Raw genomic sequence first — 116,168 nt, 5'->3', positions numbered from 1 at the left:
TAATTTTTTTTTACTGATTCTAACTGAATTAATATCTTGAACTCAGCAGCATATGAATAAATTAATTTAACTTTTTACCATCACATATTTAATTTTGTTGTGTAATGTGTTAGATTTGTTTACGGCAATAATTTGCACATTTTTTATTTCATTTTTTTTCTGCTTTGATTTATAATTCTGTTATTTAGAAGGAAATAAGTTATTTTGAAAATGAACTTAATAAATCTGTTTTTGTACTTATCCGTAGTGAAGTGCTTTAGCAGCGTTAAAAGTATTTTATTTCATACATAAAGGGTCCAACATTTGAGCTGTATTATATATATTATGGTATTTCATCTCATTATTGGGTTTGTATTATTTCACATTTCTATTTAAAACTTAGTCAAATTTATTATACGATTTTTAGTATTAGAATAAAGCTTCGTAGATTATTCTATTTTTTAAAAAAAATCGATTTAATTTTGTTATTTTTATTTAACACAGTTGTCTTGCCACGCTCTCGCACATGCACGTCAAGCCGTAGAAAATCACGTGACCTCTTATTAAAGAAGAGGACGTTGACGTGGCTAAAAGCAGTCCCGCCCCTTACCGTGAAAATCACTTTGTAATTGGGTAAAATATGTTCTCTGCCTCTTTAGCTCCTCCCCTGTTCATCGGCGAAGACTAAACGTCACAAAGTGACGTCATGACGCAGTGGACGGAAGCGGCTCCGCTCTGAAGTTTAAGAAAAACCTCGGTCTCTGTTTTTGGTGGTTTCGTTTTTTGATCCTTGTTTGCGGTTCGGAACCCGGGTGCAGACCAAGCAGGAGTTCGAGGATCAGTTCCAGGTGAGTTCGCCATTGGTTCTGGTTCGGTTCGTGTGCCAGTGACCTCTGCTGCTTCATGCTGATCTGACCCGAGGCAGTCGAGCCAGACTCCGCAGATAAAACTCTAACTTTCTCACAGTTCTGGTTCCGGTACCGATTGTGGATAAGACAGATGGGAAGCTTTTACATAATCAGAACCGGACAGATCCAAAGGTCGGTTCGGCTGCATAAAATCCACCTGCTACCTCTTTAATTAGTTTCCAGCTCGGGCCTTGAGAGGACCCGACTGACCCGCATCAGTCTCTCGCGGTTCTGTCCAATTTACTCTGTGATGGACTTCAAACCCCGACCAGAAACAGAGCATACTGGTTATTATCCAGAACCTCTGCAGGAGAACCAGAACCAGAGTCTGGATGTGAACTCAGAGAGGAGGAGGAGGATGATGATGATGATGGGTCAGTTATCAGGAGGATGAAGAACAAACAGTGACCCAGTTTCACTGGTAGAACCCTAGTTATAGTCTGTACTATAGTACAGTACAATCCTAGTACTGTAGTACTATATGGTACAGTACTATACTTACTGTAGTATAGTAGTATATACTTATTGTGCTGTACTACAGTAGTATACTATGACTTTGCAATATTACAGTAGATCTGTGGAGCATTATAGGAATAGTGTTACAGTATTAGTACTACAGTACTGTAGTACTCTGGTACTTTGCTGTATTTCTCTTCAGCTGTTTCCAGGAATCCAGAACTTTGATTCCTGGAAACAAAGTTCTGGACCCTGTGACGGGTCAGAACCTCCTGGTTCTGCTGCGGTACATCTGAACCGGCCCAAGCTGCTCTGATGTTGGAACGGGCCTCTGGCTATTTGTTGTTCTGGGCCATCGGCGTCGGAACGCAGGAAGTCCAGACTCCACCTGGTTCCTCTGAAACAATGGGAGGTTCTGGAGCCCTGCTGGTTCTGATCTGACTGCTGGAAACCGGGTCTGATGATCAAAGCACACTCTGTTGATCTGATCTGCAGCAGCAGTTTACTGGTTCTGGTTCCAGGAGACCTGAGAGACCAGCAGGTTGATCCAGCAGCAGATCTTTGATCCGTTCAGTGATTTATAAACTAACAGCAGTTTGAACTGGGTGGCGTAGAACCGGGTGGCGTAGAACCGGGTGGCGTAGAACCGGGTGGCGTAGAACCGGGTGGCGTAGAACCGGGTGGTGTAGAACCAGGTGGTGTAGAACTAGGTGGTGTAGAACTAGGTGGTGTAGAACCGGGTGGCGTAGAACCGGGTGGCGTAGAACCGGGTGGCGTAGAACCGGGTGGCGTAGAACTAGGTGGCGTAGAACTAGGTGGTGTAGAATTTGGTGGTGTAGAACTAGGTGGTGTAGAACTAGGTGGTGTAGAACCGGGTGGCGTAGAACCGGGTGGCGTAGAACTAGGTGGCGTAGAACCGGGTGGCGTAGAACCAGGTGGTGTAGAACTAGGTGGTGTAGAATTAGGTGGCGTAGACCTGGGTGGTGTAGAACCGGGTGGTTTAGAACTGGGTGGCGTAGAACTAGGTGGTGTAGAATTAGGTGGCGTAGAATTAGGTGGCGTAGACCTGGGTGGTGTAGAACCGGGTGGTTTAGAACCGGGTGGCGTAGAACTAGGTGGTGTAGAATTAGGTGGCGTAGAATTAGGTGGCGTAGAACCGGGTGGTGTAGAACCAGGTGGCGTAGAACCTGGTGGCGTAGAACTAGGTGGCGTAGAACTAGGTGGTGTAGAACTGGGTGGTGTAGAACCAGGTGGCGTAGAACTAGGTGGCGTAGAACTAGGTGGTGTAGAACCAGGTGGTGTAGAACTAGGTGGTGTAGAATTAGGTGGCATAGACCTGGGTGGTGTAGAACCGGGTGGTTTAGAACTGGGTGGCGTAGAACTAGGTGGTGTAGAATTAGGTGGTGTAGAATTAGGTGGTGTAGAATTAGGTGGTGTAGAATTAGGTGGCGTAGACCTGGGTGGTGTAGAACCGGGTGGTTTAGAACCGGGTGGCGTAGAACTAGGTGGTGTAGAATTAGGTGGCGTAGAATTAGGTGGCGTAGAACCGGGTGGTGTAGAACCAGGTGGCGTAGAACCAGGTGGCATAGAACTAGGTGGCGTAGAACTAGGTGGTGTAGAACTGGGTGGTGTAGAACCAGGTGGCGTAGAACTAGGTGGCGTAGAACTAGGTGGTGTAGAACTAGGTGGTGTAGAATTAGGTGGTGTAGAATTAGGTGGCGTAGACCTGGGTGGTGTAGAACCGGGTGGTTTAGAACCGGGTGGCGTAGAACTAGGTGGTGTAGAACTAGGTGGTGTAGAATTAGGTGGCGTAGAATTAGGTGGCGTAGAACTGGGTGGTGTAGAACCAGGTGGCGTAGAACCAGGTGGCGTAGAACTAGGTGGCGTAGAACTAGGTGATGTAGAACCAGGTGGCGTAGAACTAGGTGGTGTAGAACTAGGTGGTGTAGAACTGGGTGGTGTAGAATTAGGTGGCGTAGAATTAGGTGGCGTAGACCTGGGTGGTGTAGAACTAGATGGTGTAGAATTAGGTGGTGTAGAATTAGGTGGCGTAGAACCGGGTGGTGTAGAACTAGGTGGTGTAGAATTAGGTGGTGTAGAATTAGGTGGCGTAGACCTGGGTGGTGTAGAACCGGGTGGTTTAGAACCGGGTGGCGTAGAACTAGGTGGTGTAGAACTAGGTGGTGTAGAATTAGGTGGTGTAGAATTAGGTGGCGTAGAACCGGGTGGTGTAGAACCGGGTGGTGTAGAACCAGGTGGCGTAGAACTAGGTGGCGTAGAACTAGGTGATGTAGAACTGGGTGGTGTAGAACCGGGTGGTGTAGAACCGTGTGTCATAGAACTGGGTGGTGTCTCTACCCTCCTGGTTCTAGTCAGGTCTCCAGCTGCAGCTTCTGGTCGTCAGTCTGACCTGTGAAGACGCTGCTGCTGCCTGGATGAGTTTCTCTGGTCGGAGACTTTAGTTCTCTGGGCCTGAAATGTTCTGCAGCTGCTAGAAGGACCACTGAGGAACCGGCTTTATGTGACTCTGGAGGGTCAGGTCAGAGGTCAGCCTGATCTCTAGCTTACAGCTGGAAGAACTGAAGCTGACTCTAGATCTATAACTCTAGATGTTCCTCTTTAGTAACTTCAGTTTCTGTTCAGAAAGTTTTGTCACATCCACTCATTTATGTGTGCTCAGCATCTGTTAAGTGATTGGATGGGGTCAAAGGTCATCTGGTGGCATTGTAATGTAGAGCTGTGTATCATCTGTGTCGTCATGGTAACTGATCACTGTGATAACCTGAGTCCAAGAACTGAACCTTGGGCCTAGCAACAACTCTGTCTTGTTGCCTAGCAACAAGCTTTTTCTCCACTCTTACATATTTATGAATATGAAACAACATGAGGGTGAAACGTGATGGCCAGCCTGTCGGCCATGTTGGAAGCAGACAGAGGTTATTGATATGAAGTTTCTGGTTTATTATTAGACGTTTATGGCTGCAGATAGCGCTGCTATAAGGAAGTTCAACACAGTTCAGCACATGAACTTTGACCCCAGAGCAGTGATGATGTGACAGTTCTGATGGGCCCACCAGAACCAGCATCTGATGGTTGTCATGGTAATAGGCCGTGCTGGACGATAAATCGTCCCTGAAGTTATCGTGATAATATTGTTGTTTAGGAAACATTTTGAACTGATACAATACTAGTGTCGTACAGATCAATAAACTTTAAATTGTAGCTAACATTTAACTCTGGGACTGGAAGACATTTTAAATGTCCAAAATTAATAAACAAAGCAACAAAAAAATGAATTATGAAACAAAACGATCCTTCAGGTTAAGAGCTAGTTGAGACCAAAACAGCAGACTGAAGACGTTTTAATTTGTCATGTGATTAATTGGTTTATTGATTATTGTGCCCATCCACAGGATCACTGTGACCCGGTCCGACCCGGTTTGACCCCTAACTGTAATTCTTCACTCTGTTCATGTTTATGAACCAAATCTGAAATGTTTTTCTGGCTGCAGCTGTCACGCTGCTCTGCTCAATACTGGGTCAGAGTGGAGCGTCACACAAACACAGGATCTTTGTTTTTATTCAAAAACTGGTTGTGGTTCTGGTTCTGGTTCTGCTGTGTTCATTAATGATTGATGGTGATCCACTGTGGCCTGTAGAACCTGTAGAACCATAAACAGGTCCAGGTTCCGCCCACTGAAGCTGATTGGCTGCCAAAGGATCATGATGGCCTCTGATTGGCTGTAGCTGTTTGTATGTGCTGACTTAAAGCTCGCCCCTCTCTCTCCCCTCCAGTGTCTTCAGTGCCTCGGTCGCCCGGCTCTCTCTGCTCCAGGTAAGGCTCAGCAGGAACTTCATCACCCATAATGCTTTGTGGTTCTGCTGGATTGGATTCTGACTAAAACTGGGTCAGTTCTGGTTCTGGTCCTGTCCCAGGAAGCTCGGTTCTGTGATTCATTTGGGCTCCAGTTCTCCAGCGGTCATTCTGGAAATTAGCTTGTATTTTCAAGTTCTAGTTGATTCTGGATGGTTCTGGATGGTTCTGGTTTTTTCCCCACATTCCTGCCTGGAATGTCGTTAGTTTTCCGGGTCAACCTTCAGGTCCAGTTTGACCGTTGGTTTGTCAAATGAACCAACAGAACCAGACTTTTTCCTGGGTTCTGGTCCGTTTCTCTGTTCTTGCTGGTTCTGTTCAGAATCTCACTGGTTCTGACCCGTTTGGTCAGCTGGTTGTTGTCAAACCCAGAAGGATTCTCCAGAACCGGGCTCAGACCGTTGGGCTTTTTCTGCTAAAGGCCAAGAGGTCTGTCTGTAGAGAAGATCTTTGAAGCAAATTGGGAATAAAGCAGACCTGGTTCTGGTTCTGGTTCTGGCCCAGGCAGCAGAACCTGCGGCTCTGTGGAGGTAAAACTCAGACAGGAAGCAGGCAGTGAGCGTTGCCACCGGCAACCACTGACCTTCCTGCTAGCGCTAACATCGTTAGCACTAATCGATGAGCTCTGATTGGTTGGTTCTGTCTGCTGTGGCCTCGGGGCCCGACAACCAATCAGATTACAGAAGGACGTCTGGCCCTGACATCATGCCGTTTCCATGGTTATGCCTGCGGGCTGTGATGTCATCAGGGGTCGGTGTGAGCTGGTCTGGACGAGCGAGCGTCTGTGCAGCAGGAGAGAGAGAGCTGCTCAGGTGAGTTCACCTCCAGTCAGGTGCTACTGGACATGTCGCCATGACGACCAGCCGCCGCAACAAACCGGTCCGGTCTGGTCCGTGATAGGGGTGTAGCGATACAATAATCTCACGATACGATATACGATATTCTGATCACGATACGATATGTATCAATATTTGGCAAACAATATAATTCGATATGATTTGATGCATTTTTATGATTTTCTGAAAGATTTTAGAAGGACAGAGTGATTTTAGTGACATTTTGTGTTCCATAGACTTTAATTTAATTAACTGAAAACTGATTAAAAGCACCAACTACACAATACCTGCCTCTGATTGGACAGAGTCCAACAGCTGGACAAAATGAATCAAAGACGCAATGAGAAAATTAGTTTCTGTCATTTACTTCATCTGACATAAAACTCAAAAGTTTAAACTGTAATCCAGGAGCAGAGTGGGAGATCATCAGCCTCTGTAGACTCAATATGCAAATGATTGCACTTATGTTTTTTCTTTTGGACACTGTGGCCACAAATGCAGTCTTTTGGACTATGGGGAAAAAGGCTTTTCTACCGTGGCTCCCGGAGTTAGCCGTGGCTGTAAGCGGTTTACTACTAACTGCTGGGGTAGTGGCTCCGCCTCACCCCGTGGTGATCGACTCCCTGCAGCTGCGCAGCGCCGCCGTTCCCCTGCTTGGCTCTCTGAGTATCTGCCTCCCAGGATCTCATCGTTCTCTCAGTCTCTGATACTCTTCGTGTTCCAGCTCCAAACAGAGCCGCTGCCGCTGCTGCGTGTTCATCCTTCAGGTAATCCTTTATAAGCTAAAAGCTAATTACGAAGTGAATGCTACCAGTCGAACTTTGCATTAATTCCGCGATCTCACTGGTTTTGGCGCTGCTCCGTTCCGCTTCTCCTTCACGGTTACTTGCGCAACTTTACTTCGTTCCTCAGCAACAAAATCCATCCCATTGTTATTTATTGAAGATTTTACATTTCCAAAAACACAGGAATCTAATGTTTCGTTTCGTTTTGTACGTTTGGAAGCTCATTCCCTCTCACATAACCGGAAAAGTCAGAAAAATATGGTTTACTAATTTTATCATAACTCTGGTTTTATTTGGCTCATTAACACAATTTAAAAACTGGTGTGTAGTTTATAATGTGCACTTTAAGCTCGAGTTGGAAGTGAGACTGAGGGAGGCGGAGTCTGGCTGCTACATACCAGACATGTTAAAAAGATGCTATACAGCTACGGACCACTATGGTCTAACATATCGATACTCGCGGATGAAAAATCGATACATTCCGAGGGTGGAAAATATCGATAGGTATCGTAGAATCGATATAAATATACATCCCTACTCCGTGAGAACCGGCCACAGTACCGCACTCTGGCTGTGGAGGGCGCTGCAGTGAACTGATGATGTCTGTTTCCTAGCAACCATGGATCACATGGCTCACAAGGATCACATGAACCACAGTGCCATGGCAACACAGCACGTCCATCCCAGCATCAGCACCACCACCGTGCACGACCACGGCGGGGGCGACGGCGGCCACGCCGGCCACAGCATGGTGAGTCAGGTCACCGCCGGGTTCGTGCTGGGGTCACCGCATAGGTCACATATATTCTTCTGGTTGCCTAGGCGATGACCTTCTACTTCGGCTACCAGAACGTGGAGCTGCTGTTCTCCCAGCTGGTCATCAACTCACCTGGAGGCAGGTATCCTTTCCACTCACCACCACTCCCTGTCTGTCCCGCCACTAACCCCGCCCCCTCCTGTCGTCCAATCAGAGATGTTCGGGGCCTGTGTCGGAGTGTTCCTATTGGCCGTTCTCTACGAGGGCCTGAAGATCGGCAGGGAGATCCTGCTGCGCCGCAGCCAGGTGAACGTTCGCTACAACTCCATGCCTCTACCTGGAGCTGACGGCACCATGCTGATGGAGACGCACAAGACGGTGGGGTGAGAGAGACACACAGAGAGAGAGAGAGAGAGAGAGAGACAAAGAGGTTTTGAGGTTTAAAATTGCCTTTATTTCACACTCCTTATGTCAGACAACAAAAAACAAACATAAACACAAACTCAAAAAAAAGGAAAAACTAAAGATGCCTCATCCAATGTACATAAAACATCCTTAATATCCCACTTGCATACAAAACCATCAATGTTCTTTGTCACCTTAAAAAACTCAAACTCCACACGAATCCGAGCGATTATCAGCCTCTTAAATAAAACACCAGCATCATCTGTTTGATGACCGTTCTTTTTGTTTCTCCTCGACAACCATATTGCCAGTTTTGCAGTCCCAGAAATAAAATTCAAAAGAATGTAAATAGATTTCTTTCTCGCACAATACCTTGGGCCATAAATAAAAACACAGTTAGAAAACTGTTCACCAAAACCACCAAACAAACGACCCAAAAGAACAAAAAGAGGCTTCAGTCTTAAACATTCAACAAATAAATGAGATAAAGTTTCATCTTGAGCACAACAACAGGAAACGCTAACGCCAGGATGAAGGTGTGCCAGATACCTGTTTGTAGCTATGGCCCCATGCACAATCCTCCACTGGAGGTCACCCACCCGCTTCTCAACGGGGGGTTTGTACAGGGACCGCCAACAGCCTCTTGGGGTAGAGCTGGAGTCAAAAAACTCAAGCCACTTCGACACCCTCACTTCTGCCAGAGAGCGTAGATTCAGCACCTTCACACAGACATGGTACAAAGCTTTCCTCCCCAGGCCTTCAAAATAACCCAAAGGTGTCGCTTGGAGAGACAACAACTTCTCTGGCTCATCCTGCCACTGATCCACTGCAGGAGAGACGATCAGGGAAGGAAACACGTACTCGTCATCCCATTGGTCAGACAGAGTACTGTTAACAGCAAACGCTCTGATGGAAACTGGCAGAGAGGCACACGTTTCTTCTTTCAGCCTTAATGCGAGTCTGCTGGACCGTATGTGTAGACTCTCCATCAGACTGACCACAGACAGCTTCATCAGGTGACCCAGCTTCACACAGCCTGCTTCCCTCATCCTAGACCTTAGCGTACCAGATGAGAGGAGCTGTGACGAGAGGAAACTGTTCTCAAACAGAGGCTCTTCAAAAACCCACATCCCAGGTGTTGCCTCAGTCTCTCTCTCAAAGGTGAGAATCTTCCAAGCGTTTATCACAGACTGGTAAAACGGGGTGAGACCAGTCAGATCCAGAGATCCTTGTCTCAGCAGAAAGAGATGTTTATCATATCCCATACGTCCTGCTGTCCTTAGCAGAAGACGCGCCGTGTCCAGCCATGGCAGTCCAACCCCATATAACAGCTTCTGCAGAGTTTGAAGCCTGAACGCCGCGATCCGCGACATGATGTCAATAAGTCCTTGTCCTCCCTCCTCCACAGGTAGATACAACGCAGCAGCTCTCACCCAATGGCATCCAGACCAGAAAAAATCCACTAGAGTCCTTTGGAGACGTTGTATAAGAGAGGATGGCGGCGTCAACACAGTCAGTTTATGCCAGAGGGCTGAAGCAACCAAGTTATTAACTACCAAGACTCTAAGATAGCTGAGGTAGCAACCATTTCCATCTAGATAATCTGGCACACACTCTCTCCATGACACCCTCCCAATTTCTTTCCAAAACAGCCTCTGTTCCCAAAAAAACACCCAAAAATGTAAAACCCTGATCGACCCAGTGAATATTTCCTGGCAATACGGGGAGATTATTATTTTTCCATGGGCCAACTTTCAAAGCAGAACTTTTCTCCCAGTTTAGCTGAAGAAGCTTTTTCATAAAGCTCTAAACAATGCTGAAGACCCATAACGTCATTCTGGTTCTTAATAAAAATGTTAATGTCGTCAGCATAAGCAGAGACTTTAAAATTATGAGGCAAACCTGGAAGAACAAGGCCAGTGAGGGAGGAGCGAAGTTTATGTAAAAAAGGCTCAACTACAATAGAGTCCAACTGTCCAGATATGGGACAGCCTGGTCTAACACCTCTCTGAACTTTGACAGGACGACTTAATCCTCCAACTTTAACAACACAAAACAACTCATTATATAATAAACCCAATAAAGAAATAAAGGTAACACTTTATTTGAAGGGGGTGAATAAAACTGACATGACACTTTCATAAACATGACATAACACCTGACATGAACATCAATAAGTCTTCATGAATATTTATGACTGTTGTCATAAAGTGTCATTCGGTAAATTATGACACTTTTAATACAAAGTTGACATTATTCAAAATGTCTTTGTTATGACAACTTGACATTAACCAGGAAATCATTACTGATATAATGATATAAAAGTTTTACTGATTGCACTTTAAAAATTAGGTAACTTTATGTTATTAAAGGTAAAATTTAAACAGTAAGGCCAGTAGGGGGCGCCCTGCTCTGAATGGACAGCTGCTCCCTGACCAGCCATGGTGGCCATTAGCCCCTCCCCCTTCACATGGCTGAGATCAGTGATCACCATGGCAACGCCCGCTGTTACAGCCAGGATGACGCGTGGCCGTGTGACCACTGGAGGGCAGCACTAAGACGGTTTAGATTAGCGGTTCTCAACGTGGGCGGTACCGCCCCCCAGGGGGCGTTCAGAGGGCGGCAGGGGGCGCTGGGATGCCTTTGGGGGGCGTTTGGTCGAAGGTAAACTTTACACCTTAAATGCACAACAATACCAGTTTAGACTTTGAGCAACTTGGTAAAACTGTGTTGTGTAACATTAAGTCATGCTTGGCTGCAACTGTATCGATGGCAGCTCTTCTTCTATTCAGTGTTTGTTAGCTTCTGTTAGCTTCTGTTAGCTTCTTGGCGCAGCTCCGTTCTCCTGCTACTGGTAGCTAAAATCACCTCACTGTGTGTCCCTCTGAAAAATGAACCCATTTAAATAAAGAAATCCCTCCATGGTGACACCACGATAGAGAGCCTTCATTTTATAGCGTTAACACCGGAGCTGTAAGGTCTGGTATGAAACGGGGTGATGGAACAACACAGCACTTTTAAATTTCAATAATAAAAATACCGCAATTGTTTCCGTTGTTTTAAAAGGTTTATGTCAGTCTGCCTTTTCCCCATCGACACGTTTCCCAGCCGCCCTGGACTTTAGAGGGTTAAAAATAAATAAATAAATAAACTGAAACAGGAGAAGCGGGACATAAAACGGAGCGATTAACTAGATGTGAATTATGGCATAAAAACAGAGAATCCGACACTGAACAGTGAAAAATCAACACATGATGTGAAACATGACGATTAGGCGGCGCAGCAGGTGAAGAGTGAAGATTAATGATGGTCAATAAACGATAAAATAAATCTAACAACAGGAAATAAACTAAAGTGGACATAGCAATAAACCAAGAGAGGATAATATTAATCAGATGAAAATGGAAATGAATGAAGAACAAAATGCAAGAATAAACTAAGAAACTAAAGTAAATACAGAGGAATAAACTGGTATGGCAAGACCTTTAGAGCAATAATTAATACAGAGACTGTATGGCAAGAATAAACAGACACTATTTCCAGATAAAAGGTAAAATAATATTGATGAAGTGCCATGGGTTTGTTGAGACCACATCTAGTACTGAGAATAAATATATCTTACAGATCATAACAGTAAATAACTGATCACTTATTCATGTTTTTAATTAGATTTCATATATTTATTTCTTCAATATTATTTTCATGTCAGTGTTAATGTCATGGTGGTGTTCAGTGACTCCATGACACTTTCAGTTTGACTCATTAGGATTTAAGAACCAGATTTGTTCTTTGTAATTTCTGTCCAGTAAAACTATTAATCTATAATCAATAGACAGATCTATATAAAGATATAATCCATGTTTCTGTCTCATATTTCTATGGCATTAAAAGGAACTTTAGTTTTTCCACTGAAAGCTCTGGTTTGCTCACTAAATGCCATGTGGGTGAAGTTTTATGGATGATGCTCTGATGTCTCATTCTCCTGAAGGCAGCACAGAGCTGCAGCACCAGAAACACTGAAGAGAAGAAGAGCTGTGATTAATGTAGTTCCAGTTCTATCCATGTTTTAATGCTGCAGAGCTCAGTGGTTTGCAAATAGATCAAAGTTTAAACTGGCATGTTGTTCATCTTTTATCTGGTCATTTTGTGGAACATTTATCTAGAAAATGGCACAAAATAAGAATATTTTCTCCACTCTGATTGGCTGCTGTTGGCCTACAGATTTTAACCTGAATGTTCATTACATTTTTCATAGACGCCTGTGAAAATAATTTCTATTCTCATGAGTTTTTTGTTCTCTGGGAAATTATTTTTGATGATAAATACAGAAACAAGCATAAAAATCAAAACATCTGCAATAGTGATAATAATATTAATGATAAAATAATAGTCAGAGCAAAGTAGCCTGCAGATTCTTTGGTGGGGGGGGTGAGGGACCTGGATAGGGGCAGGGGGGGCGCTGGCCCAAAAAAGGTAGAGAAACACTGGTTTAGATGAAGTAACGCAGAAATAAAATGTACAGGATAATGTCACACAGATACAGCTTTAAAGAGCCCACAGAAGTTGGTTAGGGGGCGGGGCTTAGTCCCCAAAAATGCGTTAGGAGGCGGAGCTACATCCAGAGTAATGACGTCAGCATGAAGCTCCGCCCTCTGCTGTACCAGCTTCCTGTTCTGTCCTGCTCCTAGCTAACCGCTCTCCCCCCCCCCCCAGGCAGCGGATGCTAAGCCCCGCCCACTTCCTGCAGACTGTGCTGCACATCATCCAGGTGGTGGTGAGCTACGTCCTGATGCTCGTCTTCATGACCTACAATGCCTACCTGTGCATCGCCGTGGCGGCCGGCGCCGGCATGGGCTACTTCCTGTTCAGCTGGCAGAAGGCAGTGGTGGTGGACATCACGGAGCACTGCCACTAGCTAGCTTCACCTGGTGACGTCGCCATGGTGACGTCCCATCATACTGTAGGTTAGCGATTAAATCTTCTTAGCCAATCAGAGCACAGATTACCTGAGGATCACCTGATGTTTTTTGTTTGTTTTAGTGCCATGGCAACCGTAGCTAGCAGGTGGTTAGCAGAGCCACCAACCAATCACCAGACAGGATAGATTAGCTCCACCCAGTCACATTTATTCTCCTTTTACTTCCTGTTTACATTTTTCAGATAAAAATCAAGTAAATTTTTACAGTGAATCTTATTTTAAAGATAATCTTCTGATGATTTTTCTGGCGACGCCATCGGCCTTAAAGCCGCCGCCCACTGCCTTACCTGACGGGCTCCATGATGCCTGTCGCCATGGAGACGGACAGGCCTCAGTGTTGTAGTTTTAGCCAAGTAAGGATCAATTATTGAGCTGCTGTTTTTATTACTGAGGTGGGCGGAGCTAAATGTGGACCAATGAGATTGCAGGAATGTTAGTGAGGCCTCAGTCCTGCTCAGGGAGCCTCTGATTGGCTACTTTACCTGAAGGAGGGGGCTGGGGGGGGCAAAGATGGAGGGAAAGCACATTAAAACACTAAATGTCAAAGGTCATGTTCACCTCTGTGTTTGATGTTATTGATTAGTTTTCATCGATCAAAGTTTACTGATCAGAAGTTGACCTGTTTGGCCTCAACAGCGCCCCCTACGCCAGCTGATGAAGGTCGTCTGTGTGATGTTCAATATTGTGAAGGAAACTTTTACTGTTTGAATTTAAACATCTGCGAAGCTGGAAAAAATAAACTCAATAAAGAAGCAAAGTCCCAGAGTCCGTCTGTTCAGAACTGCACCGGGTCGGAACCGGCAGAACGGGTCAGAACTTTTGGAGAGTCGGGTTTCTACCAGAGTTGCCTTCTTGTTTTCCAGCTTCTTTAAGGCTCAACAGCCTGATAAGGAAGGGTGAGGTTCTGTTCTGGTTCTGACTGTGTAACCTCTGGAGATGATAATGGAAAGAGGGATTCTTCATAGAATCAAGAAAATTATGGCCGACCTCCTCTTCATCAGAGTGTCTTCAGTCAGAGGCTTGTGCAGGGTCGCTGCAGCACAGGCAGCTACAGGAGATCCTTCCTGCCAACAGCAATAACTCTGAAGAGTCTAGATTAAAGAGTTACAACATTTAATTTCCCTTTGGGATTAATAAAGTATTTTTATTTATTTAAACTTAAATTCAGGACGACTCCCAGGAGACATGACTGGAAGAAGATCAAGTTCTGGAAAATATTGACTTTAAAATTAATTTTAATGAGAAAAAGTGAGAAAAAAAAGATGATCAGAAAACAAGTTTTTGTAAGTCGCATTTCACGCAAACAGATTTTGGTTCAAACCGGAAGTCCTCAGCAAGACCCGACCTGTTCACCGGAGGAGATCCAGAACTGGTTGAACGGTTTGAACGGTTCTGAATCGGTATCGGCTCTGAGGGAAATGATCCGGGTCAGCAGGAGGTTGGAGTGGTTCCTCTGAACTGTTCTCTTTTCTGTTGCTTAAAAACGAGGTTGGGTTTAAAAGAGAACATTCAGACAGAACCAACAGAACCACAACAATCTGGTCCAACATTCAGTCTGTTGGGTTTCATGTCGGCTAACTGAGGTTCTGGTTCTGACTCAGATGGGATGAATATTAATGCTAAAAGCCAAGAAGCATTTTCCTTCCAGTTCTGCTCTGCTGTGTTCTGGTCCTTCATAGAAGGTCCAATTAACCAGAATGGAGGTTCTGGCTGGACCGTCGGAACCAGCTGTGGACCTTCCTGTCAGCCTGAGGAGAATCTGGCAATGAACAACATAAATATCAGAAATTAATTATAAGCATCCAGATCTACTGAAGGCAGCATGTGATGCAGCATCGATGTGAGCATGCGCATTACCACAAGGTAGGACGGGTAGTCAGAACCATAGACATAATATAAGAGTAGACCCCTGATTGGCCGCTCCGGCGCAGGAAATACGGCGGCCATCTTGGAGCGGTATACCCTCCTACTTTGCTCAATCCAAACAGCAGAAGATGCCTCAGCACTGAGGGATATTGTTGTTCTGGTCGATGGATTATTGATGTGAGGGCTCCACAGACAACATTTCACAAGTAAGATGGACATATTATTGTGTATATATTGTGATTAGAATATTACTTTACTGTATTTATGTCCACCGGCGAGATACCAGCTAATATTAGCTACAGTGCTTGGTGTAATACGGGTTCAGCCCCGCTATGAAGGCTAACTGAGATTCTGTTAATATAAAGAAATTAATTATTCTCTAACATTGACTTAGATTATCTGACACAAGAGCCTATATTAGAAATGAAACAATATAACACATATTATAAAACTTATATTATGTGTTATAACATTCACCGGCAAAGTTTACACAGGTGGTAAAGACTATTATTTATATTCTTTCACTCTGTCAAAAGTAAGATACATCCTAAATCTTCTGCTTTTGTTTTGAAGGTTTCCTAAAGACACGATGTGAGGAAGAAGAGGGAGAAATCTATAAAGAGAGACGGATTCACTGCAGGATGGATGAATCTCATCGGATTTGGACTCAATCTCTGGTGCTGAATCTGAGATTGCTGAAAAAGAAAAGAAAAAAATATATATACATATAAACATGTATCCAATATATATTATTCAGTATTAATCATTTATTTGTGTTTGTATAGTTATATAAATATGTATTGATATTACTAAATAATTTATTAAATAAACTATGAACGGCTGTGTGCTTTGTAATATGCTCTTCATACATCGATATCAGAATATTCCATTCCTATTCTATTGTTATAGCCACTAAGCATATTTAAATATGATGAACTATGTATTAAAAACATACTTAAAAAATACAATTGTTTATAAATGTTGCTTTGATAGATGTTTGAATATGGTTTACAGTAACAAAAAAGTGTGTTATGATCGATTAAATGCGCTGATACGTCATTGTGCTGCTAAACACATAACGCTGAGTGGAGTGGTGGACCGCTCCAAGATGGCCGCCCTAAATCTCGTCAGCGACAATAGGCGAGAGCGGTCCATGAGGGTCTATCCTTATATTATGTCTATGACAGAAACCATAAACATTAATACATAGACGCCTCATGGAGCGGGTCGACCTGTTGCAGCGATACGTAATCGCGTCCGCCATATTGAATGTGGCATCTCTGCCATTAAGCTAATACAAATGAATGTGGAATGGCATTTTCTGAAGTTCGGTCCAAAGTATTTTTAGCTAATGTTCGTCATCGACCCACTCACATATAAACGTGAATATATTTGAAAATTAAACAATCACCAAAGACAACATTTATGACTTTTTATTATATTTTAATTGTAATTTCTGAAGACAGAAAATAAATGTGAACCTATAATACAATTGATTTTGATAAATCGTTTTTATATATACAGTTATCAACATTTATGAACATATGTACACACACAGACGTCAATATATTAAATAATAAAATATATATATAATTTTTTAGTTAAATAAAAAATATTTTATTCAAATAACAAATATATGAATAATATATAAGAAATGTATTATATATATATATATATATATATATATATATATATATATATATATATATATATATATATATATATATATATATATATATATGTGTGTGTGTGTGTGTGTGTGTGCATCTTTACTGAATATGGAATATGTGCCAGTAAGGTAATACAAGTGAATGGGCTGAACTTGATAAAGTTCTACAAAGTATTTTAAGTTAATACCTGCCATTGACACATTTTCTCACACACATTAATATATTTGGCAATCAAAGAAATTACTAAAGAGAGTTTCTAACTTTAAAGAGCACAATGTTTTTATTTGATAGAAACGATTCTGAAAATTTTTATAATGACATTGATGAACAGACACTTTTACAGTGTTTTATTGAAGAATATATTTACATAATTCCATAGTTTAATGTACTTTTAACATTTCAGGACAAGAAACAAATAATTTTCCTGTATTTATTTTTTATACATTATTGAGAAATGACTTTTGATTTATAAATCAGTGATTGTCAAACAATAAACTACACATTTTTATTATTTTTTTCCAGAGAAAAATATTTATTATTTTTCTCTGGAAAATAATAAATATTATTTATTATATAATAATAATAACATTATTATTATATAATAGCAGAGTTGACACTCTTTGCTGTCAACTCTGCTATTGACAGCAAAGAGTGAAAATAATTCTAACAGAGTAAATTATTCTTATTTCATTACATCAGCTGTATTAATACACTAATACTTCAGACTGAGATATATTAAAATACACAAAAAGTGAAAGAATAAAACATTTATTTATTATACTGGGAACACTGGTCACAGGCTTCAGTCTGCTGGTCTCACTGGGAGAACTCAATGACTTCTGAGACGTCCAGGTTCACAGGCTGTAGCCAAGGATAAAAGAGAAATTATCCAAAATAGAAACTACATATATGTTTCATTGACATTCATAACAAGCCATTTTCAGCATGTTGGGCTCTGACTCGTAGCATCTTTATAGCTAAATACCGACATGGAGAAGCTGAGCTGGAAACAGACTGAAGAGCAGCAGCTCCAGCTCTGATCCTGACTGATCTTTCCTCACTAAATCCTCTGGTTTCTAATGAACTTCTCCTCTAACAGCGGTTTCTCATCAGCTCTCATTAGAAAACAGTGTGAAAACGTTAGCTGCTATGCTAACAATCAGCGGCTACTTTGGGCCAATTTAGCTACATAGGAAATATTTCTCGGTTGTTTAGAAGCGAATTTCTGGCTGCAAAGTAATTCTGATCTTTCATCCTTACCTGGGGAAGGTGATGGCAGTGAATCCAGTTTGTTTCGTAAAACGGTTTAAACACACAGAACAGGACTGAAGGAGCTCCGATCCTCTGCTGCCACATACAAGATGGCGGACGCAGTTAGTACGGCTCAGCGCTCCATGAGGGGTCTACGTATTGATGTCTATGGTCAGAACACCTCGCTCGGTTCCTCGGGTTAAATCCCTCTGCCGGACAGCAGGGGGCAGCACCCATCCCTCGGTCCTCCAGCTGCCGGAAGTGCAACGGTAACGAGTGTTTCCGGTGATAGGAGTGTGTTTTGCAGCGGGTCGGCTCGGTTCGGTCCATCAGGTCGTTCAGGTTCTCCTTCGGTTCGAGTCCAGCCTCCCCTCCGGCCCTCGGTCCCGGTCCACGCCCGCCTCTGCGCTCTGATCCGCGGTTCTCTCTCGGTCCTTGTTCCTCATGGCCTCCAGAAGGCCGGACAGTTTCGACGGGTACGGGTTCCGGAGCGACCAGTACGGAGCCGGATACCCGCCCCGGAGCTCCGGGCCCGCCAGCGGGATCTCCGGGGAGCTGCAGCAGCACCAGTGGGTCACCAGCCCGCCGGACATCCCGGGCAGCCGGAACCTCCATCCCGGGGAGCGGACGCCGCTGTACGAGGAGGCCGAGCCGGGGTCCCGCTGGGAGGCTCCGCATGCCGCGGGCGTTCCTCCAGGTAGGTCGGTGTTCTGGCTGGAGGGTCCGTGAAGGCATCATCGCATGAACGTAGTGAGGAGCTACGGTAAATCAGAGGTCAGGTTGCCATGGTAACCGAGCTTCAGGTGGACTGAAGGTTCCGATAGGTTCTGCTTATAAACGGTGTGAGCTGTGATGTCATCGCGATGACGTCATGTCGGGTCTCCTCTGTGTTTCAGAGCAGCTGAACCGGTTCGCTGGGTTCGGGATCGGATTGGTCAGGTCAGACTTCATCTGCTTCCATTGGTCGCTGTTTTTAGTCCAGAGTGAGAGTCCTGTCCATAGACCAGCTGCGGTGGCCCACAGGTTCTGGTTCTGATGGTTCTGTAGGTCCATCAGAACATTCAGTCTTTGTTTAACTGGACCCCTCAGATCTGGTTCTGGTTCTGGACCAGAACCAGATCTGAGGAGCCGACAGCTGGACCCCCTGACCCGGTGTGTCTGTGTGTCTGTGAGCAGTCTGTTCACGGAGAACGTCTTGGCCCATCCCTGCATCGTGTTTCGGCGCCAGTGCCAGGTACGACCAGCTGGTCAGCAGCACCTCAGGTCACATGGTGTCTGTGCTTAGCTCTGATTGGCTGTCTGTCTCAGGTCAACTACCACGGCCGCTGCTACCACCTGACCCCGTTCAGCGCCGTCAGCGTCATGTACGCCATCACCAAGGCCCAGGTGAGCTGATCTGCGTCCTGATTGGTGGCCGAGGGATCATGTGACCAATCAGAGGCCTGCTCTGTCTGCAGGGGCTGAAGGCTCTGTGGAAGGGCATGGGCAGCACCTTCATCGTCCACGGCATCGCTCTGGGCGCGGAGGGCGTCATCAGCGAGTTCACGCCGTTACCACGGTAACCACCCAGCCGCCAAGCACTGCTGAGGTTCTGCTGAGGTTCTGGTTCTGATTCTGCTGCTCTGTTCCTGCAGGGAGCTTCCTCACAGCTGGAGCTGGAAGCAGCTGGCCGGACACCTGCTGCTCAAAGGGTCGGTACTGCCGGGCCGGGTCGGGTCGGGAGATTCTGCTGGGCCAGACTGGAGGGCCACAGTGGTTCCAGTCATTAACTCCGAATGCTGAGCTCCAGCAGCCAATGAAATCGCTCGCAGCACCTGATTGGTCGTCTTGGTCAGAGGGAAACTGATCGCCGCTGAAACTCGAGACGGAGTCCTGTAGCAGTCTGTGTTACTGCCAATTAGACTGAGCCTCTGACTGAAGGCACAGAAGCTCGTCTTTCACTGTAAGACGAATTGGTCAGCATTCGGTTTAGATCTGATCCCGGTTCTGACCCGGCCCGTTTCCCGGGTCCAGCCTGCTTCAGAGCTCTTTGGTAGAGAAAGTTTTCACCAGTTTCACTGAGCTAGCCTGTCTGTGTCCTGCAGGCTAACCGCTGTGGTGGCGCTACCGTTCTACTGCGCTAGCCTCATCGAGACCGTCCAGGTGAGTGCTTACCTGACCCCAACCGTCACCCAGGAGACCAACGCTTCACTTCCTGTAGCAGCGGGTGACTAAGATGTAACGGGTTGTTCAGGTCCCGTCCTGACCTCTGACCCCATCCTGACCTCTGTCCCCAGAGTGAAATCGTCCGGGACGAGTCGTCGTCCGGTCTGCTGGACTGCGTCCGTGAGGGTCTGACGCGGCTGCTGGGCGTCGGCGCCCCTCACAGCCGCCGCCTGCTTCCTCTCAGCTACCTGCTGCTTCCTGTGGCCGCCCACGCCATCCTGCGCTACGCGGTGGCGGCCTCCGTCCAGCGGGCGGTGCTGTGGCTGCACCAGCGCGGCGGGAAGCGGCGCCCGGTCCCGTCCGACCCGCTGGACGCCTACTTCCCGGAGCTGGCAGCGGCGTGGGCGGGGTCTCTGGCGGCGGACGTGCTGCTGTTCCCCCTGGAGACGGCGCTGCACCGCCTTAGCCTGCAGGGGACGCGCACCATCATTGACGCCACGGACGGGGCGGAGGTGGCCGGGAGCGGCGGCAGCCCGCTGGTGCTGCCGGTCAACACGCAGTACGACGGCCTGGCGGACTGCCTGCACGCCATCCGGAAGAAGGAAGGCGCCGCCGGCTTCTACCGTGGCTTCGGCGCGCTGCTGGCGCAGTACTCGCTGCACGGCGCGCTGCTGGCCGCCGCCAGGACGCTGCTCAGAGTCGTGCTGCTGGACGCCAAGGCCTGCTGAGGCGTCGCCATGGAGACGCCATGACTGCAGGACTTTGGCTGGCTGGTAATTGGCTGATAATCTGCACACTGGAGGTTGATCGTGTGCCTGATTACATCATTTCCGCATCCTCTCCTCTATCACCATGGAAACCATTTGTTGACTTAGATTCTGTCTTCCTATTGGCTGCTGGAAAACGAACCTGATGTAAACAAGCGATCCGCCCAGCAGATTCTGTGTATAAAAGTGTAAAAAATGAGATGTTGTCTGTGAAAATGTAGATTCAGATTAAATTATTTGTGATTCGTTGACAAAAACAGAATTTTCCTCCTGAAGAATTTAAAATAAATCTTGTCAGGTGTTAACCTGCGAAACAAACTCTTCTTCTTCCACACACTTACAGTGAAGCATTCAACTGAACCTTTTCCAACAATAAACAAACAGAACCGGGACGAACCGAGAGTGGAGCTTTTCCACCAAGCTCAGCATTTGGTGGAAATAAACCCGATAAATGCAGAGAAAGATTCAGTTGATAAAAATTGAAAGAGAATTGAGAGATAAAATAGATATGAAGAATAAATAACTACAGTACACAGAGGATGAACATTGTCAAGTTTTTCTTCCTAGGAATGTTCTGTTGAATATGTAGACATATTCAAGATGTTCAAGTAGTTTAATAACTCCTAAATGTATTTTATTTGTTTTACATTGATTACAGTAAATCGTTCTGCAGACAGACCAAAAAGGAAGCAGCGGTGCACTGATTGCAGTTTTCTGGCCAATCACTGATCTTTAAAAGACCTGCTGATTTGCTTTGTTTGTGCAAAATATAGTGGAAAAAGTCACCAAGTTGGTGTGACTGTTGTAAACTGTGCAAATAGAGAGTTGACCTGGTCTGTCTTGGCAGAGCAACAGGAGACGGTGGCTGGTCACTGCAGAGGCCCCACAGTGGCTCAGGCTCAGGGGGCCACTTTTAATTTTATTTTGGTAGTTTTACCAACATATGTTTTACTTTTACTTGAGTAATATTACTCTGAAATACGGCTGCTTTAAAAAAAATTAAAGCTCAAAATAAAACTGTAGAAATGAAACCTGTGGAGCATAAAAGTATCGCTGCTCTTACTGGAGGAAAACTGGATCAAAGAAAACGTTTTCAATGGGTCCCAATCAGAGAGTGAGACCTCCTGTCTCTACACCAGCTTTGAGGCTAACAGCTGTTTAGCTAGTTATTTATTCATAGCAGTACCGCCTCTCATTGTTTATAGTCATGTAATTAACTGATTTTATTTATCACTGTGACAGACGCCATTTTTATCATCAAAGGGACGGAAACGTGTCTCACCAAAATGTTTTCCCCTCGGGGCGGAACCAATGTTCTGTCCTGCTCTGTTTCCAGTCGGACAGTGTTTCTCGGCGCTCCTCCATGTGTGAGCTGGGCTCGCGCTCCGCTCTCGGTTCTTCCCGGTTCTGTTTGTTTGTTTATTGTTTATTAACGGGACTGTGAACATGCCGCGCACCGGAAGCGCCCTGTTCACCGGGTTCCGGGTTCTGGGTCTCTACTCCAACCACGTGCCGCACGCGCTCCGGTACCACCAGAAGCACCGGGAATTCTACGTGGTGACGTCAGTGGGAAAAAGCTTCCACACGTTTAACGTAAGATAAAAGTGATCGATGCTGATTATTGGAGTTTAATCTGACGGTGATCCGTAACTATTAGCAACCAACCAGAGGAGAGGGTTGACGTCACAGTGGGAGGATGGATGGGGGTTGAATGGTTGGATGATGGCTGGATGGATGAATAGCTGGTTGGATGTTTGTCAGATGGCTAGCGATGATGTCACAGCCCACCTATCTACCTGATTGGTTGAGTTATGGTGGGATGCTGGTTGGATGTTGGTGGTTGGTTGTATGCTGGTCAGATGGCTAGAGATGATGTCACAGCTCACCTGTCCTGGTTTCCTGCAGGTGAGCCGCCTGGGGATCGTTTGTGTCAGTGAGTATTGGAACTTTACGCTGATGATGCGACAGATCGATTCCCTCTGATTGGCTGTGGTGTAACACTGTGGTCGCGTAGGTAACAGCCTGCCCGATGACATCACGTGTCTGGCGGCGGACCGGATGCTGGTGTTCGCCGCCAGCGGAACGACTGTCTGTGCCTTCGCCAGGAATAAAGAGGCAGGAGAACTTCCTGTTCGCCGCCAGCTGCTGGTTCGCTTTCTGGCTCTCCATAAAGTTCTTTTTGAATCTCCACCCAGGTGGTGATGCGTTACCATGGACACAAACAGGAAGTGCGGCTGCTGCTGCCGCTGGGCGACCATCTAGTCTCCGCCGACAGCGGTGGTGATGTCATCGTGTGGGACGTACAGGGAGGAGGTGAGCAGAGGGGGCGGGGCTTCAGTCCTCACCTGAGCTAGTTTCCATCATGGTTTGCTTTGTGGCCCGCAGACATCTACCTGCAGCTGAACTTTGACCCAGGGACCTTTGACGTGTCGGCCATGATGCACCCGAGCACGTACCTGAACAAGGTGCTGCTGGGCAGCCGCCAGGGGGCGCTGCAGCTGTGGAACATCAGGACCAGGTGGGGGCGCCGCCGCCACTACTCTGCTGCCACATACTGTGTTGTCATGGCGATGCTCACCGGCCTCCTTTTCCTCCTCAGTAAGCTGCTGTTCACGTTTCCCGGCTGGTCGGCGGCAGTCACCGTCCTGCAGCAGGTCAGAGGTTGGCTGCTTGATCCTGATTGGTCGGTGGTCTGTGGGGGTGGGGCTTGGTTTTGGTTCTACTGAATGTAATCTGTTACTGCTTCACAATGGCTAACATGAAGCCCAGCGCTGTTCGCGTTTCTAATGTTGAGTGGTGACTAATGAAGTTTTCTAGAGAGGTAACGCTTGCAGCCGTTGTCGTGTCCATCTGCTTCCTCCCCAGAGTCCAGCAGTGGACGTGGTGGGCGTCGGCACGGCAACCGGACGCATCATCATCCACAACATCCGCCTGGATGAGACGCTGATGAGCTTCACGCAGGACTGGGGACCAATCAGCACGCTGGCTTTCAGGACAGGTAGGCTCACCTGAGCGGGTCCAGTAGCTGGTCCGTTAGCATCCGTTAGCGGGTCTGTTAGCTAACAGACACGGAACAGCTAACGCTAGCATCCGTTAGCTGGCCGGTTAACAAGTCCGTTAGGTGGTCTGTTAGCCTCCAATTTAGCGTCTGTTAGCATCCATTAGCGGGTCTTTTAGCATTAGTGGATCTGTTAGCACTAAAGATGTGCTGATCAGGTTTTTTCCTGCCGATTCCGATTCCGATCACATAATTATTCTTTTTTTAATCATAGCCACTACCGGTTACATTATGTGGAAAAAGGAACCATGAATTCACCTTCATTTAGACAAAAACTGGGTTTTAATAACTTTTTCCAAGAACAAAACAAAACGGGCATTGTGAAAATTGTACTGCTATAGTAATACCATCTTTAACAGACTGAAAACACATGGAGGCTCTGAAGAGGCTAAATAATAATAAGAGTTTAAATAAAACCTCTCAACATTACCAACAAATTCAAGTATAAAACTTAACATTCAAAGGCAAAAACAGGTTCCATTACAATAAACAATCCAGAGTTACTGAATGAAAACTTCCTGTTAGCATGGCGGCTAGCTGGTTACTGCTAGCTCTGATTGACTGTTTCTGACTAAGGGAGTAATTATGCAGAACAGGGAGGAGATCGATTATTTTTTTTAGAGATTATCTGTCTCATGTTAGGACAGCAAAGTCAGGTTAAGATGCTGCAGCTTTAAACAGGTTCGGTGTGAGAGTCACTACCAGGTGGAGCAGAAGCGAAGCTCCGTCTGTCAGATATTACTACCTGTAGCGTAGCAGCGGTTCAACAGGAGAGCAGAACCAGCGTCTGACATCTTAAATAACTTTGCGGGTTATTTGTTTAGCTTTCTGCTAATAATCCGGGTGTGTTTGTGTCGGTTTGTGTGATCGGCGATCACCGATCATACACTTTTTCATGGAAATCGGCCGATTATGATCGGTGGCCGACTGATCGGCACACCTCTAGTTAGCACGTCCATTAGCACCTGCTGGCAGATCTGTTAGCATTATCGGGTCCAAGCATTCCAGGTGTTCTGCTCTCCCCCAGACGGGCCTCCCATCATGGCGTCTGGCAGTCCGCAGGGACACATTGCATTGTGGGACTTGGAGCGTCAGCAGCTGGTCGCCCAGCAGAGACACGCCCACCGAACTGCTGTTGCCGCGGCGACGTTCCTTCATGGAGAGCCGCTGCTGGTAACCAACGGAGCTGACAACGCTATCAAGGTAAGCGACCTGAAGTGGCCAGTTGCTCAGTTTTGCATACTGTGACCTTTAACCTTTGTCTTCATCAGGTCTGGATATTTGACCAGGAGGGCAGCGGGGCCAGACTGCTCAGGTGCCGGCAGGGTCACAGCGCTCCGCCCACCACCATCCATCACCATGGCAACGATGGGAAGAACATCCTGAGCGCAGGTAAGAGAACCAGCTGGTTCCCAGTCAGGTTCCCAGTCTCACCAGAGCCTCTGCTGCCCCCCGCAGGTCAGGACGGCTCCCTGCAGTCCTTCTCCACCGTCCATGAGCGTTTCAACAAGAACATGGGTCACGGTCAGTCCAACACCATGAGCCTCTCCTGGGTCTCCTGGTTGCCATGGTTATAGTTCGCTGGTTCTACAGCAAATGCTTTTCTGTTTCAGGATCCATCAGCAAGAAGAAAGAGAAGAAGAAGAAAAAAGGGTTGGCCTACGAAGAGCTGCGACTTCCTGCTGTCACAGCACTGGCCTCAGGTGGGTTTTACCTGGGAGCTAATGGGGGCTAATAACGGCTAATGGTGGCTAATGACGGCCAATGGTGGCTAATGACGGCCAATGGTGGCTAATGACGGCCAATGGTGGCTAATGACGGCCAATGGTGGCTAATGACGGCCAGTGGTGGCTAATGACGGCCAATGGTGGCTAATGACGGCCAATGGTGGCTAATGACGGCCAGTGGTGGCTAATGAAGGCCAATGGTGGCTAATGACGGCCAGTGGTGGCTAATGACGGCCAGTGGTGGCTAATGACGGCCAGTGGTGGCTAATGACGGCCAGTGGTGGCTAATGACGGCCAATGGTGGCTAATGACGGCCAGTGGTGGCTAATGAAGGCTAATGGTGGCTAATGACGGCCAGTGGTGGCTAATGAAGGCTAATGGTGGCTAATGATAGTTTCCCAATTTTTCACTAGTTTCGATCTCTGAAAAAAAAATGTCGACGATGTGGATGAATTGAAACATGGCTTCTTTCCTCCTGATAACCCCGCCCCCTGTCCCATCATCAACTCGGCCGTGACTCTTGGCTCCGCCCTGTTTTTTTCTAAATATTAGAAGGGGGTTAGTTACAATAATTACATTTATCCTCCCTCTCTCTCGCTCGCCCCCCCTCTCCAGCCGTCACTCGCCAGTCGGACTGGGACGGCGTCGTGGCGCTCCACCACGGCCGCCTCGCCGCCTCCACCTGGAACTACCACAGGTGCACCATGGGAGCTCACCACCTGAAGCCTCCTGCTGTCAGGAAGAATGCTGTTGCCACGGTAACGGCGTGACATCAATACCTGCCACTGTGTGTTTAAGCTCCACCCCTGTTGGTTTACCCAATGACTTCCTGTCTTTCCAGGCTGTTGACATCACTTCCTGTGGGAACTTCGCTGTGATTGGCTCGTCCTGTGGACGTGTGGACGTCTACAACCTGCAGTCTGGTCTGCACCGTGGTTGCTATGGTGACGAGGAGAAAGGTGAGCCTGGTCAGTCTGATTGGTCGGCCAAATGCCTGTCCCTTTAACCCCGCCCCCTGTCCTGCAGCGCACAGCGGCGTGGTGCGAGGCCTCGCCACGGATACACTGAACCAGCTGACTGTCAGCTGCGGCTCTGATTGGCTGCTGAAGTTCTGGCGCTTTAAGACGAGAAAACAGGAAGTGGTTCTGAAGCTGAGCGCCGCGCCGGCGATCCTGAGGCTTCACAGAGACAGGTTAGACAGGAACTGAGCATGCTCAGTGCGCCCCTCTGCTCCCGCTCACTGACCCGTCCCCCTTACCCCAGTGGGATGGTCGCCATGGCGATGGACGACTTCACTCTGGTGGTGGTGGACATGGAAACCAAACGGATCGTCAGGAAGTTCGCAGGTCACCATGGCAACATCACTGACATGGTGGGTAGCTGCTGATAACTGATTGGTTCTGGTTGGTTCTGGTTGGTTCTGACTCGCTGTCTTCTTTTGTCCTCCATCTTGGCTTCCTCCTAAGACCTTCAGCCCAGATGGCCGCTGGCTAGTTACCACGGCGATGGACTGCACCATCAGGACCTGGGACCTCCCCTCTGGCAGGTGAGCTGTGACATCATCGACTAGAAGCAGGAAGCCCCGCCCTCTCGTTAATTGATGGTGTTCCTCTCTCCTCAGTCTGGTAGACTGCTTCCTGGTTGCCATGGCGCCGGTTGGCGTTTCCATGTCGCCGACTGGAGACTTCCTGGCGACAGCACATGTGGACAGTCTGGGCGTTTACCTCTGGTGTGGACCAATCACAGAGCAGCGTCTGGTTGGGTCTGGTTTCAGCCAATCACAGTCCAGCTCTTCTTCTCCAGGACCAATAGGAGCCTGTGTGGGCCGGTGGGGCTCCGCCCCCTCCCAGCTGACTACCAACCAGAGGAGGAGACGCTGCCCAGCGCCGCCGCCGCCCTGACTGAACAGGAAGTGACCTCAGAGGAGCCTGATGATGCGTTCCAGTCAGCTGAGCAACTGGGGGCGGCGCTTGTGACGCTGTCGCTGATGCCCGAGTCTCGGTGGAAAAGTCTGCTGCACCTGGACGCCATCAAGGTGAGCTGGGTGGTGACGGCTGCAGGTGAGATCAGCTCACCCCTCCCTCACCTGTCGTTGCTGCTTACAGAGGAGGAACAGACCGCTTGCGCCCCCTGCTGCTCCGCCCTCCACCCCCTTCTTCCTGCCAACACGTCCTGGTCTGACGCCTCAGTTCGCGTTGCCCTCGACAACCAAGGAGGACTCACAGGTAAGCCAATCAGAGGCCAGCCCCTCCCCAGCCTGTTTCTGTTACGTGAGCCAGGGTGTCTAAATGTGCTTCCTGTCAGTCTAAGGTGCTGCCATGGGGTTCGCTGACGCAGAGGTCAGAGTTCGCAGTGGCTCTTGAGTTGGCTCTGGACGCCGGATCATGTGAGTCTATCTTTACCCTTCAAATTAAAAGCATCATTCTAACTAACTTCAATTTGAGGGTTATTTGAATTAAATTTGAGATTTTAGTAACTAAAACAAAAAAAATTTTTTTTTTCAGTTAGACTCAGTGCTTTTATTTTGATAATCTGTGGTGAACTTCCTGTATCCATGCTCCTAGTCGATGGGCCGCTGAGGCTCCTGAAGGATTGTGGGCCGGCGGGCGTTTCCGTGGAGCTCACCTGTCTGACGTCAGAAGGGGGCGGAGCCAACAGCCTCCTGCTTGCCTTCCTCCAGATGGTGGACAGCATGCTGGCCAGTGGGCGGGACTTCGACCTGGCTCACGCTTACCTGGCTCTGTTCTTGAAGGTGAGCCAGTTGGAGCACAGCTTCGGACTTTTATTGTGAAGGAGCCCCAGCTTCCTGTTTACCGGCAGCTTTGTTTTTGTTTTCAGCTCCATCTGCGCACGTTGTCACAGGACGCTGTTGCTATGGAGACGTTGCTCCGCCTTTCCTCCAGACTGGAGTCTGGGTGGGCGGAGCTTCAAGCATCGTTCAACCAATCACTGTGTCTGCTGTCGTACACAAAGAGCGCACTGCTGTGACACACACACACACACACACAGTTTGTCCCTGAATAAAGTGTTTCCTGTTTCTGCTGTGGCTGGTCGTTGCTCTGTGATCGATTGATCTGGGCTGATGAAACTCATCTGCAGAGGTCAGAGCGCCGCGCTGATATAAATGATATCATGAAACAAAGACCATCATCATCATCATCGGCAGGGGTGGCCAAGTCCAGTCCTCGAGAGCCACCATCCTGCAACTTTCAGATGCATCCCTGCTTCAACACACCGGAATCAAATGAATGGCTCGTTATCAGGCCTTTGTAGAGCTGATCCCGGTCTGTTGGAGTAAGGATACTTCTAAAACTTGCAGGATGGTGGCTCTCGAGGACTGGACTTGGCCACCCCTGATCATCGGTTTCATCTATTGATCTTCTGTAATCAGCAGCTTCCTGCCTGGTGGGAAGTGAAACAGAAACTGATTCCATTTTTGTCTGGTTTATGGTTTAGGGTTAAATTTTATGATCAGTTTATTGTTCATTTCTTCTGGGTCAATGCACATGGCCTCATAGTGATCAGAGCTGGTTTCCATCTGGGGGAAGCCTCAGTATGAATACATTACAGTTAACAGGACTCCTGTTTCTATCTAGAAAAACATCTGGTTTCAAATTTAAAATAATAAAAGTGGTACAGCTCAAGACGTTCAGCTTCCATGAGCAGCAGGAGTTTGTTCATGTTTATTGGCTCCTGGTATTTAGTTTATCGATGGAGTTTTATCAGACCAGATAGAAATAAGTTAATCAGAGCCGTAAATATCTGAAAATATGTAAATGTTTCTAGAGTCTCCTGGACTGACGACAGGAAACTGATCATAAAGGCAATAATTAATTGTTCTGATTAAAATCTAACAGAATTATGCCAGCAGCTGGATTTCTAACATTTCTATCTGCTCTGAAAAGGTGTGACCTTTGACCTATGACCACCTGTCTCAGATCAAGTCAGACGCCACCCGCCGGTTGCCCCTGGTAACAGGAAGTCCTGAGGTTATTGATCATCTGTTGGTAATTGATAGAAAAGTGAACACAGTTTTCTGTAATCAGAATCAAATAACCGCCACGGATCTGAATATAAATATAATATTTTATCCATTTACTTTTTATTCGCCTCGTTGTTGAGTTTTCAGTTTTAATATCGTGATTCTGCTGCTTTTTTTTTACCTCTAAAACATGCTGGATTATTACGGTGGCCGACAGGTGCAAACGCGCAGCAACAGAGAAAGATGCAAAAAAAGAGACAAATTTACGGAGGCCTCCAGGGGACATGGGGATTTTTTTTATTTTGCGTTCCCTCGCAATAATCTACTGATCAGTTCATGCGGCCTAATTGATACTGTAAGCCTTTCTTACGGTGGCCGCCGTACTTTCTGCTTTAATACAAGCTTATAAGGTTTTTTCTGGACTATTTCTGAGTTATTATCGCGGGGTAATAAGTCATCTGACAGCTCTGATTGTGCCTCTGCTGTGTTCGTCTGAATGGTTTAAAGGGCTGCTTTAAACCATTCATGATCAGTCCATGCGACAATTATGTCGCACGAACTTAAAAGAAGATCCCCATGTCCCTGGATGGCTCCATAAAATGCAGCAAACAAAATAAAATTTGCAAATAAAAAAGTGCTGCAAACGGAAGTGCTCCAGACCAGCAGAGGGAGTCGAACAAAAAACAGCTGTGTCCAAATTTAGGGTCTGCATCCTTTAAAACGGGTGTTCAGAAAAGCAGCAACGGCTGTGGGCTCTTGTTAGAAAATAACTGAAACTTTTTAAGATAATCTCGGTTAGCTTTCAGAGCGGGAGCTGAAAACCAAGGACTATAGCGCGATACCAGTTAGCATTAGCTGGTATCTCACCGCTGGACATAAATACAGTAAAGTAATATTCTAATCACAAAATATACACAATAATATGTCCATCTTACTTGCGAAATGTCTGTGGAGCCCTCACGTCAATAGTCCGTCAATCCAATCAACAATATCCCTCAGTGCTGAGGCATCTTCTGCTGCTTTGGTTGAGCAAAGCAGGAGGATCGTCCCTTTTTTTGTTTGCTGCATTTTATTTGCTTTTTGTTTGCATCTTTTCTCTGTTGCTGCGCGTTTGCACCTGTCGGCCACCGTAGATTATATCATTTATCGACACAAAGAAAAAGTTTCTGCCCAGGTAGTGACGTCAGCGCTGTGCTGAGTCAGCGCAGTCAAACCGGAAACAAAACAAAGCGCAGGGCGCAGCCGCAATAGCAGGCTGGACTCGTGACGTCCGGTGGGTAAAACGTTTGTTTAAATGTGGAAAAACTTTAATTTCCCCGTTTCCTGTCTTCATGATCAGCTAACGCTATCCTGACGTCATCACACAGGTGAAGGAGCGCGAGGGCTGCTGCCGACTGGATCAAACCGGAAGTGAGGAAGAGGAGTTTGGAGCTGCAGGTAAAGTTTTTGCCAAAGTTTGTAAACCAAATTCCATCCCATAATTAAGGAGGAACTGGCGGGTTGAATGCGCGGCAGCTTTATTACTAATTTTATTATGAGCGGAAACACCTGGTACCTACGGTACCACACCTTAGACCCAGAACCGGCTTTCAGCTCCAGAAATCCTGATGTTTACAGCCGCAGTCCAGATCCGTCAGAGCAGAAGCTGCAGATCTAGAAAACTAGAAGCAGAGCTGCTCACGACCCATTGAGCCGCGTGGTGACGTCACAACCGGGTGTGACGTCATAGCGCCCGGCTGTAATCGTGTGGAACCCAAACGATGACGTCACAGACAGAAAACCAGATCAGATTCTTTGGAACACAAGCCTGGTTCTAACTGGTTCTGGTTCCACATGGTTCTGGTCCTAACTGGTTCTGGTCCTAACTGGTTCTGGTTCTAACTGGTTCTGGTTCCACAGGGTTCTGGTCCTAACTGGTTCTGGTCCTAACTGGTTCAGGTTCTAACTGGTTCTGGTCCTAACTGGTTCTGGTTCCACAGGGTTCTGGTCCTAACTGGTTCTGTTCCTAACTGGTTCTGGTTCCACAGGGTTCTGGTCCTAACTGGTTCTGGTTCTAACTGGTTCTGGTTCCACCTGGTTCTGGTCCTAACTGGTTCAGGTTCTAACTGGTTCTGGTTCCACATGGTTCTGGTCCTAACTGGTTCTGGTTCTAACTGGTTTTGGCTCTAACTGGTTCTGGTCCTAAACGGTTCTGGTTCCACATGGTTCTGGTTCTAACTGGTTCTGGTTCTAACTGGTTTTGGCTCTAACTGGTTCTGGTTCTAACTGGTTCTGGTTCCACATGGTTCTGGTTCTAACTGGTTCTGGTTCCACATGGTTCTGGTCCTAACTGGTTCTGGTTCTAACTGGTTTTGGCTCTAACTGGTTCTGGTCCTAAACGGTTCTGGTTCCACATGGTTCTGGTTCCTGAACGTGCAGTTCTAGTGTTTTACATATTCCAGCCTCTGGAAATTCTAATCAGAACCAGAACCGGTCCTGAGCTGTCGAGTTCTTCTCCTGCCTACGTTTCCCATCATGCACCTGCCCAGTCTAACCTGGCTGTCTCTTGGTTGCCATAGCAATGAAGAGGGGCCGGGTGCTGCCGGTCCTAGTGGGCGGAGTCTTCTGCCTGGCTGTGATGTCACTGTACCGCATGCTGGAGCTGATGCAGGGGGCGGAGCCCGACCGTGGTGGGGGCTCACCTGTCGGCCAGGTGGAGGAAGTAGGTTATTGTTTCTGTGACGGTCTGGGCTGGTCACGACTCAGTCAGCCAATCAGGTGTCTGTGTGCAGGATTTGTCCCGCCTCCAGCTGAAAATCGACAGATTGGAGCGCCTCCTGGTGGACAACAACCGGCTGGTCGCTCGGCTGCGGGACTCTCTGCTGGTTAGAGAGTCACCTGAGCAAAGGGGCGGGGCCAACGTCAGCTCAAACTCCGCCCACAACCGAGCAGCTGCACCTCTGGGCTGCTGGAAGGCCGAAGAGATGAAGGATGGTGCCGATGGAGTGCAGGTGACCTGAGCATGCTCAGAGCTGTTTATGACCTGGATGTGTGATCTGATTGGCCAGTTGCTGATCCAATCAGAACCGATCAGAACTGTCTGTTTGCTCCTCAGCTGCTGGACGTCTACGACCTACTGCCCTTCGACAACCCCGACGGCGGCGCCTGGAAGCAGGGCTTCCAGATCAGTTACCGTGGAGACGAATGGGCGGAGCAGCCGCTGGAGCTCTTCCTGGTTCCCCACTCCCACAACGACCCAGGTGAGTGGGCGGAGCCGGGCCTCTAGGTGGAGCCCGAGGTGTGTGAAGTGACCGACTGCTGTGTGTTTCAGGCTGGCTGAAGACTTTCGACGGCTACTACCAGGACCAGACCAGACACATACTGGACAACATGCTGGTCAAACTGGGAGAGGACAGCAGGTAGGCCAGTGGTGCAGACTGGTCCAGAACTGACCGGCCCTGGTTGCTAAGCTCACGGTCACGGTCTGATCACCCTATCACTGATCAGATCAGTAGCATCTGAATGGAAGTAGCCTCTGCTGGGTGAGCGCTAACAGCTGCCATGCTACAGACGCTCTCTGCTGGTGTGTTGGTCCCAGGAGGAAGATGATCTGGGCTGAGATCAGCTACTTCTCCCAGTGGTGGAACGACATCGACGACCAGAAGAGGGCGCTGGTCAGACGGTAACCTTCATCAATGCTCCTCTTCATCCTCAGTCAGCTGACCAAGTGGTCACGTGTTTCCTGTCTGATCTGTGATTGGCCGACCTGTGGTCACGTGTTTCCTGTCTGTTCTGTGATTGGCCGACCTGTGGTCACATGTTTCCTGTCTGCTCTGTGATTGGCCAGCCTGGTGGGGGCGGGGCAGCTGGAGCTGGTGACAGGCGGCTGGGTCATGGCGGATGAAGCGAACTCTCATTACTTTGCAATGCTGGATCAGCTGATGGAGGGCCACCAGTGGCTGCAGACTCACCTTGGTAAGGCTCACCTGTCTGCCCGGCTGAGGTTCCGCCCCCAGTCGCTGACGCTGTCTGTCTGTAGGCGTGAAGCCGAGCAGCGGCTGGGCCGTCGATCCCTTTGGCCACTCCCCTTCCATGACGTACCTGCTGAAGGGGGCGGGGCTTAGCAACATGCTGATCCAGAGGGTCCACTACTCTGTCAAGAAGCACTTCGCCCAGCAACGGACGCTGGAGTTTCTATGGCGACAGAGCTGGGGTGAGAGAGAGGGCAAGAGACTCTGAGCGCGATGATGTTCAGGTTCTGACTCCGCCCACTTCTTGTATTCCAGACTCCTCCTCCCGCAGTGACATCACATGTCACATGATGCCGTTCTACAGCTACGACGTCCCACACACCTGCGGCCCGAACCCGGCTGTCTGCTGCCAGTTCGACTTCCACCGCCTGCCAGGGGGGCGGGTCTTCTGTCCCTGGAGGATCCCGCCACAGCCAATCACAGAGCAGAACATCAAGGAGAGGTGAACAGGGGGCGGGGCCACAGCCACACACCTCATTACCTTAAATACCTCATGTTTAATATCTGGCAAGGTCAAGAGGAATGTTAATGGAACCAGGCTTTTATTTTGAAAGGCCAACATCCTCTCTAGTCACCTGCTTTGAGTTGTTGACCGTGCAGCCGTGGCTCTTACTGAGCATGCTCAGAAGGGTGATGCCCCGCCTCGAGGAAGGAGGCTGAACACCAGACTTCCTCTTCCTCCCAGAGCTCTGCTCCTATTGGACCAGTACCGGCAGAAGTCCCGCCTCTTCCGCTCCTCGGTGCTGCTGGTTCCTCTGGGAGACGACTTCCGCTTCGTGGAGTCCGGGGAGTGGGACGCACAGTTCAGCAACTATCAGAAGCTGTTCGACTACTTCGACCAGCATCCTGAGCTACATATCAAGGTGAGGGCTCACCTGGCAGGTGGCGGAGCTTAGGGCTGAGTCTGGCTGGAGGCGGAGCTAAGGCTTGAGTCTGGCTGGGGGTGGAGCTTAGGGCTGAGTCTGTCTGGAGGCGGAGCTAAGGCTTGAGTCTGGCTGGAGGCGGAGCTTAGGGCTGAGTCTGGCTGGAGGCGGAGCTTAGGGCTGAGTCTGGCTGGAGGCGGAGCTAAGGCTTGAGTCTGGCTGGGGGTGGAGCTAAGGCTTGAGTCTGGCTGGAGGCGGAGCTTAGGGCTGAGTCTGGCTGGAGGCGGAGCTTAGGGCTGAGTCTGGCTGGAGGCGGAGCTTAGGGCTGAGTCTGGCTGGAGGCGGAGCTTAGGGCTGAGTCTGGCTGGAGGCGGAGCTTAGGGCTGAGTCTGGCTGGAGGCGGAGCTAAGGCTTGAGTCTGGCTGGGGGTGGAGCTTAGGGCTGAGTCTGTCTGGAGGCGGAGCTAAGGCTTGAGTCTGGCTGGAGGCGGAGCTTAGGGCTGAGTCTGGCTGGAGGCGGAGCTAAGGCTTGAGTCTGGCTGGGGGTGGAGCTTATGGTTGAGTCTGGTACCAGGCCCGGTTTGGGACGCTGTCGGACTACTTTGCTGCACTGCACCGGCGGCTGGCGGAGGCGAGAACAAAGTTGCCCACGCTGCGCGGAGACTTCTTCACCTACGCTGACCGGGACGACCACTACTGGAGCGGATACTTCACCTCGCGGCCGTTCTACAAGCGGCTGGACCGGACCCTGGAGTCCACACTCAGGTGGGCGTGTCCTGATGGATTGAGGGGCCACAGCGCCCTCTGCCAGTCAATCTCATCGGTTCTCACCTGCTTCCCTTCTCAGAGCCACTGAAATCTTTTACACTCTCACGTTGGCTGAAATGCGTCGTTTCCATGGCGACGGTCGTCTGGTCGAAGGGTTTCCAGCACACGAACATTACCAACGGCTGACAGAAGGGAGACGGAGCTTGGGCCTGTTCCAACACCACGATGCTGTCACGGGAACAGCACGGGACCCGGTGGTGATCGACTACGGAACCAGGTGACCACTTCCTGTTTCAACATGGAGGCTCTTTGTTTACAAAACTTTATCAGCAGGGTAAATTAAACCAGCTACTGAGGTCAATCTCAACAAATCCAATCCTCCATTTAATGAGATGTTCTTGAGCTACGCTAGCATCTACCCTAGCAGGTACGCTAGCAGCTACGCTAGCATCTACTCGAGCAGCTACGCTAGCAGCTACGCCTACTTCTGCCAGCATTTCACTCATGCAACTGCTTAAACCAACAATTAGAACAAAACAACTTGTCAGATGTAATTTGTACGCGCAGCCAGTTTATGACAGAAATAATTTCTACCTTCATATCTACTTATGCAATTCAATCCAAATCGATTTAGAATAAAGTGTTACTTCGTTGGCGTGCTCTTACAGTGCAGAGTAAAAAGTCTGACTCTTTGTGGCTCACTCTTGCTTGTCAGTCATATTTTAAAGTTGCAATCTTAAGTGAAGAATTAAAAACACTATACACAAAAATAATACATTTGATTTAAAATTTATTAGCATTTTGTTCTAAATTAAAATGAAATATGTAGCCTATGAATAAGGCTTGTAACATACCTGTCTTATCATATATCTATATTTTTTATTCTCGTGATGAAAACCTTGTCAGCTGTTTGTAGTTTGTTTTGGCATTAGCCTGTTTGTGTCTTATTTTTTTCTTCAAACTCTCTGTTCAAGATGCTGTCAACATGGAAAATGCTAAGAGGTAACTTCCTGTTCAACATCAGCAGATAGCTTTTAGTATTAACATCCCATCACATCCCTTCAGTTAGCGTTAGCTTTCAGAATTAACTCCCATTATTATTAGCATTTTATTGAGTTTGTTCACTTGGTTCATGTTGTTTCCATGCAGATTATTCCACTGATATTAACATGCTAGTGGCCTTGTACTACTTTCATAGCCAGTTCTTAGCCTGTTACCTTGTTAGGTTATTAGCATGTTTTGCATGTTATCAGTTTGTTAGCCTGTGGCTACATCTTAGCTTTTTTTTTATGGCTGCTGCTACTATTATCGTCTGGTTATTCTATTGCTATAATGCCTGTTTTAATTTAATATTAGGAAGTTGTTAGCATATCATCACCTTGGTAGCCTGATTTTAACATCTAAGCCGTTTGTGACCTTGTTGGCCAGCTATTAGCATGTTGATACACTCTTAGTGTTATCTTCTTAACCTCTTGTTTGGTTAAGGTTAGCATGTCACTCTGTTGTTGCCCTGCTGTCAACCTTTGTCAATGTGTTACCAACCTGCTCTAACGATGATGTAGCATGCTTAGTCTGTTGATGGTCTGTTTGTGACCTGTTCTTATGGCGTTATCCTGTGGTGACAGTGCTGGCTTGTTGTTTTTAGCATGGTACTTTTATCATTAGTCTGCCGTATTTATTCTGATGAATGAAAGAAAAGATGACAGCAGGTTTGTTTTACAGGTTGTTTCATGCCATCCTGAACCTGCGCCAGGTGCTGCTGAGCTCCGCCCACTGGCTAATCCTGTTGGACAAGAGCCAGTACCACGAAGACCAATCAAAACCCTTCTTACAAATGGTGACTGAACCGTTACCTCACCTGATTAATCTATAAGGATTGGATTCATAATGAAAACTCAAACACCTGAATTTTGAAGTCTAATTTTTACATGACTGCTGCTCTGGTTGCACACCTGAACTCACCTCTTCTCACCTGCAATGTGTTTTTTCAGGATGAGGTGATTTCGGCGCAGGACGCTTTGCCTCAGAAGACAACGTTGACGCTTGGCGATGAGCCCAGGTGAGGATGTGTGCAGCTGTGTGAGGGTTCAGATATATATAGATATTGATTATTGGTGATTGCTGCAGGTCGTTGATCGTTTTGAACCCGACGGAGCAGCTCCGTACATCTGTCATCACGCTGGTGGTGGATTCTCCAGACGCTCGCGTCGTCGATGCAGCAAGCGGTCGACCAATGGCAGTGCAGGTCTCGGCTGTTTGGGTGGAGCCTAGTAAAATGTCTTCAGAAGCCTTCCAGGTGAGTGAGTGATTGATTATTGATCACAGCAGCAGCAGTTCTCTGACCTTCTCTGCTCCTATCCTCCAGCTCTCCTTCACCACTGAACTTCCTCCTCTGTCACTCACCGTGTATCATGTGATCAAAGCTCCGGCTGGCTCCGCCTCCCGGGCGCGCTATGTCGTTCATCGCCATGGCGACCCACCAACCGTCCACTCTGAGCACTTCCAGGTGTCCCGGCTCCAAGGAGCTGAAGCCGACTTGTCTCTGTCGCTTAGCAACAAGCACCTTCAGATATGGAGCTCCCCGGAAACTGGTCTGCTGCAGGTCTGGCCCTTCAAAGTAAAAGCCCGATCAAACGAGGAAAAAAAAAAAAAAAAGACAATGTTTGTTTTTTCATTCTGGAGCAGAAGCTGCAGCTGCAGTCCGGTCGGGTCCGACAGGTCCAGGTCCGGTTTCTGTGGTATGGAACCAGAACCTCAGGGGACCGCAGTGGAGCGTACCTGTTCCTGCCAGGAGGGGAGGGTCCTCAGGTGAGTCAGGAGAACAGATCTCCCTCGATCTTTCCCTCACTCTCTCTCCCATGGTGTCTCTCTCGCCCCCTACAGGCCTACTCGTCCTCTGAACCCCCCCTGATCCGGGTCACTAGGGGCCCCATCTTCTCTGACATCACTTCCTGTTTCCCACACTTCACACACACTGTGCGGCTCTACCACCTGGACGGTATTCGTGTTTCTGGCCAGAAAGGAACTTCCTGTTCTGTTTCAGGATTTTCACAATAAGAGGTTCCTGTGAGTTGCAGGGCATGCTGGGAAATCCCTGGAGATCTCCAACATGGTGGACATCAGGTCAGAGACCAACAAGGAGCTGGTCATGCGGCTCGTCACTGATGTCGCCAGCGGCAACCGTTTCTATACCGACCTCAATGGCTTCCAGGTTCTAGCTCTTCCTTTATTGAGCACCTTTTATTTTGAAGGTTTAGTCAGGCAACCAATCAGGAGTTTCCTTACTGACAGCTGAGTAGTTGCTGGTTGCTGGTTGGTTGCTGAGTTGCTGAATGGTTGTTGTGTAGCTGGTTGGTTGTCGTGTTGCTGTGCCGTGCAGATGCAGCAACGCCGCTCGCTGGAGAAGCTCCCCCTGCAGGCCAACTTCTACCCGATGACGTCGGCGGCGTTCCTGCAGGACACATCAAGTCGTCTGTCGCTGCTGTCAGCGCAGAGCCAGGCGGCGGCGTCGCTGCGACCCGGTGAGTGCTGCGCTGGAACCGGTGGGACGGTTCTGGCTGAGAACTGAGCTCCTTGTTTACCTGTGCAGGTGAGCTGGAGCTGGTGCTGGACCGGCGGCTGCAGCAGGACGATAACCGTGGTCTGGGTCAGGGGGTCACCGACAACAAGCCGACTGCCACCCTCTACCATCTGCTGCTGGAGGACCGGGGCGGGGCCGAGGTGAGGGGTCAGGGCTCCACCAGGTTACCATGGTAACGACAAGGAACAGGTTCTGTCCAGGAAAACCAGAACGGCCAACACAGCCCTCATGGTTCTGCTCTGCTCTATCCAACAGGAAGTGGGCGGAGCCTCAGTGGAACACCTGTCTCTGCTCGCCCACCTGGCCTCTCTCTCCCTCTCCCATCCTCCCATCACCATGGTCGGCCCGGGAGACGGCCAGCTGCGGAAGCTCCGCCCTTTCCAAGCGCTGCACTCCTCGCTGCCGTGCGACCTTCACTTATTGAACCTGAGGACGCTGGAGGACCCAAAGGTGAGAGCTGAGGTCACTTCCTGTAGTCACTTCCTGTCTCTCCTCACAGTAACTTGATCACACCTGGCCAACGGGTGAGTCTGGGACTGAGAGTGCCCAGGGTTCACAAGTCCCAGCGGTCTGATCTAGTTAAGATCCTTTCTGACGGGTCAGAACGGATCAGAACCGGTGGGTCCGACCGGCTGGAGGAAAGAGATCTTACTCTGGTGGAAGTTTCCTCCCAGCAAAGTGACGCCTCTGCTGCTCATAGAAGATCTTCAGGGTTCTGCTGGTTCTGGATCAGATCCACTCTGATCTACGTTCTGTCTCTGACAAACAGGAAGCTGGGACCCCGTCACAGGAAGTGGCGCTCCTCCTCCACAGGAAGGGGTTTGACTGTAGCTCCATCCCCGCCCCGGCCCCAGCCTGCTCCTGGAATGGCCTGGATGAGGTTGGACTTCCGCTGGACTCAGGTTTTCCGTCAGTTTTTTGGGTTTACAGATGTGTCTGTGTCTCCTGCAGCTGGACCTGGACGATCTGTTCGCTCCGCTGCGGTTCCGCTCGCTGCGTCGCTCCGGCCTCACCCTGCTCCGGGACCACGACCAGCCTGACTCCGCCCACCAGGCGCAGGAGCTCCGCCCCATGGAGATCAGCGCATTCCGCGTGGAGATCGACTGATGAAGCTGCAAGCAGGAAGTCTGGCTCTTTCACAATAAAAGGTGATCAAACACTGTTACTGTCTTGTTACTGCGGCAACGTGTGTAGAGTGTGTGTGTTTCCATGGAGACGCTGTGTTGCTGTTCTACCTGTAAGTGTGAATCTGGGTGGATTTTTTTGTGACCAAGGGAATTCTGGGAAATATATTTTTGTAAATTTCTTTGTTTTCTGTGAAACTGATGAAGAAAATGTGAAGGGTTCTGGTTCTGTTCTGGGCAAATCTGGTCCAATAAAAATTAAATTGTTGAAAACATCTGGAGTCATTTTCTGTTTGAAGAAAGTTGTACCTTGTTGATCCAATCCACAGGTTCTGTTGGGTTTTGCTGGGTTCTGTTAGGTTCCAAGCAGAAAACTGAATCTTTCTAAATGGAAAATGGAGGACTTTTTTATCTTTATTTTATTTTCGTATCCTGACACATCGACACTCAAACATTCAGCAAACTTTTCAGTGAGACGGACTTGGGCCGGGCCGATCCAATTTAACCGGGTTCAATACAGCAGGACTTCAAAAAGAAACTTCTTGTTGCTGACAATAAAAACTTTTTCTGGCCAACCAAATAAAAAAAAATCACATTAGGAGTCAAGACACCTTTTATCTAGACCCAATAATTATTTCCTTTCTAATTTAAATAAAGTTAAAAGTTGAAAAAACAACAAATAACACAAAGTTGGAGTGTAGCAGGAAGTGGCCCATAACAGCATGACTACAGAGATGGCTCAGCATAACCTCAGCCGCTCTAGAAGCCTCATCACCCAGGTGGTTCTGGACGTCATGACCGGGCCGGGTCAGAACAGCAGGAGCTGCTGTTGACTGTGAAATCTGATCTTAGGTTTCAGTTTCTCAGGAATCATGTGACCAAACAGAGTCAGCCTCCGACCCTACCCTCAGAGAATAAACTGCTGAACTCTGATTGGTCCATTTCAGTCTTGCGTCTCAGAGAACAGAACCAAACGGACTCAGGGCGTTAACCTGCAGTTAGATGATCTGGATGTCTTCTCTCTGTCAGACTGGAGGAACTGTCACAAAGTCAAAGGCCAACTAAACAATTCAAACTACTGAATTGTTTAGTTGGCACCAGCAGCTGGGTTGATCCGACTCTCACTGGTGAAACAGGTTCTGGTCCTGTGGGTTCCAGTTTGGCAGCCTGCCTCCTTCCTGGTTCCTGGTAGAAGAGTCTGCAGAGGCGTTCAGCAACGTTCACCTTTCTGCAACCTTCAGAGACCATGGGCGTTAAGGGAATGAAGACTCTGGTTAAAGAATCAGGCACTTTGGAGGATGTTGGCTTCAAGAACAGCGCCGTCGTCATTGACGGTCCAAATCTCTACTATTCTCTGTATTTTAACTCCAAGCCGAAGCTGGACCAGCAACACGGAGGAGATTACTCTGCATTCAGAGGTCTGGTCTGTCAGTTCTTCAGCAGCCTGAAGAGCTGCAACATCAAGCCGCTGGTCCTTCTGGATGGAGGCGCAGAACCCATAAAGAACAAAACTGTTGAAACTCGTCTGAAAGACAAACTTCAGAAAGCAAAGAGACTTTCAGAGTCCAGGGCTGGCGAGTGGGACAACATCTTGCCTCCTCTGGTCAAAGACGTCTTCATCCAGGTCCTTCAGGAGCTGCAGGTGGAGATCCAGCAGTGTTTTGGAGAGGCAGACCTGACAGCTGCTCTGAAGGCCAATGAGAAGAAATGCCCCGTTCTGTCCAACGACTCAGATTTTTACATCTTTGATGTGCAGGAAGGGTTCCTTTCAATTGATGGGTTCCAGTGGGAATCTGTGACACAAGGAGCCATTCCTGCTCAGCGCTACAAAATCTCACAGTTTTGTAGATGTTTTAATGTAGATGAGCATCACATGCCCATCTTTGCTGCTTTATCAGGAAACGATTACTCACAGTTAGAAAAAGAAGACATCAAAAAGTTAATCGGAAAATATCTTGAAGCTCAGCAGCCAGGACGATCCTCTACTAGTCGACAGCGAGCCATCCTCAAGTTTTTAGGAGAGTTCAGGGGGAAGACGCCCGAGGAGGCTGTGACAGCAGCTCTGCAGCTGGTAGGCAGATCTAAGCAGGAGGACCTCGAACTTTACCTGAATTCAGCTCAACAATATGCCTTAAAGGAGCCACCTCGTCCCAACCTGCCTCAGTGGGTCATCCAGGAAATTCAGAGAGGAAGACTGACCTCCTTCGTCACATCTGTTGTGACCCAGAAGTCGATGACCTTGACTCCACTGGTGGAGGACTTCTCCCAGCCCAGCAGCTACAGTGCTTCCCTCCGGATCCGACAGTTCTTCTATGGACTGTTGCTTGGAACGGAGCTATGCACAGAATATGACCGGGAGGGCGCTGAAGATATGCGTCCTAAACAGGTCACCCCTGTCCTAGCAGGTGTGACACCAGAGGAGCTGCAGAAACTGGAGCTGGAGCATCTGAATGAGGTAAAACTGCTTCCCTCGGATCATGCTTTTCACTGATAAGATGTTGCTCCAGGTTACAATGAAAACCAATCAGTTAAAAGTAGAGGAGAAGCAACATATCACAACATCTCGTAACACCGACAGTAACATGCCAGAGCTTTAGCATGCATGAGGTGTAACGAGTTACGGCTGTAATAAGATGTCAAGAGATCTTACACCCATAGCAACACGCTAGGAATAGTTAAGGAAATAAATAAGTCTTACCTAAGGTGAATCACTGAGTCAATCAAGAACAAATCAAAATGCATTTTGATTATTATTTTATTAAGAAATTAAGTAAAGAAAATGAGCAGTGACTCCCCTGCCTAGTCCAGGGAAGTGAAGAAAATATGAAGGTACATCACTTTTACTCCCTCTTACAGAGATGGAGAAAAAGGGAGAATCCCATCAGTTTCAGTTAATTCACAACTCTGGTATTTGACCTGCAGACTGTGACCCTGGACGGTTCAAACCCAGGTCAGAAATACCAAAAATACCTTTATTATGCGTTTCCAGCGAGCCGTCTCCAACATGGAGGGTACTTTGATTTGATTTGCTTTAATTGAATCATGTTTGGGATGCAACACGCCATGCAGGGGCACTGCCAGGAATTTTGGGGCCCCTGACAAAAAATTTGTTTGCCACCCCACGCAGCTGCTGTTACAATTTTTTGAGTCTATTTGACCCATAAAAAGCGTCACAATTTTAAAGGCCTGCATCTGCCTTGCTTTCTGTGGTTCAATACTGATAATTAGCACAATATTTACTGCTCATGAATTTAACATCCAACAGTCCACATCCAGTATGCAAGTAGGTTGCTTAGATTTTTCTATTAGTTTTAGATACTGAAATGTCTCTACCAACAAGCAACAGTCTAAAGCAATGTGCAAAATACACATGAAACAATCCAGACTTCTCAAAATGTTTTGTAGTTGCATTTTATTCAAGCTGCAGTACATAACTTTAATAAAAATATGTTTTCTCCATATTTGTTAAAGCTGTCACCATGTTGTAGCAGTTTGTTATGAGACAGATAATCTGTGAAAACAATCAATCTCCTCCATCTGCTTCCTGAATTACTGTTACTGGTTAAAGTAATGCACCGTTCTGACCAAAACAACCAATCAGAACCAGCAGGACGCTCTTAGTGCTGTCAATCATCCTCATTCACTCACTGCTAAATGTGCTAATGGGGGAGAAACAACTTATTACAAGAAACTGTTTATCTGCCGTCATTGGTAGCTATGCTAACTAAACTGAGCATTCACAGTTTCAATCTGCATAGCTCTGTGCTAGGCTAGCTGCAGCACGGCACAAATCGAGGAAGGATGAGCAGGACCACATGAGATGGTGATTGACAGCACTAAAACTCTCCTGCCACTGACTGGTTGTTTCTGGCACTGGGAGAAGGCAGAGGAAATAGATTTTTCACAGATTACCTCTCACACCATACTGTCACAACATGATGACAGTTTTAAAAATATATGAAAAATATTTATATAAAAGTTACTGCAGCTTTAATTTCACTCAGGAGAGGGCAGGTCAGGAGGGATGTGGGTTAGAGCTGCTGCTGACTGACTCATCTGTTAAGTGGTAAAAGGTACAAGGGACAAGTTAAATATATGAATATGTTGGTAATTATTTTCCTTAATTCATTAAATGCTGTGAAATGGAGGTAATCAGGAGTCTGTAGCTAAGCTAACTATGCTAAATGGTTGATAATCTCACACAGTCTACCCACCTCTCTTGGAGAAAAACTGGGTTATAAATTAACACTATTGCCTTTTTCTCTCTCTCCCTTTTTTTTTGAAAACCTGATTTTATAACTTTTCTTAGCAGCAGAGTAACTGCCACAGTAGCCGCTGCATTCAGCTGCAGCTTCTACTGACTGTAGCTGCTTACGTCACTGTTAAGCTCCAAGCAGGAACGAACCATTTCATGCAGATCCAGGGGGGTTCATATCTGGGTATGATTCGTTCTTTTGTTTTTTTCGTTTTTAAAACGAAATTAGAAAAACAGCAATTGCAAAAATAAAAAAGAAAACAAGCTGTTAATTTCAATTTTCATTATTTCATTATTGACAAGCAGCTTACCCAGGGGCCGTATCATAACAAGCTGAAGTTGGTTTCCAATTCCAGCTTCCAATAGCTAAAGGGCGATTCCACCTAATTTGTCACTACCTTCTGCATCTTTAATTGACTCTAGTTTAAAAACTACCACACTGAGACACTTGAAACTTAGATTATTCTCCTCTTCAAGCTGAATATTTAAAACCTTGTTTGGGATTTGTCAAACCTTTTCCTGATTTGTGAAAACTCAATAAAGTTCGATGTCAGGAGGAGGAAGAGGATCACTGGGAGATTCTGGGAAGCTGCATCCAAACCTGGAGCTGTGGCCTCTCCTCTGAGAGCCGCCTGCATGAAACAATGAAAAATTAATATAAAAAAAAAGTTCACACTGCACGTAAGAAGCCAACTGAAGGGAAGAATATATTTCACGCACACAAATAATATGAATTTACAAACTACAAAAAGATCAGAGGAAGGGAATATTAGTAACTGGTATTGGAAGAGAACACTGTGTCAAGGTTTAGACCAGGGGCCACCAACACGGGGCCCGCGGCCCCCGGTCGCCCGAGGGGACCTTGTCTTTGACCAAGTTCTAAAAATAGCCATTAGGGAAGCACTGCCAAAAAAATATTCAATGAAATGTTTTGTACCCACTTTAAAAAAAGAAAAGAATAATATGGATTTTTTATTATCCAACCCTCTTTACTATTAGCAAAATTGTGCAGAAAAAACCTCTTTTTTCCAAAACGTCTTGTAGTAGCCAGTCTCTGGCGGTGGGCAGTCAGAGCTAAATGTCACTGGTCAGTTTATGTTTATTTGGCGGCTTGGTGCTTTTTCTGTAAGCTAAAATTGAATGAGCGGAGTTTGATCCCACTCTGGTTCTGACAGCGGTCATTTGGATCCCGGCTGAGCTTTATACTGTGTGCGGTTCTGGCGGGTCACATCTGCCACCCTGAGCGACTCAGACTGCGGGTTAAACAATTTAATCTAGTCCCCAAAGAGGAAAAACTAAGCAAACAATGTTGCATCACTTTCTCCTCCTCTGGATGTCTGACACCACCTGAACCTGGGAATCAACATCCCGTCTTTCTACAGATCAGACGGGTCGGCTTCGCTTTCATGTCTATTATTTAGCATCGTTTGTAAAAAGAAAAGTCCGCTGGTTTTACGGTTTAGGTTTGTGCTGGTGAGGTGCAGACAGTGATTTTTTTTTTTTTGACCCGTCAGCTTTTCAGTTTGCGAAACCACAAAAAGGCTAATAAACAGGCGACCCGTCAGAACCGCGCAGGGTGAAAAGCTCAGGCGGATCTTAGGACAACGGGAGGAGCTCATTCAGGTTTAGCTCACAGAAAAAGCAAAAAACTAACAAAAGTAAACTGACCAATAGGAACACGTTAAGGATGGAACACGTTAGGGATGGAACACGTTAGGGTTGGAACACGTTAGGGTTGGAACACGTTAGGGTTGGAACACGTTAGGGTTGGAACACGTTAGGGTTGGAACACGTTAAGGATGGAACACGTTAGGGTTGGAACACATTAGGGTTGGAACACGTTAGGGTTGGAACACGTTAGGGTTGGAACACGTTAGGGTTGGAACACGTTAGGGTTGGAACACGTTAAGGATGGAACACGTTAAGGATGGAACACGTTAGGGTTGGAACACGTTAAGGATGGAACACGTTAGGGATGGAACACGTTAGGGTTGGAACACATTAGGGTTGGAACACGTTAGGGTTGGAACACGTTAAGGATGGAACACGTTAGGGATGGAACACGTTAGGGTTGGAACACATTAGGGTTGGAACACGTCAAGGATGGAACACGTTAGGGATGGAACACGTTAGGGTTGGAACACGTTAGGGTTGGAACACGTTAAGGATGGAACACGTTAAGGATGGAACACGTTAGGGATGGAACACGTTAGGGTTGGAACACATTAGGGTTGGAACACGTCAAGGATGGAACACGTTAGGGATGGAACACGTTAGGGTTGGAACACGTTAGGGTTGGAACACGTTAGGGTTGGAACACGTCAAGGATGGAACACGTTAGGGATGGAACACGTTAGGGTTGGAACACGTTAAGGATGGAACACGTTAGGGATGGAACACGTTAAGGATGGAACACGTTAGGGATGGAACACGTTAGGGTTGGAACACGTTAGGGTTGGAACACGTTAGGGATGGAACACGTTAGGGATGGAACACGTTAGGGATGGAACACGTTAGGGTTGGAACACGTTAAGGATGGAACACGTTAGGGTTGGAACACGTTAGGGATGGAACACGTTAGGGATGGAACACGTTAGGGTTGGAACACGTTAAGGATGGAACACGTTAGGGATGGAACACGTTAGGGATGGAACACGTTAGGGATGGAACACGTTAGGGATGGAACACGTTAAGGATGGAACACGTTAGGGATGGAACACGTTAGGGATGGAACACGTTAGGGATGGAACACGTTAGGGTTGGAACACGTTAAGGATGGAACACGTTAGGGATGGAACACGTTAGGGTTGGAACACGTTAGGGTTGGAACACGTTAGGGATGGAACACGTTAGGGTTGGAACACGTCAAGGATGGAACACGTTAGGGATGGAACACGTTAGGGTTGGAACACGTTAAGGATGGAACACGTTAGGGTTGGAACACGTTAGGGATGGAACACGTTAGGGATGGAACACGTTAGGGTTGGAACACGTTAAGGATGGAACACGTTAGGGATGGAACACGTTAGGGATGGAACACGTTAGGGATGGAACACGTTAAGGATGGAACACGTTAGGGATGGAACACGTTAGGGATGGAACACGTTAGGGTTGGAACACGTTAGGGTTGGAACACGTTAAAGATGGAACACGTTAGGGATGGAACACGTTAGGGTTGGAACACGTTAGGGTTGGAACACGTTAGGGATGGAACACGTTAGGGTTGGAACACATTAAGGATGGAACACGTTAAGGATGGAACACGTTAAGGATGGAACACGTTAGGGTTGGAACACGTCAAGGATGGAACACGTTAGGGTTGGAACACGCCAAGGTTGGAACACGTTATTGATGTACCAACATGTCACGAGATCCTGTTAATGAACAAGAAGTGAAACAAAATAATGTCTCTAAAAATCTAAAAAATCTGCTGTGTTCTTGCTGGTATTTTATTTCTATCGTTTGCATCTTTGTAAAATATAAACGTTCTCTTTGGACGATGCCCAGCTCCAGAGGCGATGCTACCCTCTGCAGGTCTCACTGATCCTGGTGGCTGCGTTTGTTGCTGCTGAGGTTAGACGAAGAGCAGCTCATTGATCTCAGTGTGGTACCGACTACCAACCATTGGTCAGAGATCCAGAAGTGAAGCCTATAAGTAAGCCCTTCCACATGGGTCCAGTGTCTGTGGCGCTGTGTTCACGGCTAACTGAGCAGCTTTTCTGACAAGTAGAGTCCCTCACTGGGCAGAATGACGGAGTTAGAGGAAGGAGAGGGAAGGGGAGGGATGGATGCTCTCTTCTGCAGTAGCACAGGGAAGTAGACATTGGGCAGAATGAAGGATCCACTGAGGTCCTCTGTGTTGCTTCTCTGTCCAGTGAGTGGGTCAGCTTTAAGCTCCAGACTGAACAGCGGTCATCCTTCTCTTCTAAGGATCAAGATGCAAAATAAAACTGTGCAAAGAAATCATGACTCTAGTTCCTCCACAGGCTCCTGAGGGTCTGCGCCGCACCGTCTTGTATGAAGCTCTGGGATGTTTAGGCTTGGACATTGAACACATCCCGGACCAGTTGAAGCTGCCACTCTGTGTGACCCGGTTCTGGTACCAGCAGAACCCCGACAGGTTCAACATGTCCTGCCTCCAGGCTCTGGTCCTCGGCTTCCTGCAAGGAAGCACTGATGGAGGTGAGACTCAGCTGGGTGACGTATGATGGTTGGATGACGGTTGGATGACAGTTGGATGGTGTGTCCGTGTTCCAGGCAGTGTGGTCCGGGGTGCGGTGGCTGCTCAGCGCCCCCTGCAGGCCAGTGCTGCTCATGCGTTCAGCCGCTGGTTGACCTGCCTGAGGCAGAGCCTCCACCTGAACCAGCTGCTGTGCTTCCCTCTGCCAGAGCCGCAATGCTGCAGGTAAACCCGGCTGATCGTCAGACAGGATGTATCCTAGCTGACCTCTGACCCCTGACCCTGCCTCCAGGCTGTACTGCGGTCCATGGCTCCACCAGCTGCAGTACCAGCTGCTGTCCGACGCCAACGCTTTCAGAGAGAGGAGGGAGCAGCTGCAGCACGGCGAGGGAGAGCTGCTGAACAGAGCCCTGATGGTCACCCAGTCTGCTCGACAAGGGGCCCCACCAGGAGTGCGGGGCCCACCAGGAGTGCGGGGCCCACCAGGAGGGCGGGCCCCACCAGGAGGACGGGCCGCACCAGGAGGGTGGGGCCCACCAGGAGGGCGGGGCCCAGGCGATGACGGGAAGTAAACGCAGACGGAGGGAATGAAGCTGAGCGTTGACAGGAAGCTGGTGTTGCCCCCAGCAACCTGCTGCTCTGGTTTTATGCTACTGTAATGTGTGAAATGAGTGTTTTTAAGCCTGAATGTTGAAGTGATGCGTTTTCTGTGGGAATATGGGTTTTAAATAGGACGTTCTGCTCTGACGGCTGCAGCAGGCTGTTTGTTCTTTTAAACTATATTTTATTTTAGCTGTTTTAATGACATATTTAGCAATGGTTTCTCTTTTTATTCTATACATTTAAAAAACTGAATGAACCTTAATATTTTAGGTAAAGTTAGTCTGCAGGAAGATCTCAGTTCAATGAAACACTTTCAGGTCTGTCAGGCTGATAATTATGTATTTATTATGTGTTTATCTGATTATCATTTGGTTATTTTCTGTTTATTATCAGATTATTATCAGATAATGAATTCTAGTTCACTAGTGAATATATTTTCTGAATGTTTCATTGAATCTGTTCTTGTTTTTTTTCATCTTGTCCAGTAAAACTTGCTGATGGTTTCCAGTAACTATTACCTTAATAAAGTTTTGACTGTTTATTTTTGGTGCATTTTGACCTTTGACCCCAACTCTTGGTGTGTCGTTTTGCTTCAGTGGAGCCTCCTGGTTCCCTCCTGGATGAACTTTTTTGAAATCTGGTTTGTATATAAGTAGTACATGTATAGGAGATTATAGAAAAATCTGTATATAAATAAGATGATTGAGTGAGGCAGCTCTTTACATTTTCTACTTATTTTTGTATATAAAAGTAAAAACGTATTATTTTAAAAGGATTTAATTTTGAAATTATAGATCATATGTGTTTGATATTTTCTGGTTCTGTTCTAGAGGTGTCCCTCTGTCATCCAGAAGTGGTAGCAGTCTTTGGAAACAGAGAGTTCCTCAGCAATGGGCACGGCAACTTAGGTGGAATAGATCTAAAGTACTAATTTAATGGTCTTTTATTTTGAAATTACACATCAGATCTAGTTGCAACTTTCTGGCTCTGTTCTAGAGTTGTCCCTCTGTCACCCAGAAGTGGTAGTGTAGCCGGTTCCCTCCGACTCATCTGTATGTACTCTGCGTTGTGTGTAGGTGAAGAAAGAAACCAGCAGTCGAGGACCCAGGGTGTTTTGTAGCAGGAAGGCGGGTTTATTCTGTTCAAAATAAAAATGCATTCAGCACAGCAGTTCCCGGGCTCCGGCCTCCCCACACAGACCTTAACCAACCAAAAGAACAAAAATAAAAGCGTTTGGACAGTAAACTCGATAATTGTCTTTAATGTGGGAATTAAATACCCAATAACGTGCTGCGCTACACATAAAACAATTTAGCAACAAAATATAACAAGTTGTGAGCTCAGTGAACATACTTTTAAGAACATTTCAAATATTTTAACACTTAAACAGAAGACAACTTTATACGCTTACCTCTCCCCAGCGCAGCTCGGCGCGAACTGAGGAGAGCAGCGGGAACACACAGGATATGACGCCAAACAGGAAGCAAGAAAATAAAAGCGTCACCACCAAAATAAAATTCAGAAACTAAGAAAAACAAATATACATAAATAGTGAAGATGGATTTGAGGTGAAATATACACCTTTTTTACAGAATTGCTACATCAGCAATCTTTGGAAACAGCAATGGGCACGGCAACTTAGGGGAAAAAGATAAAAATGACTTTTTTGATAGGCTTTTATTTTGAAATTATACATCAGATCTAGTCGCCACTTTCTGATATATATATATATATAAATAGAGAGAGAGAGATTAGTTTTTATTTTGTATTAGTTTTTCAGCATATATTATTTTCTGTTTGCAAATGCTGCGGCTGGATTTGAGTAGCTTAAACATGAACCGGATATGCGCTTTTATTGTGAAAGCAGCACGTAAATGGGTGTACCATAATGTCTTGAGCTACCGCGCACTTGTATATTATGTACTGGGCCGGCTGAAGTCAGAGCCGGCTAGCTTTACCGCTGTTCGTAGTCAGTAGACTGAAAGTGGCGGACAAATCGTTTTCCCGGTTCTGACAGGCTTGCTAGCTTCGGAGTTGCCCGACCTTACTTAACAATGTCCATCTTTTCTTGAAAAGTCCGTCTTGAAAATGGCTTTGACAGTAAATCTCCAACCAATTCCATTTCTTCTCCTCCTTCAGCCATTGTGGGTTGACAAAACAGCTATTAAATCAACACAACAATATCTTTGCTTGTGCAGCTCGCTACAAACGCAGTTTGCTAGCTCTGGCTAGTGCTCTTTGGCTGTCCCATCAAAGCGTGTGAATACGCTGACGTTAATACGCTGCTAGAGGGCCTTGGTGTCGCCAACTCAAAATCTGATTGGTTGAAGCAACAGATTGATCGACATGTATTTTATGCTACATGGCCCGCAGAACTGATTGCGAAGGCCTCCGGGCAGATTTATTTGACCCTGGCAACAAATAGTGGCTGAAATGTGATTGGTTCAATGCTTAAATATGAAAATACACATCTGGAAGCAGCGCAACCAGGGGAGCAGTGAAAGGAAGCGGATAGACCATTGGGAATTATTTAATACGTATTTATGGACAAAATATAATTAACATCAGTCTGATTCAGATATTTTTAGGCCAGCAGAGAAGGCCTTGACGGCCCACCACTGACTTTGAGTATACGTTTTTATGTAGTATTCAAGAGTTTCATTAGGATATTTTGTGTACTAATTCTGTCATAGAAGTATATTAAAATATACTTTTAATATACTTTAAATATACTGCTAATATATTAGTAATGCATTTAAATTACACTTAATTTTTATTTTTGATTTACTGCTATTGCTAATAAAGTACAATTTTAATTACTCAAAATTTGTCTTTATTCCTACTTTCCTACTTTGTACATTACATGCATAACTACACTACAGTACTTACATTGTTTTAGGCTACAATTCCATGGAAAGATTAACATGTCTTGACTGAAATAGCCTAATTATAGTTTTAAAATCAGTAACTTATTCTGGCCTATTGACCTTTATGTTACCTGTAGTTACAGCAGATGGTTTGCTAGGATCGTTTGAACTGCCTTTTGTCTGTGTGGGAAACAATCAGGAGAAGTTCCAGCTTTTCACACTCATATGTGAAAAGCTGAAAACAGCAGGAGTTCCTGGCTTTAGAGAGGGTCAGAGATAGCTCCTGGTTGGATGAGCAAAGATACGCCTTATTTGAATAAATTAAAGATAAGAATACGCCTTTTACTATAAAACTTTCTACACAGAAGTAACAAATTAGATTTGTTCTTGCAATTCTCCAAAGACGTCTTTGCTTTTCTTTCTTTCTTTCCTTCTTCTTCTTTCCATTTATGTCAGGTAAATGAATGTATGTCTCTGTTGTTCTGCAGTTTCTGTTGTAATTTCATACGTTGTCTTCTATTGGATTAAACTCTGTAATTCTGTGACGTCTGCACTCGTTGTTGTTTCTGTGTGGCTACAAGCGGCCCGCCGGGAGAACCTGGGATGAAGAAGTTCGAGCCAAAGAGTTTCTTTCTGAAGAAATATTATAACTTAGAATCTTCTTCAACAAAGAGAAATGTTAGATTAACAAGGGGAAAAATTCTGTCCAGTTATTTTTAAATCAAATCATGTTTATTAAGCCCTTGGTGTTGGTAACAGCAGTTATTGTTGTTGAAAATGTAGCTAGCTGCTCATTGAAAAAACAAACTTCCATCATGAAGATGATGTGGAGGTTCATCCTCAGAGCTGGTTGGTGATCTGGTGGAGCAGAGCCTCTGGTCTGGAGTTTGAACTGCAGCTAATCCTGTTGATTATAATCTGAAAATGGATTGGGTACTTTCTTAAATATTACATCACGATGATTATTTTTTTTATTCTTTGCAATTTTAACAAAAATAGTAAAAGATTTTAAGGCACCTAAAAAGACATTATTTTTAAGTACTTAAAAAGTCACGAAAAGTATTTTATAGGAGCCTAAAAGACAAACTTCTGCATATGTATTCATGAGTTTTATTTTGTAACCAGGTTGCTGCGTGTTGCAGACTTCTGCCCAGGTCCCTCTTGAAAATGAGATCTGGATCCCAACGGGGTTCACCTGGTTAAATAAAGAAGTTAAAAAAGGCATACTTTATTAGCCTACAATTTACACTGAGATGTCATTTAAAACATAGTGAAAATAATAATTTAAAGTAGTGTTAAGTGAATTTAAAAAATATATATTTTGAGGATATATTTTAAAATATACACAAAATACATTTTAAATATATTTAAAATATATTTTATATTGACACTTGGGTAAATATATATTTTGTTCACTTAAAGTATACTTTTATTTAATATATTTATTAAAAGTGTATTTTGGTCCAATTATGTTTAAGTGTGTTTAAAGTTCTAATTCTGAAATTGGTACAAGTATACTTTTAGAATACTTCAGGTATATTTATAGGTACTACACTTAATACTTAGTATACTTAAAATGTACTTTCACAAATGTAAGTATGCTTGAAATATACTAAAGTATACTTGTATACTTTTTTTCACCTGGTTTTGTTTCCAATCCCGGTTCAGGAACGTTCCAGCCGGTGGGACGTGTTCACACCCGCCTGGTTTCTGTTTCTGTTTTGTTTTTTCCTCTTCTTCTTTGGTGTTTCCTTTGGTTTAAACACCAAAGGAAACCTGATTTATCATTCAGCTTCATATCTACACCCGGAGGCCCACATCCCTGTGCTGCCACCACCATGCAGCCCTCTCCAAAACGCCTCCCTCCCTCCGCAGTGACTCCGCCCTGCAGAGGTAACGATTGGTCCAGGAGGCCGACAACAGACTGCAGTCCACCAGGTGGCGACACTTGCTCGGTGTGTTGGGCTTTAGGGAGCAGAAGAAGAATCGGGAGGAGTAAAACAGTAACTGGCGTCGGTCAGAGTTTGCCCAGGTGAGTTCTGTCCGCTGCAGGAGGATTCATGTCTGCGCAGGTGAGTTTGTTGCAGCTGTTTTCATCTCTACCAGACTCCTCTGACTTTCTGTCTGATTCTAGCCGACGTTTAACGGCTTAGATAACTGAAGCCTCCTCAAATATCGGTATGAATGGAAGCGATAAAAGGTTTTTTACTGCGGACTCATCGCGCCAAACTGAAGCCAGACTCCATATTAGTGAGGTCAGATCCTCTGCTCGTGTGTTTGTTTCGGTCAGATGCAGAAATATGTAAATCCTCAGATTTCCTAACGGAGTTCTGGAGCGGACCCGCAGGACAAGCACGAGACCTCAGAGTCCGCCGCGTGAGGAGCGAATCGGGTCATAGGTCACATGCTGCATGTGGGGCGGGGCTCTGTGAGGACCCCAGGGGCGAAAAACAATCGGAACCTCCCGGTCCAAATTCAATCAGAATTTTAGGGTTATTAATTTTATGGCTGGAACTGAATTTATTTATCAGCCGTTTCTGCAGCCAAGAGCACCAGAGTCGTGTCCTTCTCCAAATCTGCTGTGACAGATGAAATCCTGTCTCTAACCTCGGATCAGCCGATATTAAAACTCTGGTTGTTCATGTGGCAGAGATCGGAGGTTCTACTGTTCTTCTTCTCACGATGAAACCTGAAGGTGTTTCGGTGTCCCAGCAGCAGGACCTGGAGCTCTCTGCAGGCTGATGGGTCCAGCTGCAGCACAGTGGCCTGCCTGCATCGACACCTGCAGGATCTTCTCTAACAAACATGAACCTGGACGGAACCCACCGCACATCAGGAACCAGAAACATCAGCTGGAGACGGAGCGGTCCCTGCACCAGAACCAGAACCAAACGTAGAGAAGCAGCATTCAGCTTCTATGCACCACAGATCTGGAACAAACTAACAGAAAACTGAAAAACAGCCGAAACACTGAGCTCCTTTACATCCAGACTAAGATCTGATCAGAGCTGCTTTTGAAACATTAATCAATAATCTGATCAATAATCTGATGCATCAATCAGATTAAGTGTTGCTGAAATGTCTTATAGAAATAATGTTGATAAAAAATCTTTAACCAGTTAGTTTCTGGGTTTATTCTGTGGTCAGATGCTAAAGGTCGTCACTATGGCAACTGGCTGCTCAAAGCCTGTTTACCAGCTGGTTGGTGGGAAGTTGAGTGGAAGGAAAAACTGTCTCTTCCTCAGGTGACCGTGCTGTACTTCGCTAGGAGCGCCGAGCTGACCGGACTGAGGGAGGAGGAGTTAGTTGCCGTGCCAACGCCAATCAGCAGCAGGGACCTGTGGGCTCTGTTGCTACGGAAACAGCCCAGGTAGGCGCGCTCAGACGCAGCGATCAGGTGGCGGCGCGACGCGCTGACGGCGACTCGTCGTGTCTCTGCAGGCTGGTGGCGCTGCAGGGCCGTGTGGTGCTGGCTGTACGCCAACAGTACGTCGCCATCGGCAACCAGCAGCTGAGCCTGCAGGACGGCGACGAGGTGGCCGTGGTGCCGCCGCTGAGCGGAGGGTAGAACAGAACCAGAACCGGACCGATCTCTACACATGGCGGAGCCACCCAGGGACATCTTCAGGCTGAGCCGTGATTGGCTGTCGGTGCAGGAAGTGGTGGACTCGGTCAGCAGCAGCCGCTGCGGCGCCGTCTCTGTGTTTATAGGTACGACCTTCATCATCCTCCTCTTCCTCTTCCTCAGGTCGGGCCTTCAGTTCTGATCAACCAATCGGATCAATGCCAACTGATCTGGAACCAGACCCTAACCTGGTGACAGCTGCTCCGCTGCCCCCTGTGGGCGGCCGGCTGTCGGTGCTGCTGACCCGTTTCCTGTGCAGGTGTGACCCGGGAGGACCAGGTGGAGGGCAGGAAGGTGATTGGTCTGCAGTACGAGGCGTACGAGGCCATGGTCCAATCAGAGCTGAGCCGTCTGGCGGCGGCCCTGAGGGCCCGCTGGCCCTCGCTGCTGCACATCTGCATCCACCACCGCCTGGGGTGAGGCTCCGCCCACCGCGCTGTGATGTCATCGCCGCCAAGCCTGACCCTTCTCTACCTCCCTCAGGTGGGTGAAGGTGGGTGAGGCCAGTGTCGTCATGGCGATCTCCTCTCCACACCGCCAGGACGGCCAGGAGGCCATTCAGCACGCCGTCACCCAGCTGAAGGCCAGCGCCCCCATCTGGAAGAAGGTGGGAACCGGGCCGGAACCAGGCCCAATACTGACCACTTATCTCTCATCCTGACTTCTGGTTGGTTCTGATTGGTTCTGATCCACAGGAGGTCTACAACACCCAGGAGTCGTCCTGGAAGGAGAACTCAGAGTGCAGCTGGTCACAGAGGGGAGGAGCTTCTGACTGACCCCTGACTGACCTCAGAATGACCTGTGACCCCAGATTAGCACCTGGTGGGCAGGTGTTCTATTCTAACTGTATAGTTAAAGTAAAAGCTCAGCTCATCCTTATCTGAGTTTCTGGATCAAGTGGCACTCTGTCCTCATAGAGGATCTTTGATACGCTAAGAGTTCTCACTCCTTCTGGTTTTTGTCCTCATTAAGTATTCACACCTGGGCTCCAGGTTCCCTCTGCTGCTCCATATATGGTCGTGGCTTCCTGATGTGTTCAAGTTGCACCAATAAAAACGCAGATTCTCATTTTTTCTGTTTTAGTTTTTAATAAGAAACAGGAAAATGTTTCATATCGACGCAACAAAGAAAGTTTAAAGAGGAAAAACTGAAACATCCTGATGTTTGGATCGTTCTGGTTCTGAATCAACCGGACCAACTACGATCCGAAGAACCTGAGCAGAACCCAGAGGCTGAACCGGGTCCAAACCGGGCCGGGTCATCTCCAACTCCCTCATGACGTTCGGACAGGAAGTTCTGCTGCAGGTCGGGGCATGGGACAGGAAGTGATGTCATCATACCACAGAAACTGAGTCATGGTGACCATCCTGAAGCTGGAATATGAGCAGAACCTGGGACCGGAACCAGAACCAGTCGGTTCTGGTGGTAGTACCTCAGCCTGGTTCTGGTTCTGGTCAGAAAAACAGAACCAGGTTCTACTGAGATCCTCACACTGATTTCAATCTGATCCAGTTGGTTCTGATCTGGTCTATTGGACCTGATGAGGCCCTGTTCTCTGCTCCAGACCTGCTAGTGGTTCTGTTGGGCACAGCTTCCTGGACGGAACCAGACAGATCAAAACGGGTCGGACCAGAACCGCAGGAGCGGGTCGGACTCCCTCCACAGGAAGTCCAGACTGGGAATCATGACTCAGCAAAACCAAGCCAAGCAGCCGGTCCAAAAGATTCTGGTTCTGAATCAACAGCTGGGCCCACAGGGACCACCTAGTCTTGACCTGTGACCTCTGATCAGAACCAGCACTGGGAACCGGATCACCATGATGACGGACCGGCAACCAGGAAGTGACCTTCATGACCTTGGGGTCATGAAGGTCACGACCCCAAAATCACTTCCTGTTTGGTTTGCTGGACTCAATCTGGCCAACTGGATTGAGTCCAGTTAGCTGGAACAGAACCAGAACCCAACCAGAACTCCTGATGAACCAGCAAGTACTGAGGTTCTGCTGCTGGTTCTGGTCCCACTGAGCCTCTCTGGGTGGGGAGGTTCTGGTTCGGTTTCAGGTGTTGAAACGTTTGTTCCCGGTCTGAGTCATTCAGTCTGACTCACCTGTGGATGCGATGTTTCCATGTTGCGTTCATGGCCCTCAGGTAAACTCACCTGTTCCATGATGCGTTCAGGGCCTCCAGATGTTTGATTGGGGCAGACAGTGTGAGCTTTAAGCTAATGTTAGTAACTGTAAATATAAAGCTATTAATTTCTAAGTTATTCTGTTCTGTTATATTCACTGTATATTTTAGATAATTATTCATAATTGTCAATTCTAAGAATTTATATTTGGATTATTATTGATTCAGAATCAGGTTTGTTCTGTTAATGTGGATGAGAACTAAAATAAATACATTTAACTGTATTTAACCCTAACTACAGTAACCTGGTCAGGTCTGACTTCAGCTAATTTAATCTAAATTCTGCTTAACTAAGCTAAAATAAAATAAACCACATTTAACTAAACCCAAACCGACCTGCAGAGAATCAAAAAGACGCTTTTATTATTAAATGCTGCATTTTATTTTGAAAAACGGAAACGCCGTACCTTTCGGCAGCTTCCGTCGTCTCAACCCCAGTTGGTCAGCTGACCGTCGGTCTGCTGACTGTCAAACAACCGAAACCAACTGAGCCGGGACTCGGAATCTCCTGGGCTTCCAGAACCGTTTGGACCCGCGGATACGCAGCCTGAGAGCCCCGCCTGGTGGAGCTCCAAACCCCGCACTGGTTCCTGTTCCCTGTACCCGGCAGGAGGCCCGATCTCCGGCCTGAACACACCCGCCTCTTCTCCTCGTTGTTTCCGCTGTGAGGCCGGTCAGCTGGTCGCTGTCCGACCGGAGCCAGAGCGACCCGAGGCGGTCTGCCAACCCCGCGTCGCCCCGGAGCAGCATGGCCCCGCTGGATGTGGCCCTGCAGGGCTTCTCGGTGTTCGGCCTGGTTCTGTTCGCGGTTCTGTGGCTCATGCACTTCATGTCCATCATCTATGTGTGAGTAACCGCTCAGCTAACAGCTAGCTGCTAGTAACTGCTGCGGATAAATTAAATGTTCGGGGGACTGCTGAGCGTTCATTACCGAACCCGGGTCAGAACCACCCCACCGGGCCCGGTAAGCTGGGCGGGCTCCCGGGGATCTGTGGCTCCTACCAGCGGCGTCAGGGACTGAGTCGAGCTTAAATCGGTTCTGTTAGGTGTTCAGATTGGGCTTAAATCAGTTCGTTCCGGTTACATTTGGCGAGCTTCCTACTTAGCACCAGCGAACCTCATTTTGAAAAGCAGATGTTTGTTTTGGTTCCTGCTCAGCCGTTGGTGTCAGTTTGTAATCAAGACTTAATTACTCATCTATTACGTCATCATTCTGCGGTTCGGTGCCGGGCTTTCTGAACAGATTTGATGCTTATTGCGCAAAACTGCAGAGGTGGAGATTACCGGAGCAGAGTCATGATGAGTCGGTGACGGTGGGTTGTCCTCTGGACCGAACCTGGTCTGGAGAACCTGGTGGTTCTGATTGGTTCTTTTTCTGGACTTTAGCTCATTATTATCCAGGCTGAATGGTTGATGTCTGGCCCATTATCCCCTCTGGTTCCGGATGCTGAGCAGCTGGAAGGAGTTTTGTTCTGAGTTTCTACCTGCAGACAGTTGCTATTATGTGTATCCATGGCAACAAGGTATTGAGTATCTCCATGGATACAGAGAGAAGGGGGGAGGGTCACTTCCCCTACTCCAGCCTCAGCAGCAGCTGATGACGTCATTGAGCCGTTAGCGTGTCAGAAGAGTCTTTAGAGTCGTTGCAGTACTGACTGCTACTGGAGATCCTCCCACAGCAACATTTCACCAGGTGTTTCTGAGGCACCAGAGCAGGTGGTCTGATCACCATGGCAACGTGTTTACCTGCAGGAAGCTGAGAGAGCAACACGGCAGAACTACTTCCTTCATTACTTCCTGCTGTTTCAGTCTTCCCTTCCCCCCCGGCTCCACATTCCTTTAAGGTTTAAGGAGGTCAGAGGTCGACAAAGCCTCAGGAGCACAAGGAGAACGGCGGCTCCAGCAGGTGGCGCTCTTCTCCCCCAGCTGGAGGAAGTGAAGCATCCAGCTTCCTGTTGAAGGTCATCTGTCGGCTGAGATCCAGACCGACCCAGTAGAACCTGTTCTGGTGGTTCTGAACAGCATGCTAGTGGTGGGACTGGAACCATGCAGGACTTTCAGTCCGATGTCGTTCTGATCTGCAAGTTCTGATCATTTCATTCAGCTTCTTTAGAAATTAGCATTAGCTGGTAAATGTTAGCATTAAGATGCTATTCCAGGCTAGCATAGCTTCACTGGTAGCTAGGCTAACTCCTTTTAGCACAACTTGAACACAGCAGTCGTGTTTTCCAGCGTCCAATCAGATCGATTAGAAACACAAACTAACCGAGAGAAGCTGCTGTTAGCGGCTGTAGCTGTGCGTCCGATTTACAGGCGTACCAGAAACACACGAATACAAAGGTTCCTGCTCAGGAATGTGGAATATGTAGCAAAAAAAAAAAAATGTCTGTGGACCAGGTGTTGTTAATGTGAAACCTATTGTTGACCCCTGACCTCTGTGTTCCAGGCGTCTCCATCTCCATAGGAAGAGGTCAGAGGTCAAGCAGCCATTTGCTCAGGTCCTGGGCGTTTCTCTGCTCAAGCCGCTGAAGGGCGTCGACCCCAACCTGATCTCCAACCTGGAGACCTTCTTCACCTTGGATTACCCCAAGGTCAGCGCCTGACCCCCACCTGACCCCCACACTAACCTCACCCCACCCCACCACCAGGTGGCTGCTTAGGATTGAACAAAATAGTTCAGTTCAGAACAGTTTAGACTTCAACTGAACTGTTCATGGTTCCTCCAAACTGAACTAACAGGAAGTCAGCATTTGGTGTTTCCTGTTTCTTGCTGGTGAGGAAGTTCCTGAACCGGCGTCAGAACTTCCTGGACGGAACCAGCTGGAGTCCTTCTTAACGAGGAGCCTTAACGAGCTGGCTCTGGTTCTCAGGTGTGTGTGTGTGTGTGTGTGTTTCAGTACGAGATCCTGCTGTGTGTCCAGGACCAGGACGACCCAGCTGTGGACGTCTGCAAGAAGCTGCTAGGAAAGTATCCCAACGTCGACGCTGGGCTGTTCATCGGTGAGTCTAGAGGCTCCGCCTCCATGAAGGCCGGTTATGTCAAAGCGCAGCGACGAGGCCTGTCCCGACTCAAAGACTCGTTCAAACGCGGCCTTCTTGTCCCCAGATGGGTCCGGTGTACCCACCGTTTCCCATGATTCATTGCGGGTCCATAGTAATTCCAATGTAATTCCATGTGGGGATGTCTGCTGCCGCTGCGCTCACAGCCAGCTGCCCTCGCTCATGTTGCTGGTTCATTGTTATTAAAACTCCCAGTTTCACCAGTGAGTGGAACTGGTGAAACTGGGACATTCAGACAGATAAAATCTAGTTGTAAAATGTTTGGTTTACTCAAATATTTAATTTATTCCTCATCAAATCGGTTTGATTGGTTAAAGTTAAGCCTTCAAACACAATAGTTTTATTTAACTGTAATGTCTTGCCTGCAATCTGGATAGCATTATATTTGAAAATGAATAATTTGCTTCTATTCATCCTTGGTAGAAACGTGCAACACATGTTTGAACATTTTAGAATCAAACAGATTTATTTTTTACTATTAACATCTTTTACTGTAAAGGTAAAGAATGATACAGAAATCATGACTAAAAAACGAACTTTGGCCCCATTGGTTTTTTCTTCGCTGAGTTATGCTGAGGTGGGCGGGGACCAGTGAGGGGAGGCAGGTGAGGCAGAGCCCCAGCAATAATATATGATAAGGTCATTTATATTGCTATATTCACCCTGTGCTTTGTACTATAAAGTATTTTTCATTTAGCTTAACCAACTTTGATTATCTTTTCTTCAAAATCTCTGAATTTTGGGTGTTCAGAAGCTCAGCAGGTGAGGCAGCAGCGAGCTGAGCCTCACCTGGACTGATCAACCTCTGGCTCACTGCACTGGCTGCCATTCGATGCTCCTCCTGTCTGCACGTCGATATGAAATGGATAAAAACATTTAATATGTCAACTGATTTCCATAATTTAGCTCATGTATATAATGTACAGTGTTTTTGTCACCAGCTGTGTGTGACGTGATTCATGTGCTGAGAATCGATCAGAAACGGCAGATTGGAGGTGAGGCAGGCAGTTCTCTGGCCTCATGGCAGGGGGCGCTCATGATCCCAGACACTGTGACTCCACAACTGCAGAGTAAGAGACAGCGAGCTAGCCATGGAGCTAGCCATGGTGCTAGCCATGGTGCTAGCCATGGAGCTAGCCATGGAGTTAGCCAAGGAGCTAGCCAAGGAGCTAGCCATGGAGCTAGCCATGGAGCTAGCCATGGTGCTAGCCATGGTGCTAGCCATGGAGCTAGCCATGGAGCTAGCCATGGTGCTAGCCATGGTGCTAGCCATGGTGCTAGCCATGGAGTTAGCCATGGAGCTAGCCATGGTGCTAGCCATGGTGCTAGCCATGGTGCTAGCCATGGTGCTAGCCATGGTGCTAGCCATGGTGCTAGCCATGGTGCTTGCCATGGTGCTAGCCATGGTGCTAGCCATGGTGCTAGCCATGGAGCTAGCCATGGAGCTAGCCATGGTGCTAGCCATGGTGCTAGCCATGGAGCTAGCCATGGAGCTAGCCAAGTGCAGCAATCCATTTAGTTTTTTCCTCATGCTCCAGCAGTCACTTATTAATTATCACAAAATAAACATTAACCCTAAAACCAAACCACTGCAGCAGACTGAATGTTCTGCTCTTTGTGTGGGAAATATTTCAGTGTTTTCTGCAGCGTTGTTGCCAGTTGCTATGGCAACGAGCGTGTGTGTAGCTGCGCTGATACAGAGAGCGAGAAAGACGTGGTTTTGAGTTGTACTTTAACAGTTTCTCCCTTTGCTGTGGAGCACAGCAGGACATTAATAATATCTACACGTCTAAGTTTGACTGAGTTATCAGAATTGTTGTACGGCGGCGGCTCTGGGCGGCATGAAGAAGAATCGACTCTTTGCCCTCTGGCGATGTCCGCATGCGTAAATGTCCTTATGAAAACAATAACATGCAGGTGGTCTATATTGTCTGATTATGACTAAGTCAGAGCCTCACCAGCTTTGAACCTCACCACACGTCACTGGTGGGGGCAGTGGGTGAAGGGTAGACCTGTCCAAATTCACAGCTTTTCTCTTCCTGTCGTCTTTTATTCGTGAATAATGCAGACCCTGAATTCTGACACAGCTAAGGACTTCCTGCTTCCTGTTTCCTTTCTCTGCCCTCATCGTCCTTCGCTCTTCCTCAGGTGGGAAGAAGGTCGGGATCAACCCCAAGATCAACAACCTGATGCCTGGATACGAAGCAGCAAAGTACGGACTGGTGTGGATCTGTGACAGCGGGATCCGAGGTCAGAACCAGAACCACCTGAGAGAGGCTCTCTGTGTGGAGTCTGAGCAGAACATTCTGATGTTCTGTTGGAGACATGGTGGTCGGACCCGGCTGGGTCCAGGTGTGGGTCAGGCTCCGCCTCCAGCAGCTTGTGACTCCGCCCCCTTGTGTCCCACAGTGAAACCTGACACTCTGACCGACCTAACCAATCAGATGACGGAGAAGGTGGGTCTGGTCCACGGGCTGCCGTATGTCGCCGACCGTCAAGGCTTCGCCGCCACACTGGAGCAGGTGAGGTCACAGGGTCAGAGGTCGGGCCGAGCAGCGAGGCCCAGCACTGACCGCCGCCCTCCTGTGCGCAGGTGTACTTTGGGACGTCTCACCCCCGCTCCTACATCTCGGCCAACGTGACGGGGATCAAATGCGTGACGGGAATGTCGTGTCTGATGCGGAAGGACGTTCTGGACCAGGCGGGGGGGCTGGTGGCCTTCGCCCAGTACATCGCTGAGGATTACTTCATGGCCAAGGCCATCGCCGACAGGTTAGCACTGGGGTTAGCATTAGCATGTTAGCAGTGGCATGTTACCATTGGCACATTAGCATATTGGCATTAGCATATTCGCATTAGAACGTTAACATGTTGGCATTAGAACATTATTAGCAACATGCTAATGTTGGCATTAGAACGTTGATATTAGCATGTTGGCATTAGAACATTATTAGCATGTTGGCATTAGCATGTTAACATTAGCATATTGGCATTAGAACGTTGATATTAGAATGTCGGCATTAGAACGTTAACATGTTGGCATTAGAACATTATTAGCAACATGCTAATGTTGGCATTAGAACGTTGATATTAGAATGTCGGCATTAGAATGTGATTAGCATGTTGGCATTAGAACGTTATTAGCATGTTGGCATTAGAACATTATTAGCATGTTGGCATTAGCATGTTAACATTAGCATATTCGCATTAGAACGTTAACATGTTGGCATTAGACCATTATTAGCAACATGCTAATGTTGGCATTAGAACGTTGATATTAGAATGTCGGCATTAGAACGTTATTAGCATGTCGGCATTAGAACGTTGATATTAGCATGTCGGCATTAGAACGTTATTAGCATGTCGGCATTAGAACGTTGTTATTAGCATGTTGGCATTAGCATGTTAACATTAGCATATTGGCATTAGAACGTTGATATTAGCATGTCGGCATTAGAACGTTGATATTAGCATGTCGGCATTAGAACGTTGATATTAGCATGTCGGCATTAGAACGTTATTAGCATGTCGGCATTAGAACGTTGATATTAGCATGTCGGCATTAGAACGTTGATATTAGCATGTCGGCATTAGAACGTTGATATTAGCATGTCGGCATTAGAACGTTATTAGCATGTCGGCATTAGAACGTTGATATTAGCATGTCGGCATTAGAACGTTGATATTAGCATGTCGGCATTAGAACGTTGATATTAGCATGTCGGCATTAGAACGTTGATATTAGCATGTCGGCATTAGAACGTTGATATTAGCATGTCGGCATTAGAACGTTGATATTAGCATGTCGGCATTAGAACGTTGATATTAGCATGTCGGCATTAGAACGTTGATATTAGCACGCGCTTCAGCCCTCCTCTTGCTTCCTCCTCAGAGGATGGAAGTTCTCCATGGCGACGCAGGTGGCGCTGCAGAACTCCGGCTCCTACTCCATTGGACAGTTCCAGTCCCGTATGATCAGGTGAGCGGCAGGCCGGCGCCTGATTGGCTGCGTGTCCGTAGCGGCGTGTTAATAAATTTTCTGAACCAGGTGGACCAAGCTGCGCATCAACATGGTTCCCGCCACCGTCCTGGAGCCCGTCTCTGAGTGCTTCCTGGCCAGCCTCATCATCGGCTGGGCCGCACACCACGTCTTCAGGTACGGCCAATCTCGGGGCGGGGCTTGGAGTTGCGGCTGGAGGCTCTCTTTTCTGATTGGTCTATGTGCTGCAGGTGGGACATGATGGTCTTCTTCATGTGTCACTGCCTCGCCTGGTTCATCGCCGACTACATACAGCTGACAGGAGTCCAGGTGGGACAAAGGTCAAAGGGTGAGTGTTGGCGTTGTGATGGGCTGGCTGACTGATGACCTTCCCTGCAGGGCGGCGCCCTGAGCTTCTCCAAGCTGGACTTCGCCGTGGCGTGGTTCATCAGGGAGTCCATGTCGGTGCAGATCTTCCTGTCGGCGTTGTGGGACCCCACCATCAGCTGGAGAACGGGTCGGTACCGGCTCCGCTGCGGCGGCACTGCCGAGGAGATCCTGGATGTGTAGTTACCATGGTTACCAGCCGCCCGCCTGTTACAGAGGCGGCAGAGACTGATGGTTTTATATGAGGCGCAGTGTGTGTGTGTGTGTTTTTTTAACTATTTATGTTTCTGTTGGTGCTAAAAATAAAACGAGTCAATCACAGCGCAGCACCGAAGAACAACACACCTGAGCTCTGATCAGCCAATCAGGACAGAGTACCAGCCACTCTGACTTCTCATTGGTCCTCACTGCTTTTAACTTCCAGGAAATCAGAGCAGCTACAAGACTTTTACTTTGAAATCCACAGGAAATCTGATGCACTTCTAATCGACTGATGTGATTTACAGCGCCTCCTGGTGGTTATGTGGCTTATGGGTCTGAGAAAAAAATTGAGTTACTTGGAGAAGTTACGCCCGGCTCCTAACGAGCAGTCGACCAATCAGAGGCCAGCTGCTCTGTTAATTAAATGATTCCTTTATTCTGAAGGTCCAAACATTTCAACAGAACCGGACCAAAACACGGAAAGGCGACACATTTCTCTGCAGCTGCAGTCCGTCATGCTGTGTGTGTGTGTGCGTGCTGAGCCTCGGGCGTTTGGTGATGACATCATCAGCTGTCGGATGAACCCCGTCTGAATGTTTGAGTATTTTTGTATATTTTGTTTTTCATTGTTAAAAACGCCTGCTGTAAACGGACCAATCACGGACCAGGACAATAATCCGTTTCCAGTCAGCAATCACGCTGTGATTGGCCAATGGGAGAGGCTGTGGGCGGGACTTTGACAGATGCACGGCAGCCATTGGTTGTAAGGTTTATTTATTTATTCATGCTCCAACTTCCTGTCACACCTTCGGAATAAATAAAGATTTAACAAACTTTGTGTTGGAGTCCAGACTGACCCGCCCCCCATCATGCAACAAGGCCCCGCCCACAATGATGTCACATTCACCAGATGCATTCACAAAGTTTCAAAATAAAAGCCCAGCAGGCTGAGACAGATTAAACAGTAGTGAAATTATGAATTGAATAAAATAATTTCAGGAGGCCACAAAATATCATTTTCACATCTATATCTGTAAATATTTTCTTTTACAAATTATTTTTATCCATGACAGAACATCAGTTTTTATTCGTATTAAAACTGAGCTTGATTCAGAACCAGATGGTAAAATGGATTATGATAATCCAGATTATTTAGGTCATATTACAGTGAAGAAAGTGATAAAACCTGTTTTACCTCCATGTAGCCTCATATTTCTATTTAGTTCCTGGTTCATTAAAGCAGATTTATTATTGGTGAACTTCCCGTTTCTCCACATTTAACAACTTTTAGTGTTTTGGTCTCCGCAGGAAATAAATCTGAGATTAATAAGAAGCAATTGGAAAGTTCTTCAGTCCGGTTCGGGTCTCACCGGGCCTGACCAGAACCTGAGAAGAAGTGATGTCATAATGGGAACAGGTTGCCTGAATTAAGGCACAGAAACGTTGACTTGGTTTAATCCCTCCAGACATGGAAGTGGTGCTGACCTTTGACCCCTGAGCCGGGCAGATGGATCGTTGCTCAGGTTTCAACATGTGACCTCGCACACACACACACACACACACAAGTGGGCGGGGCTTCAACAGCATCACGTTATACAGTATAAATAGAGCCGACGTTAAAAACCTCCCAGAACAGCAGAAACACACCAGACAGTCACACAAAGCGCCCCCTACAGGCCGTAAGAAAATCTGAAAAATAAGGCACAAAAGACGGAGAGCCCGAACATCCACAGCAGGAATAATAAAATGATGATGATGATGGTCAGACAGCAGCAGGACGACGATGAAGAGTTCAAATAAAACAGTTTCAGTTGAAAGGTTTCAGCAGGAACCAAAACATCTGCACGAGTTTCCGGCTCTCCTGGTCCTGACTCCATTACCCACAATGCTCCGCTGCTGCCGCTCAGGAATGTGCTCAGAAACATCCGTAACCATGGCGACAAGGCCCGGCCCGGCCGCCGGTCCGCCCCCCTCAGCGCGGGCAGCGGGGAGGCCCTGCCGTCCGATTGGCCGCTGGGCTGCGGGGGCGGGGTCAGATGGTGGACTTGGAGAAGGAGACGCGGAGGTGCTGGTTGTGGTCCAGCTGCTGGTCGTGGAGGGCGATCAGCGCCTCCACCGCCTCCTCCACCGACGCCAGCTGCAGCAGCGCCATCTTTCTGTCCTTCCTGGGGATCACAGGAAGTGACATCACCTCTCATGAACAAGACACAGGAAGACTTGAAGCTGTACGTACTGGAAGAACTTGAAGGCCTTGACAGCGAAACCTCTGGAGGAGAACAGGTCCTTCAGGGCGTCTTCGCCCACCGACGACCTGGACACACACAGGAAGACAGTCCTGACAATGCACCAAACACACACACACACACACACAGGAAGACAGTCCTGACAATGCACCAAACACACACACACACACACAGGAAGACAGTCCTGACAATGCACCAAACACACACACACACACACACAGGAAGACAGTCCTGACAATGCACCAAACACACACACACACACACAGGAAGACAGTCCTGACAATGCACCAAACACACACACACACACACACAGGAAGACAGTCCTGACAATGCACCAAACACACACACACACACACACAGGAAGACAGTCCTGACAATGCACCAAAAACACACACACACACACACACACACACACAGGAAGACGGTCCTGACAATGCACCAAAAACACACACACACACACACACACACACAGGAAGACGGTCCTGACAATGCACCAAACACACACACACACACACACACACACACACACACACACACACACACACACACACACACACACACAGGAAGACAGTCCTGACAATGCACCAAACACACACACACACACACACACACAGGAAGACAGTCCTGACAATGCACCAAAAACACACACACACACACACACACACACACACACACACACACACACAGGAAGACAGTCCTGACAATGCACCAAACACACACACACACACACACACACACACACACACACACACACACAGGAAGACAGTCCTGACAATGCACCAAACACACACACACACACACACACACACACACACACACACACACACAGGAAGACAGTCCTGACAATGCACCAAACACACACACACACACACACACACACACACACACACAGGAAGACGGTCCTGACAATGCACCAAACACACACACACACACACACACAGGAAGACAGTCCTGACAATGCACCAAACACACACACACACACACACACACACACACAGGAAGACGGTCCTGACAATGCACCAAACACACACACACACACACACACACACACAGGAAGACAGTCCTGACAATGCACCAAACACACACACACACACACACACACACACAGGAAGACGGTTCTGACAATGCACCAAACACACACACACACACACACACACACACACACACAGGAAGACGGTCCTGACAATGCACCAAACACACACACACACACACACACACACACACACACAGGAAGACAGTCCTGACAATGCACCAAACACACACACACACACACACACACACACACACACACACACAGGAAGACGGTCCTGACAATGCACCAAACACACACACACACACACACACACACACACACACACACACAGGAAGACGGTCCTGACAATGCACCAAACACACACACACACACACACACACACACACAGGAAGACGGTCCTGACAATGCACCAAACACACACACACACACACACACACACACACAGGAAGACGGTCCTGACAATGCACCAAACACACACACTGTGAGGACGAGACAACAGACATCAGACAGGAAGTGGGCGGGGCCCAGCAGACAGGAAGTGGGCGGGGCCTTACGGGATGTTGGACAGGTGCAGCGTCGCTGACGGAGGGAAGATGTTGTTGAAGTTCTTGGAGCCGGGCTTCTTGAAGCGGTGGAGGGCGGAGCCTGAGAAGTCCTGCGTCAGCGTCTGCTCCTCTGGCCCCGCCCCCCCGCGCGGCAGCTGCACCACCGGGTGCTTGGACAGGGTCACCCGGATCACGTTTCCATGGAGACGCTGGCCGTTCAGGTGGCTCATCGCTGCAGAGAGAACAATATAAAAACCTGAATATCATCCACAAATATAAGAAATAAATAAATCTTTATGATTATAATATGTTGAAAAAATTCAAATAAAAGAAATTAAACTTAAAAATATTTACACAATTAAAATAATAAAACTATTAAATATATTTAGGACAAATATAGAAAGGAAAACTATTTCACAAATGTAATTGTTCTGTTCTCGTCAGAATAAATCGTCCATTTAAAGACAAACCGTGTCACTCAATAAAACAACCAGGATCCGGTTATGAAAACACAACTGAATTTTAGAGACAATAAATATATTTTATTAGAGCTGATTCTGACCGAGCTGCGCCTGCGTGGCGTCGCTCATCTGGACGAGCGCGTTCTCCTTCTTGTTGAACAGGATCTTGACTCGCTGGACGTCGCCGTAAACTCCTGAAACACAGATCGCAGGTCAGGCTCCCCCTGCTGGGCGCAGCCGGAATGACGGCAGCCAGTCTCACCAAACAGGATGAAGAGGCAGTGGGGGGAAACTCTCTGTGGACACAAACACACGTAGGTCAGAGCACTGCGCTGCCATTGGTTAGCTGCTGCGTTACCGCGTGACCTCTCACCTCCGGGTCCAGGTTGGACACCAGCAGCACTGAGTAGCCCGCAGGGGGCGCCACCTGCAGCGCCATGCGAGGAGGGGACATCAGCGAGCCGGGGACGGCCGCCACGGGGAGACCTGGGGGCACAGGTGAGACAGTAACCTGGTGGCGCCCCCTGGTGGAGCAGGGTCAGACATTCACCAACTAACTGAGTTTGGAATTAAACAATATTCTTTACTTGAATTACTTTCACATCAGACATTAATAAAGAAATTTCTCCCAGTGATTATGAAATTAAAATCAGAATAAATGAAATGGAATTACCTTCTGATCATGTTTAAATTGACAGAAAATCTTTTGAAGTTTTTACACATTTAAAAACTTCTATGAAATCGTTTTGATTTACTGTAATAATATAAACTGTTTGGAGTGCAGTGACATCTAGTGGCTCAAACAACAAACTGCAGCTAACTGCTTGAATACCCTGAGTGATGTCATAGTGTCTGATTGCAGGTGATCGATGCCCCGCCCACCTGCAGGTCATGTGACTCACCCGTGTGCTGGTGGAAGGAGGGCGGGAACGCTGCGGCTCCATATGGTGGCAGAGCTACACCTGAAACACACACAGGTGGAGCAGAAGCCCCGCCCACAGACAGTCAGCCAGAGCGGACGCCTGCTGGCCGGGCAGGGAAGTGCGGCAGGCTCCACCCACCAAAGGCGGCGGCGCCAGCCGGGTCCAGCTCTCCACTCGGCAGGTCGGCTCTGGTGAAGTCGCGGCTCTTGTCATTGTTGTATTTGACGTTGAGCGCGCTCAGTTTGGAGAAGTCGATGCGCAGCGTGCAGCAGCCGTTGTAGATGTTCTGGCCGTCCAGAGACTGAAACACAGCAAGCTGGTTGGTGGGCGGCGCCCTCTGCAGGCCGCCCGCTCTACATGCGTCAGTGTGAGTGCGACTTACCGCCTTGGCGTGTTGAGCGTGGACGGCGTCGCTGAACTGCAGCAGAGCCTGGAACTGGTTGTTCCTGGTGAAGGTGATGATCTTCAGGACGGAGCCGAATTTACTGAAGATCTGAGCAGCAGAACAAAAACAAACAAATAAAAACATAATTAAACAAACAAACAACCAGTCAACCAGGCCAACTGTAACAGCGGAGCAGCCTGTCGACCTGCTGCAGGACCTCCAGGGTCACTGGGTAGAACAGGTTCTCCACGATGATCCTCAGAACCGCGCTGGGCGCCGGGATTAAGCCCCGCCCCTCTGACGATGCCAGGCTCCCAGAATGCACTGCTGCCGTGCTGATGGCCTGCAGCGCCCTCTGCTGTATGGAGACAGATTACTAGCTGAGGCTCCGCCCACTCTGTTGCTCACAATACAGTGGGCGGGGCCTAAGACGCTCCTCTTCACCTGATTGGTCAGATTGTCTGTTTTCAGCTCTCTGTGGGTGGAGTACTGAATGAAGACGGGCTGGTTCCTGATGGTGGGTGGGGCTGAGGCGTAGTAGTTCACCATGGTAACGGCTGCTTCCTCAGACGCCATCTCAAGGAACGCCTGAAAAAACGGATAAAAAAAGATTTATCAATGGATCCAAAACCAGATCAATTATTATTATTATTATTATTATTTTTTACAATCCTTCAGTAAAAACAGGACGGATCTAATGGGACCAGTTACCTGGTTTTGGCTCTAATGGGACCAGTTACCTGGTTTAGGCTCTAATGGGACCAGTTACCTGGTTTTGGCTCTAATGGGACCAGTTACCTGGTTTAGGCTCTAATGGGACCAGTTACCTGGTTTTGGCTCTAATGGGACCAGTTACCTGGTTTAGGCTCTAATGGGACCAGTTACCTGGTTTTGGCTCTAATGGGACCAGTTACCTGGTTTTGGCTCTAATGGGACCAATTACCTGGTTTTGGCTCTAATGGGACCAGTTACCTGGTTTTGGGTCCAGTGGGACCAGTTACCTGGTTTTGGCTCTAATGGGACCAGTTACCTGGTTTTGGGTCCAGTGGGACCAGTTACCTGGTTTTGGATCTAATGGGACCAGTTACCTGGTTTAGGCTCTAATGGGACCAGTTACCTGGTTTTGGCTCTAATGGGACCAGTTACCTGGTTTTGGCTCTAATGGGACCAATTACCTGGTTTTGGCTCTAATGGGACCAGTTACCTGGTTTTGGGTCCAGTGGGACCAGTTACCTGGTTTTGGATCTAATGGGACCAGTTACCTGGTTTTGGCTCTAATGGGACCAGTTACCTGGTTTTGGGTCCAGTGGGACCAGTTACCTGGTTTTGGCTCTAATGGGACCAGTTACCTGGTTTTGGCTCTAATGGGACCAATTACCTGGTTTTGGCTCTAATGGGACCAATTACCTGGTTTTGGCTCTAATGGGACCAGTTACCTGGTTTTGGGTCCAGTGGGACCAGTTACCTGGTTTTGGCTCTAATGGGACCAGTTACCTGGTTTTGGCTCTAATGGGACCAGTTACCTGGTTTTGGGTCCAGTGGGACCAGTTACCTGGTTTTGGCTCTAATGGGACCAGTTACCTGGTTTTGGATCTAATGGGACCAGTTACCTGGTTTTGGGTCCAGTGGGACCAGTTACCTGGTTTTGGGTCCAGTGGGACCAGTTACCTGGTTTTGGCTCTAATGGGACCAGTTACCTGGTTTTGGGTCCAGTGGGACCAGTTACCTGGTTTTGGCTCTAATGGGACCAGTTATCTGGGTTTGGCTCTAATGGGACCAGTTATCTGGGTTTGGCTCTAATGGGACCAGTTACCTGGTTTTGGCTCTAATGGGACCAGTTACCTGGTTTAGGCTCTAATGGGACCAGTTACCTGGTTTAGGCTCTAATGGGACCAGTTACCTGGTTTTGGGTCCAGTGGGACCAGTTACCTGGTTTAGGCTCTAATGGGACCAGTTACCTGGTTTTGGCTCTAATGGGACCAGTTACCTGGTTTTGGGTCCAGTGGGACCAGTTACCTGGTTTTGGCTCTAATGGGACCAATTACCTGGTTTTGGCTCTAATGGGACCAGTTACCTGGTTTTGGGTCCAGTGGGACCAGTTACCTGGTTTTGGCTCTAATGGGACCAATTACCTGGTTTTGGCTCTAATGGGACCAATTACCTGGTTTTGGCTCTAATGGGACCAGTTACCTGGTTTTGGCTCTAATGGGACCAATTACCTGGTTTTGGCTCTAATGGGACCAGTTACCTGGTTTTGGCTCTAATGGGACCAGTTACCTGGTTTTGGGTCCAGTGGGACCAATTACCTGGTTTTGGCTCTAATGGGACCAATTACCTGGTTTTGGCTCTAATGGGACCAATTACCTGGTTTTGGCTCTAATGGGACCAGTTACCTGGTTTTTGGTCCTCAGTGTGATCAGTTTGGAGACTCTGCCGAAGGGAAGTGCCAGGTCGACCACTTCCTGTTCAGAGGTGTCAGCAGGTAGCTGCCGCAGGTGCAGCACTGGAGAAGGGACGCACTGAGCACGCTCAGAAACACACAACCTATCAGTGCCATCCACTGGAAACAAAGTAACACGTGAGGAGACACCTGAAGGTGAAGACAGTATCCCAGAGGACAGAAGGAGGCTGAAGATGGACGACTCACCTGTGGACAGGTGGGCGGAGCTCATGTTCTCACAGCAACCAACAGGTGATCTGAGCGTTGACTCCTGCAGGTAAACATACAGGTGAGTCATTGACTGCATCAGCAGGAGACCTTCAGTCAGACTCTGATCGGGTTCTGATCAGTCAGGTAATCCTGCTTCCTGGACCAGACTCAGGTGGGTCGATGAGGATCCAGTTCCTCTCTGGTTCGGCTCCTCAGAACCGGCAGCAGTGGGTTTGGACCCACTTTGACCAGGTGACTGAGACCTAACTGAACCTTCAGAACCAGAACCGGCCACGCTTCCTGTAACAGCTCACCTGGTCGAGACGGAGACTCCGCCCACACGGGTCGGAACCACTTTATTCACCTGCTGCCTATTAACGAGCAGACCCACAGAGAGGTTCCGGTTCAGTTCTGTGGTCCTTGGAGAACGTTCTTTGACAGTCAGGTCCGAACCGGAACCGGAACCAGCTAAGGGTTATGAACCTAGTCAGATCAGAAACCTCCAGGACCCGGATGTTTTCTGTCTAACTGGTTCAAACTGGTTTGACTGGAACCCAGTCAAACCAGAGCTCCAGTTACATCTATAGTGTCATCTGAGGGCGAAGCATCGCGAGATTTTAAGCCAGTCAACCCAACACTGTTTGTTCACCGAACTCCGAACCGAGAAAGGAGCGCGAGCGCCAGCAGGGCCAGGTAAACAACAGCAGGTAAACAACAGCGGAACCAGGAGGGGGAGGGGGGCTGCAGGTGGGGGTTCAGCCAGCGGGAAGCACGAGACGCGGGGTTCGGAAAGGTTCGGGAAGGTTCGGGACGGGCCCTGTTCTCACCGGTCCATGGTCCGAGAGGAGGAGGCAGAGGATGATGATGATGAGGAGGAGGAAGAAGAGCTGTTTTGGTCCGCGAGCCTCAGCCGCTGCCACAGAGACCCGCGAGCTCACTTCCTGGTTGGTGACGTCACTGGACAACATGGCGGCGGGTGGACACGCCTCAGTATCAAGAATAAAGAATAAAGACCAGAAAAATGCAAGATATCTATTTAAATAAAGAAGCACATTAAATCTTAATGAAAAGACAACATTGAGGTTAACATATTAATCAACATACTGGGAGAAAAGAACAATAAAAACTAAATTATAATTCCTATAAAATATTTTCTAAACAAAATTACATTTTATTGAAATGTACTGTATAGAAAACAAAGATAAAAAATTAATGAAAAAAACGAGCATTTTTTAAACAAAACGATCAACTTCACATTGAGATATATATAAAAAATGCACTAAAATTGTATTTAAGAAATATTTCACATAAAGATTAAAAACAAAATAAAAACTGAAGCAGCAAAAGTATATTAAGGAAGAGAAATTTGAAGCTAAACAAGAACATAATTTTGAAAGAAAAAGATAAAATTCAACACAAGCTATAAAAAACTAATTGTATAATTTACAGGCAAAAACAGATAAGAAATAAAATGGATACAATTATACGTTTTGAAATTAAATTGACTAAAAACCATAAAAAATCATAAGTTAATTAAAATAATTTGGATGGATGGATGGATGGATGATTAAACCATTTTCAGCTTTAAATCAGATCTAGTGACCAGTTGCCAGGTAATTTCTCGGATTGGATCATTTTGACTGTTAACTTTAACTTGAGTAAAAATGTGTTGAAGTTTTGCTGTTTCATCAGGAATCGTCTCATCACAGCTGGGCTTTAAAGCTGCAGCTCAGGGAAGAACCAGAGGCAGGTTGACTGAGTTTAATATTATATTACCAACAACTAAACCAGGAAAACATAAAACAAACCCAGAAAACTACAAACCAAGAGCTTTAACATCAAATCTATATAAATTAATGGAAACATGATTAATAATAGGCTAGTATATTATTTAAATAATAAAGTGTAAATATTATGGAGAAGTAATAATGATCCAACGTTACATCTGGAGCATGAAATCAGAAGAGTTCAAGAAAATAAATGAAGGTAGTGGCATTATTTATTAATACAGAGAAAACATATGATGAGGCTTATTAATTAAATTATACAAGTTGCATATTAAAGGGAAAATATTTAAATGGATTAAAGATTTTTTAACAGATTGGAAAAGAATCAGTGAAGTAATCTGAGGAAAATATTTAGTACAAAATAGAAGGGAGTATGATTATTGTTCTCAGTTATGATCAATGATGTATTTAAAGATACTGGAAAAGAAATGGGTTGTTCACTTTCTGCAGATGTTTGGAAAAGAGCGAGAATGTAGATTTTATTAAAAAATTACAAGAGGTTATTATTGAAATAGAAAAATGGGGATTTAAGTTTTCAGTTGATAAAACGAAAGTAATGATATTTACTCCGAAAAAAATGAACAAGGAATAAAACTAAAATCTTATAACCAAGAATTAGAGCAGGTAAAGTAAAATGTTCAGGGCTGGTTTGATGAAAAGTTCAAATGGAATAAACATTTTCAAGAAGTTGTTGATAAATGTAAGAAAATGTTGAATATTTTGAGATGCTTGGCTGGCAGTGACTGGGGAGCAGAGAGACAATAAAACAGATTTACACAGGAATGAGATCAACTAGACTTTGGTTTTTGGTTCAGCAGCTAAAACACATCTGGTTAAATGGGACTTTATCCAACATCAGGCTCTGAGATTATGAACTGGAGCATTTAAAACCTCACCAACAGCAGCAATAGAAACGGGAGAAAAGCCGTTAGAGTTACCAAGAACAAAACTAGAAATCAGTTATTGGTTAAATTAGCAAGGAAATAACTTTGATCCTCCAACCCTGGAAATTTTAAATCCATGTTGGGAAAAAGAAAAGAAAGAAACGAGGAGCTTTGAATGGAAATGAAATAAAAGAATTTAAAATGAATAGTTTAGAAATGAGTCAAACACCAACTTCACCTGGACCATCCTGGATTCTACCAGAAGCAACAGTAGAAATGTCAGCAATGGAAAAGAAACCAGATAAATCACAAAGTTATTCAGTGCAGTTATATTTAAACAATTATTATCAATATGTTCAAATCTACACAGATGCATCAAAAATAACTGGGAAAATAGGAATAGAGTTTATAGAACCAGAATTGAATATAAAAATAGGAAAATGAATTACAGATGATTATCAGTATACAGGAGAAATGTTGGCTATATTATTAGCTTTACAATGATAGAAGATATAAAACCATTAAAAACAATAATATGTTCAGATTCAAGCTCTGCATTATTAAGTTTAAAATATAATCATTCAGATAGAAGGGTGGAGATTTTATTAGAAATATTTAATTATTCAGAATACAAAACAGGGTTTGATAGTTCTATTTGTGTTCCAGCACAAATTGGAGATGAGATGGCAGAGATTCAGAATCCTGTTAACTTTACAGTTAAAACAAGCAAATCTGAAGGAAAGAGAAACTGATGAAAGTTTGGCTAAAAAGGTGGGATGAAGAAAAAACAGGAAGATGGTTTTATAAAATTCAGAAGATTGTAGGAGAAAGAAGAAATAGAAAGGAGGAAAGATTTGGACATACAGGACTTAATTATACACGCTTTAAAATTCAAAGCACAATAAAGGCAAATGTGATCATTGTGAAAAATATGAAACAATAGAACATGTTATGTTAGAATGTCATAAATATGAAAAAGACAGAAGAGAAGTAGAGAGTTTGAAAGTATAAAGGAAAATGTTAATTTATTAGATATTTTGAGGAAGAATTTCATCAAATAGTTATTCAATTTTTAAAGAAAACTAAATTATTTAATAGAAATTGATTATAGTAGGTGTGTTTGTGAATGCATGTATGATATAGATGGGTAGATTACAAAGTTATGTATAAGTATGTATATTTGTATATGTGTGTGTACATGTATTTATATGAGTAAAATCAAGAAGAAGAAGCATCTTGTTCAGAGAAGATCTTTGTTGAACAACTCGGATGTTAATACGACGTAACATCCGGTGTGACGGGTCTGTGAAGTGGGTGAAAGGTGAAAAAAGTCTCCCCTGGTGTTTGCTGGTTTTCTGCTCTGGGATCGTCATGTTGCAGAACTCGGGGTGAGTTTGAGCTCCGGGTCAGAACCGAATCCGAAACTAGGCAGAAACCAGCAGCCTGCTGCGTCGCTGGGACTCCTTACTGGTTTTACTCTGGTTTCACTGGGAAAGAACCAGTAACTGAGGTTTTCCAGAGCCGAACTGACACAGGAGCAGTTCTGATTGTAATACCGGGTTTGACTCGGTTCTGCTCCTTCTGCCCGCTGACCTTTGAGCAAGGCAGCTTAACTTGGTTCTTTGAATGAAGTTCGGTTCGAGCTGTTGGCGTCAGTTAACTTCTGTTAGCTTCGTGGCTAACAGCGCTTCCGGTGTCTTTCTTTTATCAAATTCCCGGTTGTTATATGAATATTTTGACATGAAAATGATGAAGTGTTTAGTTCGGATGTTTTTAAATAACATGAATATAGAAAAAAACAAAAAGCTGTCGGGCAGGAAAAGCTCCTTCAAAATAAACGCTGGCAGTGTTGTTGCTCTGCCGAGGCTTTTATTATGAAAGACCAAAAGATCAAAAATGTTGAACCAACAAAATTAGATCATATAGTAAATCAGACCTAGTTATTTCTGTAGGTAAAATAACTAAGAGTAAATAATGAAATGCATAATAATGGTAAAGTTCTGCTTTCATTTTTATTTTAATAATTTATGGTGTTTAAATTAGTTTGTTTCCTGCTGAAGTTGCAGCATTTCTCCAGTGAGATTACTGCTTCCACCCAGCAGGGGGCAGTACTGTGTGACCCTCTCTCCATCAGCTCCTGATGTTCCGGGCTCCTTCATCCCAGCTTCAGGTTCCTCCAACATTTTGCTCTTCTCTCTGATTAGTTCTGGTCCGGTCGGGCCTGGCATCCTGTGATGGTTGCCACTAGAGGGAGCTGCAGCACAGCCAGAGGATCTCTATAGCAGAGCTTTGGCAGAAAGAGAGTCGGTTCTGTTCAGTTCGTTTCCATTGGGCTGAAAGAGGTGGTACCGCTAGAAGCAACATGAAAAGGTCGCTAATGTGGCGGCTAACGTCCATGTCCTGGCTGACCTCTGACACCTGAGTGAAGTTGACCCCCCCACCTTCTTCAAATTAGACAAAATTGGTGTCAATCTACTCCACTACGTTTGTGCAGCAAACATTTTTGTTTGCTGCTGTTATTTTAAAAATATTAATAAAAATGTTCTCTGACCTGCAGGATGTTTGTGGCGGAGCTGAAAGTTCTAGACGATTCTGTCATTAACCAGCCACACACAGCAGCAGGGTCAGTTATTAGTAGTGATGATGTCATGGAGCTGCTGTCGCCCCACAGGAAGCTCGCCGGCTGCACGCTCTTCATCACGGGAGCGAGCCGCGGCATCGGGAAGGCCATCGCCCTCAAAGCCGCTCAGGACGGCGCCAACGTGGTGATCGCCGCCAAGACGGCCGAGCCGCACCCGAAGCTTCCTGGAACCATCTTCACGGCAGCAGATGAAGGTGAGGAGAGCTGCTGGGTCCGTTCCAGTTCAGCCCGGGCCTTTCCAGTCTGCGTCCCATCATGACCAGTTGCTGCTGTGTGTCCCAGTGGAGGCGGCCGGAGGGAAGGCGCTGCCCTGCGTCGTCGACATCCGGGACGAGCAGCAGATCGGAGCTGCCGTTCAGAAAGCCGTGGAAACATTTGGAGGTAAAACGCCCGATTGGTTGGTTCACCATGATGTCATCTCTTAGCTGTGACATCATCACTGATATCGTTTGTGATTGGCAGGCATCGACATCCTGGTGAACAATGCCAGCGCCATCAGCCTGACTGGAACGCTGGAGACGCCCATGAAGAAGGTGGACCTGATGCTGGGGATCAACCTGAGAGGAACATACCTGACGTAGGAGCACTGGGAGCACTGGGAGTACTGGGAGTACTGGGAGCACTGGGAGCACTGGGAGCACTGGGAGCACTGGGAGCACTGGGAGTACTGGGAGCACTGGGAGCACTGGGAGTACTGGGAGCACTGGGAGTACTGGGAGCACTGGGAGTACTGGGAGTACTGGGAGCACTGGGAGTACTGGGAGCACTGGGAGCACTGGGAGTACTGGGAGTACTGGGAGCACTGGGAGTACTGGGAGCACTGGGAGCACTGGGAACCCAAATGCAATCTTCCTGAAATTTCAGAAGTTAATGTTCAAAGTGCCACAAATATGATAAACACTAAATTACAGTGGAGAATCATCAGTCCTGCATTAGGTTCTGATGTTTGAGACCAGCTGGTCCATTAGCACGCTATCCTTATGAGCTAACAGAACAAAATGGCCCCTGACAATAGTTAAGTTCCCTTTGTCGGCCTCTATCTAAGCCGCTAATATTCCCTAACGCGGGAACGCCCACGTTAGGCTTAGCTTTACGTGTGTGTGTGTGTGTGTGTGTGTGTGTGTGTACACGAGTATGCAGCTGAAAGAGAAAGGAAATCACAGAATTATTTATTCAACATTACCATGCAGTTTGTGTGCTAACGAGCTGCCATTAACGAGCGGCCCTTAACGAGCGGCCCTTAACGAGCGGCCCTTAACGAGGCGTGTTTGTGCCTCTCAGGTCGAAGCTGGTCATCCCCCACCTGCTGAAGAGTCGCCGTCCTCACATCTTGAACCTGTCGCCGCCCCTCAACCTGAACCCCGTCTGGTTCAAGAACCACACCGGTAGCCATAGAAACCAGATGACTCCTCCCCTTCCATGTAGCCGTGGAAACCAGCTGGAAGCCCCACCTCCTCATCAGTAATTTATGTTGTCGTTTGGCAGCGTATACGATGGCGAAGTACGGCATGTCCATGTGCGTCCTGGGAATGGCCGAAGAGTTCAGAGGTCAAATTGCCGTCAACGCCCTGTGGCCCAGAACTGGTAAGCGTTAGCAACTCCTGGGAGTGGTGCATGCTAGCAGGCTTTGCTCTAACCCTACGTTTCTGTTACCATAGCGATCCAGACGGCGGCCATGGACATGCTGGGAGGCGACGGCATCGGGAAGCAGTGCCGTACGGCAGACATCATGGCGGACGCCGCCTACGCCGTTCTGTCTAAGCCCAAGGACTACACAGGTCACTTCCTGGTGGACGAGGACGTCCTCAAGGAGCACGGCGTCAAAGACTTTGACCAGTACGCCGTCCAGCCAGGTGAGTCCCACCTCTCACCTGGTCGACTCACCGCACCATGTGACGCTGACGGAGCCTCTGATTGGTCCACAGGCCACCCACTGCTGCCGGACTTCTTCCTGGACGAAGCGCCGGAGTCCCTGGTCAAACAGATGGAGCAGCACGGTGAGTACTACAGGGTACTACAGGGTACTACTGGGTACTACAGGGTACTACTGGGTACTACAGGGTACTACTGGGTAGTACAGGGTACTACTGGGTACTACTGGGTAGTACAGGGTACTACTGGGTAGTACAGGGTACTACTGGGTACTACTGGGTAGTACAGGGTACTACAGGGTACTACAGGGTACTACTGGGTAGTACAGGGTACTACTGGGTACTACAGAGTAGTACAGGGTACCTCTGGGTACTACAGGGTACTACTGGGTACTACTGGGTACTAGAGGATACTACAGGGTACCACATGCTAATCTGTAGTTTCTTGTTGCCAGGGGCAACGCCAGCCTTCAAAGCGCCCCCTTCTGGCGGACCAATAGGAAGCACCTTTGACATCATCAGAGGCGTCATCAATGAGGACGTCGTCAAGGCGACTCAGGGCGTCTACCGCTTTGACCTCTCAGGTAACAGGAAGTGAACGTCCACATACGGTCGTCAGCGGCCGTCTTCCTGTAACGTCTTCCTGCCCGTATTAGGAGATCACAGCGGCGTCTGGTTCCTGGACCTGAAGAGCGGCTCCGGCAGCGCGGGTCAGGGGGAGCCCCCCGCCAAGGCCGACGTCGTCATGACGATGGACTCCGGTGACTTCACTAAGATGTTTGCAGGTGAGTTGCAGCGACGGGACGCAGGCGCCTGCTGGTGCTGTCTCCACGGTAACGGCTGCCTGCTGTGCCTGCAGGGCAGCTGAAGCCGACCATGGCCTTCATGACGGGGAAGCTGCGCATCAAAGGCGACATGACGCTCGCCATCAAGCTGGAGAAGCTGATGGGCCGCATGAACAAGGCCAGGCTGTGAGGCCCCGCCCACCGGGCCGAGGCCCCGCCTCCTCACCATTTCTATCTGTACATGTTGCCTTAACTGCGAACTCACATCCCGGTATCACGCACAGCCGTTGCCATGACGATGAACAGGATCCCACTGATTTTCTTACCTGACTAACAGCTGATTGTGTTGCCATGGTAACAGAGAATAAAGGAGTCAAATTGACATCGTCTCAGGTTTAGTTTTTACAGCCCAGTGACTGGATCACAGAGATGTTTTATTCTGAGCAGATGCACAACACTGACGGTAATCCGTTCATCATGGAAATCAATTCTGATGTCATAAAGAGCCATGTTACCATGGAAACAAAGCCGTCATCAGCACGGCGGCCGAGTGCGAAGCCCTGAGGAACCAGTGAAACCAGAGCAGATGAGGGGTTAGTCCCTCTGTCTCTCTGTCCCTCTGTCTCTCTGTCCCTCTGTCTCTCTGTTCCTCTGTCCCTCTGTCCCTCTGTCTCTCTGTCCCTCTGTCTCTCTGTCCCTCTGTCTCTCTGTCCCTCTGTCTCTCTGTCCCTCTGTCTCTCTGTCCCTCTGTCTCTGTCCTTCTGTCTCTCTGTCTCTCTGTCCCTCTGTCTCTCTGTCCCTCTGTCTCTGTCCTTCTGTCTCTCTGTCTCTCTGTCTCTCTGTCTCTCTGTCCCTCTGTCCCTCTGTCTCTCTGTCCCTCTGTCTCTCTGTCCCTCTGTCTCTGTCCGTCCTCCAGCTGCTGCTCCAATCAGTCGTTGAAGTGAAACAGCAGCAGAACTCCTGCGGTTCCCTGGAAGCGGTTTGGACCCGAGCCAGCATCTTTCTGCTTCTGTGGAAGGAAACCAGACAAACTGAAAGAGTTCTGACAGAACAACAAGAGGCCGGATCCGGGCCAACATTCCTCAACGCAGATGGACGTGCTCAGGTGGAAGGAACCGGTACCAACTGCTGGCACCACACCGGGCCACAGAACCAACCGAACCAACAGAACCAACCAGAACCAACAGAACCAACCAGAACCAACCAGAACCAACCAGAACCAACCAGAACCAACCAGAACCAACAGAACCAACCAGAACCAACAGAACCAACCAGAACCAACCAGAACCCAACAGAACCAACCAGAATTCCCAGGTTTTTGTTTGTCCACCCGTCTCTTGATGACTGACCACAAGTTTTCAATGGGATTAAGATCTGGGGAGTTTCCAGGCCATGGACCCAAATCTATGTTTTGTTCCCTGAGCCAGTCAGTTATCACCTTTGCTTTATGGCAAGGTGCTCCATCATGCTGGAAAAGGCATTGTTCATCACCAAACTGCTCTCGGACGGTGGGGAGAAGTTGGTCTCGGAGGACATTCTGGTACTTTATTCATGGCTGTTTTTAGGCCAGACTGAGAGCCGACTCCCTTGGCTGAGAAGCAACACATGAATGGTTTCAGGATGCTCTACAGTTGGCATGAGACAAGACCGGTGGCAGCGCTCACCTCGTCTTCTCCGAACAAGCTGTTTTCCAGATGTCCCCAACAATCGGAAAGGGGATTCATCAGAGAAAATGACTTTACCCCAGTCCTCAGCAGTCCACTCCCTGCACCTTTTGCAGACTATCAGTCTGTCCCTGATGTTTTTCCTGGAGAGAAGTGGCTTCTTTGCTGCCCTCCTTGAGACCAGGCCTTGCTCCAAGAGTCTCCGCCTCACAGTGCGTCCAGATGTACTCACACCTGCCTGCTGCCATTCCTGAGCAAGCTCTGCACTGGTGGTAGCCCGATCCCGCAGCTGGAACACTTTTAAGAGACGCTCCTGGCGCTTGCTGGTCTTTCTTGGCGCCCTGGAGCCTTTTTGGCAACAATGGAGCCTCTCTCCTGGAAGTTCTTGATGATGTGATAGATTGTTGACTGAGGTGAATCTTTCTAGCTGCTCTTCCCTGTTGGGCCATTTTTGTGCAGTGCAATGATGGCTGCACGTGTTTCTTCAGAGATAACCACGGTTCACAGAAGGGAAACAATGATGCCAAGCACCAGCCTCTTTTAAAGTGTCCAGTGGTGTCATTCTTACTTAATCATTGATCTCCAGCTCTGTCCTCATCAACACCCACACCTGTGTTAATGGAGCAATCACTGAAACGTTGTTAGCTGGTCCTTTTAAGGCAGGGCTGCAATGAAGCTGAAATGTGTTTTGGGGGATAAAGTTCATTTTCTAGGCAAATATTGACTTTGCAGTTAATTGCTGTTAAGCTGATCACTCTTTATAACATTCTGGAGTTTATGCAGATTGGCATTATAAAACCTGAAGCAGTAGACTTTGTAAATGTTAACATTTGAATCATTCTCAAAAGTTTTGGCCATAAAAGAATGAATATTTTACTTATTTAAATATAAATAAACTGGATGTATTGGATGAAAACTAAACTGCACACACCTCTCCTGCAGCACATGACAAAAGGAGAGGGTCTAAGGGTGCAAACACTTTAAAGACAATACCACAGAAGAAGAAATAAAAAGGAGGGGTTTCCGATCTTAAAGTAACACGGTAAAACCACAGACATGAACACGTAGACCCCCCATGGAGCGGGTCAGAGGTCATGGAGCAGGTCAGAGGTCATGGAGCGGGTCATGGGTCATGGAGCGGGTCAGAGGTCATGGAGCAGGTCATGGGTCATGGAGCGGGTCAGAGGTCATGGAGCAGGTCATGGAGCGGGTCAGAGGTCATGGAGCGGGTCAGAGGTCATGGAGCAGGTCAGAGGTCATGGAGCGGGTCAGAGGTCATGGAGCAGGTCATGGGTCATGGAGCGGGTCAGAGGTCATGGAGCGGGTCAGAGGTCATGGAGCGGGTCAGAGGTCATGGAGCAGGTCAGAGGTCATGGAGCGGGTCAGAGGTCATGGAGCGGGTCAGAGGTCATGGAGCAGGTCATGGGTCATGGAGCGGGTCAGAGGTCATGGAGCGGGTCAGAGGTCATGGAGCGGGTCAGAGGTCATGGAGCAGGTCATGGGTCATGGAGCGGGTCAGAGGTCATGGAGCAGGTCATGGAGCGGGTCAGAGGTCATGGAGCGGGTCAGAGGTCATGGAGCGGGTCGGTCCGTTGCTGCGATACGTCACAGCGTCCGCCATATTGAATGTGGCCAATGTGCCAGTAAGCTAATACAGGTAAATGGACCGAACTTCACAAAGTGCCGTTCTACAAAGTATTTAAATTATTTCCTGTCATTGACACATTTTCTCACACATTAATATATTTGGTAATCAGAGAAATGACTAAACAGAGTTTCTCAGTTTTGATGTGATTATTTAATTGTTTTGGGGCATTTCTGATAAAGAGCTCAATGTTTTATTTAGAAATGATTCTGATCATTTTTATATTGACATTGATGAACAGACACTTTTACAGTGTTTAAAGGACATATTTACATAATTCCATAATTTAATCTACATTTATCGATTTTCTTGTATTTATTTTTATACATTATTGAGAAATGACTTATGATTTATAAATCAGTCGTTGGCAGGGCCGTGCAGAGGCCACTAAGGGCCAGGGGCTCTAAAACCAAAGGGCCCATCTAACCGCCTTCTAGGACAGAATATTAAAGCCTCTCAGCTTTCAGAGTTTAATAAACAATGATAAATTACTAAAGAGATATACAATCACAGCTCAGGAAAATCTCTCTATAGATCAGACAACTATGCATATGTAAGATATTTTATTAGTAATTTCTTTCTGCAGGTCTGTTTTGTTATAGGAAAGTATTGAAATATTCAAACCCGCAATTTAGCAGGATATGTAAATCAGAGCTGGACCACCAGACATATTTAGTCTTTACAGAATTAAACTATTAAAATATAAACAAGGCCCAATGCAGCCTTTAGTGACTGTAATCTATAAACAGAGCTGCCTGGTTGCTGCAGTGGAGATGAAGATGGTCCATCCAGGAAAGCAGAGCTGCAGCAAACTTTAACTGGAGCTGCAGAAAAAAGACAAAAACATCAAAAGTGTAATTATTAATGCATGTCACCATGACAACAGCTGCTGAGTTTAGCTTAAAAACCTTTTTTACATTAAAATCACACATTTTTGTCTCATGAAGTGAAAAAATTATTTGCAAAACAAACTTATTTGCTCTTGTCAGAAATATTTTGTTGTTATTCTGAGTTTTGTTTGACTCAAAGTTTTGCTGTGATTCTCACATGACGTCGTGGGCGGGGCCTAAAATCACAGCACAAGATTCCTGATGTGAGCAAATAAAAGTTTGTTTGGCAAATAACTTTAAGTTCACCAGACAAAAATGAGTTATTTCATTAAAAAAGTTTTTTAAACTAAACTTTTTGTTTAAAAAAATGAATCATTACAATTCCAACAGTTTTGATTATAATTTTATTTTACTTAACTGAGTTTTTTTTTTTTTTTCATTGGGAAAAAATTAACTTGATACTCTGAGAACCAGACCATAAACTTAAAGTCTGGTTGAGTTTTTCCTTCATTAATGACTTTTATTACATACATTTTATCTATCATGTAGTTCAGGTGAGTTATTTTTAATTCCAACATCCTTGTTGGTCTTTTATTTAAGTGCTATTCTCCTCCTAGCTACATTTACCTAGCCTATGTATTTTCCTCTAATAAATAGGTCACCATAATGTCTGGAGCTGTTCGACGAGCTGCTGCTTTACTGGACGGGCGATGTTTCCCTATAATCGATCCTGAAGAATGACTGATATCATTAATGATAAAAATCCTGAATGAATGATCAGAACAGTTTCTCCTCACCTGGCTGTCTCCTCCCCTCAGTAGTTCTTCAGAGAAAGGCAGACAGAGGCCTGTCAGTGTCTGTTGTATCTCATTACCTCTCTGCTTAAACCGCTGAAGCAGAAACGAGACTTCAACGTTTTCCGTCATCTGACAAGCAGCAGGTCTGCTCCACTTTATTCACCAGAAACTGATCTGGAATCTGAACGTTCGCTACGTTCAGCTCCAGTTAGCCGCCTGATCTCACTGTGGAGAGGCAACTGGGTCACGGGCAAAAGGTCAAAGGTCACAAGGTGACCGGAGGGCTTATTATGTTGTACAAAAAAGCCAACAAAAAAATAATTTTAGTACATGTTGTTGTGTGTCAGAAGAGGACTTAGGAAATAATAATACAAAAAACAAAATAAAATGGACCAAAAGGCTGGGGGCAAGGAGCAAGAGGGGCAGGTGCTCAGGCCCCCCCAGCCCCCCCTCTGCACGTGCCTGATGATTGTCAAACAATAAACTACATATTTTTATTACTTTTTTCCAGAGAAAAATATTTATTACAGTATACGTCAACTCTGCTATTGACAGCAAAGAGTGAAAATAATTCTAACAGAGTAAATTATTCTTATTTCATTACATCAGCTGTATTAATACACTAATACTTCAGACTGAGATATATTAAAATACACAAAAAGTGAAAGAATAAAACATTTATTTATTATACTGGGAGCACTGGTCACAGGCTTCAGTCTGCTGGTCTCACTGGGAGAACTCAATGACTTCTGAGACGTCCAGGTTCACAGGCTGAAGCCGAGGATAAAAGAGAAATGATCCAAAATAGAAACTACATATATGTTTCCTTGACATTCATAACAAGCCATTTTCAGCATGTTGGGCTCTGACTCGTAGCATCTTTATAGCTAAATACCGACATGGAGAAGCTGAGCTGGAAACAGACTGAAGAGCAGCAGCTCCAGCTCTGATCCTGACTGATCTTTCCTCACTAAATCCTCTGGTTTCTAATGAACTTCTCCTCTAACAGCGGTTTCTCATCAGCTCTCATTAGAAAACAGTGTGAAAACGTTAGCCGCTATGCTAACAATCAGCGGTTATTTCGGGCCAATTAAACTACATAGGAAATATTTCTCGGTTGTTTAGAAGCGAATTTCTGGCTGCAAAGTAATTCTGATCTTTCATCCTTACCTGGGGAAGGTGATGGCAGTGAATCCAGTTTGTTTCGTAAAACGGTTTAAACACACAGAACAGGACTGAAGGAGCTCCGATCCTCTGCTGCCACACACAAGATGGCGGCCGCTGTTACGTAGGACTCAGCGCTCAGTGAGGGTCTAGTATTCATGTCTGTGTTTAAAACAATGATGGTTGAGCCACCAATGAGCTTTAATAAGGTTTAATACTGACCCACAGAGTTTATCTGTTACTACCTCCATCCACTAAGTTACCTTCCTTCTTGTTTGAATGTTTTCTCTTATTTCTCTTAATGTATGTTAAAAAGAAAAGCGTTGTTTTTGTTTAAACTTTTTAATCTGATTTTTGTTTTTTTCAGGAAAGTCACTCTGCAGTCGATGATGCTACTTTTTGGAAATCCCAGTAACTCTGCTTGGCTCTCCTGGTCTGAGCGCTCTGCAGGAGTTATGACTTTAAAACATGGATTTAATGGGAATATTATTTCTACTGGACGTGATTCGCTGGGCCACTTTATTTGTCAACTATTCTTCTGTGAAAACCTTCAATTCATTTGTGCCAATATTTATGGTTACAATAATACAGGACAAAACGACGAGCTGTTTCTAGAAGGTTAAAAATGGCTGCAAACCTCATGAGGAGATTTCAGCTCCGTCCTTGACCTGGACAAACGGCCTCCTGGTCGACCAAACGCCTCGAGCACAACGACCAAAGCTTTCATGGAAAATGTTCTCTAATTGATATTTGGAGAACTGAACACCCACATGATCATTTATCTACCTGCAGTAATAAATCCTGATCTGGACCATCCTCCTTACAGACCAAAGTTATGAAATAATTATCACATTTTCAGACAAAAAACATTCCAGTAATCATCTTTATGGTCTTAACTTTTTAAATTGGAATCTGGTACATTTCTCAAAGTTTGGTCGTAAGAAGGCCAAAGCAAAGAGCTGAGGAAACCAAAACGGTATCTGAACTCAGTTCTGATTTAAATGACTTTGAACAACAAGAATTAACTGAATTACAAATTAAATTGGATCATTTTTACATTAATAAGAGTAAATGAGCTTTTATTAGATCAAGGAGAAAATGGTTAGAAGAGGGAGAACAAAACACTCGTTACTTTTTAAAAACATCATTTGGTCAGTAGCTCAGTTACCAGATTCCCAACCTGCCACAGGTAACCTGGTGATTTAGTTATTAACTGGGTTTGAAAACAGAAAGAAGAGCCGATGGGTCATATTATGTATTCTGTGAAGTTTGTAAGCTGTCTTCTTTAATGCATATATTCTATTGTTTAGGTCCATTTTAGACCTTTGGAGAAAATAAATCATTCATTTTTAAACATCATGATCCTTTTTGTAGGTTTTAGAAGCTGAATAGTCCTGGGGCCAAGATCCCAGGTGGAGGTGTTGGATGTAATGTTTTAAAATTGAAATGGTTGCTGCTATGGCCACAATAAGTCTGGTTGGGAAATCCTTTGCTGCTGTCGTTCAAACCTTGTACCAAAGCAGCAGCAGCTCCATCTGTCCTGGATTGGGCCTCTCAGAACCAGACGGTCCGTCTCCGTATCTGGTCCTTTAAAGGGATCGCTGCTGCTTCATGTTTAAAGGATCAGAGCCGAATCTCTTTCTCCTAACCCTCAACATGTGAAATAATGTCCATTAGGTCGGCCATGGCCTCAGTTGAAGGCACACCAGTTAAAAAAGATGTTTATTTAGGTATAAATATCACAAAGGATAAAAAAGAAGCTCTCTAAACTTTGACCTGCTAATTCAAAGACTAAAAACAGACTAACCAGTTAGAGACGTCTCTCTGATACGAGGCTGAAGGCCTCCAGACTCATTCATGCTGCAAGTCGTTGCACCGACAGTAAAAGTCGGGAACAAATTCACAAACTGCTTTTTAATTTTGTGTGGAAGAATAAGACTCACTATATTAAAACATCTTCTCTAATGAATCCATATGAAAACGGAGAACTTAACTGTTTATCTTGAAAAATACTTGTAAAATAAATTGGATCCGTCAGTGTTTTAATTCTCCAGCGGGTTTCTGGTTTTTTCTAAGTCTGGTGTCTGAATCTCTTTAGTTTTACTCCCAACCAGACTCTCTGACTTCCATCGGCCTTTTCGTCCTGGTTCCTCGTCTGCAGCACAACTTCTCTCCGTTTCATCTGGAACAATCAGGACATTTTATAGAAGAAGAAAACTTTATCTTTGGACTCCTGGTTTGCTCCCAACATTATCCTGGTTGACCAACAGTCTCACCGTGATGGCTTGTTGCTGAGTTATGAGGAATTTCTCTCCAGGTTTAATTTCCCGTCTCTTCTGGAGGAAATGCTGAAGGTTTTGGTGAATGTTATTCAGACAGAAGCCGGCAGTCGGTTGTCATCCTCCCATTTCATTCTCCTGTTGGTAAAACATCTCAACCTTTTTCCTCGTAACAATAATAAATCGATTTGTTCCCAGAGGGAAGTGACCTCTGCTCCCTATTGGAATCACCTTCATATCAATATGTCCTGGAAATTGACCTGGCTGTCTTTTAAACTTGTTCAGTGAATCTGTCCGGTTAAAGTCCATCTACAGAAGTTCAACTCTGACATTGATGGAAACTCGTTTGTTCTGGTTGTTTCCTCATCCTAAAGGATTTTGGCAACATTTTTGGAACTTTGACTCAAAACTATCAGCAGGTTTTCAGTTATATTGGAAAAATGTTTTGTTTGGATTTCAACAAAATGAAAAAAATTAATTTGAAGAGTTTCTTTATCAATTTATTAATTATTAAGGCTAAATTTCACCTACATAAATTCACATTTTTGAGGAAAAAAACTGACTTTTCATGTTTTTTGATTGAACTTAAACATTCAATCTACAATTTGACCTTCAACTAATCAAAAGGCAAAAACAATATGGGCTTCAATCAACTTGAAATTTTAGATTATTGTTAATTCACTGTAACATCTGGCACATATATCATCACAATTTGTACTATTTTCTTTATGCAACATTATTTTGACTGTCATTTTCTGGTCTTTATGTTTTATTTGATCTCCCCTGGTAATTTGTGTGATATGTACTCAGCACAGTTTGTTGTTTTTTACTGTAACAAATAAAGTTCATTAAAAAACGACAGTTTTATGGAGGCGTTTCAGTCACTTAAGAAACAATTCAAATAACAAAAAAATGACATTTTGTGTAATTATAACAAAAGAGAAACACCCAGGTGACATTAATGACAATCATTTTATCTCTGATAGAATCGATTGTCCCGGGGGTTGACATTCCCTCGCTGCATCAGGAATGTTCATCCAGCTTATCAAAGTCCAGCTCGACGTTGCCGGCCGGGGCCTGATCGCCAAAGAACTTTGTGTTTGTTTTCATGTTATTTTTTGTCATTAAACCCTTTTAATTGCTGCCCTCTCTCCGTCTGAGTCTCTCCAGATTGAAATTTATGTTCACAGCGCTGGAGGGCCAAAGGTTTTCTTTTACATGCCCTGAACAGCCGCATAGGTGCAGTGACCCTCGCTGCAGTGCTTCCTACTGTGCAGGAATGACTGGCTGTCCTGACATGTCGTTGATCATCTGGGGGGCCAATCAGATGGCTGGGGGGGCACTGGCCCCCCGGCCCCCTCTAGCTCCGCCACTGTATAAGCGTTCACCTGTCGCGGTCTCGCTGCATCGGATTTTTTTTTTTGTTCAGTTTTTTTCACTGCATTGTGTTCTGTGTCCTGATTGGCTAAAACATACGTAATACGGATTGGCCATTCAGGAGATGGAAACGGAAACTTTGAATACTTGCTGGAAAAAACTGTCTGGAGGATCTGCAGCTCCGGGTCACATTAAGGCCCGATTGATGAACAAGCCCATCCACTGACCTGAAACCAGCTTTTGTTCTTTGGTTCCAATGTAGAGTTTATTTATGCTCTGCAGTTGTGGAGTCACAGTGTCTGGGATCATGAGCGCCCCCTGCCATGAGGCCAGAGAACTGCCTGCCTCACCTCCAATCTGCCGTTTCTGATCGATTCTCAGCACATGAATCACGTCACACACAGCTGGTGACAAAAACACTGTACATTATATACATGAGCTAAATTATGGAAATCAGTTGACATATTAAATGTTTTTATCCATTTCATATCGACGTGCAGACAGGAGGAGCATCGAATGGCAGCCAGTGCAGTGAGCCAGAGGTTGATCAGTCCAGGTGAGGCTCAGCTCGCTGCTGCCTCACCTGCTGAGCTTCTGAACACCCAAAATTCAGAGATTTTGAAGAAAAGATAATCAAAGTTGGTTAAGCTAAATGAAAAATACTTTATAGTACAAAGCACAGGGTGAATATAGCAATATAAATGACCTTATCGTGTTTTCCCGTCATGACAGGCTCTGCCTCACAGCTGCAGCACATCCATCATGGATCCAAGTGCTGCAGAAAAGTTACTTTCAAGTTTTAGTTTCACGTGAACCAAAAATCTGACGAGTTTTATGAGTTTGCAACCGAATCTGAGCAAAAACTAAAAATGTTTTCTGGAGAAACAAAGTTTCTTGTTTGGTTCTGGTTGGTTCTGTTGGTTCTGTTGGTTCTGGTTGGTTCTGGTGGTTCTGTTGGGTTCTGGTGGTTCTGTTGGTTCTGGTTGGTTCTGTTGGTTCTGTTGGTTCTGGTTGGTTCTGTTGGGTTCTGTTGGTTCTGGTTGGTTCTGGTGGTTCTGTTGGTTCTGTTGGTTCTGGTTGGTTCTGTTGGGTTCTGTTGGTTCTGGTTGGTTCTGGTGGTTCTGTTGGGTTCTGGTGGTTCTGTTGGTTCTGGTTGGTTCTGTTGGTTCTGTTGGTTCTGGTTGGTTCTGTTGGGTTCTGTTGGTTCTGGTTGGTTCTGGTGGTTCTGTTGGTTCTGTTTGGTTCTGTTGGTTCTGTTGGGTTCTGGTGGTTCTGTTGGTTCTGGTTGGTTCTGGTGGTTCTGTTGGGTTCTGGTTGGTTCTGTTGGTTCTGGTGGTTCTGTTGGTTCTGGTTGGTTCTGTTGGTTCTGTTTGGTTCTGTTGGTTCTGTTGGGTTCTGGTGGTTCTGTTGGTTCTGGTTGGTTCTGGTGGTTCTGTTTGGTTCTGTTGGTTCTGTTGGGTTCTGGTGGTTCTGTTGGTTCTGGTTGGTTCTGTTGGGTTCTGCTTGGTTCTGGTTGGTTCTGTTGGTTCTGGTTGGTTCTGTTGGTTCTGTTGGTTCTGGTTGGTTCTGTTGGTTCTGTTGGGTTCTGGTTGGTTCTGTTGGTTCTGTTGGTTCTGGTTGGTTCTGGTGGTTCTGTTGGGTTCTGGTGGTTCTGTTGGTTCTGGTTGGTTCTGTTGGTTCTGGTTGGTTCTGTTGGGTTCTGCTTGGTTCTGGTTGGTTCTGTTGGTTCTGGTTGGTTCTGTTGGTTCTGTTGGTTCTGGTTGGTTCTGTTGGTTCTGTTGGGTTCTGGTTGGTTCTGTTGGTTCTGTTGGTTCTGGTTGGTTCTGGTGGTTCTGTTGGGTTCTGGTGGTTCTGTTGGTTCTGGTTGGTTCTGTTGGTTCTGTTGGTTCTGGTTGGTTCTGTTGGGTTCTGTTGGTTCTGGTTGGTTCTGGTGGTTCTGTTGGTTCTGTTGGTTCTGGTTGGTTCTGTTGGGTTCTGTTGGTTCTGGTTGGTTCTGGTGGTTCTGTTGGGTTCTGGTGGTTCTGTTGGTTCTGGTTGGTTCTGTTGGTTCTGTTGGTTCTGGTTGGTTCTGTTGGGTTCTGTTGGTTCTGGTTGGTTCTGGTGGTTCTGTTGGTTCTGTTGGTTCTGTTTGGTTCTGTTGGTTCTGTTGGGTTCTGGTGGTTCTGTTGGTTCTGGTTGGTTCTGGTGGTTCTGTTGGGTTCTGGTTGGTTCTGTTGGTTCTGGTGGTTCTGTTGGTTCTGGTTGGTTCTGTTGGTTCTGTTTGGTTCTGTTGGTTCTGTTGGGTTCTGGTGGTTCTGTTGGTTCTGGTTGGTTCTGGTGGTTCTGTTTGGTTCTGTTGGTTCTGTTGGGTTCTGGTTGGTTCTGTTGGTTCTGTTGGTTCTGGTTGGTTCTGGTGGTTCTGTTGGGTTCTGGTGGTTCTGTTGGTTCTGTTGGTTCTGGTTGGTTCTGTTGGGTTCTGCTTGGTTCTGGTTGGTTCTGTTGGTTCTGGTTGGTTCTGTTGGTTCTGTTGGTTCTGGTTGGTTCTGTTGGTTCTGTTGGGTTCTGGTTGGTTCTGTTGGTTCTGTTGGTTCTGGTTGGTTCTGGTGGTTCTGTTGGGTTCTGGTGGTTCTGTTGGTTCTGTTGGTTCTGTTGGTTCTGGTTGGTTCTGTTGGGTTCTGGTTGGTTCTGCTGGTTCTGGTTGGTTCTGGTGGTTCTGTTGGGTTCTGGTGGTTCTGTTGGTTCTGGTTGGTTCTGTTGGTTCTGTTGGTTCTGGTTGGTTCTGTTGGGTTCTGTTGGTTCTGGTTGGTTCTGGTGGTTCTGTTGGTTCTGGTTGGTTCTGTTGGGTTCTGTTGGTTCTGGTTGGTTCTGGTGGTTCTGGTTGGTTCTGGTGGTTCTGTTGGGTTCTGGTGGTTCTGTTGGTTCTGGTTGGTTCTGTTGGTTCTGTTGGTTCTGGTTGGTTCTGTTGGGTTCTGTTGGTTCTGGTTGGTTCTGGTGGTTCTGTTGGTTCTGTTGGTTCTGGTTGGTTCTGTTGGGTTCTGGTGGTTCTGTTGGTTCTGTTGGTTCTGTTGGTTCTGTTTGGTTCTGTTGGTTCTGTTGGGTTCTGGTGGTTCTGTTGGTTCTGGTTGGTTCTGGTGGTTCTGTTGGGTTCTGGTTGGTTCTGTTGGTTCTGGTTGGTTCTGTTTGGTTCTGTTGGTTCTGTTGGGTTCTGGTGGTTCTGTTGGTTCTGGTTGGTTCTGTTGGGTTCTGCTTGGTTCTGGTTGGTTCTGTTGGTTCTGGTTGGTTCTGTTGGTTCTGGTTGGTTCTGGTTGGTTCTGTTGGTTCTGTTGGTTCTGGTTGGTTCTGTTGGTTCGGTTGGTTCTGGTTGGTTCTGTTGGTTCTGTTGGTTCTGGTTAGTTCTGTTGGGTTCTGGTTGGTTCTGTTTGGTTCTGTTGGTTCTGTTGGTTCTGGTGGTTCTGTTGGTTCTGGTTGGTTCTGTTGGTTCTGGTTGGTTCTGGTTGGTTCTGTTGGTTCTGGTTGGTTCTGGTTGGTTCTGTTGGGTTCTGTTGGTTCTGGTTGGTTCTGTTGGTTCTGGTTGGTTCTGGTGGTTCTGTTGGGTTCTGGTGGTTCTGTTGGTTCTGTTGGTTCTGGTTGGTTCTGTTGGTTCTGGTTGGTTCTGGTGGTTCTGTTGGGTTCTGGTGGTTCTGTTGGTTCTGGTTGGTTCTGTTGGTTCTGTTGGTTCTGGTTGGTTCTGTTGGGTTCTGTTGGTTCTGGTTGGTTCTGGTGGTTCTGTTGGTTCTGTTGGTTCTGGTTGGTTCTGCTGGCTCTGGTTGGTTCTGTTTGGTTCTGTTGGTTCTGTTGGGTTCTGGTGGTTCTGTTGGTTCTGTTGGGTTCTGGTTGGTTCTGTTGGTTCTGGTTGGTTCTGTTGGGTTCTGCTTGGTTCTGGTTGGTTCTGTTGGTTCTGGTTGGTTCTGTTGGTTCTGGTTGGTTCTGTTGGGTTCTGGTTGGTTCTGTTGGTTCTGTTGGTTCTGGTTGGTTCTGTTGGGTTCTGTTGGTTCTGGTTGGTTCTGGTGGTTCTGTTGGTTCTGTTGGTTCTGGTTGGTTCTGTTGGTTCTGTTGGGTTCTGGTTGGTTCTGCTGGCTCTGGTTGGTTCTGTTTGGTTCTGTTGGTTCTGTTGGGTTCTGGTGGTTCTGTTGGTTCTGGTTGGTTCTGTTGGGTTCTGCTTGGTTCTGGTTGGTTCTGTTGGTTCTGGTTGGTTCTGTTGGTTCTGTTGGTTCTGGTTGGTTCTGTTGGGTTCTGGTTGGTTCTGCTGGCTCTGGTTGGTTCTGTTTGGTTCTGTTGGTTCTGTTGGGTTCTGGTGGTTCTGTTGGTTCTGGTTGGTTCTGTTGGGTTCTGCTTGGTTCTGGTTGGTTCTGTTGGTTCTGGTTGGTTCTGGTGGTTCTGTTGGGTTCTGGTGGTTCTGTTGGTTCTGTTGGGTTCTGGTGGTTCTGTTGGTTCTGTTGGTTCTGGTTGGTTCTGTTGGTTCTGGTTGGTTCTGTTGGGTTCTGGTTGGTTCTGGTTGGTTCTGGTGGTTCTGTTGGGTTCTGGTGGTTCTGTTGGTTCTGGTTGGTTCTGTTGGTTCTGTTGGTTCTGGTTGGTTCTGTTGGGTTCTGTTGGGTTCTGTTGGTTCTGGTTGGTTCTGGTGGTTCTGTTGGTTCTGTTGGTTCTGGTTGGTTCTGTTGGTTCTGTTGGGTTCTGGTTGGTTCTGCTGGCTCTGGTTGGTTCTGTTTGGTTCTGTTGGTTCTGTTGGGTTCTGGTGGTTCTGTTGGTTCTGGTTGGTTCTGTTGGGTTCTGCTTGGTTCTGGTTGGTTCTGTTGGTTCTGGTTGGTTCTGTTGGTTCTGTTTGGTTCTGTTGGTTCTGTTGGGTTCTGGTGGTTCTGTTGGTTCTGGTTGGTTCTGTTGGGTTCTGCTTGGTTCTGGTTGGTTCTGTTGGTTCTGGTTGGTTCTGTTGGTTCTGGTTGGTTCTGTTGGTTCTGTTGGTTCTGGTTGGTTCTGTTGGTTCTGGTTGGTTCTGTTGGGTTCTGGTTGGTTCTGTTGGTTCTGTTGGTTCTGGTTGGTTCTGTTGGGTTCTGTTGGTTCTGGTTGGTTCTGGTGGTTCTGTTGGTTCTGTTGGTTCTGGTTGGTTCTGTTGGTTCTGTTGGGTTCTGGTTGGTTCTGTTGGTTCTGGTTGGTTCTGTTGGGTTCTGTTGGTTCTGGTTGGTTCTGGTGGTTCTGTTGGTTCTGTTGGTTCTGGTTGGTTCTGTTGGTTCTGTTGGTTCTGTTTGGTTCTGTTGGTTCTGTTGGTTCTGTTGGTTCTGTTGGTTCTGGTTGGTTCTGTTGGTTCTGTTGGTTCTGTTTGGTTCTGTTGGTTCTGTTGGTTCTGTTGGTTCTGTTTGGTTCTGTTGGTTCTGTTGGTTCTGTTTGGTTCTGTTGGTTCTGTTGGTTCTGGTTGGTTCTGCTGGCTCTGGTTGGTTCTGTTTGGTTCTGTTGGTTCTGTTGGGTTCTGGTGGTTCTGTTGGGTTCTGCTTGGTTCTGGTTGGTTCTGTTGGTTCTGGTTGGTTCTGTTGGTTCTGGTTGGTTCTGTTGGGTTCTGGTTGGTTCTGGTTGGTTCTGTTGGTTCTGGTTGGTTCTGTTGGTTCTGGTTGGTTCTGTTTGGTTCTGTTGGTTCTGTTGGTTCTGGTGGTTCTGTTGGTTCTGTTGGGTTCTGGTTGGTTCTGTTGGTTCTGTTGATTCTGGTTGGTTCTGTTGGGTTCTGGTTGGTTCTGGTTGGTTCTGGTTGGTTCTGTTGGGTTCTGGTTGGTTCTGTTGGGTTCTGGTTGGTTCTGGTTGGTTCTGTTGGGTTCTGGTTGGTTCTGGTTGGTTCTGTTGGGTTCTGGTTGGTTCTGTTGGGTTCTGGTTGGTTCTGGTTGGTTCTGTTGGGTTCTGGTTGGTTCTGGTTGGTTCTGTTGGGTTCTGGTTGGTTCTGGTTGGTTCTGTTGGGTTCTGGTTGGTTCTGTTGGTTCTGTTGGGTTCTGGTTGGTTCTGGTTGGTTCTGGTTGGTTCTGTTGGTTCTGGTTGGTTCTGTTGGTTCTGGTTGGTTCTGGTTGGTTCTGGTTGGTTCTGGTTGGTTCTGGTTGGTTCTGTTGGTTCTGTTGGTTCGGTTGGTTCTGTGGCCCGGTGTGGTGCCAGCAGTTGGTACCGGTTCCTTCCACCTGAGCACGTCCATCTGCGTTGAGGAATGTTGGCCCGGATCCGGCCTCTTGTTGTTCTGTCAGAACTCTTTCAGTTTGTCTGGTTTCCTTCCACAGAAGCAGAAAGATGCTGGCTCGGGTCCAAACCGCTTCCAGGGAACCGCAGGAGTTCTGCTGCTGTTTCACTTCAACGACTGATTGGAGCAGCAGCTGGAGGACGGACAGAGACAGAGGGACAGAGAGACAGAGGGACAGAGAGACAGAGGGACAGAGGGACAGAGAGACAGAGAGACAGAGAGACAGAAGGACAGAGACAGAGGGACAGAGGGACAGAGGGACAGAGAGACAGAGGGACAGAGAGACAGAGGGACAGAGGGACAGAGAGACAGAGAGACAGAGAGACAGAAGGACAGAGACAGAGGGACAGAGGGACAGAGAGACAGAGAGACAGAGAGACAGAAGGACAGAGACAGAGGGACAGAGAGACAGAAGGACAGAGACAGAGGGACAGAGAGACAGAGGGAGGATTGGACCTGCTGCCTCTCTACCTGACAGAGGAACCAACGTTTCTACGCCACAGTTCTGCTCAGACTGACGGCTTCCTGAGCTGGTAGGTTCTAGATCCATAGATCTATGTTCTAAGTGTTTGCTGGTTCTCAGAGCTGCTGGGCAACTGGAAGCTCTGGTTTCCAGTTGGTACCTCGGCCTGTTTCATGTCCCATCACTCTGTAGCGATGACGGCTCTCCTCTCTCCAGCGTCCTGGTGGACGCCCAGGGCTTCACGGTGGGACAAGAATGGGGCGGCGTGGCTAAACTCCAACCAGGAGTTAAACAGGTTTCAACTCGAGGACTGATCATGAGACCTGGTTTAATATTTTAAAATGACAGAAAAGAGAGATATGAAAAACTCTGGTGCTTTTAAAGCTACTGGTGACTAACTTAGTTACACATTTAGGCAGAAAAAATAAATCTGCAGACGATTATTTTTATTGGAACATTTCTGCAGCAAATGCTTACATCATGTAACCATGGATAGTAGTGCAGGACAAAAACGTTAAAATTCTGTTCGGCTTGTTTATCACTAATTCATGTCTGACAGATGAAGACGTTTTATGAAAGCAGTTCTATGGACTTTGATTTTTTGATTGAATAATTGTGAAACAAATCTATCATGTCAAACAAAAACAGAGTTGTGATCAAAACTTTTGGATTTTCAAGAAAAAAAAATTGTTTCAAACAAAAAATATTTCTTTCAAATTCTAAGAATTATTTTTTAAAACAAAAAAATTTGCTTTAAAAACTTTTTAAAAAATTGAACTGACTAATTTTTGTTTGAAACTTTTATTTTTGCATATCAGAATTTTTGGGTTGACAGCCTAAGTTTTCAGTTGAAGCTCCTGTTTTTTGGTTGAAACTTTTTCTAAGTTTTTGGTTGAACTCGTTTTCCTGCTTATCCAACTTTATTTGCTTTGGCGAAGCTTACATGAACATTCTGGGCGGGGCTTAAGGACGAGCGATGTAAGACGTGTTCCGATTGGTTAGCGCTGACTAAAGCGGATGACTCCCTGAGATCTCAGAACTCCGTCCCGAACTGCAGGGCTTCGGTGACGGGACACAGAATGTGATGGTAAGTAATCTTCACAAAATTACACCGTTTAGCAGCTTCTAAAGTGTCCACCCTGTTTCATAGAAGAAATCTTACTCAACTTATGACGACAGTCACATATTTTGTCTGCCGCGATCCCCGGTAGCATATTGTGCTAGCTAATGTTAGCACTAGGTAAAGCTCATAAACTAGGCTTGTGTAATATTCGTTAACCAGCGCACCTCTGTCGAGTGGCATTAAGCGTGGAAAATACCAAATATATCTGGAGGAAATATGTGTTAAAAACTGTTGTGTAATCCTCCGTGTGTGTGTGTGTGTGTGTGTGTATTAACTAGCATTGAAGCTAAAGTGGGAAAACAGCGGATCGTTGCTCCAATGTTATCAGGTCCACATTAATCTGCACCACACGTCAAGTGACTGTGCAGATGATTTATTTACCAAGCACATAATCAGTGCTGTCGATGAGGGGAGGCAGTGTAACTCTTAAATATATATTTTCTTCCAGATTAAAATGTAAAACTAAGCTGGTAGGTCACAGGCCGAAGGAGGATATTCACATCATTTCTGTTTATTATTATTTGGTGTGTTTGTGTCCTGTACTTAGTTTTATTCTGAATGGGCTCTTTGCACCTAAGGCGTTGACGTCACATCTCCAGGAGCCAATGCGGCTCACTTTTTTCCGCTTTGAGTTACCATGACTGCTAGAAAAGACTAAGTCGTATTTCAGATGCAAAAAAACAATACTATTAACATTGTTGTCTTCCTAATATAATGGGCTTTTAAGTTTTCCTTAATTTCCAAGCGATCCTGAATTAAGAAGATGGCTTGTAAATATCTGTCGCTACCAGCTAACGCCGCACAGCAAAGTTTGCAGCCTTCACTTCACTCCGGATCAGCCTAAAACTACCGGGGATACGGATGGTAAATAAAGGAGCCTCCCTGAGTTATTTCCATGGAATCACTTCTATATTCAGCCTGAAAGAGTTTATGGGAACCAGAGAGCAGACCAGAGCCAGACAGCCGAGCGACTGATCCGCCTGTACATCCTGCTGTAAACACCGTCCTATCTGAGCTCTTCACAAGAAACATGCAAAGGTAATAAAACGAAATAACACGGAGACATGAAGCAACACGGTCATATTTTTCTAAAAGCAGCAACTTTGAACCTGAACAGCTGAACCAGATCTCTGACACCAGAGCTGCGCTACTGTTAAGCTATGAGGCTTGTTGTGCCTCGTCAGGCTTGTTAGTAAAAAGCCCGAACCGGAACCTCCCCGTTAGTCTGTGACACTAACGACAATAAACACACATAATATACTTGAAAATAAGATAAATACATTGTCCGTTAGAATGTTTAGATACTTAAATAGCACATTTTACAAGAACAATGTCCGAGAATATTGCCTACTAGCATAAGCTAACGTTAATGTTAGCCACAAAGTTTAAGTAAAACTCACCTTCGTGTCAGTGAATGTATAACGAGGCGAACATCTTAAAACCTTTCTCCAGCTGACTTGTTGGGGCTTCGGATCGATGTACAAACCTTGGCCAAGCACTGCAAGCACCTATTGTAAATGATATTTGTATTGGATCGGAAACAATCGAGCCGCTTTACCCCGAACGCGGAAGCTGAGGTGCAAAGAGCCCATTAGATGTAATTTGCCTGGACTGAGCTGGTTTCGTCAGAGGGAGCCAAGACTTCTCCATAAAATGACTTCCCGTATTTTAAGATGTTTTAATGATAAAATTGCATCTTTATGATGCTAATATGACTGAATTCTGATCATTAAAAATACTTGTAACCAGATCATAACACTCCTTTATACAACTCACAAGAGGAATGATAGAAATAAAGCCACTTTGTGAAATATTTTCTGTATTTTGTTCTAGAAAAGATATTGAGGGTGACTAAAACTAAATCTGTTATGAAAAAACTGTTCAGTCATATCATCCAGCCTTATTCAGTATATTATTGAATTATTTTACTAACTGCATATTACTTAATATTCAGATTTATTTGCTGGTATTACTTGAAAGTGTTTCATTTTAATATCTCACATGAAGGCCGAATTACATGCAAATACTTCACATAATGTTACAACTGAGATGAGGGAGAAAGGTTTGTGAAATGAAAACTCGTCACTCTGGAGGAGAGAGGAAGAGGAGAGAGGAAGAGCAGCTCAGCCCAGTCCAGGATCACTGCAGTGTCAGGGTAGCTGCTTAAAGTCTGCAGGTAGATTTTTGCCTATCTGGTCCTCCGGTTTTCAGATCCTACTTGTAAATAAAAAGTTGGTCAATGTTGTGATGATCCAGCTGACTGTGGACTGATGGTCACTGTACTGGTCAGCGAGGTGCAGGTGCTTGGATCCAAGGGAAAGGCAATTTAACAACAGGAAGGTCTCAAGGGGTCGATGGAGTGGAGTTGATACAAGTTCCTCTCTGTCCTGGGTGAACATCATGGAGAGTCTCAATCATGGCTCAGAAACGCATCAAGAAGCTTTATGACGCAAACCTGAAAAACAAAAATAAAATAAACGAGTAAGTGATGATATTTACCTAGACAACATAATCAAAACCCAATAAGCCCAAAAGTCTTTTAAGAGTTTTAATTGAAAATAAACTGACGATATCTCAGGAAGTTAAATGTTCAAGTGAAACAGTTAAAATATCACAATAAGAGAAACTGCAAAAAAATATTGCAGAGGTTTAACACTGAAGTTACTGAGAGTAAAAGTGAAATATTTAGTAAGTAGAAAATGCATGTTAAAATCTGAATACTTTTTAGAATGAAGCTGAAATCAATTTAAACCACCAGCAGACAGTACAGTACGCCGATTATCTGTACTAAAAATAATGCACAAAATGTAACATAGAAGGAGAGGCATTATTTTTAAAACCAATAAATAAACTGACTTGGAGAAATGTATTTAGCCAAACACACCCGGCCCCTAAAAGCAACACTTCCTTCCCTACCTGACCTTCTCTGACTCAACACTTGCTGGTCTCTCCATCCTCATGCTCTGATCGTCTCTAGCAGCTGGAGGAATCAGTAAGACCTACAAGCCTGTCCTGCTTCAGCTGCACTCTGCTGGTTATGCTAGGATGGGGAGTTAGGAGAACACAATTTAATTTAATATCATAACACAGCAAAAGGCATATTACATCTAATTCGGAATAAAACTAAGTACAAGACACACACACACCAAATAATAATAAACAGAAATGATGTGAATATCCTCCTTCGGCCTGTGACCTACCAGCTTAGTTTTACATTGTAATCTGGAAGAAAATATATATTTAAGAGTTACACTGCCTCCCCTCATCGACAGCACTGATTATGTGCTTGGTAAATAAATCATCTGCACAGTCACACTTGACGTGTGGTGCAGATTAACGTGGACCTGATAACATTGGAGCAACGATCCGCTGTTTTCCCACTTTAGCTTCAATGCTAGTTAAAACACACACACACACACACACACACACACACACACACGGAGGATTACACAACAGTTTTTAACACATATTTCCTCCAGATATATTTGGTATTTTCCACGCTTAATGCCACTCGACAGAGGTGCGCTGGTTAACGAATATTACACCAGCCTAGTTTATGAACTTTACCTAGTGCTAACATTAGCTAGCACAATATGCTACCGGGGATCGCGGCAGACAAAATATGTGACTGTCGTCATAAGTTGAGTAAGATTTCTTCTTTGAAACAGGGTGGACACTTTAGAAGCTGCTAAACGGTGTAATTTTGTGAAGATTACTTACCATCACATTCTGTGTCCCGTCACCGAAGCCCTGCAGTTCGGGACGGAGTTCTGAGATCTCAGGGAGTCATCCGCTTTAGTCAGCGCTAACCAATCGGAACACGTCTTACATCGCTCGTCCTTAAGCCCCGCCCCGGATGTTCATGTAAGCTTCGCCAAAGCAAATAAAGTTGGATAAGCAGGAAAACGAGTTCAACCAAAACAAAGTTTCAACCAAAAAAATCGTGATTTCAATTAAAAAAAGTTTTTAAAGCAAATTTTTTTGTTTTAAAAAAATAATTCTTAGAATTTGATTGAAATATTTTTTTGTTTGAAACAATTTTTTATTTTTTAAATCCAAAAGTTTTGATCACAACTGTATGTTTTTGTTTGACATGATTTTTTTGTTTTTTTTTTAATTGAATAATTGTGAAACAAATCTAACTCCATACAGTTCAGTCCCTGCAGCTCCAGGTGAACCAGCAGCGCAAAATCTACTTTTTATCTCCAGCTGAATCTGGTGAGCAAACAGGGAGTCGGTAAACTCCAAGTCTGATTTCCTGTCTGAGGATTTCTGTTTGTTCGTCACTTCCTGTCAGTGGGGTGAGGATCAGTTTACCAAACGTCATGATGATGCCACTCAGGTAAAAGTGAAACGAACGCTGCAGAAAGACTTAGACTCCATTTTTCCAAAAACTTACTTGAGTAAATGTAACTAGTTACCCCACTCTGGATGTGGGCGGGGCCAGTTGGAGGTCTGCCGCTCTGATTGGCTCTGTAATTAGCGGTGGTGGCTCAGGGCGTTCAGTGGGGTGCCGGTTTGAGTCCTGGTTCCCTCAAACCAGATTCTGCTTTGGAGCAGAGAGCTCTGCCGGGTTTTTGGGTCGGACCTGTCTGCGGTTCTGTTGGGTCAGGTCGCTCCTGGTGGGCTCAGTGCAAACCCGCCGTTTGGGTTTCAGGAGCTCTTCTGAGCGTCGGGGTCCCTCACGGGGACGTTCTCGGCTCTGACTCACCGGTCATCAGGTTTTCCTGCAGTCTGGATGCAGATCCAGGTTTCTGCTCCTCAGCAGGATCGGGCAGATGGACAGATGGACAGACAGACGGTCGCAGAGTTGCACCAAACTGGCTCCCAGGTCTTTACTGGTTTTCCTGCTTCGTCCCAACAGAAGATGTTTGCAGACGAAACCAGCGCCGTGGTGAAGAACGTGGGAGCGGAGGAGGATCTGATCTCCAACTCCAACCTGAACCAGAAGGTGGAGCTGCTGACTCTGGTCCGGGTCAGCCAGGGCAGGTTCTTCAGTTACCCCAAGTACACGCCGGTGGACTGCACCTTGCCGGAGCTGCTGGAGGACAACGACTTCTCTCCAGGTGGGTTTCCTGGCAGACAGCAGCAGCACCTGGAGCATTTCTGTGACCTTTAACCTTTCTGCCAGAGGTTGAAGAAGAACTGCTGGTGAAGGACTTCAAGACGTCGGTGGAGAGCAGCGGGAGCGGAGAGCTGGGCGGAGGACACCAAACGGTTGGCGAAGCTGCGATCACTGCAAAGTCTGACTCCGTGGACGGCCAGGTGGAGCCGGTCAGCATCAAGAAGAAGAAAGCCAACCTGAAAGGTGTGAGGAAGACCTTCAGCGGCAGGTAGGGCGCCATCCGGCTGTGGTACCGACCCGGTGGTCCGAACCGGTTCTGATGGGTTCCTCTGCTCATGATCTTTCTCAGGAAGCTTGAAAAAGGAAAGATGAAGCTGCTGATGCTGAAGGAAAAGGACAAGCTGGCCTTTGTTCATGAGACGCTTTACAACACCGGACCTGTGAGGATGATCCGGAAGTCTGCCCAGGACGGATCCGTTTCAGCCAGCTACCAGAAGCTCCTGAAGCTGCTGGTCAAGGTGAGCCGACCTGCCGAGTCCGGCACATCACACACCCACAGCTTCCTCACAGGAAGCTGGGAACCCTGACTTCCTGTTGGAGCTTCAGCTCAGGAGAACTTCCTCCGTCAGCTGAGCTAATGCTATGCTAACAGGTTTCTGTTCGGAGGAAACCGAACCGGATCAGAACCTGGCTGAAGGAACCCCATGACGGGGCCCCGTAGGAGAGAACGATGGTCCCCATGACTGGGCCCCGTAGGAGAGAACGATGGTCCCCATGACGGGGCCCCGTAGGAGAGAACGATGGTCCCCATGACGGGGCCCCGTAGGAGAGAACGATGGTCCCCATGACGGGGCCCCGTAGGAGAGAACGATGGTCCCCATGACGGGGCCCCGTAGGAGAGAACGATGGTCCCCATGACGGGGCCCCGTAGGAGAGAACGATGGTCCCCATGACTGGGCCCCGTAGGAGAGAACGATGGTCCCCATGACGGGGCCCCGTAGGAGAGAACGATGGTCCCCATGACTGGGCCCCGTAGGAGAGAACGATGGTCCCCATGACGGGGCCCCGTAGGAGAGAACGATGGTCCCCATGACTGGGCCCCGTAGGAGAGAACGATGGTCCCCATGACTGGGCCCCGTAGGAGAAAACGATGGTCCCCATGACGGGGCCCCGTAGGAGAGAACGATGGTCCCCATGACGGGGCCCCGTAGGAGAGAACGATGGTCCCCATGACTGGGCCCCGTAGGAGAGAACGATGGTCCCCATGACGGGGCCCCGTAGGAGAGAACGATGGTCCCCATGACTGGGCCCCGTAGGAGAGAACGATGGTCCCCATGACTGGGCCCCGTAGGAGAGAACGATGGTCCCCATGACGGGGCCCCGTAGGAGAGAACGATGGTCCCCATGACTGGGCCCCGTAGGAGAGAACGATGGTCCCCATGACGGGGCCCCGTAGGAGAGAACGATGGTCCCCATGACTGGGCCCCGTAGGAGAGAACGATGGTCCCCAGGACTTTAATTGCCCTCCTTTGTCTCCTCATCAGGGCAGCAGGACGGAGGAGACGACCTTCACCGTTCCAGAGAAATCCACCTTTGCATTTGGACTTCAGGAGATCCTGTGGGACGACGAGACGATCGGTGAGGACAAAGAACGAAAACGTCTTTCTGACGTTTGCTGTGTTTGTTTTGTAGTTTTATCATCGTTTCTCCTTGTTTTAACCAGAAATCCCATTTGATTCGTGGGCTCACAGGAAGACCCTGGGTAAGTTCCTTCCTTCAGCTGTTCTTTAGCCAATCAGGGCTGACCGCTGGTGAACCAATCAGGGCTGACCGCTGGTGAACCAATCAGGGCTGACCGCTGGTGAACCAATCAGGGCTGACCGCTGGTGAGTGAAGGTCCAAATGAGAGGAGTCTCACTCCTAGCTGAGCTGGTTTGGAGCTGATGATGTGTTTGGGTTCAGTCGGGCTCAGGAGGGTTTTACTGGTCCCTCTCTGTAAAGCAGAGTCTCTCAGTTCCCGTCCTCAGGCCTCCTGTCCTGCATGTTTTAGGTGACTGAGTCTCTGGGTGATTAACAGCCTGCTGTTCTTGATGGCTGCAGAAGAGGTCATGCTGTTCTGGAATAGAGGCTCATGTAACACATGCAGAGCAGGACTGAGGACTGAGGACTGGACCGGGGAAGTTCTGGTGTAAGGAGACCTATTGGTGGTCCAGGAACCACAAAGGAAAAGTCCTGCTGCACGTACAGCAACGCTAATGCATTTTGTTCCTACTACATAAATGAACTGAATCAGCCGATGTCTAAACTCTGACTGCCTCACCTTCTTGAGACTTAAACCTCACTCAGGTTGCTCAGGTTGCCCAGGTTGCTCAGTCCATTCCCAGGCGCTTAAACATGCTGCATCCTAAGTGCACAAAGCAGCGCAGCAGCAGGTCCTTCCTGCCAGTCAGATTCTCTGCTCCAGTAAAACTCTCCGTGTTTCTTCCTCTGCTTCTCTCCTGTTATGAATGAAAACAGCTGATGGATCATTTTCTGAACTGTTTTGGGTCCAGATGGACCGATGTCCTGCTTTCTAACGGTGTGACTCCTGTTTCCAGGCCTGTTCACACATGACAGTGTTGATCCAGATCAGCTGCAGGAGGCCAGAGAAGGTAACAGGAACTCTACATGGAAACTTTGACAAAACTTTCAACAGATGAAATCCCAATGCTCTTCACGTTCATATACTGTAAACCAGTGGTCCCCAAACTACGGCCCGCTGGCCAGATCCGGCCCGCCTCCACATTTGGTCTGGACCCCTGAAGGATACCAGAGGACATTTAGATTTTTTTTCATATACCATATTTTGTAGACTATAAGCCGCTACTTTCTTCCTAAGCTTTGAACCTTGCAGCTTACAGCCCAGTGTGGCTTATATGTGGATTTTTCTTCAACCACCAGGGGGCTCTATAGCAGGAAGTGAATCATTGGAAGTCAAAATTGGAAATAAAAGAAGAAAGCACCCATTAAAATGGAATTAGGTTTTAATAGGGAATTGAAATTTGAGAATGTTGCTGATCAGTTAAACAGCAATGAGGGGAAAAAGAAGATTTTTCGTTTTTTAAATAATACTGGGATCATTATGAGAATTTGAGGTGTAGATATTAGGATCCAGTAGATGGCAGTAGTGCAACAATAATAGATGCAAGCTGCTGTTGAAATCTGAAGAAGAAGAAGGAAGCGCCTATTTTCATTTAGCTCATGCTAGTAGCAACAGGAAGGATCAGCACTTTTACTGTTACTGTTCAGAAACTACCGTAATCAGTTCAGTTAAATCTAAATTTGGCAACTTTTTGTTTTTCAACCGTAAGAAATGTGATATTCAGTTGACCTGTTGTGACTCAGATGGTGGCTGTCTCTGCTGCTGCTGCATCGCTGTGGAAAACCTGGAGCGGCACAGAAATCTGCGGCTTATAGTCCGGAAAATACGTATTTATTTCATAAATAGTGTTATTATTTATTTCCTGGATTTTTTCTGTGAAGAACCCAGAGAGGGTTATTTGATTGACATTTAGGCTCCTGCAGTCGTCACTTTTTCTGTTCCAAACTGACTCGGCCCCCAGCAGAGAAAACCCTCAGGAAAAAGTCTGGGGACCCCTGCTGTAAAATATGGTCCAATTAGTCCGGTCCAGTCCAATCCGGTCCGGTCTGTAGGTGTAACTGATATCAGGTATTCTGTCTGGTCGGGTCCAGTGACCAGTGGCTCTTACTGGGACGGATCCAGCAGAACCAGCCCAGGTTCCTTCAGTTCCTGTGGCAGACGGCCAGCCAGAGGTGGATTTTACTTTAATAGGCCGTTTTCAGAGAGCCGTCAGGATGAAGCTGCATGGATCGTTATTGGGTTTCAGAGTCTGCTCCAATAGATCATCAATAACATGATCTATTTTATTGATCATTGTTTAATTATTAATATTCTAAATTAGCAGCTAATTTGTCTCTTCCTTCACATGAAAAGACAAATTAATAATTTATCCTCAGCAATAAAAACGCTTTCAAATCAGAAATCTGATTTCTGATTGGCTGACTGACAAAGTTCAACATCACATCCTGAAAGGACAGCGACCCCTGACCTTTACCTCCCGACCTGACCCCTGACCTTTACCCTCTGACCTTTACCTCCCAACCTGACCCCTGACCTTTACCCCCTGACCTTTACCTCCTGATCTGACCCCTGACCTTTACCTCCCGACCTGACCCCTGACCTTTACCTCCCGACCTGACCCCTGACCTTTACCCCCTGACCTTTACCCCCTGACCTTTACCTCCCAACCTGACCCCTGACCTTTACCCCCTGACCTTTACCCCCTGACCTTTACCTCCCAACCTGACCCCTGACCTTTACCTCCCAACCTGACCCCTGACCTTTACCCCCTGACCTTTACCCCCTGACCTGACCCCTGACCTTGGCCCTGCTGTTTCGTCCTGCAGGGATCCAGAACAAGGCGTTCCTCCTGAAGCCGCTCACTCGTCTCCCTCAGGCGACCCGGCAGAACCTGCTGAAGAAGCTGCAGGAGGTTCTGGAGGAGGACGGCGCTCTCAGCCAGCTGGAGGAAACGGTACGGCTGACCTCCAGCTGACCTCCAGCTGACCTCTGTAACAGACATGACCTTCACCCTCACTTCCTGTCAGCTGGTTAGCCTCCAGATGTTAGCGTCTGATCAGACGGTGATTCTTCTTCTCCTCTTCCTGTCAGCTGGACCAGAGCAGCAAAGGACAGACAGAGCGTCCCCCGTCCAAGGTCGTTTCATCCTTCATGGACGTCTTGGATGAGTCCAAAGTGTCCTCCAAGGTGAGGGACGCTGTCCATCTTCTGGTCTGCGCCATGGACGGTGAGTCTGATGCTGCTGCCCCCTAGTGGCCGATCGATCGTCTGAGCTGCAGCCTTCAGTTCTTCTGTTTTCTGCAGGTCTGCCAGAGGTCGAGGTGCGACCTTTGACTTCCTGTGCTCCTGAAACTCTGACAGTCCTGGTCCAGCTGGTTTGTGCTTCACCTGTCTGTCTGTCTGTCTGTCTGTCTGTCTGTCTGTCTGTCTGTCTGTCTGTCTGTCTGTCTGTCTGTCTGTCCAAATGAGACACTGAGGATGTTTCCCTCCTTCAGCCGGTCGACCCGGTTCTACTGGAACCAGAACTGCATCACCTGATCCTCCTCCAGCTGCTGTGGTTCTGAGTCAAACCAACCTGTTCCCCTCCTGCTGCTAGCGCTAGGCTAACATGTTAGCTTTGGTTGTATTTACCCAGAATGCCCTGCGCTTGGTGTTCACATTCAAACCAAACCAGAGTTCACTTCAGCCGAACCCAGACAGAGGTCAGAGGTTAATAGGAGGTCACACCTCACCAACCGGACCGGACTTTGACTAGGCAGACGGACTGGAGTTGGATAGAAGTAGCAGAACAGAACTGGTGGGAATGAATCCCAAATGGACAAATTAGGGTCAGAGTGGGACGACTGTCCACCATGGCCTCTGTCCCCATGTTCCTCCCTGCCCCTCATCCTGTCACCTTGTCCCTCATCCTGTCTCCTTGTCCCTCATCCTGTCTCCTTGTCCCTCATCCTGTCTCCTTGTGTCTCCTTGTCCCTCATCCTGTCTCCATGTCCCTCATCCTGTCTCCTTGTCCCTCATCCTGTCTCCTTGTGTCTCCACGTCCCTCATCCTGTCTCCATGTCCCTCGTACTGTCTCCTTGTCCCTCATCCTGTCTCCATGTCCCTCATCCTGTCTCCTTGTCCCTCATCCTGTCTCCTTGTCCCTCATCCTGTCTCCTTGTCCCTCATCCTGTCACCTTGTCCCTCATCCTGTCTCCTTGTCCCTCATCCTGTCTCCTTGTGTCTCCTTGTCCCTCATCCTGTCTCCACGTCCCTCATCCTGTCTCCTTGTCCCTCATCCTGTCTCCTTGTGTCTCCTTGTCCCTCATCCTGTCTCCATGTCCCTCGTACTGTCTCCTTGTCCCTCATCCTGTCTCCATGTCCCTCATCCTGTCTCCTTGTCCCTCATCCTGTCTCCTTGTCCCTCATCCTGTCTCCATGTCCCTCATCCTGTCTCCTTGTGTCTCCACGTCCCTCTTCCTGTCTCCATGTCCCTCATCCTGTCTCCTTGTGTCTCCACGTCCCTCTTCCTGTCTCCATGTCCCTCATCCTGTCTCCTTGTCCCTCATTCTGTCTCCTTGTCCCTCATCCTGTCTCCATGTCCCTCATCCTGTCTCCTTGTGTCTCCATGTCCCTCTTCCTGTCTCCATGTCCCTCATCCTGTCTCCTTGTGTCTCCACGTCCCTCTTCCTGTCTCCACGTCCCTCATCCTGTCTCCTTGTGTCTCCACGTCCCTCTTCCTGTCTCCACGTCCCTCATCCTGTCTCCTTGTCCCTCATCCTGTCTCCATGTCCCTCATCCTGTCTCCTTGTGTCTCCACGTCCCTCTTCCTGTCTCCTTGTCCCTCATCCTGTCTCCTTGTGTCTCCATGTCCCTCATCCTGTCTCCATGTCCCTCATCCTGTCTCCTTGTGTCTCCACGTCCCTCTTCCTGTCTCCACGTCCCTCATCCTGTCTCCACGTCCCTCTTCCTGTCTCCACGTCCCTCATACTGTCTCCTTGTCCCTCATCCTGTCTCCTTGTCCCTCATCCTGTCTCCATGTCCCTCATCCTGTCTCCACGTCCCTCTTCCTGTCTCCACGTCCCTCATACTGTCTCCTTGTCCCTCATCCTGTCTCCACATCCCTCATCCTGTCTCCACGTCCCTCATCCTGTCTCCTTGTCCCTCATCCTGTCTCCACGTCCCTCATCCTGTCTCCACGTCCCTCATCCTGTCTCCTTGTCCCTCATCCTGTCTCCTTGTCCCTCATCCTGTCTCCATGTCCCTCATCCTGTCTCCTTGTGTCTCCACGTCCCTCTTCCTGTCTCCTTGTCCCTCATCCTGTCTCCTTGTGTCTCCATGTCCCTCATCCTGTCTCCATGTCCCTCATCCTGTCTCCTTGTGTCTCCACGTCCCTCTTCCTGTCTCCACGTCCCTCTTCCTGTCTCCACGTCCCTCATACTGTCTCCTTGTCCCTCATCCTGTCTCCTTGTCCCTCATCCTGTCTCCATGTCCCTCATCCTGTCTCCTTGTGTCTCCATGTCCCTCTTCCTGTCTCCATGTCCCTCATCCTGTCTCCTTGTGTCTCCACGTCCCTCTTCCTGTCTCCACGTCCCTCATACTGTCTCCTTGTCCCTCATCCTGTCTCCTTGTCCCTCATCCTGTCTCCATGTCCCTCATCCTGTCTCCATGTCCCTCATCCTGTCTCCTTGTCCCTCATCCTGTCTCCACATCCCTCATCCTGTCTCCATGTCCCTCATCCTGTCTCCTGGTGTCTCCAGGTGGACAGTCTGAAGGACGGAGATGAGCCCAGTCTCCCAGCGTGTCCCCCTGTCCCCCTGCAGCAGGACGGGGAGCTGCGCTGGGCGGCGGATGTCCTCTGTGGGTCCAGTGAGACGCTGGTGGAGCTGAGTGCGGCGTGGGACCGGCGGCCCGAGGTTCTGCTGGAGGTTCTGGCTCTGGCCGTGTTGGGAGTCCACAGGCTGCAGGAGGGAAACGGTCCGGATGATTAATCTGCCTCAGAAAACGATTGAATATAAATTTACCTGAGTCTTTGACCAAACTTTGATGTTAATCTACATTCAGGTCATTTGTTCATGAAACATTGATTTCATTTTAATAATCGTTTATGGATTTCCCCTTTGGACGTTTGAATAAAATAAATCTTTCTGATCAACGTATTGATTTGGGTCACTATGGGTTAAACTGATTAGAATCTTTCTGCTCTGTATTGAATTTATGTAATCAAGTTTTTGTGCTATTAAACATTTAAACGACCATCTGGAAATATTTCTGGTTTTAATCAGTTTAAACTTTTTTCATGGTTTTGATTTTGAGCTCGATGCTAGAAATATGGCCGCCAACATTTAGATGAAAATCCTTTTACAAGCAGAAACTTTGGGCTCCATAGAGAATTTCTGCCATTTTAATGGAACATGAGGAGATAATTTATCTGTCAGGCCGGATCTGACTTATTGATTTTAGTTTCATTATTTTTCTGTTCTTTATTCTTCCTTTGACTAGGTCTGCCATGTTTCTGCTTTTCTTTAGTTCAGTCTTTTCTTAGTGATTCTAGTTTATTATGTTTAGTTGTCGGTGATTTCAACATTCATGTTGACAACCTGAAGACCGAGGGGCAAAAAATCTGTTTAATATATTAGAGTTTTGGTTTAACACAGCATGTCAAACAAGCAACACACACTCATGGACACACACTGGACCTGGTTATCAGTGAGGGTGTGAATATTTCCAGTTTCTCTGTAACTGATGTCGCCTGTCGGATCACTTTGCTGTTATCTTTGAATGTTCTTTATCCGTTAACCCACTTGGACAAACAGCTACTATCACAAAACGTTTTTCACAGAAAACACAGCAGAAACATTTAATCAAATCTGCTCTTCTTCCTCGTCCTTCAGCTATAATAACGTAGATAAGTTGGTAGATGATTTTCAGTGCAAACTTTCAGATATCATTGATTACATTGCCCCCATTAAAGTGAAGGTTGTGTCTGGTAGGAAGAAATCTCCATGGAGAAATGCATGTCTGCAAGACAGCTCTGCCGTAGGGCCGAAGGAAATGGAGTAAAACTCAACTGGACGTTTATTATGACATCTACAAAGAAAGACTACGTAACTATCACACAATACTAAAACATGCAAGAGAGGCTTTCTTTGCAGATGTCATAAACCAACACATTAACAACGCTCGAGCTTTATTTGCTACTGTTGACAGGCTCACAAACCCTCCTATGACGTCACCACCTGAACTTCAATCTGATGCCGCCTGCAACAAGTTTTCCAGTTTCTTTTCAGAGAAAATTCAAAACATCAGAGGATTAATCTGCACATCCACTCCAAAGCCAGTACCAATGCTATGCCCAAACAAAACAAATGCAGGAAAAATGACCCAATTTCAACTACTTCATTATAAAACCTTGGAGGAAATTATAAGTCAGTGAAGCTCCAGTTCCTGCTGTCTGGATGTCCTACCCACACATTTCCTGTCTGCCTGTCGTTGCTAATGATCTGATCCAAATAGTAACTCATCGCTCTCTTCAGGTGTTTTCCCCCAGGCTTTGAAAACAGCAGTTATCAAACCACTGATAATAAAGAACAATCTGGACAAATCACTGCTGCAGAATTACAGGCCGACCTCTGACCTCTGACCTCCCATTCATCAGCAAAGTTATTGAAAAAGCAGTTTTTAAAAGTCGGGTCGGACTCTCCGGTCCAGTCCTCTACTGGTTTGAATCTTACATAAAGAACAGGGATTTCTTTGTTTCAATCGGAAACTTCTCATCAGAGAGGTCAAAGGTCACATGTGGGGTACCCCAAGGCTCAATCCTAGGACCCCTTCTTTACAATATTTATATGCTCCCACTGGCTCAGGTTATAACAGGAAATAGGATTAGCTACCATAACTACGCGGATGATACACAGCTCTACATCACGATGTCACCAGGTGACCTTTGACCCCATCCAATCACTGAACAGATGCTTAGAACAGATAAATGTGTGGATGTGCCAAAACTTTCTCCAGCTGAACAGAAACAAACTGAAGTTATTATCTTTGGACCTAAAGAGGAGCGAACTAGAGTCAATGCTCAGCTTCAGTTATTACAACTGAAAACCAGCGATCAGCCCGAAACCTGGGAGTAGTGATGACCTCTGACCTGAACCTTCAGAGCCACATTAAGACAGTCACAAAGTCGGCCTTCTATCACCTGAAGAACATCTCCAGGATTAGAGGACTGATGTCTCAGCACAATCTAGAGAAACTCATCCATGTTTATCTTCAGCCGCATTGATTCCTGCAGCAGCGTCTTCACAGGTCTGACTAATAAATCAATCAAACAGCTGCAGCTGATCCAGAAGCTGCTGCTGCTGTTCTCACTAAAACCAGGAAGATGGAGACATAACACCAGTTTTAAAGTCCCTACACTGGCTCCCTGTAGCTCAGAGGATAGACTTTAAAATACTGATGTTAGTTTATAAATCACTGAACGATTTAGCACCATGGGCAAACCCATGTGGGGCCCATCGGGTCTCCCCTCCTTTTCCACATATGGGGCCCACCTAGGCATGCTGGCAGGGTTATGGGGCACATCAGTGAGTCTGTGGTGGTGGGACCTCCAGAGCCTGAATGTTTCTGGTCAGTTTACTTTGGTTTATTTGCCGACTTGGCGCTTTTTCTGCAGCTGAACATTGATGAGCAGAGTTTGATCCCATCGTAGTTCCAACTGCGGCCTTCGGATCCCGGCGGAGCTTTTTACCGTGCGGTTCTGGCGGGTCCGGATGGCTGAGACCTGCTGCTCCTCCGGAGCGACTCAGACTGAGGGTCAAACAGTTTAATCCAGTCGAAACGTTTCCCAAGAGAATTAAACTTTGCTGCCTCACCTTCTCCTCTTTCCGTGGATCTCAGGTCGGCTTCGCCTCCAGGTCTTTGTTGTTTAGCACCGTTTAAAAACCGTCTGCCGCTCTGGTGGTTTGGTTTGTGCTGGTTGCTTGCAGGTCAGGTGCAGTGATGGTTTTGTGCTTCTCTCTGATCTAAGTTTTTCCGACATGTCCTGATGTGAGGAGACCCACCAGAACCGAAGACGGTAAAGAGCTCAGGCGGATCTGAGAACTACTGGAGGGTCAAACTCACTCATTCATCTTAGCTACAGAAAAAGCTGCCAAATAAACAAAAGTAAACTGACCAATAAGATTCAGCCTTTTGCCTGCCCTTTGACCCCTGCAGACTCACACTGATGTTTTGATTACAAACATCTTTTCTCCACAATGTTGTCAATAGTAAAGAGGGTTAGATATACAATAATTATTCTTTTCTTTTCTATTTAAAGAAAAATAAACTGGCTGCGTCCAGCTGCAATAATCCCTCCTGTCGCTTGGAGACATTTAGAATCAAACTTAAAACTCTGAACTAAGAACTTCTGATCACATAGCAATTCACTACATCTGCCATGGTAAATCATTACTGACAACTATAGTGAATAGTCTATAACATTAATATGATTAGGCAGCATGTAACCATGTGTATTATTGTTAGAAGAAAATGTCTGTCTGCATCAAACAAGCAGCCCTTCGTGTTACTCTGTAAACAGGAAGTAGCTCCCAGTCTCAGACGCTGGTGACCCCTGCATTAACACTTAGACTCTCTGAGGTTCGATCACAGAATCGGGCAGCCCGACCCGGGAGAGGAGGACCCACTCGGTATCAGCCCTTTAGGAAGCGTGGGGCGGTTTTCATTCTGGACCAGATCCAAACCCTGCAGTGGCTCCTGCTGCCCCACATGGCCTCCAGTCAGACGCAGGTTCTCCATTCGTCTGTCCTTCAGAGCAGCTGGTCTATAGAAAATTATTTATGGAACATCATTTTGGATCTTTACTGGTTTTAATCATTAGTTTTGATAATGTAACGACATACGGGACAAACAGGATCCGATTAATAGATATAAGACCCATCTTTCCAAGTTATGGAGTATCCTATGAAAAGCTGTTTGTTCGGTCTGAGCACATCAGAACTGACTTCCAGCTCTGACACAAAAACTGAAACATCGTCAGCATAAAGACAAATCTTGTGGTTTATTCCTCCAACAGTTATTGGTTCAATCAGTGCATCTTCTTTTTGCTAATGGCTGCAGGTGGTGGTGGGGGGAAGGGACATGATGAAGCTGGGTTTCATGAAGCGCAGCTGGCTGAAGCTAAAGAACGACGTCCACATTGTGTCAGTGAGGGAAGCAGGAGAGCAGCAGACATTTTATCTTTCTATGACTCCTCTGCATGGACTGTTCCCTCTCTGTGATTCAATGTGACCCACCCAGCTGCCTCCATATTGGTGAAATACCTCTACTTTTTGACGCTAGAGGCTTGTCCATGTGCTTCATCGTGTTGAGGAACCTGCTTTTCCTGTGTTGACTAATGTAGAAATGGGACGTACAACCACAGCCTGGAGCAAATGCTTTGCTGCCTGCATCGATTCCCATCATGAAAAGGTTTGATGAGAACTGCTGAGGCAGTGAAGGAGCTCAGCAACTGGAGATTGTGGCTTCCAGTGAACCGTAAAGTGGTTTAAATAACAACAAGGCTCTGCAGTCTAAAGGTTA

At 46.8% G+C, this 116,168-nt stretch overlaps 11 protein-coding genes across 19 annotated transcripts; 10 read left to right on the top strand and 1 right to left on the bottom strand.

Moving 5' to 3' along the window:
- The first annotated feature begins 667 nt into the window (after positions 1 to 667).
- slc31a1 (solute carrier family 31 member 1) lies at positions 668 to 13,735 on the top strand. Of its 2 annotated transcripts, XM_088011275.1 has the most exons (6): positions 668 to 827; positions 5,139 to 5,178; positions 7,453 to 7,589; positions 7,661 to 7,733; positions 7,810 to 7,978; positions 12,714 to 13,735. In XM_088011275.1, exons 3-6 carry the CDS (start codon positions 7,458 to 7,460, stop codon positions 12,913 to 12,915), a joined length of 576 nt encoding a protein of 191 aa, XP_087867401.1. In that variant the 5' UTR covers positions 668 to 827; positions 5,139 to 5,178; positions 7,453 to 7,457; the 3' UTR covers positions 12,916 to 13,735. The 2 variants fall into 2 exon arrangements, with proteins under 2 accessions (XP_087867401.1, XP_087867402.1); XM_088011276.1 differs by lacking the exon at positions 5,139 to 5,178 and having other exon boundaries at positions 669 to 827.
- Positions 13,736 to 18,049: 4,314 nt separating this feature from the next.
- slc25a46 (solute carrier family 25 member 46) lies at positions 18,050 to 21,215 on the top strand. Its single transcript, XM_014972679.2, has 8 exons — positions 18,050 to 18,462; positions 18,662 to 18,704; positions 18,942 to 18,999; positions 19,074 to 19,151; positions 19,223 to 19,323; positions 19,400 to 19,456; positions 19,850 to 19,907; positions 20,042 to 21,215. Exons 1-8 carry the CDS (start codon positions 18,210 to 18,212, stop codon positions 20,636 to 20,638), a joined length of 1,245 nt encoding a protein of 414 aa, XP_014828165.1. The 5' UTR covers positions 18,050 to 18,209; the 3' UTR covers positions 20,639 to 21,215.
- Positions 21,216 to 22,002: 787 nt separating this feature from the next.
- On the top strand, positions 22,003 to 28,508 carry wdr36 (WD repeat domain 36). The gene is made up of 22 exons (XM_014972676.2): positions 22,003 to 22,270; positions 22,583 to 22,610; positions 22,692 to 22,792; positions 22,873 to 22,990; positions 23,063 to 23,195; positions 23,277 to 23,331; positions 23,543 to 23,675; positions 24,763 to 24,938; positions 25,007 to 25,127; positions 25,194 to 25,259; positions 25,349 to 25,438; positions 26,078 to 26,220; positions 26,304 to 26,421; positions 26,489 to 26,654; positions 26,726 to 26,834; positions 26,929 to 27,008; positions 27,084 to 27,191; positions 27,266 to 27,497; positions 27,568 to 27,687; positions 27,767 to 27,848; positions 28,027 to 28,214; positions 28,301 to 28,508. Exons 1-22 carry the CDS (start codon positions 22,124 to 22,126, stop codon positions 28,448 to 28,450), a joined length of 2,664 nt encoding a protein of 887 aa, XP_014828162.2. The 5' UTR covers positions 22,003 to 22,123; the 3' UTR covers positions 28,451 to 28,508.
- A 1,886-nt stretch (positions 28,509 to 30,394) lies between these two features.
- man2a1 (mannosidase, alpha, class 2A, member 1) lies at positions 30,395 to 40,063 on the top strand. The gene is made up of 25 exons (XM_088011273.1): positions 30,395 to 30,717; positions 30,812 to 30,881; positions 32,003 to 32,145; positions 32,216 to 32,434; positions 32,539 to 32,683; positions 32,755 to 32,842; positions 33,022 to 33,105; positions 33,271 to 33,398; positions 33,463 to 33,636; positions 33,710 to 33,896; positions 34,140 to 34,317; positions 34,891 to 35,081; positions 35,164 to 35,361; positions 36,807 to 36,921; positions 37,076 to 37,143; positions 37,212 to 37,380; positions 37,450 to 37,686; positions 37,770 to 37,892; positions 37,968 to 38,082; positions 38,162 to 38,295; positions 38,464 to 38,605; positions 38,674 to 38,804; positions 38,920 to 39,114; positions 39,434 to 39,544; positions 39,616 to 40,063. Exons 3-25 carry the CDS (start codon positions 32,005 to 32,007, stop codon positions 39,769 to 39,771), a joined length of 3,429 nt encoding a protein of 1,142 aa, XP_087867399.1. The 5' UTR covers positions 30,395 to 30,717; positions 30,812 to 30,881; positions 32,003 to 32,004; the 3' UTR covers positions 39,772 to 40,063.
- Positions 40,064 to 40,729: 666 nt separating this feature from the next.
- Positions 40,730 to 51,652, top strand: LOC106909109 (single-strand DNA endonuclease ASTE1-like). The gene is made up of 4 exons (XM_014975416.2): positions 40,730 to 42,243; positions 48,030 to 48,225; positions 48,301 to 48,448; positions 48,516 to 51,652. The coding sequence occupies exons 1-4, from the start codon at positions 41,035 to 41,037 to the stop codon at positions 48,793 to 48,795; spliced, it is 1,833 nt and encodes a 610-aa protein (XP_014830902.2). The 5' UTR covers positions 40,730 to 41,034; the 3' UTR covers positions 48,796 to 51,652.
- A 1,853-nt stretch (positions 51,653 to 53,505) lies between these two features.
- Positions 53,506 to 55,273, top strand: LOC106909116 (molybdopterin synthase sulfur carrier subunit). 5 transcript variants are annotated; one of them, XM_088011270.1, is made up of 4 exons: positions 53,665 to 53,765; positions 54,409 to 54,586; positions 54,962 to 55,063; positions 55,135 to 55,273. In XM_088011270.1, the coding sequence occupies exons 2-4, from the start codon at positions 54,435 to 54,437 to the stop codon at positions 55,259 to 55,261; spliced, it is 381 nt and encodes a 126-aa protein (XP_087867396.1). In that variant the 5' UTR covers positions 53,665 to 53,765; positions 54,409 to 54,434; the 3' UTR covers positions 55,262 to 55,273. The 5 variants fall into 5 exon arrangements, with proteins under 5 accessions (XP_014830910.1, XP_014830912.1, XP_087867396.1 ...); XM_088011271.1 differs by having other exon boundaries at positions 53,668 to 53,765; positions 54,344 to 54,586; XM_088011272.1 differs by having other exon boundaries at positions 53,678 to 53,765; positions 54,406 to 54,586.
- On the top strand, positions 55,270 to 56,386 carry mocs2 (molybdenum cofactor synthesis 2). Its single transcript, XM_014975423.2, has 4 exons — positions 55,270 to 55,404; positions 55,578 to 55,734; positions 55,802 to 55,925; positions 56,014 to 56,386. The coding sequence occupies exons 1-4, from the start codon at positions 55,293 to 55,295 to the stop codon at positions 56,092 to 56,094; spliced, it is 474 nt and encodes a 157-aa protein (XP_014830909.1). The 5' UTR covers positions 55,270 to 55,292; the 3' UTR covers positions 56,095 to 56,386.
- A 1,527-nt stretch (positions 56,387 to 57,913) lies between these two features.
- Positions 57,914 to 65,965, top strand: ugcg (UDP-glucose ceramide glucosyltransferase). Its single transcript, XM_014975422.2, has 10 exons — positions 57,914 to 58,350; positions 59,951 to 60,095; positions 60,402 to 60,504; positions 62,713 to 62,814; positions 62,974 to 63,086; positions 63,158 to 63,336; positions 64,457 to 64,543; positions 64,613 to 64,720; positions 64,795 to 64,873; positions 64,943 to 65,965. The coding sequence occupies exons 1-10, from the start codon at positions 58,253 to 58,255 to the stop codon at positions 65,111 to 65,113; spliced, it is 1,185 nt and encodes a 394-aa protein (XP_014830908.1). The 5' UTR covers positions 57,914 to 58,252; the 3' UTR covers positions 65,114 to 65,965.
- A 1,055-nt stretch (positions 65,966 to 67,020) lies between these two features.
- LOC106909112 (polypyrimidine tract-binding protein 3-like) lies at positions 67,021 to 74,339 on the bottom strand. 3 transcript variants are annotated; one of them, XM_088011265.1, is made up of 14 exons: positions 74,199 to 74,339; positions 73,369 to 73,432; positions 73,115 to 73,281; positions 71,166 to 71,309; positions 70,927 to 71,079; positions 70,719 to 70,829; positions 70,475 to 70,637; positions 70,316 to 70,375; positions 69,787 to 69,899; positions 69,676 to 69,709; positions 69,515 to 69,607; positions 68,962 to 69,184; positions 67,365 to 67,442; positions 67,021 to 67,296 (listed from the first exon to the last, which is right to left on the bottom strand). In XM_088011265.1, exons 1-14 carry the CDS (start codon positions 74,337 to 74,339, stop codon positions 67,164 to 67,166), a joined length of 1,677 nt encoding a protein of 558 aa, XP_087867391.1. In that variant the 3' UTR covers positions 67,021 to 67,163. The 3 variants fall into 3 exon arrangements, with proteins under 3 accessions (XP_087867391.1, XP_087867392.1, XP_087867393.1); XM_088011266.1 differs by having other exon boundaries at positions 70,927 to 71,076; XM_088011267.1 differs by lacking the exon at positions 74,199 to 74,339 and adding an exon at positions 73,686 to 74,029.
- A 2,963-nt stretch (positions 74,340 to 77,302) lies between these two features.
- hsdl2 (hydroxysteroid dehydrogenase like 2) lies at positions 77,303 to 81,721 on the top strand. The gene is made up of 11 exons (XM_088011268.1): positions 77,303 to 77,430; positions 78,714 to 78,877; positions 78,966 to 79,064; positions 79,146 to 79,260; positions 79,965 to 80,068; positions 80,169 to 80,267; positions 80,342 to 80,536; positions 80,609 to 80,680; positions 81,010 to 81,138; positions 81,211 to 81,339; positions 81,414 to 81,721. The coding sequence occupies exons 1-11, from the start codon at positions 77,312 to 77,314 to the stop codon at positions 81,527 to 81,529; spliced, it is 1,341 nt and encodes a 446-aa protein (XP_087867394.1). The 5' UTR covers positions 77,303 to 77,311; the 3' UTR covers positions 81,530 to 81,721.
- Positions 81,722 to 97,401: 15,680 nt separating this feature from the next.
- On the top strand, positions 97,402 to 111,842 carry LOC148156303 (uncharacterized). Of its 2 annotated transcripts, none has more exons than XM_088011263.1 (11): positions 97,402 to 97,848; positions 103,766 to 103,967; positions 104,033 to 104,234; positions 104,316 to 104,484; positions 105,511 to 105,604; positions 105,690 to 105,728; positions 106,564 to 106,617; positions 108,434 to 108,561; positions 108,699 to 108,834; positions 108,912 to 108,982; positions 111,347 to 111,842. In XM_088011263.1, exons 2-11 carry the CDS (start codon positions 103,769 to 103,771, stop codon positions 111,575 to 111,577), a joined length of 1,323 nt encoding a protein of 440 aa, XP_087867389.1. In that variant the 5' UTR covers positions 97,402 to 97,848; positions 103,766 to 103,768; the 3' UTR covers positions 111,578 to 111,842. The 2 variants fall into 2 exon arrangements, with proteins under 2 accessions (XP_087867389.1, XP_087867390.1); XM_088011264.1 differs by lacking the exon at positions 97,402 to 97,848 and adding an exon at positions 102,447 to 102,765.
- Positions 111,843 to 116,168: the final 4,326 nt, after the last annotated feature.

This window comes from Poecilia mexicana, unplaced genomic scaffold (assembly GCF_051168715.1).
Source record: "Poecilia mexicana isolate PSO_F unplaced genomic scaffold, ASM5116871v1 scaffold_12, whole genome shotgun sequence".
NCBI classification, from domain to species: Eukaryota; Metazoa; Chordata; class Actinopteri; order Cyprinodontiformes; family Poeciliidae; genus Poecilia; species Poecilia mexicana.
Note: the sequence above shows the minus strand (reverse complement) of the source record. Positions and strands in the feature narration are given on the sequence as shown.

What these genes read in the sequence shown, in the direction of transcription:
- LOC106909109 (XM_014975416.2), top strand. Translation starts at nt 41,035, where the DNA reads ATGGGCGTTAAGGGAATGAAGACTCTGGTTAAAGAATCAGGCACTTTG. An exon ending in GCAAGGAAGCACTGATGGAG is followed by an intron (nt 48,226 to 48,300) that starts GTGAGACTCAGC and finishes TCCGTGTTCCAG; the next exon opens with GCAGTGTGGTCCGGGGTGCG. An exon ending in CCAGAGCCGCAATGCTGCAG is followed by an intron (nt 48,449 to 48,515) that starts GTAAACCCGGCT and finishes CCCTGCCTCCAG; the next exon opens with GCTGTACTGCGGTCCATGGC.
- man2a1 (XM_088011273.1), top strand. Translation starts at nt 32,005, where the DNA reads ATGAAGAGGGGCCGGGTGCTGCCGGTCCTAGTGGGCGGAGTCTTCTGC. An exon ending in TGTCTTCAGAAGCCTTCCAG is followed by an intron (nt 37,381 to 37,449) that starts GTGAGTGAGTGA and finishes CCTATCCTCCAG; the next exon opens with CTCTCCTTCACCACTGAACT. An exon ending in CAGGAGGGGAGGGTCCTCAG is followed by an intron (nt 37,893 to 37,967) that starts GTGAGTCAGGAG and finishes CGCCCCCTACAG; the next exon opens with GCCTACTCGTCCTCTGAACC.
- slc31a1 (XM_088011275.1), top strand. Translation starts at nt 7,458, where the DNA reads ATGGATCACATGGCTCACAAGGATCACATGAACCACAGTGCCATGGCA. An exon ending in GGTCATCAACTCACCTGGAG is followed by an intron (nt 7,734 to 7,809) that starts GCAGGTATCCTT and finishes TCGTCCAATCAG; the next exon opens with AGATGTTCGGGGCCTGTGTC. An exon ending in GAGACGCACAAGACGGTGGG is followed by an intron (nt 7,979 to 12,713) that starts GTGAGAGAGACA and finishes CCCCCCCCCCAG; the next exon opens with GCAGCGGATGCTAAGCCCCG.
- ugcg (XM_014975422.2), top strand. Translation starts at nt 58,253, where the DNA reads ATGGCCCCGCTGGATGTGGCCCTGCAGGGCTTCTCGGTGTTCGGCCTG. An exon ending in TCGCCGCCACACTGGAGCAG is followed by an intron (nt 63,087 to 63,157) that starts GTGAGGTCACAG and finishes TCCTGTGCGCAG; the next exon opens with GTGTACTTTGGGACGTCTCA. An exon ending in TACAGCTGACAGGAGTCCAG is followed by an intron (nt 64,874 to 64,942) that starts GTGGGACAAAGG and finishes CCTTCCCTGCAG; the next exon opens with GGCGGCGCCCTGAGCTTCTC.
- LOC106909116 (XM_014975424.2), top strand. Translation starts at nt 53,532, where the DNA reads ATGCAGCCCTCTCCAAAACGCCTCCCTCCCTCCGCAGTGACTCCGCCC. An exon ending in GTCGGTCAGAGTTTGCCCAG is followed by an intron (nt 53,726 to 54,961) that starts GTGAGTTCTGTC and finishes GTACTTCGCTAG; the next exon opens with GAGCGCCGAGCTGACCGGAC. An exon ending in TTGCTACGGAAACAGCCCAG is followed by an intron (nt 55,064 to 55,134) that starts GTAGGCGCGCTC and finishes GTGTCTCTGCAG; the next exon opens with GCTGGTGGCGCTGCAGGGCC.
- wdr36 (XM_014972676.2), top strand. Translation starts at nt 22,124, where the DNA reads ATGCCGCGCACCGGAAGCGCCCTGTTCACCGGGTTCCGGGTTCTGGGT. An exon ending in GTGGGACGTACAGGGAGGAG is followed by an intron (nt 22,991 to 23,062) that starts GTGAGCAGAGGG and finishes TGTGGCCCGCAG; the next exon opens with ACATCTACCTGCAGCTGAAC. An exon ending in CTGTGGAACATCAGGACCAG is followed by an intron (nt 23,196 to 23,276) that starts GTGGGGGCGCCG and finishes TTTCCTCCTCAG; the next exon opens with TAAGCTGCTGTTCACGTTTC.
- LOC106909112 (XM_088011265.1), bottom strand. Translation starts at nt 74,339, where the DNA reads ATGTTGTCCAGTGACGTCACCAACCAGGAAGTGAGCTCGCGGGTCTCT. An exon ending in TCCTCTCGGACCATGGACCG is followed by an intron (nt 73,433 to 74,198) that starts GTGAGAACAGGG and finishes GTTTACCTGCAG; the next exon opens with GAGTCAACGCTCAGATCACC. An exon ending in CTGCCTCTTCATCCTGTTTG is followed by an intron (nt 69,608 to 69,675) that starts GTGAGACTGGCT and finishes TCTGTGTTTCAG; the next exon opens with GAGTTTACGGCGACGTCCAG.
- hsdl2 (XM_088011268.1), top strand. Translation starts at nt 77,312, where the DNA reads ATGTTAATACGACGTAACATCCGGTGTGACGGGTCTGTGAAGTGGGTG. An exon ending in GTCATGTTGCAGAACTCGGG is followed by an intron (nt 77,431 to 78,713) that starts GTGAGTTTGAGC and finishes GTCGCCCCACAG; the next exon opens with GAAGCTCGCCGGCTGCACGC. An exon ending in CTGGTTCAAGAACCACACCG is followed by an intron (nt 80,069 to 80,168) that starts GTAGCCATAGAA and finishes GTCGTTTGGCAG; the next exon opens with CGTATACGATGGCGAAGTAC.
- slc25a46 (XM_014972679.2), top strand. Translation starts at nt 18,210, where the DNA reads ATGGCCTCCAGAAGGCCGGACAGTTTCGACGGGTACGGGTTCCGGAGC. An exon ending in TGTTTCGGCGCCAGTGCCAG is followed by an intron (nt 19,000 to 19,073) that starts GTACGACCAGCT and finishes TGTCTGTCTCAG; the next exon opens with GTCAACTACCACGGCCGCTG. An exon ending in GGACACCTGCTGCTCAAAGG is followed by an intron (nt 19,457 to 19,849) that starts GTCGGTACTGCC and finishes TGTGTCCTGCAG; the next exon opens with GCTAACCGCTGTGGTGGCGC.
- LOC148156303 (XM_088011263.1), top strand. Translation starts at nt 103,769, where the DNA reads ATGTTTGCAGACGAAACCAGCGCCGTGGTGAAGAACGTGGGAGCGGAG. An exon ending in GCTGCAGGAGGCCAGAGAAG is followed by an intron (nt 106,618 to 108,433) that starts GTAACAGGAACT and finishes TTCGTCCTGCAG; the next exon opens with GGATCCAGAACAAGGCGTTC. An exon ending in TGACAGTCCTGGTCCAGCTG is followed by an intron (nt 108,983 to 111,346) that starts GTTTGTGCTTCA and finishes TGGTGTCTCCAG; the next exon opens with GTGGACAGTCTGAAGGACGG.
- mocs2 (XM_014975423.2), top strand. Translation starts at nt 55,293, where the DNA reads ATGGCGGAGCCACCCAGGGACATCTTCAGGCTGAGCCGTGATTGGCTG. An exon ending in CGCCGTCTCTGTGTTTATAG is followed by an intron (nt 55,405 to 55,577) that starts GTACGACCTTCA and finishes TTTCCTGTGCAG; the next exon opens with GTGTGACCCGGGAGGACCAG. An exon ending in TGCATCCACCACCGCCTGGG is followed by an intron (nt 55,735 to 55,801) that starts GTGAGGCTCCGC and finishes TACCTCCCTCAG; the next exon opens with GTGGGTGAAGGTGGGTGAGG.